A 138,729-nucleotide genomic window follows, 5' to 3' on the forward strand; every position below is an offset into this window, starting at 1 on the left:
CAGTTTACTGGTGGAGGAAGACCTCAGGTGCCCTTCTGTGCATTTTTTTTCAGGCACAAATGACCTGAGTAGAACCACCGACGTTTCATAAGCAAGAAACATTTAAATACCATGAACTAGTGAAAGTGCTGGTAACAAAGTTACAAACTTTGATAAGATAAACTTGTCATTGAAGTAATGTAGTACAATTTAAGAGTTTAAAGCAGTAAATAATTTATATATATACACATTGCCATGGTAACCATACCATTATTTCAGTATATTAATTGTCTATTATAGATGATGTCAGATTATTTGTTTGGTACGGGGATGGATGAGACAATTAGAGCCCAGAACCTCTACAACAAGACATATTTCTATGTGTTTAATTACAAGTCAAGATATGACTACTTACCTACATGGAGAGGTATTACATTAATTTTTATTGTATCTCTTTGATCTTTAATAGTGCATTTAGTATGTAATTAGTGCTAATGAAATAAACATATGGTATAATTTTATTTTTACCCGTTACAGAGTGTGTTTAAAATAACATACACTGTTGAAAGCAAATTAACCCGATACAGGGTGATTCAGTAAGAGCATTATTTGACAGTGTAAACAATTAAAAACTGACAAGGTGCATTTAAAAAGACATAGTTGCTCAGTTTGAAGAATTTTTACCGCACCCAATACAGGGTGTGTCAGTAAGAAACAGCTACAGTATAAAGAATGTTTTACCACTCACACTGGATGCATTAAAAAGGACATGAAGTAATTAAGAATTTTTACCACTTCTAGGGTTGGTCATAAAAGAAAAATATATAGTATAATGTATATTTACCACTGAAAATGTTTGTCAATAAAGAAAATGGTATTAAGTAATTTTTACTACTGAAAATGTGTGTCAATAAATAAAAATATGATACTATAAAGAATGTTTACTACTTACAGGTGTTGCACATGGACAAGAGCTACAGTACCTGTTTGGTTTCCCATATTTTAATGAAACATACACAGATTTATTTGGTGTGTATCCAAGACAAGAGTACGACAAGAATTACAGTGATAGGAATGTCAGTGAATACATGATCAGTTTGTTTACCAACTTCTCAGATTCAGGGTATGTACAAATTAATTTTCTCAACTCTAGGTACCAGAAATATAGTATATTATCAGTTTATTTACCAACTTCTCAGACTTACAACCAACTTCTCAGAATGAAATAATATATAATCAGTATATTTATTAACTTCACTGACTGAGAGTAGGTATTTGAAAATAATGCATTATCAGTATATTTAGAACTTTTTGCACTCCAATTAGGTTGATAATACATAATCAAAATATTTCCTGGAGGTTACTAGACAAATTATACATTCTCAGGTTATTAACTAACTTTTCAGCCTTTGGGTACTAGAGGACACATTAATACAATATCGGTTTATTTATACATTTTTGTCAAAGTCTGGCTAAAATGTAAAATGATTTAGCTTAATCCCTGTGGCAGTCTGGCTAACATATTTATTGATAAATTACTATGCTGATAAGGCCATCCTTAAAAAAATGTTGGTTTGCAGTAATGCGACCGACTTACAAAATTTGCCCCTACTCAAAATAAAATGTAGGTCTTATTAAATTAGAATTCAGTTATCAATTTATTAATTGTTACCAGATTATCAAAGCATATATTGTCCAGCATTTTGAAATTCCATGTTTATTTGGGAGTACAGTTCAATAAAAAAAAAAAAAAATCGACCTACCTACCCACCTTGAAAATTCTGGGTCGGGTTACTGCAAACAAACATTTTTTTAAGGATGGCCTAAACATATTTTATAATTTGAATTACTATTGATAACAGTGTTTAATTGTGGTTTTTTTTAGGAATCCTACAGACACAAAATTTTCACTGAGCAATTTTAACAACATAGCATGGCTAGAATACAATTTACAGAATCATTCATACCTAGACATCGGGAATAAATCAAAAAATAGTGTGAACTATCGGCAGAGAAATTACGCATTTTGGCGGGAGTATTTTCTTGCTGTTTCAAACAGAGAGACATGTAAGATTTTCTTCATCATAACCTGTTTATATGTTTTAACTTTAAAAATCTTAATTTTCTTATCTCACCTTTCAATGCATATATTGAATGGATATGAACAGGTTTATCAGATATTTTATGTTTTATGACATTATTTGAATCTTTTCGCTGTGATCTGAACATAATTATGTCATGTAGAAAATTACGACTTGTACAGTACTCAATTGTAATATGCACAGGCAGTCGGTGCGTGGCTTGGATACTATACATGTACATGACCACTTGTATTATTTTTATAAATTAAATATCTTTTTATTCAAAATGTTTTTAAAACAACATATTTGTAGTAAAACAACAAAAGAAAGTTGTTTTTTTAATTTGACCCATATAATACTATTAATAATTTTCTTTATAATGTACTTTATGTATAATATCCATACACCGACTGCCTGTGGTTATATGTACAGGTTTGAACTACACAAACAATAAAGCATGCGCGGTTCAATTAGAAATAAAATGAGCCGGGTCATAATAAAACCAACATAATGGGTTTGCGACCAGCATGGATCTAGACCAGCCTGCGCATCCTCGTAGTCTGATCAGGATCCATGCTGTTCGCTTACGAACCATATAACAAGTAGAGAAATTGATAGCGAACAGCATGGAGCCTGATCAGACTGCGCGGATGCGCAGGCCGGTATGGATCCATGCTGGTCGCAAAGGCACTATGTTGGTTTTGTTGTGACGCGGCTCATATTTATATTTAATATACATTGTATATATTATATTTATTTCAGATTTTACTACACAAGCTCCAGAGAGTGAACATGCGACGATGTATGAGTATGCCACGTGGTCAGTGACAGCATTAGCAATAGTGTTAATTATAATAGTGACAGCTCTTGGGATTGTGATATGTAGGATGAGACCCAGGGATTACTAAACATTGTGATGTCTGGCTGTTTAACATACTGCTTAATACAACATTCACCCTACTGATTTTTCATCATGGACTTTTCATGCTTTGAAAACAGAAAGTTGAACTTTCATTAATTTTGTTAACACTATTAATGTTTTTATATAAAATTGCTAAAATTGTGCCATCAATAGTACAGAATTAGTGGCCACATACGGATTACCAAGGAAGTGAAAAATGGCCATGTTCCTCTGAACGGAAAACTGACCAGGACCCATGGACGAGCATTACGGGGCAGGCTCTACAGAAGTGAAAACAGACTATGCTCTATACTTGTAATATTGGCAAGTTGTTATTGCTGTAATCATTTAAAGTGTTGCTTTTCTCTCAGTTTGTTAAAAAATCAGGCATGATATTTCTGTTCTATGTATTTTTAGCTCGACTTTTCGCAGAATAATCGAGCTAATGCAGTCACCCATTTGTCGGCGTCAGCGTCCCTGTGGTTAAGTTTTTGCATGTAAGCTAGTATCTCCATAACTACTGAAGGGAATGGATTGAAACTTCACACACTTGTTTTCTGTGATTATCTAAGATGATTGGCACAAGTCCCATTACTCTGATTTGCTTTTTTACATAATTATGCCCCTTTTTCGACAGAAATTCTTGGTTACGTTTTTGCGTGTAAGCTGGTATCTCCATAACTACTTAAAGATCCTGTATGTTTTGTGATTGATTTTGTTACTGTGTATATCACACACTTGCAAAATATTATATATGTATATAATTATGCAAATAAAACAATTTTCAAACATCCAAGAATATGTAAAATGTGTACTGTAAATATTTGTGCACATTATATTTAATCAATAAGTTACATGCATTCATTACTTATTGGAAAATTTGACTTGGAATTTATAGAAAATAAATTTCTAATTACCTCCATTTATTTACGCAAAATGTTAAATTGGGTAATATCTTTATAGATAATGCTTATTTGAATTTACAAGATTGACAAATCTTAATTTGAGCATCATATTTATGAAATAAAACCATGAAAAAAATGTGTTACAGGATCTTTAAGGGAATGGATTGAAACTTCACACACTTGTTCTCTGTGATTATCTAAGATGATTGGGACAAGTCCCATAACTCTGATTTGCTTTTTTGCATAATTATGCCCCTTTTTCAACTTAGAAATTCTAGGTAAATTTTTGCTTGTAAGCTGGCATCTCCATAACTACTGAAGGGTTTGTACCTTTTCGGACATTTGTATTCATATAGGTAAGCATTATTATACTCAATGAAACACCCTTGTGACAACTTTTCGAATAGTTGAGTGTTACTGTCCTCCGACAGTTCTTGTTTATAATACCTGTACATTCCATAATGTAAATAATTATTATTCTCTTTATATATATGTTTAACTGACAGGGAATATATATACTGTAAATATTTTTTTTTTAAATCAAAGTTGATTGAAACTGTATGTATATAGTTAAATATTTCTATCTGTAAAATGTATGACACAAAGTGTAATATGATTCATTGTTTTACTTATAATTCTTGCATTCATTAATTATGGCATGTGAAGGACAGACTTTACATTATTCCTTGTATGGATGAAACAATGTCACATTTTCATACCCTGTTCATATACCTATGTTAACCTGTTCTCCTGGATCAGGAGCGCATTTTGCTTTTGGTCTGTCTGTAAAAAATGGGACGTAACACAAAAGTCCTTCCAGACTTCACACAAGCATGCATCTTGTTGAGCTCTACCTGCAAGATCCACTTAGAAGTCAAAGGTCAAGTTCACCACTATTGCCATAGGTCTAGGTCACCCCTATGGGCATGGTGTCCATTCGAATATGGCACTTTTTGTGATGCACATCTTGTAAAATTTTTATTCATTATATTACATAATCAAATATGACATTATTTAATTGATTGTACATAGTTTAATGAACCATTGACCTTGTTTGCTCAAGTTACTTTGATGTGTATTATCAAAGTCACATTTTTAAGAAATAATTATTATTGATTGTGTTTTATATCACTCCAACACTTAAAGATTATATGGCATTTTCCAGTTTTAGTAAGCATGAGTAAGCACCTATGTAGAACCTCCAAACCTGTTTAAGCTATCTGGATAACTTTCTCACATTAAAGAATTTAATTTTTTCAGGATTTGATCCAATGGTATAGTGCTATTTTTAACAAATTACATATTCTGGAAACATAACTTGCTTGTAAATCAATGGAACATATATGAGAAATATTAAGTTCTGATAGGGAAAATGTTTTAATAGGGGTCAGAACTGAACTTTCAAGCTGACCTTGACATTACGTTTCCTGGCTTGTCGGTTCATAGATAGATTTGATGAGAAAACTTTTTTGTAAGTGTAACAATTATTAAAATTGTCAGAGAAGTACATTAGCATTCTACTGTATTTATAGTAAAGAAATTCATGAACAGACATGTTTTCATGAGTGTTATTTGAACAGAAATAATAATACAGTGGTATGGTAATGTATCCGATATGATCATGACTTTATCAGGTTTGTGTATACAGTGTACATTTCTCTGCTATGCAGAGCATGTTGAAATAATTGTAAATGTCCAACAAAAGTTGTCTTCCCTTTGTATCTTGTATTTTTTTCCAAATCCTACAAAATTGTCTGAGCGAGTTATTTCTAGATTTGGTGATATTGGATGGTTGTTTTTGATGTCTATATTCTATGATTCTTAGGAATTGTGGTTTTGAATGAAAAATTGGTGCATGCTGTCCAAATTGGTTGATTGTTTTTATTTTGCTTTTTTTCCACCATCGTTTTATTTTAGCTCAAACCTGTATACATGTATATGTATTTTTTGTGTTGTTTTTTATCATATAAGTTAATTGTATAAAACTTAAATTTACATTAATTTTACTGTCATATATTATAAAGGTGTATTGCTCTATGTTTCATATTAACTATTTCATGCAAATGTGTGACATCATTAAATTTTGATACCTTGTTGGGAAATCAGCATGCATAAAATGGATTTACAAAATAGAATTAAACTCTATTTTCTAAATTTATTTACACAAGAGTTTATGAAATTTGTATATATTTTTTTAAATAAGGCTTTACTTATTTTTTACAGACCAAAGCTTTTAGCTATTTTAAGATATTTATATAATGTTAAATCATAAATATGTGACCTTGTTTTTACTTGTTTATAATTATAAGATATCTTTTTTCCTTTTATTAAATTCAGAGGGTTATAATAAACCTATGACTTATTTTTGGGTCTTAAATGTTTATGAAATATATGAAAATACAGTAATGTAAACCTGGGTCAGAGGTTATAAAGAAATTCTCTATGCTGAAACTCAAAATACACAGAATTTGATTTACCAGAAAGTAGCGCAGAATGTACACAATGAAAATCCAGAGATTTAAGACTGTATTAAAAAAGATAAATTTTGTAACCTTGAGGCAAGGTATGTTGTGCCAATAACAGAATTACTGTTGGGTTGGGGGCTATTTAGTTATAAGAACTATTGTTCTATAAAATTTAGTTAAGACCCATTCTTTAACAGTGAACAATATATGTTATGTATAAATAGAGGACTGAACACAATATAAAAACTTTTTTTCTTTTTCTTTTTTGAAAAATATGAAATAGTCCCAATGCTTATTTATACTCTTGGTTCACAACATTTTCTTTGGCAAAATTTTCTGTTGTGGCAATAGACTTTCTCAAGATTTTAGAATATTTTGGGTTTTCCCAGCTAATTTGGAAGGGAGGGACTTTTTATTTATTCCCAACTCAGCAATGCTTTTGGAAATCCTTGCAGTATGTAAAAATTGGGAGTTGTCTCCCTTCCACTATGATACTTACAATATGAATTTGGGAGTTGTCTCTCTTCCACTGTCTCTTGTAATTCAGAATAGAATGGCTGTGCACTATGTAAAATTATGTCATTGAACAATTAAATACGTGTTGTTATATATGGATAAGACTTTAATAAAGATTATTATATTCTAACCACTAATTCATTAAATGTGATGGATTAGTAGTGGGTCCCGGGTCCCTTGCTGAGAAATTTTAATGGTTAAGTTATCCATGAAAGCCAAGATATGACCAAAATGTATATAAGCATAAATAGAGGATGAAAATTACCATATACACTACCCTCCATAAGTAAGTATACAGTGTGATATTTCATAAAAAAGTCAAAAAACAGCTCTTAAACTTAAACAAATACTTTATTTGGCATTTAATTCATTTAATATCAAATTTGTTTGTTATTCATTGACAAATAAAAGTCTGCATAACAAGAACTTGGTCATTAAAGAACATTAAGAACTTTTTTAAAAGTCTGTATGCAAAATACCAATTCACGACATGAAGCAGCATTGCCAATAATTCATTTTCAATAACGTGTATAGCCTCCTTTGGAAGCAATAACAGCCATCATTCTCTCTGGCATGCTTCTTATAAGTCTTTGACACCTCTCTACAGGTATTCTGTCCCAAGCATCCCTTAAATTGGCTTCCAACTCGGTTAGATTTCTTGTCCTGTAGTCGTGAACACTGCATTTTAAATCATACCACAGATTTTCAAATGGATTAAAGTCAGGGCTTTGTGGTCATGCTCCTGCTTCCAGACATTGACTATTCTGGCCCTGTGACATGGAGCCCCATCATCTTGGAAGAAGTAGGAGTCGCCATATCCAAGGTAGTGGGCAGAGGGGATTGCAACATTGCTCAAAATGTCAATGTATCCATGTGCATTCAAGTTACCGTGAATAGTATGGAGAAAACCTGGGCCTCTGTATGACATTGCACCCCACACAGTCACTCCACCACCCCCAAACTTCACTGTTGGCACAACACAGTCATTGTGAAGCCTTTCAAAACCTCGCCCTGGACAAACACATTTCCATCATTTTGGAACAGAGTGAATCTGGACTCATCTGTCCAAAGAACAGCACTCCAGTCAACCCAAGTCCAATCAACATGCTCCTGAGCAAAGGCAATGCGCTTCTGGCAGTGAACTGGGGTCAACAGAGGCTTCCTGACTGCCTTCCGTCCATGTAAACCAGCATCCTGTAATCTACGCCTTTCTGTGGTGAGGCTCGATGAGACTCCTTAGTTCTCCCATGAATATCTGAGGAAAGGCACAGTCTCCCGACGATCTCTGAGACTGAGTCTAATGATGGCTCTATCATCTCTCATATATGAAAGTCTAGGGTGCCCTGAACGAGGTCTTTCGGCCAGTCGTCCTGTCTCTTCCTTGCGCTCCAATGTCTTGTAAACTGTCTTCCTGTAAGAAATATTAAGACAAATATCAGGTCCATTTCTATAAAATTTGGTCAAGACATACATTTTAATTGGTAAAGTCATATAAAGAGTTAAAATTTAAGAAAAGACGCTTACCTGAAAACTCCAAGGACTCTTGCGATGGCAGTGACGCTCTCTCCATGTTGGTGACGGACCAGACATTCTACCCGCTGTTCTTCTGTCAAACGAACCATTTTATTGTTGTGTTTTATTGATGATTTTTGTCCAAAAATGTTATACTATTGTCATTTCACGCATTGATCATGTTGATTGTATGATTTGGATTGAATTTTTTTGACAAATCTCACTTTAAAAAAACTTGGTGAATTGAAAAGAATTGCCTCAAATTTAAATCAACGCATAATTTGTCTGAAAACGGTGGAACGGTGTGTTTTTATTCTCTCCCTTTTAATAAAGATTACTTGCATTACAGAATGAAGACAAAACAATTGAAATAATGTTAGCTATTAGCCCAAAATTTGACAAAAAGCATATTATTCATAAGTGTATACTTAATTATGGAGGGTAGTGTATTTCACTCGTGGCTACTGCCACTCATGAAATATTTATTTTCATACCACTCGATGAAAATAAATCATGTATTTATATAAAAAACTTGAATTTTCTGTTTATTATATGCATTTTTCTCTTTCTGGACATAAAAATTTGAAAGACGTTGCCTTAAATTTTGAGCACTGGCAGAATTTAAAAGAAAGTAGTCCGGCAAGACACCAGTGAAAATACGGAAAATATGTTTCACTGCAGTGAAAAAATAAATTTTTACAGTGAAAATACGGAAAATGAAAATACGCATTTTATTTCATCAATATTTCTCAATATTTCATTTAAAAGTATATAATAAAAAGTAAAACTTACAAAAATGTTCATGATTTTAGATATTTTGTTTGAATATTCAAACATGTTTTTTTAAGGTTTCATTTTTTTTTCTATATTTGTTTTGTTTTATAATTTTATTTTTTTTTCGTCTGACAAGTAAATTTTCATAAGTTATAAAACTTGTCCTTAACTTTTTTCTTGCGGTTTGTTAGTTTTTTTCTTTAAGTCCATGTTGTTGAGGTTTTTGTAGTTACTGCATGTTGTTATATTGACATTTTGAAACATTTTCATCCCTTTAATGAATGCAACAGATGGTGTGTTACAAGCTGTGAAGTGACAGGTTTATTTTATACCCTATAATGTCTCTCTGTTACTTTTAATCATAATGTTTTATTCAAATCAATTTAATAGGCGTAAAATCCCTTCAAACTGCAAGAATAGGAATACTTTATTGTTAAACTTCTTGGATGGTGAGTTTTATATTTATTAAATATATTATTTACATTCTGATATAAAAGAATGCTATTAATGTATTGCATATGGTCGAAGATGAGGGATGTACAATGGGGGGGGGGGGTATGTACTGGCAAAGATGAATAATTTTTTTTTTTTGAAACTATTTTTTTTATGCTGGCATAACACCACAAATTTTTTTTTTGTACTTTAGTCTTTGCATTATTTTACTTGCCCATTCAGAATAGCTAAATTTGAAAATTTCTAAGTCAAAGTTAGACACTTGAATAAGATTAAGAAATAAAATGTTTTAAACACCTACAGGTGTGCCTATGTCACAAGTTAAATCTCTGTTGAAATGCTTTCTTCGTGATTAGCTAAAAGCCTTAACATATTTTTCAAACAATAACATATTTTACTTAAAACCTTAAGGTAGACTGTAAGACAATGAAACTAACATTGAACACAGTCTGTTATACATGTTATAATGCTGGTGTGCCATACAGTTTGTTACTTAACTTTATTCACATGTAAATTAATATGTAAGGCTGTAATTAAAAATTGTGATATCAATATCATCCATGATTCCCAACATACAGCCATTTCAATATTGATTCAAAATTTAAAAATTTATACAATTTAAAACCCATATTTCCGTGAAAACATCACTTAATTTTTGTTAGAAGGGAGAAGACCATTTTATTACCCATTTGAGACTACATGTAGCTTGAATCCTGAATTTAATTTTCAGAGGTCATGTACAAACATTAACAAGAAAATTAGAAAGTATATTTTTTGTACACATGTATTTGTAAAGTTTATAAAAACAAGCATGTACAATACTTTGATGACAAAACATCTGCCACATATTTAAATACAGTGTCATCTGTACCAGGTATATTTGTATTTAAAGCTTCATGTCTCCAGATGAGCCAAAATATTTCAAGAAAAAAAAAACTTTGAAATAAATGTAGTAAGATTTTAAGAAAAATGAAAATATTCACAGTTCAAGAATTAATTATCGTATAATATACAATTAATGACAAATTTTGCAGAATTTATCACCATATATCACATAACCATGCATGTTAACTTTTACAGATTTTAAATTATTTTAAACTGAGGAGTTAGGTTTAAGTTGATAATAATGCATAATAATTCATTGTGATGATTTTTTGAGAGTGGTTAGGAGAGTGTGACATTTATCTGTGTATTAAAATTGAAATTGATTATTTCATATTAAAATTGTACAGACATAATGAATCATTTTTTGTACAGTATTTACATGTAATTTGTATTATTTGAATAACAGTGGAACTATTTTTACGGATTTAAATGAAGACATTATAATAAATTAATGATAGACAAACTTGCTTTAAAGACCACACTAAAAGGGCTGCGTTTCATGTAAGGTCTATAGTGTATCCTAAGTCCAAGGATATAAATCCAACTTCAGGACTAACTTATGACCACTTTGATAAATGTTTTTACCTTAAGTCACCGACTGTAGACTGTAATTAAATTCATTTTCCTGAGAAAAGTTAAGAAATACAATGACAGACCTTTTTATTCACAATATGTTATTGCTCATATCTATTGCTATTCAGAAATTAAAAGAGTCATAATTTAGGAGTCTTAAGTTTAGACGTTTTCATTGAAACACAAAAGTGTCTCTGGATTATAATGCCTTATAGAGAACCAGTAATATAAAGGTTATCATTTTAGTTTACCATTTGAGTTATTTGAACTGATTTTATTATGTTAAATCAGCTCTTTATTAGAGACCATTCCTCAAAAAAATGTACTGAGGTTTTTCCCTTAATTCAAATACTGGTTTTTTGGTCTCACTCTCTACATGCTCTAGGTCAAAAGATAATTCATACTTTTGTTATACATGTATATATTTCTAACACTGAGTCTATATTTGGTTTAGGAAAGGAAAAACATCCATCTTATAGATGGTTAATCTTTCCAATTCCCAAATACATTGTACAAGCTACTACTGTTTTGATTTTGGGAAAAGGGGAAGTAACTGTCTTTGTGGGATAATCTTGCAAGATAGCTTATCTTTCTTTTTTCCCAACGGATATTAATATACAGGAATTTCAGTATTTGATTTGGGAAAAGGACATGCTATGATGAGTCACAGAGGCAAAACAATTCCAAAAACTAGTTTGACTGAATTCAATGAATGTGTCAGAAAAATGATTTCTCAATGAAAGCAATTGTGAATCAGTTCTGTATTTTTGTAATGTAGATTTTGTACATTTCTAATCCTGTATATTTTTTTGTATATAATGTTGTTGTTTTTTTTACTTACAGGGCAATATGTCATTTATCATATACATATCAAACATGAAATCATTTTTACTCTATCTACATACCTATATTGTATCATTTTTCTTAAAATTATGTATATATATAACATTCCAAAAACTGCAAACTATTATACGATTGCAGTAATGAATTGTATGATGAAATACAGAAATAACTAAGCATATACTTGTTTTACTTTATATCAGGAACAAATGAGGAGACATTACGTTCTGTAACGTTAGCTTATTTAGATAATCAGGCTGCAGAATATCTAGGGTACCAGTAAGTATATAAATCTTTTTCCAAGATTGAAAGTTACAAAAGACATAACGTATGTCTTGATGTAATAAAAAAGCAACCAAATCTGTACATTATCGAGACATGAGTGTGATGATATGAATGTTTGTGAACAAAACAACAGACAGCAGTTACCTAGTTTTGTTTGATATAAATCTTTTTATATGCATTCTAGAATCACCATTGTAGGACATAGTATCGAGCGCAAACACCATGGTCTCAAAAGTCAGAGATCAAGGTCAGACTTGGAGGTCAGGAGAGAAACCTTGTCGGAGTAAAACACTTTCGTGCATTGCATGATTTTGATATATCACTTGGCACAAATGTTAACTTTTTTGACGGGGTGACATCAGAGCTTTTCAACAAAGACTGTACCTGTTGGGTAGCATGTTACTTGTTTAAAATGTCAAATTTGTTATTACGACCTAGGTATCAGCGAATACATAGAATCTACATGTCATCTACATCTCTGGTAGCTAAAGATACTTCAGCGAACAGGTTTTATAGTTCTGCTTTACTGTCGCAACGTCAAAATAAAAGCGACATATAAAGTTATGGAAGCCAGAACTACATCTCTGGTATCAGTAACCCATTTATGGCAGAACAGTATTTACAACATTATAAATAAACGCCGTAAACAATACTAAGTCTTATACAACAAATGTTCTATGCCATGCAGTACTTATTTCTCATTTTCAAAATTACAAACATGTAAATCTATTTAATTTTCATGAAAAAAAAACCCCTGAATGAGTGCTTAATTCTGTTTTAAATATTTGTATTAGATCAATACGTTTCAATTTATATAACTATAAATCGGTGATCCACTTCTGAACGCACAATCATTTATATAGCGTTTGTAATTCGAGCCCTCTTCCTATTCATTTTTTAATGCGGGCTATGCGTTGATATAGCTGATAACTCGTATAGTAAAGGTTGAATTGTATGGGTAGAAATAAAGCCTATAGAATAGATATAGTTAGTCCAAAAATAGAAATATTGAAAGATTTTATTGTTAAAAAATCATGTACGCACCTGTAGACCTATTGTAAAATAATATGTGATTAACTTGTGTTTCAGGACTTTTGGATTTTAATTAAAAACGAGTGGTGGCAGTTTAGGAGTGGAAAACAATGACGAAAGGGGAAGCGAAAACATTCATGTTGTTTTGTTAAATAATAGATTTTATCTGCATAAGAAAAGAAATGGAGGGTAAAAGGATATTAAAAGTAGTGGGAATTCTTACGATTTTAGCTGGTGGAATGTTTTATCTCAGCTCAGGCAGAAGTTTCACCTTACCTCGAATAAACCTAACAAAAGATCCTCTTGTTCTTGAAGAAAAGACTTCGCAAACTAAAAATTCGACTCTAGTCTATATGCCATTTACTTTGAAAAAGCAGACGACAAACGGCACCTTTACGCCATCATCGCCGTGGCGATGGGCAGTTATTTCTATTGCAGTGACGCCAAAAATGTCAAAAGGTTATATATTTTGCCTTCCATTAACAGTAGCTGCCTGGAAACGCATTGGCTGGCATACGATGATAATTATTACTGGAGAAATTGAACAATGGAAAAATTCTTCTATTCTTAATATAGTGAAGCAGACGACTCTTGATATAGACAATACCGCGCGTTTTATTATGATGCCCGTTACACACAATCCAGTATCGTATGCCCAAGTGTCGAGATCGTTCGTGGTCGCATTCGCCGATTGGTTAAATCCTGACGACATTGTTATGACGTCAGATATAGACATCGTACCGTTAAAAGGCGAGTTTTACGATAAAGTTCGTGGAAACGAAATTTTCATTTTGAATGCGGATTGCTGTGGTTCTTTTCGTTGGAAAGACAAAACGGTAAGAATGCAGCCAATGACGTCAATCGGAATGAGCGCACAAAATTGGATACAAGTGATGAATCTAACACCTCTACCAGAAAATCAACCATATTTTGTCTATGTCAATTCCTGGCTACTTAAATACTATGGAAGAAACGTAACTACGAAAAACGTGGCGAAAGGCGTCAATGAAAATTGGTATCTTGACCAGCGTGTAGTCTCTATTCAACTCCACATGACAAACATAAAACAAAACAAATTACGTCGGCAAACGTTCAGAGATAGAGTTGACCGGGCGTTCAGTGGCTCGTGGACGAACTTCAAGTCGCACGTGGACGCGCATGTGTACCTCGACCCTCTCACGGGCAATCATTGGGATAAAACGTTGTCGCTTATTACAGATGTCTTTCCTGGGGATGTTGCTGACAAGTTAAAGCAATTTAAAGACGATTTTGTCAAAGCCTTTGACGCACATGGAATGACATAGCTTATTAGTTTATATTGTTCAAAGTTATTTGTTTAGGGTATCTATGCATGTTTACATATATAGCGTGATTCTGTTCACTTTAGGGTTTGAAATTTTACACATGTACAGGTTCTTCTTTATACATTTACGTTTGAGAGAATGTCAATTATTTAAGCAGCCTACTTTCAGAGATGCTAATTTTATTATATCGAAATTTCATATGAAATGAAGTTTTTCATTTCAACAAAAAATTACAATCATGTTTACTTTGTAAATATGACCTGAAATAAACAATAAGTTTACAGCATTTAAAAAAAAGTTACTAGCCATTATACGACTAACAGTAAATACCATACGTCACAAAATGCTTCTGTCACGCCTATCGATCCGACGTTTGACGGAAAGGGCCGAAAAGTATACTTCCCTTACCTGACAGTAAAACGAGCTAGGAAGACATGTAAATCTGTGCAGCCGTAGCTCTAGTACCGCCAAAATTTAAAATGGTCAGTCCCAAAATTGTAAGCTGGACAAAATCAGATTAGAAATATGTTAAAAAATGTAACTTTAGTCGTCGAGTTTTTGCATTACATGTAGAAAGTTCCATTTGAGTTGGGAATATGTTGTATCAATAAATTTTAGTTTCCTTACAGTACAATGTGAAACAGTTATCTTTTTGGTGTGTTCATTCAAATAGGAATATAAACAATGTACAACAAAAATATTTTCTTAAAATTTTATTTCCTGTCAGTTTATAGACGAACAAATAATTGAAAAATAAAATTTAATTATTGATACTATAACCTATTTTCCTATTAATCATTTTTCTTTCCAATGTTGTACTGTTTTCTGAGATTCAATAAAATAATTATTAACTAAATAACAGTTGAGATGAGCTTTATTTGTGTTTTATTCGGAGGTACATATAAATGTGAACTTCTTAATAACTTTAATTGTAAGTTTTTGTTACATATATCATAAATGTTTCTTGTGGTAATTGATAGTGTATACTCTTTTAATTGTATTTGTATTGTATTGATTTAACTATGATTAACTTCTGCCTCCAGTGGCAACTATTTTGTTCCAACAGAGACTGCCATCATACTAGCTGATAGGTTTGTTCAAATCCTTCATAAGATTAGGTCTATAAACACGCAGACGACCATCTTTAAAGGCTACCCAAAGGTCACCTGACCGATCGATATTCAAAACGTACGCGTCTTTAAGGTTCTTAAACACTGCAGTTTGTAAGTATTTTCCTTCTTCACTGAAAATGTGCACATTTGGTGTTACATTGCCGTCAAGGATAAAGACGTGACGTTGATTTGAACACGCGATTCCAGTCGGACGAAAAGGTCCACATTTTGACGAGGTCGTGACGTCACGATTTATAGCCCCTTTCCAAATACCATTACTATCTAAGATAGTGACATTTGAGATATCGTCTGAGAAGAAAATGTCCCCAATATAGTTCAAGGTCAAATGCCTTGCTCGGTAAACCATCTTTGGATCAGGATGAATAAGTTCCATCAAAATTGAACCGTGCCTGTCATATTTCATTATCTTTCCGGCGTCATGAAAAGCGACATATATATCAGAGTTACCGTCCTTGGTTACGCAAATGGCACTCGGTGTCTCAGTGACAGAGAAACATTTCAAAAATTTCCCATGCATTGTAACAGAATTAACCGATTTCTGAGTTAAGTAAAACAGAAGGCCATATTGATCATTTGAAATATCAATAATGTTGTCCCTAACGGTCATAATGGTGGTAAAATGAATATTACAGCGTCCTTTATTGTTTCGTCTGCTGTCTAGAGTATAAACGAGAATGTATTCACCAAATGAGGCGTACAGTTGTGAAGCAGACGACAAAGACACTTTTGCAAGCTCGTCATCAAATGCTTTTTTCGGAATGGCTAACCTGGTGTCAAACATTCTAGAATATATTACTGGTTCAATTATTTCGTGATCAAAGGACACGGTACAGTTTTTATCGTAAAGATTTTCTGTATGCAACTGCACAGCACCAAATACCGGAACTGTTTCAAGTTTTATCGTTACTAGTATTTCTTCACGCGGCCATTTTGGCTCGTGCAACGTCTCGACACTTGTGCGTAGTGAATTAAAAATCAGCAGAAGTTCCGCGTGACAAGCTGAATCCAGCTGACCTTGAATAAGATGAAGACCCGTCTCAACATCAAACAGTTGCTCCTTTAGAAATGACAATTTCTCGTCCATTGTGTCATAATATCTTTTTGACCTGGCAATGAGTCCGCCTTCAAACTCTTCCTCCGATGTGAAGAGTTTGTCCCTGTGTTTACTGGCATAACTCTCGTAGCGTCTCCTCGCATTCTCCACACGGTCGTGTAACCTAGTTTTGCTCTCACATATTTCTATTATTATTGCCTTGATTCTGGGAATAACTAAGCTTTTTCGAGTGTCCAACATTTTCTGAATGATTTTCCGTTTGTATTTTGCCGCGCGAATCAACGCATTTCGCCCTTTAATTTCGGTGCTGTGACGCGCATGCGCAGTGGTTTTGCATTTTTCACAGACAGGCTTCTCACAGAAACAGCAGTACAGGTTCACATTGCATGTAGAATGGGTTGGACACTGGAAAGGTCGGTCATATACATCTTGAATGCCAATGTCTGTCTCGGCTCCATATGAATACTGTGATTTCTTAGATTTTGACGAGTTCAAGTTCCGTCTAACTCGCGCCATTTAATCAGATGTACAGCACGTGCTGAAGCTAGCGTTTCATTTCTATTTATATCAACAAAATACTGGATGACATATTCACTAATCCATTTGTAATTGAATCAAATATTTTTTATTTAAATGTCTTTCCTTACTTGGAATTTTAGTTTCTTTTAGTTATTTTGACGTAATTGTGCCCATTGAAAACCCGCTTGACAATTGTTAGATCCTTTTCACTTTGATTTTATCTTTCAAGACCGTTTTGTTTCTTTCCAACACAAAATATCTCAGTGAATTTGCCCTTTAGTTAAACCTTTTAAACTTACTATGATTTTGTTTCAAATATCATACTCAACTAGCGGCAAGTACTCGTGTCTAAATTTGCTTTTCATGTACAAAAATAAAACCGCAGACCGATTGACATTGCTTTGATACGAATCAGTTAAATCCGCTGTTAAAATTCGACGTCAATCTTAGAAATTTGATATTTTTACATGCAATCAAGGTCAATCTATTTAGAATAGTTAATTGAAGGAATATAGAACGAGAAATTTCATACACTTTCTTTTTCATTCATAAAAATTCAGGGGAAATGGTCTGGTTCAATTTATATGAACAATCATTGTAACAGATTAGAAATAAATGCTGCATAGCGTAAACAGTTACCCCCCTTCCAAAGAGTTGGTTTGTCCTCAAAGATCTGTATTTGCGTCCGTCTACGCATCCGTTCGTCTTGAGCTATACACAGCTAGAAATCGGTTTTGAGGTTTTTATTCAGATTTATGAAACTTTAGTACATGTTTCACACGATAAAGAAACACAGAATGTTCTTTTATTTTGGATCTACTTGATATTTCTTGAGCTGAACAAGGCAAATTTAAGCTACCGTAAGAGAATACATGTAGTTAAAATGTATATAATCTAACATCTGCATAAGGATTAATTTCCCCTTACATAGAATAAACAGGTGATGGATCCAGCTTGACAAAAGCTTTATTTGAAGCTAATAAATGTAAGTAATTTTCACGAACGTGCTTCGATAGGAATTTCATTCAATAAAAAATAAGAACAAGAAATATCGAACGACATATATACCCCCTTTCTCGCCCTTGACTCATACTATTGGTAATTTTGTTATAGACATGTCATAAATGGGTACATGGAAGTGTTCAGTTATGGAAAAATAAAAATAATGGCCAATATATGACCTGAAACTGAATGAAAGCTATCAGAAGCTGCTATCATAAGCTAAGTTGGAGGGTAGCTGAAATAAAATATATATTATCATATAAATGTAATTGTGAGCATCTTCTGTGGACATTTTAACATTAAAGGTTATTGTGACCTTGACCATTGACCTAGTGACCTCAGGGTGTCATCAACTATAAATGATCAAATAAAATGTGAAACACAAAAATTTGATAAAAGTAGTTTTGAAGATAATGAGACGAAATCATTCTGAGATTTAAGGTCCCTCTGACCGTGACCTTTGACCTAAAGACCCCAAAATTGATAGGGGTCATCTACTAGTTATGACCTATCAATATGTGAAATATAAAGACTTTTCAAACTTTTTCAAACTTCAGACTTTGTGACAAACAGTTTTCAAGATAATTAGCGGAAACCATTCTGAAATTTAAGGCCCCTTTGACCTTAACCTTTATACTAGTGACCCCAAAATCAATAGGGTCATCTACTACATATGACTAATCAACATGTGAAATATGAAGACTTTGTGATAAAGGATTTTCAAGATAATAAACAGAAATTATTTTGATATTTAAGGTCCCTGTGACCTTGACCTTTGACCTAGTAATCCTTCAATCAATAGAGGTCAGTAACTAGTTATGAGCAATCAATATGTGAAATATGAAGACTTTGTGATAAATAGTTTTTAAGATAATCAGCGGGGACCATGTGGTCTACCGACGGACAGACAGACAGACCGAGCGACCGAAATTAGCAAAATATACCCCCTCTTCCCCTCTTCTTCGAAATGTGGGGGGGGGGGCATAAAAGGTTATTTCCTGTATCCTCCCGGTATATCCAGAAACCCAGGACTGTGAATATAACGCAGGAATTGTGCATTATGACGCAGATTTGTGAACATCTATACCCGAAACTAACACCATGGTAAGTAAATTAACCAATATATTATTAGTATATCAAATTAAAAGAAATTAACTAGGGCCTGTATACGGCTGCTTAGAACTAAATTAGTAATAATCTATGGAAAGTGACTTTTCAATTATAATATCATTCATGATATTTACGACGTTGCTCTAAGAACTATGACACAAGGAAAACCCATGACCCTGGGACAGGGCCAGTCAACCCCGGGTAATTATTTGTACATTCTTGGTAGAGATCCGTAAGATGATGTTTCATGCCAGACATTTAACCTCTAGCACCTGCGTTTGTATTTTTACAATCATTATGATTATCAGGAAAACCTATAACCCCTACCACTGGGCAACTCGATGATGATCAGAAGGCCATGATTTCAGCAACCTTGTAAGGGTTGTCTATAGATGATGTATGGCAAATATCTAAACTTTAGCCTTAAGTGTTCAAATGTAGAGGTTTTGGAAGATTTTATCATATACTAGGAAAACCCTTGATGCATAGTTTGGCGTCAGGGCCATGCTCTGAACAATCTGAGAAACATAAGTTATTATTAGTCGCCGGTAGAAACCGGCGACTATATTTGTAATAGTTTAATATTATACCTATGGTAGGAGAAGCCCTTAAAATCTGAAAATAAAAGCATATCAATCATTGAACAATTTAAAACAACAATTATTTTTCAGTAATCACAAAAAATCAAACATATGATAACTTTGCTCAGTGGAATGAAATATGCACATGCATTGACGTCTTAAAAAGCAACATTACAATTTTCATAAAATGAATCAATTACGTATCCCCAAGGATCAGTCCTTGAATATTAGAGATATTTTTACTTTTTTCTATGTGTCAAGCATTGCTATTTTATAATAAATAAATCATAAATGATATTTGAAATGACACTTTAGAATTATTTGGTTGTTTATTTTTTATGAGACCTTTTATATTACATTATTTTATCTAATTATAAACAAATGCTCCCTGGTCTTTCGTAAGAATCACGTGACTACATGTTTATATATGTTGTATATCGTTATAAAATCTATTAATAGTTACAGATTGCTGATAAGACAGGTAAAGTGTTAATGGTGGTAACTGATAAGATGTAAATCATTGTAATTTTGTACAGATAATTACATAAGTTATTTTTCATTAATCAGGTTCATACTTTATATCATAAGAGAAACCTGTTAACATTAAAAATACATTTTCAAAACCTTTTCCTTTCTTCTTGGTAAAGGGTTTAACTTGGCCCTTTCTGTCAAACATTCGACAAGAAAGTTCAATTGTTTAGTTTAGGTTGAACATCCCAAAATAATGTTATGCTTAAGAGGCATATTATTGAAATATATAATGGTAATCGTTGATTTCGGTATATTCAGTCGGTTTCCGTCACGCAGGTTTCCAAAACGGTATGACGTCAGGGGTCCGGAATCGTATTAGATACATAGAAACATCTTTGTGTTGATAGTTTATCGCACTGAAAGGCAATTAAACGTTAATTTTATATATCGTATGTAACGATTGGAATACGTGTATTGATTTCAACTAAATTATATATTTTTTCTATAGCACATAATAATGATGTACAACACTTTTACAGTAAAACTGTATTGTTTCATGTAATACAAAAATGTAATTAAACATATATATTTTCATAGTCACTTTGCAAATATTCGATGATCGGTAATTATTTGTTGGTAATTATCTGAATCTGAACTAGTAACCTATACGGATTTCAATGTATGGTACAACAGTATATGAATAAAGTATAATTACAAGAAGAATTACCAGCATAGCACTTGCCTTACAAGCCTCAGTGGCAAACATTATTCAACTCATTGTTCCTTTTATTTTTATACTTGAACCATTAAACTTATATTTTCTTATATTTATGATAATACAATCATTTTTCTATCCGGCGACTTGATGCTTTAGCATCAAAATCTCTACTTGTATTATTGGTACGCGTTTAACTTTTGAGGCATGGAGGAGCACGTGACCTGTTTTCGGTACATGGGGGAGCATGTGATCTGTAAACCGTACATGATTGGTTAATTGACCTTTTCGGAAACCTGGATAAATACCGTTTGCCGGTACGTTACGGATAATCCTCTAGGGAATAAGACACCTACATAATAATTATGAACAAAAAACTATTACGTGATATTTTTAATTTTCTATAATTATGTTACCGTTTAAGGTGGAAAAACTTGAATGATGTGTTTGAAAATTATCAATGTTTCTTTAATATGTATCTCAAAATGTTACAAACAATAAACTGAAAATCTACAAAATTAAAATATTCGTAGTGGCATCTGCCATCATAAATACTTGTGTGTTTACTTTATTATTTTTTTTGCTCGGAATTATTCATAAAATGGTAGGCCTATTTAATTATTTTCTTAAAAAAGAAATAATTGTTTTATGTTCGACCTTCTCCGGTCATCAACGGTCACCAGTTTCCAAAGACCTTCTTCTATATTAATCGATTACTGTCAACTATATTCCTGATACAAACGTTTATCGTTTATTTTTATCAAGATAAACTCGCCCGGATTAAATTGTACTTTAAATGTTCTACTTTCACCAGAGTGGAAACGTAGCAAGTAGTGCATGAAATACACCGGTCAAAACACTGTATTAACATCGAATAAGTCAACAACCTGTACTTTTTAACAGACGGTTGATTAAATTTAAGTTAACTAGTTGTCGTGTGTGTGGAATAATGCATTCTAACTGGAGAGACTGCAAGGTAAACTTATTAATCTAATTATCCTTAGGCCTACATCTATAATACATGTATATGTATATATATATATATAGTATTAGTTAATGCATCTCCATTTTTACATACAAATCAATGAGGGCAAAATAATGAACAGGGTGGCATGTATTTCATATTACTCTGCAAGTGTACATTTATTTAATTATATACTACTTTACATGCCACACAATAATTTGCTCGTACCTTTATTAGAGCATGTATGATCGTTCAACTCTTTTATTGTCACTGTAATGCACACATCAACAAATGTTTATAAATTAAAGTACATATAGTTCATAAAGTTAACAATATTTAAAACGAATATAGAGGCTTTCAAGTTTAGTTACAATTATTTTGACAAACAAATGTAACATATATACCTTTATATGTAAAATGTCTGCTCATTTTGCTTTGGATATCATTGGAGCTGTAAGCCTAAAAACTGTGTGTGTTCAGACCGGGTGTCTGCCTCTCATACCAGACATCGTTGATTCGAGTCTACCTGCATAGTCACGACCATGTTTCCTCTTGTCATGGTTTAAAACTGTTCACTATGTATGGAAGATGTGTAAGCGGTCGGATAGCTCAGTCAGTAGAGCCGCGGAACGTATTCCGGGAGGGGATCCCTGGTTCGAGTCCCGGTCAGGCTGTGCCATTTGGCGCCCAACGTCAGCATAGACCAGTATTGGAAAGGAAACGCACTCGAAGTGATATTTGTTGCAAGAATAGGTCTCCTAATAATTTAAATCGATGTTTACCCTAAATTAACGGCTAAAGATATGATTATATAGAACAAGTTATATCTACCCCACTTATGTGACTTTGTTTGTCATAATGGTACTTCAGGTATTTTTAACACGAAATAATGTACATGTATGCATAAATCATACCTTGATAGGTTGGGTTTCACTGATTCTTTATGGCGACTTTGAAGCTGGTGGATGAAAGTTTATCTTCCTGCTAGTATACATCTTATCCGTCTGCATTTCGTTACATAAAACCATCTACTAGTTATGCCTAAAACCACAAAGATTTAAAACATTTTATAATGTTTAGGGACAGTAGTACGTGGTTTGCTTTAATATTTCCTGCAGCCTGGCTAACAGGCTATTTCGTTGAATGCTCAGTGTAAAATTCAAAGAACACTAAATTGGTAGTAATGCAAAAAAGATGATGGATGTAATGTTATTTACGTTTTTTCTTCGCAACGCACCTCCATCGTGTGTCCATTGTATTTGCAGTAGCATCCGGTATCAAGAAATCCGTGTTCATCCTGTAGCAAAACTGCAGTTCTGTTGTAAGTCTGGTACAACCTCTGGTAGCAAACTGGTGTATACCGTTATCATATTACATGTATATTGTTTAGTCAGACTGCTTGATTACTGTCTGATCTTTTTAGAAACGGCTTTATGTACCAGTAATTTCACATCTTTGTTTTTCAGCATTGGCATTAACGAAAGTTATAGAACTTGTCGGCCGGGAACCACCTTCACGACCATTAATCACCTGTATAAGACTTTATAGATATAAGTAGTCTGCCCCTACCAATAGCTTATAATATAACTTTGAATTATTCAGTCATAAGAAGCCAAATATTTAAATTTCTTTTATTACAGGCCTGGAAGGATGAAGGGTCGCCGTGGAACACTACCAGTAATGAGGCGTGCAAGCTGTTTGATGCCAGTCTTACACAGGTATTGGCTAAAGCTGTTTATTAGTGTTTGCTCGGGTCATCTTTAGACACCTGAAGGTCATATGTAATGTTTCAGATATCCTTATCACGATAGCACCATGATACTTTCTTTAATGAAAATAACTATTAATAGTAGCCGTCTATATAAACAGATATACAATATAAACGTCACGATTGTTCAATTAAAATCGATGTTACAGATATATTTTGTATGAATGAAGTATAAAATACTTTACTTGGTTTCTGTAGTATGTGGGTTGGTATGATGAAAAATCAGTGGATGGAATAGAAAAGTCCTTGGAAAACACTCTTAAAGCTGATCCGAACTTTGGTGAGTATGTAATATATTGTTTTCTACTGGTAATTTTAGCGGTTTATTACGAGCAATGGGTACAACTTAAAACTTAGTTTTATCCTTCGACTGAATTTGCAAATTTTCTACCGTATTAAGTTATATTAATATACAGTAATTTTGCTAGATCGAAAATATTAGTGTTGTTGACCAGCGCTTTACTATGTAAGAACAACATGAGCATTTTGACACCCGCAATTTAAATATGTGTAATTTATTTTGGAGAAACAATCGTGATAAACATGGATGTTAATAATTACTTGTATCAGGTTTTTTGATATAAGTACATGTTTTGTTAATTTTGGTTCAGAAGATCAATATTTGTTATCAGATTTATAATATTGATATCAATATCAATACAGCAATATGGATAAGTTAAATGCACACCTATTAAGTCAATACTTTCATTTAGATCACAGCATCCATTCTTGTTTTCCATTGTTTATGATTGTATTATTTAAAAAGAATGTTAATTATATGCATAGTGATGGGTCACGTGATCAAGAATGGGCTGGAACTTCTTGGTACCGGTACGAATGTACGGATCAATACTAATCTCGCAAGCGATATAGATACCATGATAAAACTGTCCGGGAACCAGACCGGCTTATCGGATGGGGAGAAGAAACATGTCAGCGCTGTGAAACTCTGGTCTGAGGGGTAATTTAAAAATGAACAAATTGCTTATCTATCATAAAGGTTCTTCTCAAATATGCCTATTTTTGCGTTTGATGGAAGAAAAACTTGACAAAAGCATCTTCTTGTTTATTATTAGCACATGCCACATACTATCGGCGAGCGACTAAGGACCGCCCAGGAAAACACATCTAACCTATACAGGTCCTCTGCAACCCAAATAAAACATAATTATCATTAAAACACATTTCATGATAAAATTACACAATTCTAACCAAAAAAAAAGAAGGAAAAAAAATATCAACAAACATTTCAACCGATACTTACAACAAATTAAAATATTTTTCGTCACAATTGTTATATTTTGACATGACGTGTATTTTACATGAAATCTGTTTTGAATGACATTTTTGTGTTACGTGGGGTTTCGGGGTATTTAGGTTGTATAAGGATCCCTTGGACGGTGCTTGACCAAACGCAGATAGCTATACAGAACTTAATAATATATACTTAATCACACTAGGAAAAGTCAGTAATAGTAAGTTATTGGGTTTTATGTCACACCGACACAGTATAGATCATAAAGCGACGTTCCAGCTTTACTGGTAGAGTAAGACTTCAGGTGCCCTTCCTTGCATTATTTCATGCACGAACGGGCGCCTGCTTAAAACCACCGATGTCCCATAAGCTAGCTGGATAGCTTCCTCACGTGAAAGAATCCAAAGTCCCTGTCGGGATACGAACCCACATAGGTGACGGGCAAGACTTAGTGGTTTGAAGCCAACGACCTTAACAACTCGGCCACTGACGCCCCGTCAGTATAGGAAAAGTAATTTGTTTTTGTAAAATGTGTTTGAATCATGTAAAAGCTGTGTCTCCGTTCTTCGTGTTCGATTTGATCGCCCGAAAATCACATGTTACTATAAAAAGAGTGAGAATGCTCTGAAGGGGTATACATTATCATTGAAAATCTAAGTCTTAATGTAAAGTTTTAGTGTTCGGTTGTTAAGTTCGTCAGACAGTTCAATAAACATGCTGTAATGGTTTTTCTTTTGGCCTGTTTCATTTGATTAATCGCTGTTTTTCGTGTGTGTTTTTTAGGGAAATGTCAGAAGCATGTAATGTATGGGAAGACATTTTGTTGGACAACCCACGTGACATGCTCGCGCTAAAATTTGCTCACGATACATACTTTTATCTGGGTTACTCTGCACCAATGAGAGATTCCCTCGCACGGGTGTTCAAGCATTGGAAGGAAACCACGCCTCTTTATGGGTTCGTATAATCAAAAGATTTTACCACACCTTTTTATGTTTTTATTTTTATATTCGGTTTTAAGACACACCTCTTTATGGGTTGTTTATTCGAAATTAACCACACCTCTTTATGGGTTCGTATAATTACAAAATTTAACTATACCTCTTAATGGGTTTGCAAATTTAGGTTTTAACAACACATCTTTATAGGTTCGTATATTTAATTGTTACCACACCTCTTTATGGTTTCAAATATAAGATTTTATGGCTTCGAATATTAGACTTTTTATACTGCTGTATAAGCCCGCATATAATATTTTCACCACACCTCTATGGTATCTAGGTTACACCCGTATATGCTAGAATTGTTATTTCGAAACTATTTACTAGAGTATTGCTATCTATCAGAAACAAATTCTGAATGTGTTTTAAAGCTGCACGCCTCAAGATGAGCAAAATTATTTCAAGAAAATCAATATTAAGAAAAATGTACTAAAATTTTAAGAAAGGTAAAATATTCAAGATCCAGTTAAATTTTACATGTTATGTGCGGTTTAAGACTGATTTTGCACTATTTTATCACCATACATGTATTCAAATTGCGTTACTAACGCAGTAAGGGCTGTTTTGGCATATGTATACCACTTTTTAGTAATTTTCTTGGATTGTAAGTGCATATTGCAATATGTAAATTTCTGTATTTGTTTACCTGATTTGTTCACCTCACAAATGTTTTTCTCATTTAAATACATTTCCAAAATTTTCATGATATTGATATGAATGCTGCTTTAAACTTGATTTTTGAATCTGAATAGCTTTTTTACTTTTGCAGATATTTATATGGGATGTACTCGTTCGGTCTTGAGGAAACGAATCTTTATTCTGAGGCAGAGAAGATAGCGAGCAAGGTAAAAAATAATGTGTGTTTGTAATAATGGGATATATTGAAGCCTTTAATTATCTGCCGGATTTGTTTAATGGATTTGTCATGCATTTTTAACAGTCAATTCAAAGTTTTTAGAGTTTCAATATCGAAATAAAACGATTTTTATAGTCTTCAGACCTTTATGAGCAAATCATGTTTTGAAACATTGGAAGTTTTACTTCCTATATATCTAACATTGTATTTTCAAATACGATTTCTGTTGTAATCCAGGGTCTTGAAATCAACCGTTGTGACGCATGGTCGACACACAGCATGGCGCACGTGCTAGAAATGATGGGACGACAAGACGAGGGTATAAAGTTTATGTCGGGAACAGAAAATGATTGGACTGTAAGTTAAAGCTAGTTCTATTTATATAGAACTAAATGCATACGATTAATTTCTCTTCGTACATTTTTTGATAATTTTATGTGAACGCTGAACTTCTGAGTTGTTGAAAATTCATATATGTATTTGTCTAGCTTCTGTGTTTGGAATAGTCCATTACCAATTTTAGGAATATCAAGTCACTCAATCATCAGCATAGATTTCGGTCGCCTGCCCTGGTTCTATTGTTTCTCTTCCTGTCCCAGCAGGATGACGGTTAAACTCAAACTGTCAGTAGTAATGCTTGTAATGTCTATGTAAGCTATTTGTTTGAAACTTGTTTGATATGTATGACAGACCATGTATATTTTTAGAGGGTGTGAATTTCAAAGAACGGTTGGTGATAATAGCCCCACAAACAAAGTTTAGGGGGTACATTCGAGTCAGCTTGTCGGTCGGCCCGTCCGTCGGTTGGTTCAGTTCATGGTTTGCGGACGAAAACTAGAATTTAGAATGAATTATTGTCATTAAACTTGGTATAAAGCAACCTTATGTGGAAACCCCAGATGGGGTTGCTTTTGGACTCCCTGGGGTACAGGGCCAGGTCACTTCTTCTGAAAATAGAAAAATGGTTTCCGAACAATAACTAAAGTTAGGAATGAGATTTTGTATTCAAATTTGGTATATAACAAGCTTATAATATGAAGACCCAGGTTAGGCTTGCTTTTGGTCTCCGAATGATAACAGTTACGAATGGGATATTGAAATCAAACATGTATATCGCAAGTTTAACTTTTGGACCCCCTGTGGTCTGCATTTGCCCTTCGACGTAAGCTATTCATTTACACTTTCCTTGCAGTGAGCCATTACTGATGAAAACTAAATTAGAATTGCATAGATTAATATTTGTTTAAATTACGTAAAGGACCGTCCCAAAACTATTGAATGACTAAAACGAAAGGAAGATAATGCAAAACGGAAAGTGACTAGTTACGATTTATGTTACTTTATACAATCATTTCATTTTTACAGCAATGTGGGATGCTGTCATGTCATAACTACTGGCACTGGGCCTTACATCTGATAGAAAAGAAAGACTACTCCGGTGCTCTTGGTATCTATGATAAACATGTAAGTCTTACAGAGTTGTTGCCCTTGTGACACATACAGGTTATTTGAAATTTTAGTCATTTATTTTTTGATTTTCTTTGGTCATAGGACAACAAAGCAGAAGGTCGAAGACATGAAAAATAAAATTAAGCGACAATATGTCAAGTATTGTGGTGTTTATTTTTGGTCTACTAGCGCGAGAAAAATACATAGCTAGATATAATGTATATTGGCGATAAGGTAAAAAATTGCATGGCAAATAATAAGCCGGCATGGGAAACATATAAAATATTTAAGAACGTTTTCGTTTTATTCTACACCATCATCAATCAATTATACATATTAAATGTGCATGCAACAAGCATTTGGTTACAGTTCGGTCATAGACTGGTGTAAATCGAATATTTCAAACTTGTGTCCCAGTTATAACCAAAATTGATTACATTTGCATAAATTTCACCACATACAGTAATTAAACAAAAACATATTTGAGCTAGTAAGACGGAATAATGATATGTTCATTGTCAACATGAACGATCTATCAAGTTTAAATTTTTGTTTCAGTGTTTTGACTCGGTTAAAGCGTCTGGTGCCCCATTAGACTTCGTAGACGCATGTTCTTTGTTGATGCGTCTAGAAATGGACGGTAAAGTTTTCTATATGTCAGACATTTTATGTTATGTTTATGTTAGCTAATTAAGATCTTTAAAGTTTTATGCAATTATAAAGGTTTAATATCTCCAACAGAACTCATGTTTCTAGCAAATGAAGTTTACTCCTAACGCGGCTTTTTTGCTATTCCGTAACATTCCGAGGTGTTCCGTGTGATTGTATGGGTGAATGATCCATGCATTTTATTTCAATGCACGCATAAAACTACTTTAAGAATATTCAGTTCACAGAATAACGTCACACACTTTAATCTTAAAACAATTTATTTACGAGAAATAAATGTTTTTTTCTGACAACAGCAAAGTTATTTACTTATTTTTGGAACACAGAAAAAAAGATAGTACATTGTCTCAAATTCTTTTTCTCATATTCTCTTCTTGGTCGGGTTATTGGGATTTTTTATTGGCATCCGGATCGCTTCTATGTATTATTTCACTTGTTATGTCATGAATGTATAATGACTTTATATTCATATGCTTGAACCCATTGAAACCTAGGCATGAATATTTATAGCTAGCCTGCGGAAGCGTGTTGTTTCTGGAGCTATGACGCCCGTTCGTGACTGACAAATGCACGGAGGGGCACCGGAAGTTTTCTGATTGTTTTATGACATGTATAACTAGTTGTATTCCAACTCTATGAACTCGCACTGCGAGCTTGTTCGGTTGCAACCGGTGAGGATACAACTGTTATATTGCTATATTCCATGCGGTCTATTTTTTTGTATTTATAATTTCACTTATATTTTGAAACAATGCTTTATTCTATTTTATTTTTAGCTCACCTGTCACAAAGTGACAGGGTGAGCTTTTGTGATCGCTTTTCGTCCGGCGTCCGTCCGTCCGTCCGTCCGTCGTCCGTCCGTAAACTTTTACTTCAAATGACATCTCCTCATAAACCACTAAGCCAATTCCATCCAAACTTCAAAGGAATGTTCCTTTGGTTGTAACCTTTAAAAAAATTTCAAAGAATTTAATTCCATGCAGAACTCTGGTTGCCATGGCAACCGAAAGAAAAAACTTTAAATATCTTCCCTTAAAAAATCCTAAGAGCTAAAGCTTAGATATTTGGCATGAAACATCGTTTAATGAGTGTCTACTAATTTTTTTTCAAATAAAAGCCCTGGGGTTAAAATTGGCCCCGCCCCAGGGGTCTTTGATTTTCCCTATATGCATATAGTAAAAACTTAAATTTTATCTTCTTTTAAAGAACCGAAAGAGCTAGAGCTAAGATATTTAGCATGAAACATCTTCTAGTGAGTGTCTACCAAGTTTGTTCAAATAAAAGCCCTGGGGTCAAAATTAGCCCTGCCCAGGGGGTCATTGATTTTCCCTATATGCATATAGTAAAAACTTTAAAAATCTTCTATTAAAGAACTCAAAGAGCTATGGCTTAGATATTGAGCATCAAACATTTTAATAGGTGTCTACCAAGTTTGTTCAAATAAAAGCCCTGGGGTCAAAATTGGCCCCGCCCCAGGGGGTCATTGATTTTCCCTATATGCATATAGTAAAAACTTAAAAAATCTTCTTTTAAAGAACCAAAAGAGTTAGAGCTAAGATATTTAGCATGAAACATGTTCTAATAAGTGTCTACCAAGTTTGTTCAAATAAAAGCCCTGGGGTCAAAATTGGCCCCGCCCCAGGGGGTCATTGATTTTCCCTATATGCATATAGTAAAAACTTAAAAAATCTTCTTTTAAAGAACCAAAAGAGTTAGAGCTAAGATATTTAGCATGAAACATGTTCTAATAAGTGTCTACCAAGTTTGTTCAAATAAAAGCCCTGGGGTCAAAATTGGCCCCGCCCCGGGGGGTCATTGATTTTCCCTATATGCATATAGTAAAAACTTAAAAAATCTTCTTTTAAAGAACTCAAAGAGCTATGGCTAAGATATTTAGCATCAAACATGTTCTAATAGGTGTCTACCAAGTTTGTTCAAACTGGGGTCAAAATTGGCACCGTCCCGGGGGTCATTGATTTTCCTTATATGTGTATAGTAAAAACTTAAAAAATCTTCTTTGAAAAAACCCAAATAGCTAGAGTTAAGATATTAAGCATGAAACATCTTTTAGTGAGTGTCTACAAAGTTTGTTCAAATAAAAGCCCTGGGGTTAAAATTGGCCCCGCCCCGGGGGTCATTGATTTTCTTTATATGTGTATAGCAAAAACTTAAAATCTTCTTTGATAAAACCCAAATAGCCCGGGGGTCATTGATTTTCTTTATATGTGTATAGCAAAAACTTAAAATCTTCTTTGATAAAACCCAAATAGCTAGAGTTTAGATATTAAGCATGAAACATCTTCTAGTAAGTGTCTACAAATTTTGTTCAAATAAAAGCCCTGGGGTCAAAACTGGCCCGGCCCCAGGGGTGTCATTGTTTTTAACTATATGTGTAAAAAATCTTCTTTAAAAAGCCCAATAAGCTAGAGCTTAGATGTTTAGCATGAAACATCTTCTAGTTAATGTCTACCAAGTTTGTGCAAATAAAAGCCCTTGGGTTAAATTGGCCCTGCAACGTTTGGGGGTGGGGGTGGGAGTTGGGGGGGGGGGCCTATATACAGGTGAGCGACCTCAGGGCCATCATGGCCCTCTTGTTTTTATTTTCAGGAGCAAATGTGGAAGGAAGGTGGCAGGAAATTTACGAGGTGATTCGACCTCACGTGGACGATCACGTGCTCACATTCAATGACAATCACATCCTCTTGGCGTGTCTTGGAGCCGAGAACAAGACGGCAGTGGATAACTTGATGACGTCAATCAAGAATTGGATATTGTGGGTTCAGTTGTGCTTAAGTAGAAATAAAGTGTGAATAAGTTATAAACAAATCAAAAATAATTATTATACCAATTCAATAAGCATTTCTTTAGGATATTATATAAATGGCAAAAAATGATCATGATATAACCAATGTAGATACGTCTATATAATGAACGTAATAATGTTTTACACACTTTTGAATATAAAAATAGTAAACCGATTCACACATTTTCTGAAATTCATGTGATAAAAAACCGGTACTTTAGTTGTCATTCGATACAAATCTTGGTCTACAGAGGTCGTCATTAAATTTTGCCAATCTGACTGACGCGAAGCGTTATTTAGGTCAGAGTGACCATAGGCTCGTTTTAAAGCAGCACGCCTCCAAAAGATAACATAAAAACTACCGTCTTACATATTAATATACTTATATTTCAAAATTCAAAAACATTATATACAATGTTGTTGAAAAAATCAAAATGACACTTCAAAATGTTCATATTTTAACATTTCTGCTCTGAAAACAGACCGTTCGCTTTTTACTCAAACAGGATATACCTTCCTTTATCTTACTACAGAATTCTTCCAACCGGGGTTTTGATTCTTGTATCACGTGATGGTACAGGGCAATATCGCAACCTTTGATCCGGAACGAACGGCATCCGGGATCGTATCAAACATAGAGGGGAACGAATGAACTGATTTGGTTTTGATATTTGTAATAATTAGTGGCGCTGCAATTATAATTGATTAACTATATCATAATTACACTTGATAACCAATATATCGATTAAATCTTCAGCGTGAAATATAATTAGGGCCCATTGATATATGACCCCGGGCGTACCGGGAGATTTTTCCGAACCACTGTAGTGACACGTGACCATGTTGAATTAATTATCTTCTCCTATTTATATTGGCTAAGTGCGTTAGTAACGCAGTAGATTATACAAGGAAGAAACACGATATATTTACGCTTTTGTCAACATTTTTTCTTGAATTAAGACGCATGTATAAGTGAATCTACACATTAACCCTATCTCGATTAGTATTTACCGTTTACTTGAAATTTTATTTCATTTTTTTATTCATGTTACCCTCTGGATGTCAGTGACTTTAGATCAACCCTTTTTGTCTGAATGACATTAAAAGGTTCGCAGTGTTCCGGTATATTTATTATACATGTATAAATAACATAAAATCGACATGGAACTAGATTCTAAGCAGATACATGTATGCGCAGTAGAGATATTTTGATTTTATGTTTTCTAGAATGATTGCAATATTTCTGTAACAGGAACTGGACAGGTGACCAGGTTAGCATCACCCGTGAGGTTGGTCTAGTTATATGTGAGGCTTTTGTAGCATATAAAGAGGGAGATCCTGGAAAGGCTGTTGACCTACTCTACCCACACAGATACAAAATTATCAAAATTGGCGGAAGTCACGCGCAGGTGATTAAGTTTTAGATACCAATTAAATGATAAAGATTTAAAACAAGCCTCCATGGTCGATGATTTATTTCAGAGACTCCAGATCGATGTGGGCCCGAATCCCGTGAGAGACTGTTGGTGTGTTCATGTTTGGAAACTGTCCTTACAGTTTACGGTAGGTCGGTGGTTGTACTCTGGTGAGTTCGTGTGTGCCTGAAATAATGTATAGGAGGACTCGAGCAGGTATCTTAAGAACTTCCCCAACCAGTTCAAAAACACACAAGTCGCTATTAGACCTTTACAGTTTTGTAATCACGTGCATTTTAACATCAACAACAACAAAATGAATACCATATCGATAAAGTTCATTTACAGAATATGTCATAGATGTTTTATATTTTATTACAAAATATAATTAATACAGAAAAATAGCAATGCCTGTATTTGATCGTATGTCATAGTATTTTGCCTTATTTTTCGTCTTTACTTCTAATGTCTTTATTTGTAAAATATTTTTATATAATCAACGTGAATAATTTAAAATCAAATCAACTTTCAGAGAGATATGTACAACCTGTTCCTAATACACGCAGCTCTCAGATCCAATGAGGCCAAACATCATAAACTAGCAAGGTATGGACAATATTCAGTTACTCATATTTAATGATAAAACAAGAGAAAAACCCATATTATAGCAGCTCATGTGCCTTGGTAACTGTCGTCCGTCCTGCAGTTACAAATTAAGATATTTAATTTGATCCGTATCTGTTCTTACAAGTAAATATAGGACCATGGTCGGTTACCCACATTATATATTCCGTACATATCTAGAAATTGTAGTCCGACGGTATATATTCCTATATACTAGTACTACATAATCTAAATACTGTATACGTGTATTGAATATATACCATGAGTAACCGACGATGAAACGGGGCTTTAACCCTGTTAGCGTGAGGAGGAGTTTAGCGCTTACGTCTTAAAGAGTACATAATGTACTCCGTGCAATTCCCACAGAGTATTTGCCAAAGGTATGAATTTTGAGTCGAAATTAGGTAACTGTACAGCGGTCAGTGAGCGCCTTAACGTACAGTAACCTGTGACAATAATAAAAAGGAGGGTAGCCATCACTAATTTCTTGGAGCTCACGCACCCTAATACTCTTTCACGTCGTCCCTGCCTACCATGTAGGGCTACTCCCCCAGGCTTCAATCAGAACATTGACACCTGGCTTATAAACTGGAGAGAGTAGCTCAACTCCCCAGGGCAATGTGTTAGAGGTTTGACCTCAAGGATCTGCCCTGTAAGTACAGAAACAGCGCTAGGCTCTTAACCTGTCCAGCCTAGCTTCAAATCTTCTGCGATGTCCCGTGCCTCGATCTCCACGATGTACAATCAAGTTTTAATTAATGCATATATTTCAGGTCCCTGCTGGCGGAACGGAAATCCATCAAATCATGTTCACCAATGACTGACCGCTTGATGGCCAGAGCCATGTCCCTGCACGTTGACTGAGGATGCATTTTTCTATCTATAAATAAACATTATATTGTATATGCTGAATATTCATAAGTGAATATTGTTGAATATTCATAAGTAATTATATATGTTTTATAATATACTTGTTAATTAATGTTTCCATTAGACGGTTTATTCTGAATATTTATTATAATTTACATGTTCGTAAAGTGAATAAATAAAGAATGGACAGTTTCAATCATATATGTATATGATTATTTACGTTTAAAGTAAATAATTAGTTTGTAGTTGTACTCAAGCATAATGTATTTCTTTAAGTGAATAATCAATTGAAGACTTCATTCATGTATAATATTTATATTAAAGAGATAAATTAAATGGCAATTTGGCTCACATAATTATATACTTTTGTTGATATTAAAGGGAATAGTTAGTTGTCAAGTTCATTCATGTAAAATATTCATTTTAAAGGGAATTATAATTAATTGGTGATTTGACTGACTCATGTCTAACAATGTCTAACCCGTGATTCACTTCCGGCGAGTTATTATTAATGAATTAGTTAGCCTGGTATTTCTTGTGATACTGGCACAATTTTACGTGACACAGAAGTTCAACACCATTTTCTGTAAAATATCAACATCACTTGTAATCATTAATTGAGCCGCGTCATGACAAAACCAACATAGTGCGTTTGCGACCAGCATGGATCCAGACCAGCCTGCGCATCCGCGCAGTCTGATCAGGATCCATGCGGTTCGCTTACAAACCCTAATACAAGTAGAGAAACTGACAGCGAACAGCATGTATCATGACCAGACTGCGCGGATGCGCAGGCTGGTCTGGATCCATGCTGGTCGCAAACCCACTATGTTGGTTTTGTCATGACACGGCTCAATTGTGTTTTTCCTCAGCTATAAGTATAAATAAATGTACTACTATTTGTAAAAAATAGATGTAAAAACTGTACTTAGACAATGTACCTCACTTTTTCGACATTTTTATAAAATAAAAAATAGACAATCAAATAGTATAACAGACTTTGTCATTTTGTACAAACTGAAGCGTAAAGTTAAGAAAGTTAAGATACCGTAACGTCAACTCAGCTATATTTAATGGCTTATAAAGTAGCAATTTTGTAAATAGGTCGAAAACAACAAATTATTGTAAGTTGTTTATCCTTGAATAGTTTCCGATTATTTTGAAATTCGCATTGTTTATTTAGTCTTTCTTTTGTGATTGCAGTTGTTTTTTGTTTGTTTTTTTTGCACACGGATTAATCTAATAATGATTTTACAGATAAACTTACTGTATTTAAGTTCCGTATCCGCTTGAATATGTAATACGTTAGAAAAAATACTGTTAAACAAGCGAGTTCCCCGTGGGACTGTCTATTTATCTCATGGGATTTGAATACTTTTTGTTTCTGTTTATTTTTAGTGTGTTTACTTGTACATAAAATGCGCACTTACATGTTTTTTTTTATATTAAAATTCTCCTCAAACCTTTGTCTTACTCCAGCATAGGGTTTTGCTCTGCAGAGATTGTATTTTACTATGATAAAGGTTATGTTACAAATCGTTACTATAAGGCATTAATTTATATTAAATTCTTGCTAACAATTAGAAATTTACACTCTATACTTCAGGACATGACCCAGTGTTTTCATTGGTTGTAATCCTCAAAACGCAAAAGATGTTAGATAACTGATAAAAATCAATTCTAGTATGATGTAAGTGGTTGTTGTTATTGAAAGGCGCAATTTTGACAAGTGCCCTCGACAATCCCTATTGCGGCGCTTTTCTCCAAGTAGACCTTTTATTCGTTAAACGGTTTCCGGTATCAATGCATCACGGTACAGACGAGCAGAAAAATTGACAAATATAAATTATGGAAACATAAATTACTGTAAAGGGATTCCAGAGACAATTTGAGATTTATTTTTCACTTTTTAGCTCACCTGTCACAAAGTGACAGGGTGAGCTTTTGTGATCGCTTTTCGTCCGGCGTCCGTCCGTCGTCCGTCCGTCCGTAAATTTTTACTTTAAATGACATCTCCTCATAAACCACTAAGCCAATTTTATCCAAACTTCACAGGAATGTTCCTTTGGTGGTCACCTTTAAAAATTGTTCAAAGAATTTAATTCCATGCAGAACTCTGGTTGCCATGGCAACCGAAAGAAAAAACTTTAAATATCTTCTTTTAAAAAACCGTAAGAGCTAAAGCTTAGATATTTGGCATGAAACATCTTCTAGTGAGTGTCTACCAAGTTTGTTCAAATAAAAGCCCTGGGGTCAAAATTGGCCCCACCCCAGGAGGTCATTGATTTTCCCTATATACATATAGTAAAAACTTAAAAAATCTTCTTTTAAAGAACCAAAAGAGCTACAGCTAAGATATTTAGCATGAAACATGTTCTAATGAATGTCTACCAAGTTTGTTCAAATAAAAGCCCCTGGGTCAAAATTGGCCCCGCCCCGGGGGGGTCATTGATTTTCCCTATATACATATAGTAAAAACGTAAAAAATCTTCTTTTAAAAAACCATAAGAGCTAGAGCTTAGATATTTGGCATGAAACATCTTCTAGTGAGTGTCTACCAAGTTTGTTCAAATAAAAGTCCTTGGGTCAAAATTGGCCCCGCCCCGGGGGGTCATTGATTTTCCCTATATACATATAGTAAAAACGTAAAAAATCTTCTTTTAAAAAACCATAAGAGCTAGAGCTTAGATATTTGGCATGAAACATCTTCTAGTGAGTGTCTACCAAGTTTGTTCAAATAAAAGCCCTGGGGTCAAAATTGGCCCCGCCCCGGGGGGTCATTGATTTTCCCTATATACATATAGTAAAAACTTAAAAAATCTTCTTTTAAAGAACCAAAAGAGCTACAGCTAAGATATTTAGCATGAAACATGTACTAATAAGTGTCTACCAAGTTTAATCAAATAAAAGCCCTGGGGTCAAAATTGGCCCCGCCCCGGGGGGTCATTGATTTTCCCTATATGCATATAGTAAAAACTTAAAAAATCTTCTTTTAAAGAACTCAAAGAGCTATGGCTAAGATATTTAGCATCAAACATGTTCTAATAAGTGTCTACCAAGTTTGTTCAAATAAAAGCCCTGGGGTCAAAATTGGCCCCGCCCCAGGGGGGTCATTGATTTTCCCTATATGCATATAGTAAAAACTTAAAAAATCTTCTTTTAAAGAACCAAAAGACCTAGAGCTAAGATTTTTAGCATGAAACATGTTCTAATAGGTGTCTACCAAGTTTGTTCAAATAAAAGCCCTGGGGTCAAAATTGGCCCCGCCCCGGGGGGTCATTGATTTTCCCTATATGCATATAGTAAAAACTTAAGAAATCTTCTTTTAAAGAACCGAAAAGGGCTAGAGCTAAGATATTTAGCATGGAACATGTTCTAATGGGTGTCTTCCAAGTTTGTTCAAATAAAAGCCCTGGGGTCAAAATTGGCCCCGCCCCGGGGGGATCATTGATTTTCCCTATATGCATATAGTAAAAACTTAAAAAAATCTTCTTTTAAAGAACTCAAAGAGCTATGGCTAAGATATTGAGCATCAAACATGTTCTAATAGGTGTCTACCAAGTTTGTTCAAATAAAAGCCCTGGGGTCAAAATTGGCCCCACCCCAGGGGGTCATTGATTTTTCCTATATGCATATAGTAAAAACTTAAAAAATCTTCTTTTAAAGAACCAAAAGAGTTAAACCTAAGATATTTAGCATGAAACATGTACTAATAAGTGTCTACCACGTTTGTTCAAATAAAAGCCCTGGGGTCAAAATTGACCCCACCCCAGGGGGTCATTGATTTTTCCTATATGCATATAGTAAAAACTTAAAAAATCTTCTTTTAAAGAACCAAAAGAGTTAGAGCTAAGATATTTAGCATGAAACATGTTCTAATAAGTGTCTACCAAGTTTGTTCAAATAAAAGCCCTGGGGTCAAAATTGGCCCCGCCCCGGGGGGTCATTGATTTTCCCTATATGCATATAGTAAAAGCTTAAAAAATCTTCTTTTTAAGAACTCAAAGAGCTATGGCTAAGATATTTAGCATCAAACATGTTCTTATAAGTGTCTACCAAGTTTGTTCAAATAAAAGCCCTTGGGTCAAAATTGGCCCCGCCCCAGGGGGTCATTGATTTTCCCTATATGCATATAGTAAAAACTTAAAAAATCTTCTTTTAAAGAACCAAATGAGCTAGAGCTAAGATTTTTAGCATGAAACATGTTCTAATAGGTGTCTACCAAGTTTGTTCAAATAAAAGCCCTGGGGTCAAAATTGGCCCCACCCCAGTGGGTCATTGATTTTCCCTATATGCATATAGTAAAAACTTAAGAAATCTTCTTTTAAAGAACCAAAAGAGTTAAAGCTAAGATATTTAGCATGAAACATGTACTAATAAGTGTCTACCAAGTTTGTTCAAATAAAAGCCCTGGGGTCAAAATTGGCCCCGCCAAGGGGGGGTCATTGATTTTCCCTATATGCATATAGTAAAAGCTTAAAAAATCTTCTTTTTAAGAACTCAAAGAGCTATGGCTAAGATATTTAGCATCAAACATGTTCTTATAAGTGTCTACCAAGTTTGTTCAAATAAAAGCCCTTGGGTCAAAATTGGCCCCGCCCCAGGGGGTCATTGATTTTCCCTATATGCATATAGTAAAAACTTAAAAAATCTTCTTTTAAAGAACCAAAAGAGCTAGAGCTAAGATTTTTAGCATGAAACATGTTCTAATAAGTGTCTACCAAGTTTGTTCAAATAAAAGCCCTGGGGTCAAAATTGGCCCCGCCCCGGGGGGTCATTGATTTTCCCTATATGCATATAGTAAAAACTTAAGAAATCTTCTTTTAAAGAACCAAAAGAGCTAGAGCTAAGATATTTAGCATGAAACATGTTCTAATGGGTGTCTACCAAGTTTGTTCAAATAAAAGCCCTGGGGTCAAAATTGGCCCCGCCCCGGGGGGTCATTGATTTTCCCTATATGCATATAGTAAAAACTTAAAAAATCTTCTTTTAAAGAACTCAAAGAGCTATGGCTAAGATATTGAGCATCAAACATGTTCTAATAGGTGTCTACCAAGTTTGTTCAAATAAAAGCCCTGGGGTCAAAATTGGCCCCACCCCAGGGGGTCATTGATTTTCCCTATATGCATATAGTAAAAACTTAAAAAATCTTCTTTTAAAGAACCAAAAGAGTTAGAGCTAAGATATTTAGCATCAAACATGTTCTAATAGGTGTCTACCAAGTTTGTTCAAATAAAAGCCCTGGGGTCAAAATTGGCCCCACCCCAGGGGGTCATTGATTTTCCCTATATGCATATAGTAAAAACTTAAAAAATCTTCTTTTAAAGAACCAAAAGAGTTAGAGCTAAGATATTTAGCATGAAACATGTTCTAATAAGTGTCTACCAAGTTTGTTCAAATAAAAGCCCTTGGGTCAAAATTGGCCCCGCCCCGGGGGGTCATTGATTTTTCCTATATGCATATAGTAAAAACTTAAAAAATCTTCTTTTAAAGTACCAAAAGAGTTAAAGCTAAGATATTTAGCATGAAACATGTACTAATAAGTGTCTACCAAGTTTGTTCAAATAAAATCCCTGGGGTCAAAATTGGCCCCGCCCCGGGGGGATCATTGATTTTCCCTATATGCATATAGTAAAAACTTAAAAAATCTTCTTTTAAAGAACTCAAAGAGCTATGGCTAAGATATTTAGCATCAAACATGTTCTAATAGGTGTCTACCAAGTTTGTTCAAATAAAAGCCCTGGGGTCAAAATTGGCACCGCCCCGGGGGTCATTGATTTTCCTTATATGTGTATAGCAAAAACTTAAAAAATCTTCTTTGAAAAAAACCAAATAGCTAGAGTTAAGATATTAAGCATGAAACATCTTTTAGTGAGTGTCTACAAAGTTTGTTCAAATAAAAGACCTGGGGTCAAAATTGGCCCCGCCCCGGGGGTCATTGATTTTCTTTATATGTGTATAGCAAAAACTTAAAAATCTTCTTTGAAAAAACCCAAATAGCTAGAGTTTAGATATTAAGCATGAAACATCTTCTAGTAAGTGTCTACAAAGTTTGTTCAAATAAAAGCCCTGGGGTCAAAACTGGTCCGGCCCCAGGGGTGTCATTGTTTTTAACTATATGTGTATAGTAAAAACTTAAAAAAAATCTTCTTTCAAAAAGCCCAATGAGCTAGAGCTTAGATGTTTAGCATGAAAACATCTTCTTATGGGTGTCTACCGAGTTTGTGCAAATAAAAGCCCTTGGGTTAAATTGGCCCTGCAACGTTGGGGGGGGGGGGGGGGTTGGGGGCCTATATACAGGTGAGCGACCTCTGGGCCATCATGGCCCTCTTGTTTTGTAATCGTTGTTATGGTTTTTGGTTATTTTTGTTGGTTAAAGGATGTCCAATAAAATGTTGTTTCATGCTAAATATTTACTTTCTCGCCATTTGTGTTCCAGTCTAAAATATTGTTGAAGGTTTTACTGAAATCCATGAGCCTTAGTGTAGATTTAGTCCATAAGATGATGTTTCATGCCAAACATCTAAGATGTCAAAGGAAAAGATTTTAGTTTGACTATATACCATGTATACATATTTTGAAAACCTATATGACACCCGAGACAGCACCAATTTGACAGGACGTTAATTAGAATGCATTGTATATTTGGTAGAGATCAACTAGATCATCTTTTATATCAAATATATAAGCTCCTGCACATTGCGTTTCCGAGAAGATTATTTTACAAATGTTTTTTACAGGAAATATACATTTAAGGAAAACCCATTACCCCCTTCACAAGGACAAAACCAATGCTTACCATTTGGCTATTATTTTATTTATTATTTTTATAACAATTTTAGCTTTTTGTGTTTGTTTTACCCTCGATTTAAACTTGTGTAAAGTAAGTGGCCTGCATTAAATAAAACAAAACACTTTGCCGTGATGTTTCATTTTGTTTTGTGAAAGGCTTTCCGAGAACCGCTTATGTAACATCCGTATGAAGTCGATTTTATCTTTATATAGAGAGTCTTACAGTATGGAAGTGATCAGAGTTTCTAAAATCGCTTGTCGACTGGAATGTTATAGAGATGGGTGTGAATGATTCAAACGTGTATTTTAAATATACATATTTATTCATGGCTGGATTTATATGTTTAAGTAAGTACCTTTTTCTTTCTTTCTGTCCTGTCTTTCTTTTTGTCTGTCTGTCTTTCTTATTTTTTTATTTCTTTCTTTCATTTTTTTTTCATTTTTTTCAATTCTTTATACGGGGTTTTGCCTTTTGTCTATTTCAAATTATCAAAACATATATAGAAAGATTTGTAAATTAGGATTCTTTTTCCTAATTTCAACTGTATTTATTTTCAATTTAAGTTTGAGTGAAGATTTAAAACAGGTCCAATTCATTCTTCTGTATGACAACCAAAAAAAAAAGCTACACATTTACACAAATAAAATTCAGTAATGTATTTCGACATTATTTTTCTTTTTTTTTCCTTTCTTTTATTTAATACTATGAGTTTATAAATGAAAGAGTAAGGCAAACACAAAAATATGAACAACAACAATAACATTAACATTAAACTTAAAAAAAAAAAAAAAAAAAAAAAAAAAAAAAAAATACGCACACACACACACACTGCGCTAGAGGGCAACTTAAGACGCTAAGCCCGTGTGCGCGTCTTCCATATGTATAAAGTTTAGGTGAACAATATCAAACTTAAAGATTCTATTTAATAAACTTTATTTTATTCTATTTCAAAAGAAAAATATTACCAACTGTATAAAATGAAGAACTTTTGCAACATTCTGATTCGTTCAAGATTGACCACCAGTATAGATTTGCCTCAATTTGAATTCGGATCAACCCATTGTTAGCTTAAGGGCTTTCAAACTTATGCTAATTTTGTTGGGGTTTTTTGTTCAGTATTTAATCGCACCAAAACTGTAAAAATTAAAGGTCATATAGCCGCGGCTTTACTGGCGGAAGAAGACCTCAGGTTTCGTTCCGTGCATTATTTCTGGCACGAACGGACACGTGAGTAAACCACCGACGTTTCGTAAGCGAGCCAACACATAAAATAGTACAAATTCCTGGCGAGATTCGAAGACACAAGTTTGAGATCAACGACTTTAACTGCACTGTCACGGACGCCCCTAACATAATATCAAACAACTAAAAATGTCCAAATCTTCGATAGTTTGTTGACCATCGAGTAGTAAGCCTCAACGAATGTTATAATTTTTAAAATTTTGAACCTTTTCATTTTGAGAAAGTTGTAGTCTGCTAAAAATTTTTTGTTTATATGTATCTAACAAGAAGCTGTATAGGTATCTAACAAGAAGCTGTGACGCAACATTTCGGTCTTTTCCGCCAATCTTTGGGCACAACGTATATATTGTAAACATATGCCATAAATCTATAGATAATTGTACATCAGTTGTCATTTCTAAATTGATTATGATTGTCAAACACATTTTTTCAAAATAAATTTGCCGAAATAGTCTTAATTTTATACAAAGATAACACGATTACATCTCAAGTCACGTGGAAGATACATCTTTAATGTGTCCGAGTTTATCATGAAAATTCGTTAATGTTCTTGTCTGGCTTTGTTCCTAGCTGTACTCAAAAGGCAATTGTGATCTGTCTTGGCATGTCAGTAGCTTAAAAAAATTGTGTCATAGTTTGGAGATCTTTCTGGAGTTAAATTATATACCATATACATACACAGTGCGTTAACTGGAGTGCTGGACTATTCATTACCCGCACTCCAATTACGGACTGTCGGGGATAAAAAAAATAGAGCATGATACACTGTTACTGGTGTTTGCTTATTGTGATGACAGGCACAGAGATAACAATAGACAAGTCATATTCGGATGCTCGTACATAATTTATTGGCTACCTTTCCTGTGGTTTCATATTGTGACGAAAGGAAACTTTTTTATTTTTACCTATGATACAAAAGAGGAAGAACATCAAAACAGCGAATAGCCTCCTTTTTTAATGCTCTTTCTGTTAGATAAATCCCCGATGTTTTTATATATCTAATGTAGAATTTATACATTGTTGTTGTTGTTATTATTTTTGTGTTGTTTTACTCCTCCAGAAATTATCAGATTATTTTATCCATTTACATTCAATTTTAGCTCGATTTATCGAGTTATGTGGACGTTGTCGTATCCGGTACAGGCACCATGGCCCATATCTTTGCCGTCAGGACACTTTTATTTTCATTTGTCAATGGATTCCCTTCATACTTGGACACAATAACACTTTGGGACCTTAAAGTATACCAGACTGAATTTGACCTTCTCACATAAATAACCTTGACCATCTAGGTCAAATGTTGAATGTCGCTTGATTTTTGCTATAATTGAATAAAACTTTGCTATTTATGAATAGATTGTCTTCATACTTGGATACAGCAATCCTTTGGACAAGACCTACAAGAGGATTAAGTTGATTGTAACATTTACTCATCAATGACCTTGACTATGAAGGTCAAGTTGTTTTACTTTTGCTATAATGGGTTAAACTTTGTTTTTGTATAATTTTATTGTCTTCATACTTGAGCGCAACTACCTTCAGGACAATATTCTAGAAAAGATCAAAACTAATTTGAACTCGATTCATAAATGACCTTGCCCTTGCAGGTCAAATTATTGTAACTTCAGTTGTTTGTTACAATAGGCTATAACTTTGTAAATAATACATGGATTGTCTTTATACTAAATACTAAGTCAAAAAATTCCTTGGGACAAGACATCAGAAAGGATTTATTAAACATGAGCTTGATTTGACCTTGACATTTAAGTTCAAATAAGTGAACTTTGCTACAGGCTATATCTTTGCTATTTATTTATGGATTTTATTTAAACTTTGATAAAAAAACAATTATACCAAACCTGACATGTTTAGTACTTCAAAAAAATATGATCTCGACCTCACCTTGACCGTCAAGGTCAATTATTGAATTTAGCTTATATTGTCACAACTTCGTTATTTAATACGTATTTGATTTATAATTGGACAAAAGTATCCTTACCGCAAAACCGACATGTTGAATGATTAAAAATGATATTAATGTTTATTTGGCCTGAACCGTCAAGGTAAAACTAATGAAATTTGCTTAAATTATCCTAACTTTGTTATTAATTTACCGGTTTGATTTAAACTTAATCAAAAGAACACATTATAATGACAATTTCGAAATGTTGAATTATTGCGATATGACATTGACCTTAAATTGGTCTTGAATTATTGAAATTTGCTTAAATTGCCATAACTTTCTTAATTAAAGACACATTTTCTTATACTCGGACAAAAGTATACGTAGGATAAAATCGACATATTGTGTAACATTGAGCCTTGAATGACCTTTACCGATACGGTACCATCAAGGTCAAATCATTTAATTTTGCTTGTAATTCTTAACTTGGTTATAACTAATGGATTTGAGTCATTCTTTTAAATGCATATGGTAAAATTGACATAATGTTATAATTGAATAATGATTCAAATTTGACCTCAAACTATGAATGACCTTGACCGTTCAGATTAAACATAAAATTTAAACTATATTTTTTAACAAGAAAATTATGTTTTTTATTAGTAGTCTCTACTGCATTATTGTCCCTGTAATGTGTTTGAAATAACAAAACAAAACAAAACAAACAAAAAAACAAAAACAAAAAAACAAAACAACAACAAACACGCCCCCCCCCAAAAAAAAACAAAAAAAAAAACACAAAAAAAAACAAATAACAAAAAACAAAACAAACAAACAAAAAATACCGAGCATAGTCCCCGCTAGGCGGTGGCTTATCTAAACTTGATATAAAAAATATCTAATATTAGGCATAAAATCTTCATATCATCCCTCTCTGTTATGTACCATAATTTATACAAAAGGGAACATTCTCTATTAATGGACTTTACATTATGATAATTCCAGGTTTTCCGGGGTCAAGAACGCTTGATATTAAAGCAGCAATCAATGAAACAACAATGACAACCTCTACAACAGTAAATGTAACAGAGAGCGAGCAACCAAAGACAACCGCTACTACAACAATAAATGTAACAGAGAGTAAGCGACCAATGACCACCGCTACAGTAAATGTAACAGAGAGCGAGCGACCAATGACAACCGCTACTACGACAGTAAATGTAACAGAGAGTGAGCGACCAATGACAACCGCTACTACAACAGTAAATGTAACAGAGAGTGAGCGACCAATGACAACCGCTACTACAACAGTAAATGTAACAGAGAGTGAGCGACCAATGACAACCGCTACTACAACAATAAATGTAACAGAGAGTGAGCGACCAATGACAACCGCTACTACAACAGTAAATGTAACAGAGAGTGAGCGACCAATGACAACCGCTACTACAGCAGTAAATGAAACAGAGAGTGAGCGACCAATGACCACCACTACTACGAGTACTACCTCTATTACAACAGAAAATGTAACAGAGAGCGATTTAGCTAATACAACCTCTTCTACAACAATAAATGAAACTGAGCGCGAGCTACCAAAGATTGAAACCGCTACTACGACAAAGGATGTAAAAGACAGCGAGATACCAATGACAACCGCTACTACGAAACATAATGAAGCAGAGAGCGAGCGACCAATGACAACCGCTACTACGACAGTAAATGTAAAAGAGAGTGAGCATCCAAAGACAACCGCTACTACAACAATAAATGTCACAGAGAGTAAGCGACCAATGACCACCGCTACTACAACAGTAAATGTAACAGAGAGCGAGCGACCAATGACAACCGCTACTACGACAGTAAATGTATCAGAGAGTGAGCGACCAATGACCACCGCTACTACAACAGTAAATGTAACAGAGAGCGAGCGACCAATGACAACCGCTACTACGACAGTAAATGTAACAGAGAGTGAGCGACCAATGACCACCGCTACTACAACAATAAATGTAACAGAGAGCGAGCGACCAATGACAACCGCTACTACAACAATAAATGTAACAGAGAGTGAGCGACCAATGACAACCGCTACTACAACAGTAAATGTAACCGAGAGTGAGCGACCAATGACAACCACTACTACGAGTACTACCTCTAGTACAACAGAAAATGTAACAGAGAGCGATTTAGCTAATACAACCTCTTCTACAACAATAAATAAAACTAAGCGCGAGCTACCAAAGATTGAAACCGCTACTACGACAAAGGATGTAAAAGACAGCGAGGTACCAATGACAACCACTACTACGAAACATAGTGAAGCAGAGAGCGAGCGACCAATGACAACCGCTACCACGACAGTAAATGTAAAAGAGAGTGAGCGACCAATGACAACCGCTACTACAACAGTAAATGTAACAGAGAGTGAGCGACCGATGACAACCGCTGCTACAACAATAAATGTAACAGAGAGTGAGCGACCAATGACAACCGCTACTAGAATAGTAAATATAACAGCGAGTGAGCGACCAATGACAACCGCTACTACGACAGTAAATGTAACAGAGAGTGAGCGAACAATGACAACCGCTACTACAACAATAAATGTAACAGAGAGTGAGCGACCAATGGCAACCGGTACTACAACAGTAAATGTAACAGAGAGTGAGCGACCAATGACCACCGCTACTACAACATTAAATGCTACAGAGAATCAGCGACCAATGACAACCGCTACTACAGCAGTAAATGTAACAGAGAGCGAGCGACCAATGACAACCTCTTACAACAGTAAATGTAACAGAGAGTGAGCGACCAATGACCACCGCTACTACGACAGTAAATGTAACAGAGAGCGAGCGACCAATGACAACCGCTACTACGACAGTAAATGTAACAGAGAGCGAGCGACCAATGACAACCGCTACTACAACAGTAAATGTAACAGAGAGCGAGCGACCAATGACAACCGCTACTACGACAGTAAATGTAACAAAGAGCGAGCGACCAATGACAACCGCTACTACCACAGTAAATGTAACAGAGAATGAGCGACCAATGACAACCGCTACTACAACAGTAAATGTAACAGAGAGTCTGCGACCAATGACCACCGCTACTACAACAATAAATGTAGCAGAGAGTGAGCGACAAATGACAACCGCTACTACAACAATAAATGTAACAGAGAGTGAGCGACCAAAGACAACCGCTACTATGAACAATAATGAAGCAGAGAGCGAGCGACCAATGACAACCGCTACTACAACAATAAATGTAACAGAGAGTAAGCGACCAATGACAACCGCTACTACAACAGTAAATGTAACAGAGAGTGAGCGACCAATGACAACCGCTTCTACGACAGTAAATGTAACAGAGAGTGAGCGACCAATGACAACCGCTACTACGACAGTAAATGTAACAGAGAGCGAGCGACCAATGACAACCGCTGCTACAACAGTAAATGAAACAGAGAGTGAGCGACCAATGACCACCGCTACTACGACAGAAAATGTAACAGAGAGCGAGCGACAAATGACAACTGCTACTACGACAGTAAATGTAACAGAGAGCGAGCGACCAATGACAACCGCTGCTACGACAGTAAATGTAACACAAAGCGAGCGACCAATGATAACCGATATGACGACTACTACTTCTGCTACGACAGAAAATGTAACAGAGAGAGCGTTACCAAATGCAACCTCTTCCACAAATATTTTCACAGAAAGTGAGCGACCAAAGCCATCCTCTAATTCAAGTTTTACAGAACCACCAGGCGTTATCGCAGTTGTCATTTCCATAGTTTATAATTGGTTTTTTTCTTCAGATGAAAATGAAAGAAGTTCAAAAACGACAGAAAATGTAACAGAGAGCGAGTTACCAAATACATCCTCTAAAACAGTAAATATATCGCAGAGCGAGCGACCAAAGACTGTAACCGCTACTACGGCAAAGAATGTAACAGAGAGCGAGCGACCAATTACAACCGCTACTACGGCAAAGAATGTAACAGAGAGCAAGCGACCAATTACAACCGCTTCTTTGACAGGAAATGTAACAGAGAGCGAGCGACCAATGACAAGCACTTCTTTGACTACTACGACAGAAAATGTTACAGAGAGCGAGTTACAAAATACAACCTCTTCTACAAATATTTTCACAGAAAGTGAGCGACCAAATACATCCTCTAATTCAAGTTCTAACCTCTCAAAACTAACAACAAAAGCAAGGGCTGTAACTTCCACTAAATCAATATTTACGAGAGTTGAGCCACCTGGTACGAAGGTAGTGGGGGAAATCGGAGTGGATCTGCAGGCACTCAAGTTACTTTTAACTTTTTTATTAACATACTGTGTGTCATTCTCGCAATGGCATATTGTTAGTGAATATACAAATTGTAGTATAACTTCAGCAATCATCAGCGAATGCTTCAATTTTATGCTTTTAATCATTTCATTTGATAGAATACCGACACTGAATTTCTATTGTATAATAAAGGAATAAACTACTTACTAAATTCTAAAATTTTCTAGTCGAGTAATTCGGCTGCAAAGCAGCCAGGTCTTATATGATTTGAATAAGACGCATTATTTATTGCGGAATGACATGATTAATTTTGCGAGTCGTCGATAAAAACACGAGTACATAAAACTATTAAAATTTCACCTTTACACCTTATGACCAATTTTTAATTTCTGGCTTTGTTGCAAAACATTTCAACATTTTCTTCAAAAGGAAATACAATGATTTTACTATCCCCGTGTACAAATAACGGACTGTGTCTGTAGTTTACCGAGATTTGATATCGTTAAACCAGGCATAAATTAAATCAATCGAAAGTTTCGCATTCGGACAAAACGCATCAGTGTAAGAGCTGTTGCATTGCACTGTCATCAAACATCTGAATCTGTTCAATATATCCATTTCTTGACTTTTAGAAACTAGGAAGTAGGTTCATTTTTGAAGAAATTTATCTTTTAAAGTTTTAGAGATTATTTGGATAGTGCTGCGAGGTTTCAGAAACTTAAATAAACACATAGGTTAAATATAAAGTAAAGCGAGGTTACACATCTATACTGTTTTGTTTTGGTTAGATTTGGTAATTATAATGGGTCTGATGCTTTTAATGTCTTTATACTACGTTTACTTTGGTGTTTTATCGATTGTCATTTGCTTATAAAAAGTTTATATATCGTTTAATCGAGATAACGGAGATATAATTATTAAATGCTCAAGGCATTATGATAAATCATTATGAGCAACACTGTATATAAGACACATGGGTCATTACGACATTGACTGAAACGCACCTATAGAACGAGCTAATGGAATTTTCGTGTTGTAACGCTTATATACCTTTAAATTTCAATCTAAACAGATATTTCGTCTATGTAGCTGTTCTAAAGGCAACCATTTCACGATGCGTATTTTTAACTTAGCTTGTTCTATATATTTATTTTTGACATACGTATGGCGTACGTCACGATTGGTTTGAGTGCCTTTAGGGACTTATTAAAACTTTTCGCAACAAACATAAATCACAGGAACTTGAAAATGTAATATAGGTACGATTGCATACTACTTTTTGTGAAGACTTTTTATGTTTGCTGCATTAAAGTTGTTATGTAAAATGAACAAACATGTCATGAGATATTTTATATCTTTAAACATTTTCATGGAATGTATTTAATGTATCATCATATTAAAGTTGCATGCCTTCAGATTAGAAAAATGATTTCAAGGAAATCAAAATATGAAAAGAAAATTCACGGTCAATTCACTGCTTTGAAGCATAATCACAAAATAAAATTTCAGGAAATTAAAAACCTTTTTAATACACTAAAGATAGACTTTTATTGTAAATCATAGTCGCAGATTTGAGATATGATTATTTATTCATATTAACATCATTATTGGCTATATATTGATTAAAAAACCCCGAAAGACACAGTTTGTAAATATTTATTACAATAAGATATGAAAAAAAGGTATTTTCCATCCTATGCGACGCGCCGATGTTAGCTATATTTATAATTCCCATGCTAAGTCGCGGTGGTGCTTGGGATAATCACTTGATACTGTAAAATTAATGGTACGAAAATGCCTGGCCCTCCTCGGACAGTTTATCCTGCCTAAAAGATATAAAAAAATACTTGCAATTCAAAGTTTGTTTGCTACATAAATATTATCGATTTACTCTTTTTCTCTGCCTGTAATAATATTGATGTGTTTTCATTGGCTTAAATCATCACGTTATCAATACACATGTAGGTGTGAACTAATTTCGTGCTCATTAAAATTATTCCGTTAATAGACATATAGCAATCTTATTTACAAATGAATTGATAGAAGCATTTAAGATAATAACAATCATTGGAAAAAAATAAATGCACATAAATTGTAAATTTGTGTATGACAACTCACCCCCTAAACAAAACATAATAGACTCAACCAAAACAAGCGTCTGCTTCTTTACCTAACTATGTAGAAGCGTCTGCTTCTTTACCTAACTATGTAGTTGCATGACCATGATTAGCAAAAGCAAACCAAATTTAAGAGCTAAAGCTATTGTAAAAATAATACTATGACCACAGCAGATTTCGTACAGAAAAGTTTTACTGATCTTTTTGCCAATCAGTACATCTGCTAAATGCTGGTATTCGTAGTACCCCTTACATCCGGATTTTTATGGAAAATGCCGAAAAGTAAGGATAGACCTCTTGGAGAATTCTTCTAAATGTGTTTAGTACATGTGTGAAACTTCACAAACATTTTACGGACATGTCGGATGATATGACGGGGGTTAATAAACGCCGAAAGAGCTTGTAAAATTAACAGAAGATAGAAAAGTTCGGGGAAATTTGGGGAGGCATGCGTTAAACGTTCTCATTAATGAAAAGAAAACACAGCATCAATACAGTATATTGTTTATGTACATAATCATATAAAAGAAACCAAAAGATCTACCGGATATACATGTAGCAATTTCAGCATTTTTCCTGGAAAATAGAAATTATAGAATTTGTTAAGTTAAACTGACATTTGAATCGACAAGTGGTTCGATTTTTAAAAATAAAGAGAATATATAAATACAATTAATTAATTAATTGGATTGATTGGTTGATTGGTTTATTGGTTGGTTGATTTATTGATTGATTGATTGATTGATCTGTTCATGTTCAATTTCTTTCAAATAAAACATTTCGAACAACATGCAGAATTTAGAAAATAAAGTATCAAGTATTTTTAATTGGTGTCAGGACTTGTTTTAATTTGTTATAAAGATAAATACCTGATTTAATAACACGTGCATATATTGTCCACACAGTGCCAGCTCTGGTATCGGTTTGGACATCTTTTACCCAGGTTTAAACAATCGTCACGTGTCTGACATCCTACGGAGTACAATAATGGAAATCAAAAAATGTACATTGTATCAGCAAATATTGAGCGTTTGCAGAGGCAATAATAGAAAGTTTCAATAATATGGATACAACATTTTAGCCATCAAAGAACTGCAATATTAGTCTTAAGTTTCTCTCCACCTCCCTCCCATTCCCCAGGTTCCCTAGTAACAGATGGTCAGTATAGTAACCAATGGGCCGTACTTCTAAAACTATAGTCCGTAGAAACCTAGGTTTGGAACCAATGTACAACTATGTAAAACGTGTCAAGATCAGCAGTTCATTCGTTAGCCAGATAATCGTGACCATTATTTAGTTTTATAAAAGGTTGCCCCGTAAATTCACTTCATGCTTGCAGTATTGTTATATTTTTCTGGTCCTTTGGGATCATTGATTCCAGCAGTATAAAGTGTTGAGAATAGAGTACCGCTCAAGCGAGTGCTAGGAGGCGTGAATGGTGTAGCAATATTCCATTAATCATGTACAGACTCAATCAAACCGGGTCTGCATTTTTCATGTAATTTTGTTGTGATTAATGCTTCGGAGGGATCGCTTTGTTTCCGGATTATTATATACACTGCTGCTATCAAATTTTGAAGAAATATCTTCTTTTTTTCTCCAGCCGTATTATAAATTCGTTATTAAGATTGTTTATAGGTTATATTGCCATATATAAATGGTGGTTTGTATGTACGAGTAACCGTTTATAAATATAGAGCCATATAACGTACCAAAAATCTTTATAATAACTAATAATATAAACAAACAACAAAAGATTCACTTTTACATATAATTAGCTTCTTTTGCTGACTTAATAAGACTGTCCTTCTAAACATAATGGAAATATTTTAATTGTAACGTACTGTCTGGTATTGGTGAGCACGTGCACTCCTGGCGTTCACAGATAAGATTACTTCCGTTAGCACACAATGTTATCTGGCAGTCCATTGGTCCAACGCAGCGTTCTGCGTATATAACTGAAAACAACACGACAGTAGCTAGAATTATTGTCTAGATAAAACAGTTGTTTAAAAGTAATTGCAAATTAAATTACATGTACAATTATGTAAAATTTATCAAGCTTTACACGAGTTTATAGTGCACAAATCATTTTAAAACCCCTGTCAGAGGCAACATTCCCGCTTACGGATGGGGCATAACATGTGTTATTTTGGCGCCACAAAATAAAACTATATGGTGCCAGGTAACAACAATGATATGGATCCGCGGGAACAGGGAGAAGAAATCATTCAACGGATTTATATTACAAAATCGGGCTGGAGTTTCAACTAAACAACTGACTTGCGCATTATTAGTCATATTAAAAATCCCTTATCGGACACTTCATGGAAGTAATGCAATTGTTTTATTTGATAATAAAATGTCGAGCATTTCATGACAGTAAACAACAAAAGTCAATACTTACGGACAGCGGCAAAAGCCAGCACTGCTGCGATGACGATTTTCATTCTTAAATGTTCTTGTACGAAATGAGACACTCCGTTACATTGCCAGCTATTTATTCATTGAAACTTTGTGAAGTAATGTTATTTCATACAAAGCTATAATGCAAAGTTATACAACACATATCAGGAATATAATCTTGCTTATACAATCATATACAATACTTTGCAACTATACCATGAAATTATGTTCGTTTGTGATAAGTCACACCTATACGAATAAGATCTCGGGTTATCATTAGTGGGCTGCATCAATAAGTTGGCACAACTATTCTTTTATTTGGGGACCATGCATGATACGAAAGGGTCATAATGCATATTTCATTATCATACGTACAGACGTACAGACACATCTTCGGATGTATCTAAAGTTATGTTTATGTTCTACTTCAGTCGTCGTTATGGAGCGTAAACGATATAAGGCGGTAACCATTGTTAAGGAGCGTAGACTTTTAACAGTTCGTGAACAGGCTCTGCAACAGCTATAAGTTTCTGATTTTAGGCGTTATTAAAGGTTTCCGTATATATTTATCTATACAAACTGATATGGCTGACATTAGTAACAAGAATGTGGGAATCATTTGTACGTTTCCTGATATGACACCAGTACTGGTTAAGGCCGCTATTCCATTTATACGTGATCAGTGGTCCGCGTCAGTGATCCGTGTCCGGGCATGTCCGTGGGTACATAGGTACGTTATTTTCTATATACTTTTAATTGAAGTATAGCGAACAGAGGATAATTATTTGTAGAAAATGATATAATTTCATTCTAATACCAAAAACAGTTGTAACATCAAAGAATTAGGTAACAAACATTGAATATCAGTTAGGCTTTCAAATAACATCTCTTTAGCAATCGATGACCAGATGTTGTTTTTTTTTAATCTGTCATTGCTGCATCATAAACTTATATGTTCTCCTACACTATTTTGGTGACTTCTTTAGTATTTTCTTTCGAAATCGATAAAGTATTTAATTTCGTTTGAGGCATTTTGTAGGGATGAGACATGTCAGTGACTATCCGCGTCCGTAAAAAATCGCTCATCCTGCGAAACGTCGCGGATGCCGTCGCGGAAGCGGATGGTAAACGGACAAAAGGAATAGATTCAACGTATTCTTTGATTAGCGAATCGGTAACGGATGCGGATGACGGACGCGGACCACTGATCACGTATAAATGTAATAGCGGCCTAAGGCCTCAACAGACGGTAGGATTTAGTTGTACACCACTAATTAGAGATAACAGGGTCTTTCCAATTGAAAGACCCTGGAGATAAGATGTACACTTTTCAAAGCAATACAACACTTGCATTCAGACCGTAATTCTGCATTGTATGAATCATCTGAGGTTTCCCTAAAAACAGTTCCCTCCCAATTGATCCCTTACATACTTTACTCACTAAATTTTTTTTTCTCCATGAGTAATGATTGAAACACCTCCATTTAAACAAAATCAAAACACTCTATAATTGTCAAAGGGCGAGATTAATGTGCAGCCGGACCGAGACTACATGTAGAACGTGGGACTCTCGAAATACGGTACTGTGGCTCTAGTGACTGAGCTATCCGGACGCCTTCAAACTACCTCTTCCGATTAGAGATCAGTTAAATACTGTTACATTATCATTTTCGGAATAATTATGCATTCGAACATATCATAACTTTAGGTCTCCTGAAAAGTTTTTCAACATCATTTTTACCCCATCTTACTACTGTTTACTTTGTAGCCCCAGTCGTTCTGGAATTTCATTCATTCCACAAATTATCAGGGGGTAATTGGGAAATATGTCATCTGTCATTGTGGGAAGTCTGTACAGATAGAACATGTCCTATCCTGTAAATCTAGTATTAAGTTGTATGAATTCTCCACACATTAAGATTTGCCTGTTCATCTTAGTTTTAATTGGTGTTGTACTGCAAAATCCTACCGTCTGTTGAGGCCTTTACACACAGTTTCAAGCGGGGTTCGCTTTTATTACAAATACAGTACTACTGTAACAAGTTACATCTAAGACTGAGGTAGTCTGTTAATTTTGTTGGATTGACGGCGTATCAACACAATTCAGGAACAGGACAGATAATTTTGGCTAACCTGGGTGTTACAAACTTAAGAAACACCAGGGGTCAAAACCACCTCACTTGCTGGAGTTAAAACATGCATAGACTACAGTAATTGGAACCCTTTTTAGTCGCCTCTTACGATCACGCAGGGATAAACAATTGCTGCAATTTTGATGCCCCAATCTTTTTTGGCAAATTCCTCAGTAACTAGGGATGCGCTAGTCTATAGAAGGACAAAAACACTGACTACATTCATAATATACTTATTTTACTCTCTGAATCTTCAACAAATGAAATAAACAATAAATATTTCATAATTAATCTATGTAATATACATAACATGAAAATTATATAAAATCTACATATTTTTGAGAAAAAAAAACAGCATGCAACAGAAATTCTGATAATAGAAAAAGTATATATTTAAATGAATACAAAAGTACAGACATGATTAACAAATATAAATAACACAATGAAGAAAAGTAACACAATATATAAAGTTACATACTGGACCTCTCAAGTGTTTTCAATTTAATACAAATAAACTTACTCCGAAATTAATATTTTAGGTATTCCACAGCAAATCCAGGGGGGAGGGGGGTTACAAATTAAACACACTAATGTACGGTTACAGCTATGAAAAAAAGCGCAACAGGTTGGCCCAGTACTAGTGCACCGTAAAATTATAACGGTAAAAGTACCAGGGTATTAGCTTGGAAAAACCAAGTTCTAGCGTTAACAGTTGTATCCAAGTTCGCATGGACCTTCTTAGTGTTTACAATTTAATGCATATTGGTCGAATAGCTAACTAATTGCAAGCACCTAGTCTAGTTTAAACTGTACACAGCACTTTGTAGGAATTTTCCTCTGGCAGAAGTTGAATTTCTTTTAGCTAAATCAATGTAAATTCATCCTATATTCAACATACATTTGTAATTTGTTTGTGTATCATTTGGCAAAGGTAAATAACTATATATAGCACTCTCACAAAATGTGTCATGATGCTATGTTATAATATTTATGCAATATTTATATATATAATTGCATTATCTTTATCAAGCAATTTGTCAAGTTTAAAGTCGCAACGTCACTGTTGAAGTTCCAGCTTTATTTGTGGAGGAAGTGGGCAGAGTTTGGACTTTCAAACATAAGCCCCGTGCATTGTTTCATGCACCTTAGGTTAGACCTAATGAATTTTTTGCAAGCTTGCTGGGAAGCTTCTATAAGTAGAAGAATCTGAAATCCCTGGTAATTTTCAAAACAATTGCGGCAAGAAGCAAGTTATTTTAAGATCATAGTAGACAATGTTGCATGCATTAATGTATTACAACAAAATTCATACACAAGATAAATTTAGCAAAATTTAAAAAAGCTAACAATTACATAAGTATGAACACAAATATTTAAACTTTAACTTGATACTGGTTTAAATAGGGCAGATGATTTTGTTTTCCAATGATTAAATTTATTAATAATCGAAAAAAGTAAAACTATCACATGCCAAATGCAACCTTGGACACACCAAATTCTGAACATCAAATTAATAAAGATATTATTACAAATGTTGTCAGTTGGTTTCCACTTAATTTATAAAACCTTATCACTAAACATTTTCAGAATTGACAAAAAAAAGTTGTTTTAGTATCATGTATAATACATGTATATAATCATTTTCAACTCGGACAATGTCATGTATTAAATTTCACTCTAAAAATCCAGCTTTACAATTCAAAATCAAAAATATTATTCCCCAAAAATCATGAATTATTTCCCCTTCAATACAAAATCCTCTTATTTTCAATTTTCAAAATCCAGATTTATTTTGTTAAATTTCCCCATATATTCTGCTAAATAACTATTGATTATTGTAAATCGTGAACTGATACACTTTGTCTATACAAAAAACAGGATAGTTCATTCATTTTGTTCAATATAAATTTTTTTTGGAATTATTTATGCAGGAATAAAATATATTATTAACAATGTTTATCAATTTATTTTTATATTTTGAAATGTGTCATTAAGTAATAATAATTATGTACTTACTAGAAAAGTCATTGACCTATATAATACATGTATATGTATTTATGCCAGGGAAATTAAAAACACAAATGAACTAGAAATGTGCCAAAGGGACATGGATGCTCTGGACAACATTTCCCTGTTTTTTTTTTGATAGTTTACAGACCGAAAACTTAACAGAGGGACATGGGCAAATCTATTACAACATTCTCTTATGGGGGGGACATAAAAATCAGCAAATACACAATATTTCTAATAATGCGCTGTTAAAAAGCTGAAAATAAATATGTGCGAAAGAAAGAATTTTATATGTTGTAAGAACATTCACATTTTTTTTTTATGTTTAAAATGGTCGACCATTTTTGAAGTAACAATTTCACAATAATACAAAACACATCAAGATTTTCACAGTAAAAAGGTAATATTTAGATTTGAAACAGAAAATCTAAGACTACATGTATAAAAATCAATCAAAAGTCAAATCACGATAAACTCAATCATGCTTGTATGAGGGAACACATTTAAAATATACCTCAGGCAAGTGTGCAATTCATCACAGGTTGAATCTGGGATATACGATAACTTATCGTATGTCCCAGGTTGAATGCTATACACAATCAGAATAATAATTTCACTCTTGGCCATGTAGATTCAAATTCTGGGCTAGCCATTGTTTTCTTAAGCAGATTTTTTCAATACTGGTTGGGTCCAGAAATGATGTTTATATATATATAGCTTCCTACACAATATAGTATGAATTATGGTTGTTGCTTTAACCAACCTCTGGAAATACAACATTCAACTGGTCTATACAGATTTAAATAACATTATAGCAGTCAGTTTTCGGGTCCTAAATAATAAAATGTATAATTCGTATTTCCAATGCTTAAAGTTTGTAAAATTTTGTTTGAATTTTGAAAAATAATAATTCTAAAATTCCTGTATGAAAGCAATATGTAGGTACATTCCCTTTTGAGCAAATAGTGTGGTCTACATCTTTTAAAAGACAAGACTGGACAATATAACCTTTAATGACAAGTGGCTTTTGCCTTTATAAGAAAGGTATGTTTTGCCTTTATTGACCAGTGTCTTTTCCCTTTGTTTATTGATAACTGGCTTTCACCTTGTATAAGAACTATTTTTTGCCTTTAACGGAAAGAAGTGTTTTGTCTTTATTAACATTTAGCTGGATAGCTTCCAACGTCATGAAAAAATTCAAAGTTGCTGGTGAGATTTGAACCAAAAGTGGTAAGGGGCAAGTGTTTATTTCTTCAAATGTAAAAATATCTGATCAAATTTGTAGTTCTCTGACTGTCTCTCATATGATTGTAGGATTTCCTTAGATTGTCAGATCACAGACGTAAAAAATACTGCACAATCGTAATTGTGCGTAAAAAGTCACTCAGTACGTACATCACAACTCAATTAAATGCCAATTAGCATCTAGTATTTCTATAGAATTATCACATTGTAGTACTTAGTACTGTTTTGTAACTGCCATCTTTAATTTCTATGGAGTGAAAACTGTTCCACTGCTCGATAACCAAACTATATAAAATGATTTTTGCTGGAATCGCTATGTAATTTTAAATCTTTCTCGACGCTTTATTATCCATTCTGCATTAGGATTCACTTTATACAGTGTTAACATATTTGTGTTGTGTGGTAAACAGCGTTCACCAATGTTGCCGCCCACTTCAAACAGGAACGTGTCATCCCCAGCGGACTGGTAATTTCTCGGATCATTGTAGATAGGTCCATGTTGTGTTTTCCCGACATCAGAGTTTTCATTTCTGAAAGAAACATTAACTTTAAATTGGCCATGGAGGTACAGAGTCAAGACTTTAATATAAAAATACAGTAAAAATATTTTCTGTTTCATAATCCTTATTTCATTAAAAATGACAAAAAGTATCTTAGTTTATACTCTTAATCAAATTTGTATATTGGACATGGCATGCTTTAAAATTGAAAAAATGCATCAAGAGTTTGAGGGAATAAATCAGTATCAATATTTTCAAACTGTGTACAGTCTGACCAGATGGAGCAAGCTGACATGGCTCTATAACTAGTGATAAAACAATGTCAATATTACTACCTTTAACACAGGTAAGATTAACCACATTATTTTCCATTTCTATGCCATAAAATTACTAACCCAGCATTTGCTGAACCCTGAATGACCTTGAACTTGGCTACAACATCTCCTGCTGTCATATTGTTGTCCAGCTGTAGAGCAGTACTGCTCTTGGTCAGGTTAGGAGCTTGAATCCGTATCACACCATCCTGAAAGTCTGCCTATAAATAGAAATTATGCCTATAAATAAAAATCTTTAAATAGTAATTATGCCTATAAATAGACTTCCTCATCTGTCTATGCATAGATATCATACCTGTAAACAAATCCTGCTATAATGATATAAAACGTCTGGGTATAAAATTAATACAAAGCTTGCCTATATACAGTCAAACCTGTAATGTCACCTCTCTCCAGTGGTCATCTGACCTGAACTGCCATTTTGTAACATGCTCAAAGAAAATTGCTCTACTTTATACATTTGTACAGTGGTCACTTGCTGCCCGCGGTCAAAAGCCACTAAAACTGTTTTCCGAATCTGAAGCTTGGCTGTTTTAAGCAGTTAGCGAAGTTTGAAACAGCCAGACTATCTGCTGCTTTTTTTCAAAGATGACAGGAATCAGAGATTAACAAAAACTACATGTCGCGTGCCTGATATAAACACCGGTCACAAAGAAATTTGCATAATGGCACATCCCAGTCATCGTTATAACAAATGAACAATTCTGATTGGATTATCTGCATGCACTTGTATATAAATAGAAAATTTACCTATTAGGGAAAATACATTCAACATGATAAATCAATATCACCATTCAACACAATAGATTTCTTTAGTTATTTTTGATGTCACATTGTCTTAATCTTTGAAATAATGGCATCATTTGATGGCAATTCTAGCAAGTTAATTTGATGCCAATTCTATCAAGTTGAACATTTCACATCATCTGGCAGTAGAACAGCATGCTTGACTATTCTCAGTACTTGATAGTAAAACAAAAACCTGGATGATGTAGAATTTTCTAAGTTCAAAAAGGGCCATAATTATGCCTTGGATAGTGCCGTCCTGTTATGCTCTAAAGTAAATATGTGGAGTGCCCTCTGTTATACCCTCAAATAAACGTGTGAAGTTTAAACACATATTCCCTTCAGTTGTGTTGGAGAAAACAACCTGCATGCAAAACTTTACCAAAGTGTGACAGCAACACCAATACCTTTGTGAGTACAGTAGCTCTCCCTTTATTCTTTGAATAGTCAAGCTTAAAACACAAAGATCTGTTCATTGAAACTTATACTTGGTAAATGAGCCTAATACGTCATGAATATATCTAATCTTGATATTAAGAATTACTTGTGAGCTGTTTAAAAATTATTTGTTTTAATAGTATAATTGTATACCTCATGTTTTAATGCTGGTTTTTTGTATACTTCACTCTTGTCTTTCTTTGATAACAAACCCTTCATTTTCTGTAAATATAAAATCAATTTTAATATGCTGCTGATCTCCAGTGAGTAAACGATTTTAAAAAATCCCAAACTATACAAAAAAACATAAATAAAATATGATACATGTATTGACAATACATCGATGGTCACACAGTCATGTGGTAAACACAACCAAAGTTATCACATTGATCACCCTTATGAGAGGGTATTATTTTTTTATGGGTTTTATGTCACACAAATACTGTAAAAGTCATAAGGCAAATTTCAAGCTTTACCTCTATGTGCAAATATTTCAGGCACAAATAGGCACCCCGAGTTAAGAACCAACCAATGATGTTACGTAAGCTTGCTGGCTAGCTTCCCCACATGAAATAATCTAGACGTCCCTAGCATTTGAAACCACAGTGGTTTTGGGGTTAAAATGGACTGAAGGCTTAAACCTCTTGGCTTCAGGTGTCACTCAAATTTTAAGAAGTTTGAAAAATATTTTGACTTACTTTATCACAGTGAATAATAACATTATGACATTTTTTCTGCTTGCGGCAGATCACAAAATGTCACATTGTATTGGCACAATATTTATGCAATGCATTTGTATTGTATCATATCATACTAACATAAGTCATTTAGCTATTTTTAGACAAATGAAAGAAATGCTTACGCTTTTATTATCCTTGTTTTTACGAAGAGTTTCAAGTTCATACGTTCTTCTTACCAAGGACATGAGGTAGGTGGGAACCTACAAATACAAACATAAAATTACATATTGCACATGTGTAATAGAACAGTGACAATTTAAAATAGTTAACTACATAAGAAAAGAACTAGGTGATGTTCCCCAAATAGTTTTCGAACACAGAGAAGTCGTTTCTTGTTGATATCTCTCATAGTTGCAAAGTTTAAAGAGCACATTTTGACATAATTACCAATGAAATTCACATGTAAAATGCAAATTTTTTCCAGTGTACAGTTAAAATTATTCCCTCCTTCAGTCTTATCACTTAAGTTTTTACAGTAACTATAATCACTCTAAAAGTTTGTATTATATAATAACTTACTGTCCACAATATACCCCTATAGCGTATCAACATCTTCATAATATTAGAGGTATTAGCTGCCATTTTGATTTCAATATCCCAAACTGCCTTGTTCTTGGCAGGATTAGAGCCCCGTACTTTAGGTGCCATGAATAAATTAGGTGCCATTATCATGGCTACATTGTTTAAACTCATTTTATTGGTGTCCTTTTGTTCTATCACTCTTTCCAGGAACTCCAGTAATACCTGAAACATGTAAGTGCCAATAAAGTACCAATGTATCAGCCTTAATAGTCTTCCGGCACTAGCCTAGCAATTTAGATTGGAATAGAAAGTACTTAAAAATTGTTTAAAAGCATACATTATGAATACAACAGTATTTTGTACATGTGCAACATGATAAAAGTTCTATGTCAGTTTTACAATATTTAAAACATTAAAATTTTTATGTCTAACTGTACAATATGTAAAACGTGAAAAATTTATGTCTCCTGAAAAATATGTGAAACATTATTCATTTCTGTCTGATGAAAATATGTGGTAGGTGAAAAATGTATGTCTATGAACAGTATGTGAAACATTATTTATTTCTGTCTACTGTGCAATATTATACAATTATTGACTAGTGTGCCATTGAATATGATGTGATATTCACCGGCAGATGTCATATTGACCGGCAGATGTCATATTGACCGAGGCAATAGCAGAGGTTTATTTTTTTTTATTTTTTTTTTTTTCCAAAATATTTTCATACTCACATTAAGTGTGTCTCTATGTACAGTAGGTAATAGTAGAATAAGGAGATTCAAAGCATGTAACTGTTGTTTCTTGTCCGGCAAGTCTGAAAGTACAAAACACAATAAAAACAAGTGGCACACTTTACACATATGGGAAAGGACTACAGGAAGGAATAACTCAGGATATTTAGTGCGATTCTTAGCTTGATTTGAGTTGAAAGTGATTATAGAGGATATTGAAAAATTGTAAGTTTAATACTGAATTTATTGAACGAGTTACATGAATTTAACATTTTATTCAGCACATACCAAAAATTAAGACAGAATGAAATTAAAAATAACCATTTTTCATTGACGTGCCTATTGTATAACGCTTAAATTTAGCTAATCTTAACGCTATGTTTGTATAACAAAAATGACGTCACAATATATATGCACGACCATGCAATACTATTTTTACAGTGCCACAAAATTTGCACAGGTATGTGTTAAGAATGCTTTTCATTTTCAGGTTACTTTGCATTACAAGAACGATTATCTTGAAAAACAGAGTTTAACAAATGAACTTAAATTTGCACACAAGTGTTTGGTACAGACCTACATTTATTTTGGACATAATGAGTTATTAATTGTTCATGCAAAGTGAATTATAGAATTTAAAGGTATAATGGCATAGTGTAAACTTTGACTTTCATCTGTTCACTCATGATATACCCCTGGATGGACATGTCATTTTATTGCTCAGCTACTCCGGTTATTTCTGGCTCATGGAGGCCTTTATTTTATTTTCTTCAAAATAAACTTAAATGACCTCCAATGAAGTCCAAAAGCCTAAATTAGAATAAAATTTTCTGACCTAGATCAGCTGGGGCAGTTAAAAAGTTATACAATGCATAATATAATTAAGAAATACACCCAGAAATGAATAGAAAAATCTATTTTTGTGGTATTTTAGCCTTAGATTAGAGAGAAAACCAATTCAATTTTGGATCATTTTTTCTTAGTAAGATTATTCTGGAAAACAAAGCGAGCAAGTAAACACATGTTATTGAACCAGACAGATATCAAATGGAGCATCAATTTCATTTTTTTCCCCCCAAGTCCTCATGCAGTGGTGTCCCTTTGATTATACTTACTTTCAACTTGAGCAAATGCTTCAATATATTCGTCGGTAAGTAATGGAACAGGCAGATCTCTCAGGAACTGTTTTAATAGTGCTGCCACGTCATTTGGTGTTAGATCATCACCCCATATAAATGTGCCCTGATAAAACCTTTCCTCAAACTCCTGCCTCAGTTGCTGCAATACATATTACATACATGTATATCCTATAGTAATATATTTATATATAAAATGGCATTATATTAATATTGCATGAAGTCACAAAAGGTTTTTCATTCACTAATATTAATATTGTTTGTGAAGAAAGGAACATAATTTTGCCATCTGTGATGAAATCACACAGGCCTAAGCCACTTGACGATAATCATTCTGTGTTGATTGGATTGAAATCCCTTTAGAAATGCATGACTTCCAGCAGAAATTATCGAGACCCTAATCCACCCACCTGCCAACATTTCATCATACTGGAAAACCTGGTGCATTCAGTTTTTGCATCTCAAAACCAGAAGATCAGAGTAATTATCGCAATGAATTTATTGACTATAAAGAAACAAAACTTTTCAGCTTTGCTTTTCAAGTTTATTATCAATTTTAACTTGTTTTCTGGTCATATCTTGGCAGTTGATCCTCTAACCGGCTTGCCTGGACAACTCACAAGTAATTACCAATTTCTCTATAAGTGACAGACAACTTATCCTACATGATATAATTATGAATCAGTGGTTAAAGGACAAATGACAATTAGACCCTGCAATGTCACAGATCAATCGTCATGGAGATATTACGCCTCTAGTTAAGAGGATGGAATAAGTAACACCTGGATTACTAATCTCATGCTCTCCTTACAGCTATGCAGACGGAGCTGAAACTTCATACACACAAGACATTAATGTGTGCTGAAAATGTCTATTTCTACGAATAGTACCTAGATTCAATTACACGATAATATGCATGTCTATAAATACAATCTCTTACCTTAATACGACTAGTAGAGCCAGGTACTCGTAGTATGCCTTCTGTATCCAAACAAAATTTGACTAAATATGACACGATCTGAAAGGGAAAGAACACATGAGTAATTAGCATGTAATACAATTAATAAGTTGTTATTTTTATCAGTAATTCAAACATGAAATACTGCCTGTACGTAATAATGTCAATTTTCATTGGACAAAGTACAAAACGTATGAATTACAAATCTGTCATTTGTATTTTTTTTACTGAGTTTTTACATCGCAGCAACACAGTATAGGTCATATGGCAACTTTCCAGCTTTACTGGTGGAGGAAGACATCAGGGGCATTACTTTAGGCACAAACAGGCACCTGAGTTGAACCACTGACCTTCTGTAAGCTTAGGATTTAAGTATACCTATCAATACTTACTTCTTGAAACACAAGTGGTATTCTGGCATTAGGTTTTAATTTCTGGTCCTGCTCTAACAAGGTTACTAGAGGGACCCCAAATATACCATGCTCTGTGAAATATACAATAATATGATTAATTATTATAAAAACAAAAATATTTTACTGTTATTTTGGACTGGTTTTTTTTATGCCCATTTTACAATAGTTTTGGTCAAGTCTTTGCAGCCTGTGCACTTAACCTGTTGGATTATAATCAAGTAATGACAAATTTCTAATACTTTTCACACATACATTTCTGAATCATTAGTGAGAGACAGATGCCAATAAAACTCAATGACCCAGATCAGTAAGTGTCCCATAGAAATAGGGAAATAGGGCCTTGCCCGATGATCGAAATTGGGGATCCCAGGACTTTGCGTATTGAACTTAGATAAGCAAGCATTAACAAATATTAGAACCTTGTTCTATGAAATATTCACAATAAATGATTATCTCATTCAAATGCAAAGAAACTTTGTATCTTACTGAATTTGTGTAATTCATATTTTAATTTTGGAAAACTGTAAAAAGACGTTGCATTGTCATAATTCTGTATTAATTGAAAATATACTAATTTGCACAGTTTGTGGTAGTACATGGAATAGAATAAATAATCACTTATTCCTGCCCACTGCTGAAATTCACAAATACATTTATCAAGATTTTACTTAAGAAAACCTCATTTATAACCTTTTAGAGACTTCCAATTAAAACTTAGTTAATATTCCTAATTACATACCTTTGTGCCTTTTCTTTGTGCGTCTACGACTATAGTTTATATTATGTGTATCATACATGGAGGTAAGTTCAAGTAAAGCATTATTTCTAACGTAGGTGACGTCCATCTCGCTGATGTCATCTATACACGTTAAACCTAACTTGTCTGGTACTAGAGTAAAATTCTGAAAAACAGAAAAGTGTCAAGTAGGAAGTAAAATTTGGATATACTTTTTGGATAAAAATAACAGTTTCACTCAGAGTTAATATATCTTATTTTATTTTTTTTTAATTTCAACAGCTTGCAATGGTTTGAAATTAATCACAACACTGACCAAGCATGTGCAATATAGCTCATTTAAGAATAAAATTCTAATAAAAAAGTGTTGGGAGTTTCCGGAGACGAAGAGGGTTTTTATGTGTAGATGAGAGGTGTGGCTCTAAAGAGACTAAAATTTAATCAATTTGAATATAGTAGTTTTGGAGGTATTGAAACTGCTGTTGTAATAATATTATTTGCTCTATACAGGCCCTGTCTAATGATTGCACTGTATGATTATGTGTCAAGAACTAGAAGTGTTACTGTTACTCACAGGTAGATCAAAGGCGTTCACTTGGCTCATCACTGTATTGTTACCATGTGGAGATAGATCTCCACCGTTCTCCTCCAACTTGAAGTCAAACGTTATATCAGTGTCTGATATGGGAGATAACTGGCTCCAGCGTTTCTGTACCGTTCCTTTCTGCTGTAAACTCAGCATCTCCACACCTGTCAAATATAAACAAGGAAGATAATCATCTTCATCATATACAAATGGGATGAAAAGGAAAATAATTATTTTTTAGGATATTAAAAGAGTAGATAATATGTTCATGACATGAAATTTTAATTCACATGGGGAGGGAGAGGATCGGGATTAGCTATGACTAAAGCATAGATGTTACATACCGGTAAGCTACAGGGTTGTCCCTAAAATTCTAAAGCAGTCCGTTTTGAATTTAAGGCAGACATTTTAAGCTTTACAAACAACAAGCGAGTCTCTGAGGTTCACTGAACATTTAGATTTTCAGTGGCCCCAGTAACAGTGACCTAATTTTAGCTTAAAATTCATCTTTGGCTAATACTCTGTGGAAAATTGCAAGGGGAAAAATTATCACCGCTTTGTGCTTCAAAATTAACTCTTTAATTGCAAGACTGGTGACATAACTGGGGTCCGTTCTCAACAGGGAAAGTTGCTTTTTATGCCTCAATGGACCGTCTGACCCTCATTAAACATAGAACACAATGTATTATATACAAAAGTGGGTTTTCTTTTTTTGAGGTGTCCCAAAATTCACTTTGACTAACAGCCACCTCTTAATTAAAACCCTGGGATACATCTTTTCTAAATTCTCAGATTGCACAATTTTTACCTTGCTGTACATTATCATGCACTTCCTCTGACATTCCAGACATAGAGTAACCTCCCTTGTTCTTCATGAATGACCCTTTACCTCCCTTGTTTCTGCTCCACTCTGGGTGGACAGTTTCACTTCGCGGAGATATTGGACTCTTTGGGGTCTGAAAAAGACATCATACATGTATTAATACCCGGGTATTACAAGTTATAGTTAAGGATATATAATCTCATAATGAAGGAATGCCAGGATTTTAATTTTCATTCTCATGACTAGTAAATAATTTACTGCTAGATTTGTAGAGCTTTGAGATTGGAACAGTGCATTATTATTTTGATGAGTAGAATTTACAATTATCAATAACCTAATTCTAATAATAGAAATTAGGCTAAAATTATACAAGCTATGAAAACAGTTTAAAGGGTTTTTGACAGATGAAGTTTACAAACTAAAAAATTTATAACACAATGGAATTCAATATAAATGACTTTACTTTCTTAAAGTGACTATGCTCATTAATATAATAATGGTATAAAGTATGTTAACACTATCCTATACATGTATGAAGCATCATATTTCTATTATATACCACTGGATGTTTTAATTTAAGCTACCAGATAACATATCACTAGTGAATATAAAGTTGAATTAAAGCAAGCTGCTCATAGAGTTGACCTAAAAATTAAAACATGACAAAAAAGTTTGAAAGGTAACATTTGTGAAACACAGATGCTGACATGTAAACTAATCATAAATAAACGTGAAATTTCAAATTTTTTGAAAAATTTGACCTTGAAGATGAGGATGATTTAAAATGTAAGGGGAAAGTTATTCTAAGGTCATTTTTTCAGGACATCAAAATAAAGCTATTGCCAATAAGTTATGCACATTTTGTTTTAAATTGTAGCATGCACAAAGATTTTTCACAAAAATTACTTGTTTGTAGAAAGACCTTATATACAGATTATACAGAATTTAATGAGTTCAATTGTGTAGAAAGCTTACAGATTATAGACACACTCTCAAATCTGTTCCTGGAGTCAACCAGTACTGAGCAATAAGTGCAAAACTGCTTACACAAGTAAACAATTACTTGCCTCTGACCAGGTTTGAACCCACTCGGAGAGCAATCCTTAGATTATGTAAGTTACTAGACATATTAATTTTATACACAGATCAACAGACAGAACACAAAAATATGCCCTATCAATGCAAAGACATAAAGATCATTGAGCAGCTTATAAACTTCAAGGCATCTCTATGATTAATTTGATAATGATTATCAACAACTCAATAAATAAGATGATAGTATTTGAAAATGTCACCAATGATCTAGATTCCATTCAAATTGCAAAACACTCAAAGTGGTGCCAGTGACAAGCAGTTTGAGGTCAGCTACCTTATAATAATCACTTGGAAATTAAGGAGGCACCCCTGACATATAGGTAAAAGTGTAATACTAAATTGATCAAATATTTTTTTTATTAAAAATCTTAAAGTTTGTTAGAATTTTGTACTGTCACTAAAACACTGTAAAAGTATAATTATTTTATTTTTTTAACAATTGTTCCATTTTAAAAGTGTACACTTTAATATCCATTTAAAGTGAATACAAAATGTTAAACTATAAAGGTGCTTTAAGTGATAATTGAAGTTATCTCACTTAAAAAAAGTCAAGATAAAATGCTGCTGTACATGGCTAGATAGAGATTAAAACAGTTATAGCTTCACCATTAAGATTGTATTTGCACTAGGAGACAAATAAATGTCTATTCAATCAAGTGTTATAATCTATGACATGTCTACCTGTAATGTTTGCTTTATTACTCATTTTTATTTTCACTACATTTTCCCTCTGATATATAAATGGATCAGACATAGATTTTGTGTGTTCAAGGTTTTCTTGGATTTTAAGGCATACAATTGCAGGTCATGGTGCTTTACTGGTTGAGGTTCAAGACCTCATGTGCCCACTCTGTACATCAAATACCAAATAGAACTAATATACACATATAAATTTGTGTATAATGACATGGCAAAACAAGAGCTGTCGGTAGGACAGCAACGCTCGACTATTCTTAGTAAAAAAAATGCTTGATAGAGTTACCTCCTCCTGTTTACAGGTTGGGTCATGATGGTGAACAAGTGTGCAAAGTTTCAAAGCCATATGTCAATGGACTTTGAAAATATTTGAACTATTACAAAAACTTTAACGTAAATTCTAAGTTGAAAAAGGGGCATAATTCTGTCAAAATGCTTGATAGAGTTACCTCCTCCTGTTTACAGGTTGGGGTCATGATGGTGAACAAGTGTGCAAAGTTTCAAAGCCATAATTACGTCAATGGACTTTGAAAATATTTGAACTATTACAAAAACTTTAACGTAAATTCTAAGTCGAAAAAGGGGCATAATTCTGTCAAAATGCTTGATAGAGTTACCTCCTCCTGTTTCCATGTTGGGGTCATGATGGTGAACAAGTGTGTAAAGTTTCAAAGCCATATGTCAATGGACTTTGAAAATATTTGAACTATTACAAAAACTATGTCAATGGACTTTGAAAATATTTGAACTATTACAAAAACTTTAACGTAAATTCTAAGTCGAAAAAGGGGCATAATTCTGTCAAAATGCTTGATAGAGTTACCTCCTCCTGTTTACAGGTTGGGGTCATGATGGTGAACAAGTGTGCAAAGTTTCAAAGCCATATGTCAATGGACTTTGAAAATATTTGAACTATTACAAAAACTTTAACGTAAATTCTAAGTCGAAAAAGGGGCATAATTCTGTCAAAATGCTTGATAGAGTTACCTCCTCCTGTCTACAGGTTGGGGTCATGATGGTGAACAAGTGTGCACAGTTTCAAAGCCATATTTCTATGGACTTTGAAAATATTTGAACTATTACAAAAACTTAAACATAAGTGGTTACGCCGACGCCGACGCTCGGGTGACTGCAATAGCTCTACTTATTCTTATCAAATAGTCGAGCTAAAAATTGCTTTGAATTTAGAACAGTCGTTCAGTAATAATTTAAAAAAATTTTTTTATACAATTAAATAACAGATAAAGTGTTGAAAAGTTTAGCACATGTTTACAAAATACAAATATAAATGTAGATACAATACAAAGAAACTTTGGTGCTGTGACATCTATTTATAGTACAAGCAGTAGCCCCAAACACCAACTATTTCTTGTGCTATATAAAAAAATGAATATGAGGATACGAAAATAAAAAAGGTATTCTTTAAAATCTGATTTCGAGGACCTCCTTAAGAGCATCATAAAAAGCACCTGTGTTTTTGTTTTTGTTGTTTTTTGTTGTTGTTTTTTTTTGCTGCAGAAAGGATAATTCATAAAAATGAAATAGATAGAGCAGTACAAAAAGGGCTATAACTCTTATAAAATGCAAAATTTAACAAGCAATTATCATAGTATTGCAAGCAATCCATAAGTCCCCTACCGGTAAGAGCCCAAGCAACATTTAAAGGACCATTGGCCATTCACTAAGGTTCCTAATTTGTTGAAAAAGTTCTTTAAAAGTGATCACAGGAAACAGTTTTTATGTACAGACAGACAGACTGAAGGACACTCTAAAGTTATTTTTTAAACATCCCTGTTATCAAAATATAACATTTTTAAAATCCTATCATGATTGAAGAAGTTGGAGTAAAAATTACCAATTTCTCAAAAAAAAAGTCTAAGTTCAAAAGGGGCATAATTCTGGAAATAGTCTTGCTAGAGTATTGAACACTCACAAATGTTGAGTGATAATAAGAAACATTTATATGAAGTTTGAAGTAGATACATTCAGAAAAAGAAGTTATTAAAAAAAACAATGTTTTTTTCATGAAAATTTTAAGTTCAAGGGAGGTAATTCTGATAAATTTTGTGCTAGAGTTGTAAACCTTGTCACATATGATGTGGTTGATGACAAGCAACTTATATTTAAAGTTTGAAGAAAATACCTTAAGAAATAAAGAACTTATAGAGAAAAAACTTAAAAACTAGAATCAGAAATCTTGAAATTCAGTCTATTTGTTGCCATAGCAACCAGAATTTTCAACATAGGAAGATAAGAAAAGAGTGTGCATAATTTCCATACTGCCATCTACCCATATGTCAAGTTTACATATTTTCAGTACTTTTTGTGTTATCACTGGATCCAGGTTATGTGTAAAATTTGCCATATTTTCAGTCTATTTGTTGCCATAGCAACCAGAATTTTCAACATAGGAAGAAAAGAAAAAGACGTGCATAATCTCCATACTGCCATCTATCCATATATCAAGTTTCATAAAAATATTTTCAGTACTTTTTGCGTTATCGCGGGATCCAGGTTATGTGTAAAATTTGCCATATTTTCAGTCTATTTGTTGCCATAGCAACCAGAATTTTCAACATAGGAAGAAAAGAAAAAGACGTGCATAATCTCCATACTGCCATCTATCCATATATCAAGTTTGAAATATTTTCAGTACTTTTTGTGTTATCGCGGGATCCAGTTTTGTGGACGGACGGACTGACGGACGGACAGACGGACGGACAGACGGACGGAGGGTAAACCTAAAGTCCCCTCCGGTAAACCGGTAGGGGACTAAAAAGTACATAAATGTAACTGTTGCAAAATTTGTATATTAAACATAATACTGTGTAATAATCTACTGTATATAAAACAGAATTTTAAGCCTCTTTATTTATTTTAACTTGGCACAATAAACATTTTTCAAGTTTTAGTAAAATTTAACCCATAAAATTATAAGAATTTAAGAACCAATCATATAATAATTCACTGTATATGTAATGATTTACAGAATGCATAACAATTTTCAGTATATTTATTTTATATTAATTTATTGTATATCAATATAATAAGTAACCCTAATATAATTATGTATATAAATTATTTTACCATAAATATAATAATTACCCATATAATTATATAACAATTTACCACATGTATACAGAAATTGCTCATCTGTTTGCTGTTATAGTGTCTTAGACAACAAATAAAGCAGGCAATACATACCACTGTACCTAAGCTATCAAATTTGATGATATTATAATTATATTTCTAATTAAGTGTTAGGAGTACAATTTTTAAAAAAAAATCTGCTTCGGATTATCCAGGCCATTTCCTCAGACAACTTGAATGATATATTATCTTGTTAGGCTAATAAAATATTAATGTCATTATTAAAACTAAAGCTAAAAGCAGACATAATCTATGGTCATATTTAAGAAATGTTATGTTGTTATAGCATTACAATTTAAGGTTCAATTTTTCATGTTAGAATACTCCACCTATCTCTATGCCTTGAACAATTTTCTAAGGGGAATAAAGCAAGTTAAAATAATCCATGCTTTAATTAAATCAACTCCTTTTAATTGTTCAAATACATCAGGATTATTACAAAAAGAGGGCCATGATGGCCCTGAGGTCGCTCACCTGTATGTAATAAGTCCCCCCCACCCCGGGCCAATTTTTACCCAAGGGCTTTTATTTGTTTATTTGAACAGACTTGGTAGACACCCATAAGAAGATGTTTCATGCTAAACATCTAAATTCTAGCTCATTGGCTTTTTTAAAAGAAGATTTTTAAAGTTTTTACTATACACATATAGTTAAAAACAATGACACCCCTGGGGCAGGGCCAGTTTTGACCCCCGGGCGTTTATTTTAACAAACTTTGTAGATATTTATTTAACAAGAGCTGTCCGTAAGACAGCGCGCTCGACTTTTTTATTGCTTGCCAATAAAAAAAGTTTTTGCAGTAAAAGGCAATACAAGAATCTCTGTATTTTTAAAGTGAACAATGGCCATGAGCATTAAGATATTTAGTGAAGAATTATTTTATTATGACATAATTTATGGTAAAGTGAACAAGTGGATAGGAATGAATTTTTTTAGATTTTTTAAGTTTTTTAGTGCTTGCCTATAATACAAAACATTGACAGTTAAGGGCCATAATTCAAATAAAATCTTTGACAGAATTACCTTCTCCTGGACATGTTTGGGAATCATGATTGTAAACAAGTATTCCAACTTTCAAATTAATATCTCAAACAGTTCAGTCAAAAAGTGGACTGGTACTAAAAACTTAACCAAGATTCTAAGTCGATAAAAGGCCTTAATTTTTAAAACAAATCCTTGACAGAGTTACCTTCTCTTGCGTACAGATGGGGGTAATGATGTGAAATAGCATTAAAAGTTTCAAAGCAATATCTCAAAGGGTTAAGGCAATAAGTGGATTTTACCCATATTCAATGTATTTTCTAAGTCAAAAAGGGGCATAATTCTGTCAAAAACCTTGACAGAGTTATGTCCTCTTGTCTGTTGATGAAGGTCGTGATGGTAAACAAGTATGGTCAGTTTCAAACCAATACCTCCAATGGTTTTGAAATAAAGTGAGGTGGTACAAAAAACTTAACCAAGCTCAATACACTTTCTAAGTCAAAAAAGGGCCATAATTCTGTCAAAAACCTTGACAGAGTTATGTACTCTTGTCTGTAGATGGAGGTTATGATGGTGAACAAGTATGGTAAGTTTCAAAGCCATACTTGTAATACTTCTGAAATAAAGTGGGGTGGTACGAAAAACTTAACCAAGGTGTGACGCCAACGCCGACGCCGGGGCGAGTAGGATAGCTCCCCTTTTCATAGAAAAGTCGAGCTAAAAATGTTTCATGCTTAATATCTAAACTCTAGCTATTTGGGTTTTTCCAAAGAAGATTTTTAAGTTTTTGCTATACACATATAAGGAAAATCAATGACCCCCCCCCCCCCGGGCGGGGCCAGTTTTGACCCCAGGGCTTTTATTTGAACATACTTTGTAGACACCTATTAGAACATGTTTCATGCTAAATATCTTAGCTCTAGCTCTTTGAGTTCTTTAAAAGAAGATTTTTTAAGTTTTTACTATATGCATATAGGGAAAATCAATGACCCCCTGGGGCGGGGCCAATTTTGACCCCAGGGCTTTTATTTGAACAAACTTGGTAGACACTCATTAGAAGATGTTTCATGCCAAATATCTACGCTCTAGCTCTTTAAATTGGGTTCATTAAAAGAAGATTTTTTAAGTTTTTACTATATGCATATAGGGAAAACCTATGACCCCCTGGGGCGGGGTCAATTTTGACCCCGGGGCTTTTATTTGAACAAACTTGGTAGACATTCACTAGAAGATGTTTCATGCCAAATATCTAAGCTCTAGCTCTTATGGTTCTTTTAAAGAAGATTTTTTAAGTTTTTACTATATGCATATAGGGAAAATCAATGACCCCCGGGGCGGGGCCAATTTTGACCCCAGGGCATTAATTTGAACAAACTTGGTAGACACTCACTAGAAGATGTTTCATGCTTAATATCTTAGCTCTAGCTCTTTGGGTTCTTTAAAAGCAGATTTTTTAAGTTTTTACTATATGCATATAGGGAAAATCAATGCCCCCCTGGGACGGGGCCAATTTTGACTCCAGGGCTTTTATTTGAACAAACTTGGTAGACACTCACTAGAAGATGTTTCATGCCAAATATCTAAAGCTCTAGCTCTTATGGTTTTTTAAAAGAAGATATTTAAAGATTTTTCTTTTGGTTGCCATGGCAACCAGAGTTCTGCATGGAATTAAATTCTTTGAACAATTTTTAAAGGTGACCACCAAAGGAACATTCCCGTGAAGTTTGGATGAAATTGGCTCAGTGGTTTATGAGGAGATGTCATTTAAAGCAAAAGTTTACGGACGGACGGACGGACGCCGGACGCCGGACAAAAAGCGATCACAAAAGCTCACCCTGTCACTTTGTGACAGGTGAGCTAAAAAGAGTAAAAACAAAGGGAAGTAATTTTGGCTATTTGGATAATTATACCCAGCAATGTGCACTATCTGAATATTGATGACTATTTATGCTTAGAATTATTTTACCACTGTAAATCAATTTATTTCAAAGTACAAAAGTAGGTACTACAGTTAACTACATGACTTGTTGCAAATGAATTTCTTTTAACCAATTACGGTCATTAATAATTTTGGTTTTTTTATTTCTTTTATTTAACTTACAGTTAAAATTATGCTTTTTTTCCCCTCAAAAAGCATCATAGATTTATATCACAACTTTAAATCAAATAAATTAGGCAAATTTTCGTTATATATTAAGGTGGAAACAAACATTTAATTGACCATTGGCCTAGAACACATTTAGAAGAGGGAGACATGTTAAAATGCTTTATTATAATGATAAATGAGTTAGTGATACACCATTGTCTAGTATATACAAGTAGGTACAATTTCTCTCAAACCTCTATTATAATGTGGTTGATATATTTATTGGTTGTGGGGCTCCTTGGTGAAATCTGAAACAAAATTCATAACTATACGTTTTAACACTGAACAACAGTAACAATACCTAGAGTAAGTGTCCCTATTTATAAATAGCTAAATTTTTTTTTTATAAAAGTGGACATAAAATACTAAAGACATTTTAATGTATAAAAAGCTTGAAATTGATGATCAGTCAAAGATTCTCTCATCTGATTGGTTGATTTTAATCAATTATTTGAATATGACCAATCAAATTAGTTTTTAATCAAATATTTTAAAATTGGCAAATCAAATTATAATGTTTCATATCACAAATTTTGGACCAATCAGATTCTTTATATTCCTTGACTGCATAACTTATCAATTAGCAAATTATAACCTTATACCTAAATAAAAAACTTGTATTTGGAACAATAACTTTAATTGATTGCTTTTAATAAATAATAGAAACACCTTAGGTTTATGATAAGAAATCAGTAAAGCTCTTGTTTTCATTTTTCTTCATTTCCAAGTATCTTCTTTTACAGAACACATTAAATATCGATCTTGACAGTTTTTCTTTACTAAATATTTGGGCCTTTAAATATTTATTTAATTTGTAATTCAAAATACTGATTTTATTGTGTAGACCTAAATTAATATGTTAGTTTATACTACATCAACAGTTGTTTCAAATGAAAAAAAAATGTAAACATTAAAATTCTGTCCATTTTCTTTAAATAAATGTTACATGTTTATAATAATTAAAGCACTAATTTAAGCAATTTAGAAATTTAGATTAGAAAACAAGCTAACAAAAACCCATTGCATCTTCGATAACATTATAAGTCAATATGATATGCTGAAAAAGTAAATATAAGTGATGAACATAATTTATAGAATTTCAATACTATCAAAATGCAACCTTTGCCATTTTTATTTTAATATTAAAAACAGATAGCTGTATATATGTATATAAAAAGATTGTAAAAATAACAGTAAGGTCGGAAAATAAGATTAAGGTCAAGAGGCTTCAGTCAAGGACAGACTCATAGGATAAGATAAAACCAAGTGAAAAAACCAAAATGCCATCTCAAATAATAAACTAAAACATACACAACTTTGAAACAAAGAATACAGAAATTTGCAAGTGCAAATTATGTGATGTTCAAGGACATCTTTGAAATAAACTAGTTATCCAATCTGAAAAAATAAAATACCTTCACACAAGTTTGAAATCAACTATACTCCTACCCCTGGACAAAATTGAAATGAACTATTCCTGCCATAAAGAATTGCCACTGAGTAAGTCTATGTAAACTATACTCACATCTGAAGAAAATGCGATTAAATCAGGGCATGTTTGAAATCCTCTTTACTCCCATAGATGAATTGCAATATATTAATTAATTTCATATAATTTGAATTATTTGTAAAGAAATTTGTTTCCTAACCTTTAACACAAACAGGTGATTTGTGTTTAAGACTGAATAAACATATAAATTTGAGATGCAAAGTGTATTCCTAAGGGAAGACTGTGATCTAAATGTCTTGAACACAACTCAAATAATGCCACAGCATGCACAATGGTGGTTACATGAATGTCTATATAATTGTGTGATACAGAAACTCCAACTAATCTACAGGCAAACAATGTTAAAACCTCTACAAAGTGAAAACCACAAGTCTATTGAGTGAACGACTAACCTCCGATACAGAGTTCTGACGTTTTCTATACGAGAGCAGAGTGGCTGTCCTTTCACACTCCCCTGAACTCTCTAAGGGACTCGCTGTTTCAGTGATTGGTGAATACGAACTTCCTGGGCTGCCATTGGGGGACATGTGACCTAGTTTATGTCTAAACGGAATTTTACGCGGGAAACATGAGGCAGAGTCTACAGTGTCTAAAGAATCATGAGAACTTGAATGTTCAGGGTTTAGTAAAGACTCAGAGGAAGCCAATCCTGAATCCACAGAGTCAAGTGTGTCGCAAGATGAACTTCTTGACCTCTGAAGGCTGTTCAATGAACTTAAAGAATCTTTACTGTCTGACCTTTGCAAATGGCCAAACTTTAACTGACAACCCTGTTTATCACCTTCAGAATAATGCTGGTTTTCTTTGAAAAATTCAGATTGTTTAACTTCTACTTTATCTTCCTCTTCTAAATTGCATTCAGTTTCTGAGTGATGACTTCTATTTTTAAACCCAGAGTAAGTAGTTTTCTGCTGGCTTTGGCCTTCATATTGTTCAAGATCAGTATTTTTCCATTGGCCTTGACCTTGATTATAATCTGAATTGGTATTTTTCCACTGAGATTGTGATGGGTCTATATATTTCAAACCAAGCTGTTTTTTGTTCCTCTGCAAAGAATATAGAAGGTAATAAAAGTGTTTGTTGCACACATTTGTTGACATTGTTTCCAGCAGTTGTGATCTTGTCTATGGGCTAATTGAGACACATATTTAAATCACTCTTTATCTTTCAGTACATGTGAGTCAGTAAGGGTTGAAATTTTGAGGGGCTTTTATTTTTAACAGCAAGCACTCAACGAGTTTACAATCAAAATCTTACAGCATGATTGCTGACCATTTTAATGAGCACAATAATTATTGCTTTTACGGTATGCACATTTAAAATTTTAGTAGTGATTGTTTGTTTGTCTATTTTTCTATGCCGATTAAAATTAAACAAATTTTTGATTATATCTTTGTGGTCAGTTCACCAAAATGACTTTCTGAATAACTAACATGTAAGTATCATTTTAGTGTGAATAACTCTTAACCCAGCAATTTAAATAAAGTTATTACATGAAAATAATAGATATCTTATGTATTTCTTTTGCATTTATTGGCATTAGATATAAAAATAATTTGTCACCTTAGTGCAGTAATAGGTTAACTCAGAATAACTTCTACTGAAATTTAATACGAGTTATTACTCATTACTGCACTAAGGTGACAATTATATATAACACAATCAGTTTTCTACTATTTTTCATACTTGTACTGTAAATTTCAATGATTTTATCTGAATATTAGAACTCTGAGAACAACAAAAACAATGGTACAGAGTGTAAAGACTTGTTTTTCAATCAAAAAGATAATGTAAAATGTAGGAAAAAATGCAAAAATATTGAACAAGTAGGAAAAGATTAAACATTGATTATCTCCATTGAGGTAAAAAACCTTTCCTGGAATCTTTGCTTGTTAATAATATATGTTAATTTTACATTAAAAGATATCACTTAATTAGCACCTGAAAGATTTGAGGGGAATAAGAAACATTTTTATGGCAGATTTAAGAAGCACTTTGTTAAAAAGTTAAAACAATATAGTCATACTGTGTGACATCATCACAAACAGATGAGATGTGAAAAATTAAAGTAATCCATAAATGGAGAAGAAGAGACATCTTAATGCAGATAAAACATCATAATTTTGTTAGGTTTTCATGCTTATTTCAACAAAAGTTTTGTCATAACTACACAGTCAGTCCTGTTACCTCAGAATGGGCTTTCCTGAATATAACTTACCAGTATTTAACCATGCCCCCTTAAACCTCTATTTATAATAGTGACCAACTTACTTAACAACATATTTTTTGACTTGGCAATGAAACATAATGACCATTAGCTCAATGAGATTAATTATAAAAGTTATTTGCTGAGAATTGCATGTGCAACGGAGTTGAAACATTAATTGTTCGTGTGTGATAATTATTTATAAAGCTCATGCAAGTTTAAATCAATGCCTTCATCTTAAAAGGAGGATGTTGTAACTCAAGTGTCATTCAGCATTTTTCATTTCTTTCCATTTGTTTTAATACCTCACAGACACTTAGATGACATAATAATATAAGTAACTTTCACTGAAGGAAGAAGACAAGAAGTCCTTACAAGTTTCAGGCACAATCACCCGTCATCTGTGTAAGAAGATGAAGAACCACAATTCAATATATCAAGCTAGCTAGATGATTATTGTGGGCATTTACTTTATAGCCTTGGCCTTAAACTTATCCGATGACTATGCCCGGGTTGGTATTAAATTTACACAATTTATGTAAAGGTCATAACTGGCAACTTTCCTGTCTGCTCTCAAATGTTACCAGTGGAGGATCTCAGGCACTAGCAAGCCCGAGACTTTCCATAAGTAAGATGATTTACAGCGGAAATATTTGCACCTCCAGTCACAGGTGTGTAGCTAATCATACAATTTCAGCAAACCTTAAACCACTGAGGCCACACCGAGGACCAACAAACTTCAGCATTTTTCACTTGTTTACATCTCTATAAACTCTTTCTGACCTTTTAAATAAATAAATGCGCAGTTTTGTATCATGTAGAAAAAGATATAATTAAACTATAACTCCAATCCATAGCACAATCAGATTAAACATATTAAAATCAGGGAATATATTCATATCAGAAAACATGCATAATTTGGTTAATCATCAAATATATATAATATAATATTGTAAGTAAATAAAGAACTAAGGAAATTAGTAAAAGAATATAACAAGTTAGTCTGTGCATGCGTGAGATCCAACCTGACGTGTCCACAGACTGCTGTCACCATTATAGGAGCCAAATTTGATACCCCGGGGAAGGGTTGCAGGCCTCCTAGCCAACTGAAATGGTGGTTGTCATGATAATGTTATTCTCATGCAGTATTTTTTATATGAAATATTATAATTGCTACAACTGAGATAATAAATACATTCATTTACATTATATATAATTATATACATGTATTACAGAAAAGTCACGGGAAAAATCCATCACTGACCAGGCGCAGACAAAATGAGAAAAACATCAAGGCCCTGGTGGTGTGGTGATATATAACATATTAGACTGGCACTCCAGACACCCTTAATTGGTTTGAAACCTGGTACAGCACTTAAATGGATGATTTTTGCATGTCTAGAGCAGAGAAGTCATTATATATACCTATATCAAGTAGTCAAGTATACAGAGTTTATTTTAGTTGTTCCTGGAACCAAACAGTACTACGATATATATAATAAGCAAATTGGTGTAAATTTAATTTCTTGCTCAAGACAATAATGGCTTGTCAATGACATGGTTTGAACTTCTGATCCAGCAATCATTAAGGTTACTAGTCTGACATGTTTACACATGACCATGTCTATATCAAATATACTGGTGTATTGAAAATTAATTAACAATTATGCTCATGCAATATTATAAATGTGATATCATAATATATGAATAGTGATAATTAACCAATCAGAAATCAGGATTAAATTTTGTGTATAATATGAAATTTATCACATTCCTTATTCATTTATTAAAAAAATTCAATAAATGTGCATGTATTATTTTGTACCTGGATTGCAGAGAGAAATTTCCATTAAAAAAAAAAACAATTAATTTATTAGATGTATAAACATAATCTACACAATTATATATGTAATATTATATACATAATATGTTTCTACATAATATGCTACTCTTTGTCAAGGATATACTCCCTTACGGAATTCACTTATAAGTCACTTATAGGCTATTTTATATGTAGATTATACTTCACTTAGTCAATTCACCTATAAGTCAAGTATATGTATTTTAAATGCAAATTAGATGTAAGTGCAGTATATGTCTGGCATTTTGACATATAAGTGAAGTATAAGTTATATATAAGTCACAAATATGTGACATGTAAGTCAAAGATATGCTCAACTTATAAGTAACATATAAGTGACTTATATGTTACATATAAGTGACTTATATGTTACATATAAGTGACTTAATATAAGTCACTTATAAGTAACATATAAGTCACATGTAAGTCGCATATATGTTGCTTGATGTCAAAAAAGCTTGAAATAAAATAAAAGTTTAGTAATTTAATTTCAAAAATGTTTATTAATTTATATTCATAGTCATATAAATGAGCAAAATACAAAATTCAACATACATATCCTTCAGTTCAATCATCTTACATTCACTATAACAAAAACAATATTCATTTCTAGCAGCAAGTTTTTGTTTTTTACTGGTTTTCTTGGAATCAAACACTTTATTTATACAATTATTTTGCTGGAAGTCTGTCGGTGAGGAACTGTTCAAATCATAAATTTGATCAAATGTTTCTGATTATTCAAACTACTATTTCTTTTATTGATGTCTGTTTCAGTGCTCTGCTTCTATTTCCTCGGAGAACTTCATGTGGCTGTGTTCACCTTTAAAGATAAAATTCATAATTAATTAAAAAAGATGTGGAATAAATTCCGACCATTGTAAATGCAGTTATATTTCATATTTGTATATCATCAAAGTATATTAGCTATTTATGCTTATGCATATACAAATATACTAAGTTACACAGTATCTCATTTTAGTGCACAAGTCAACAGTGTTGTTTAAGAATTGCTAAAAGTCTCTATAAGAATTGATTAACAGCACTATTTGCAACAACATTTATTATGCTCTTTTCTGTAAAAGATTTAGAGCAGTAAGTATAGAGATTAAAGAAACATACCTTTTCAGGCTCAATACTGCATATCATTATTCACCTGGCATCTCAAAGTAAGAACTGGTCCCACTAGCCTGCAATGTATGTAAAATGTAATATCAGAAATCTCCATTGAAAACAACAATAAAATGTTAAATGATTATGATGACCCTGTCTTATTCAGCTGCATAAAACTACTGATTGTACTATTTAGTTCTAATAATTCAATTAATTTGACTATTAAATCTAGATTTAAATCAATTACAAGTATTAGTAAATCTAAAATAAAAACAGCCTTGATCTCTCAAGTTACAAATTTTAGTTTGCTGCCATCTTACTTTGATTGTTTAATATATAACCTGTATCAATTCTGCATAAATGTAACTCAAAGGTATTTACCTGATTTTGTTGTATATCTTCTTGTCCAAGGTGATTCTTCTTGTCATTCTTATTTACCATAACTATACTTAAACATCTTAAACAAAACAATATCTCTAAATTTCCTAAAACATCAAGTAGATTCTCTGTGATTTCCACCAGCTTGCTAACCTAAATGTTTCAGACTTACAACTGTGTACCTGGGCAGGTCCAATGTTATGTGCAACAGGGTAAATCCAAAAATCAAAGCACTCATCAGTTCTATCTTACAATCATTGAATGTGAAAAAAAAATCAAATAACTAATAGATATGTAAAGTTTAAAAATCATTATACATTTTTGAAAAAGAAAATGCAATGTCATTTTTTACAAATTCAGGATAGGAAATGTTATCTTTCCCCAAAATAATCACATGGAACAGTCTGATTTGTAGGAATGACCAGTCAAAAAATTAGTCATGCACATATGGTGGCAAAGGCAGGTGGCCAGTTTTATCAGACCTCTGATCTATGTGGTGTATCAGTGGATGTAGAAAATATAAGCAATCTTCAGGCATATTGGTTCCTTGATTTTATATAGATTAAAAGGGCAATATAAACTGTTTATTTCAAGCACTGTTTTTTTTATTGTTTAAATATCTAAAATACACTAGGCCTAAATGTCTTAAAAATAACACTTGTATATTAAAAAAAATACACCTCTTTTTCTTGTTAGAATATCTTACTTCAGCGAAATTAGGTCTGTAAGAAGTACAGTAGGTAAAAACATATAGATTTCAATGTCTGTTTCAAGTTAGAAAAAAAAACAAGAGTAGAATTATGCCTTGGGTGACTTTTATGTGAAATATTTTCCTTGTGAGAAGAAGTGACATGGAATTTCATTTCTGTCCATGGTAGCCTAGAAATCACTGACTGAATGCCATTTCTGTCCCAATTCCGCACAGAATAAGTACCAAAATTTTTTACAGGTAATATACTTAATTGATTATCATTTTTTGTATTATCTTATTTAAAAACCCCCAGCTGTGTTCAAAAATTAATAAGCAATATTTAAAAAAAAATCTTAATTGTTTGTGATTAAGGTCTAAGATTTTAGTATTTTAAATTCTGAGTATTTTGATACCCATTGTGTTAAAGCAAAGAATTACAAATCAACTTCAATAAATTTTACCAATTTTCTCATGTTTTTGTACTTAGTAATTTTTTCAGCTTTGCTCAGTAATAAAAAGTCTCGCAAAAGTTCTAAGTTTTCACTTATATCTAACATAGAAACTGGTTACTTCAAACTTCGCCAGTATAAGGCACTTATAGGTGACTTGTATGTGACTTATATGTTGGGGAAAAAATGGCCAAAAGTGACTTATATGTAGCATATACCTATAACTGACTTAGACAGGTTTTTAGGTGATTTATAAGTGACTTATATGTAACTTATAGTTCTCTTATAGGTCATGTATAAGTTGCATATAAGAAACATATAAGTCACTTAAAGTCATTTTGGTAAGGGCTATTAGTACAGTAAAGAAAAGAAAGATAAATGTAGTTGAAAACAATTTATGAACAAATATTCATATATATTTTTAAATCTATAAAACCATATTTTAAAACTGAGCATATGCAGCAGAGATGACATAAATTCTGCAACATCATTACAAATCCCACTCGTAAACAATATGTTATTCATTCAATTTAGTCACATTTTTGCACCAGATATAAGCAATCATTATTTAGCAAATTAAGAAGAGGTATTTCACAAATATCACAAAGAAGTCAAATATATTATCTTGTAATACAAGACTCACAATGTAGTCAAATATCTTAAGAGTAATACTAGACTGACACTATAATTTACCCTTGTTGATCCCAAGATTATCATTGTATAAATTAACCATATCATTTACTTTAAGTTATTTTAAAACTTGACTAGTTCTATAATTAACCTCTCTTGACTCTTGATTTATCATATAACAAAAACCATTCTATAATTTACATATCTTGGTCCTCAAGTTATCACAAAGCAAGACTGGTTCTAAAGTTTAACCCGTCATGTTCCCTGAATTATCATAAATCAAGACTGGTTCTATAATTTACCTGTCTAGTACCCTCTTCTTCGCCTTCTAAAGGTTGGCTATGAATAACAGTTCTGCCCCCTGGTAGCTGTTCTGGGAATATGTTCCTGACATCTATTTTTGTTGTGTATTTTTGTTTCTTTCTCAGTGTAGCATTTAGAGTATCTACACGTCTTTTAACCACGGCAGCATGGTTGCTAGGCATGGATTCTGTGAACTTGTTGATCTCATCCTCAGAAAACTCCTTACCGGCTGTATTACACAATAAAGTAAAATAAAATATAACAAGTTTAAAAGAAAGCATTCAGTAAAACTTAACTAAAAGTACATTCTTTTTCAGCATATTCATTTTTTTTGCGTAAAACGAGTCCAGCTAGCATTGTACATGTTTATGTATTAGCTGTTTGTCATCCATCTCAAGTACTTATTTGCTTTTTTCATAAACTAATTTCTATACATATTGGTTCTCAAGACATAATATAAACAGTAATTCTGATAAAAAATAATAAAGCTCATTTTAAAAAAAATTGAGATCTGATAGACTGTTGATAGAAAGAATGATTTTATATTTACAATATCCCACCCAAATACACTGTTCATGAGAATAATAAAAGTATCATCTTGTAAAGACCTTTCTAAATAATATAATAAATCTATAATAAGTCATAAATCTAAAATAGGTCAAAAACATTCAGAATAAAGCTATTTCAATATTGCTTTAGAAATGAATTTGTCATGTCAGACAAACCAGGGTTAATTAATATCATAAAGTACCTTAAACTGGGTGGAACCTATTAATTAACTATTTGACTTGTCTGACCAACAATAATATTAACTTTACAATCGGACTTTCAACAATCAACATCTTTATTATATCAATCAAATAGTTATAAGAAACAACTTGCATCATTACTAACTAGAAATTAGTAAATGACATCTTTTGTTATCTTAAATTCCTTATAACGGGACCGTCTAAAAGCAGAGCAGTTCACCATTTAACAGTACTGTTCTTAGCCTTCGCTGGCAACTTATTCTACCCATTTGAGTGCAAACAAAGATCAGCCAGCATGTCCGCACCCTCTGATTACCGTTGCACCGTTCACTTTTTACAAAAAGTTTATAATTATTTCTTGAATTTTGTCTAAAAAATATAGTTTGCCCAAACTGAAAGATGGTTCTGTCTGTTCAGATAAAGGGCAAAGGTACACAGATATATTAAGAGGCAACTAAATTATTATGGTTCTATGAGAATGTACTATATTTATAAATACTTCTTACCTTGATACTTGGAAACAATGAATCCATACCCAGCTTCTTGTAACCATTCTGCTTCCTGCTCTCCTTCTGTAATCATAGTTACAATATAATTAATGTTTCCATAGAAACAGTTTAAACAACAAACTGAAACAATATTATTTTAATTTTTTTACATATAAGTTTCATTGTACCACCAAAGTAGCAATTATCTCAAAAGTTTGATTGTACAGCTTTAAAAGTATCTCCATAATAATAATGATAATAATAATAATAATAATAAATAATAATAATAATAATAATAATAATATTAATAATAATGTACTTATTGTTTCCATAGAAACAATGTAAAAACAATGTAAATGTATAACCACAGTAACAATGCAATAAATGTTTCCATAGGAATTGAAGACATAAAATTATCATTATTAAAACCATGAAATTTATACATGTTTCCATGTAAACAAGTTGAGGGATTACATCACCATAGTGGTTAAGGTTGTTGACTCCCAAGCACTTGCCCCTTAACCGCTATGGGTTCAAATCCTGCCAGGGACTTTGGATTATTTCATCTTCAAGAACACTGTTGGTTCTACAATCAGTAAAGCTGAAAAGTCGCCATATGACAGCTGTGTTAGTTCGACCAAAAATCCAACGTAAAAAAATCACCAAAGTTAGTAACAATGGAATTTTCAATTGCGTTCTGACTTAAGAAACCTCTAAAAACATGTAAAGTTGATTATAATGTCGCCCAACAGAAACGATATTATAAGTATTTTCATAGACAATGTATTCAAATTTGGAACTGCATGTTAAACACAGGTCTGACCACCCACAGTATAATATTATAAATGTATCATTGCTGCAATTTTGCAGGTCACTTTTGGTGCATTAAGTATTCCAATGGTGATATCGATACATCAAATGTACCTGTACCTGTAAATGATGCAGTCAATTGAATTCATTTAAATTTGACAGTTTAATGACATCTAGGGTAAAAATAGTTGTGCACCTAAATTTATTCTAAACATTTGAATAACAACAATTTTACAACATTCAGCCCTCAAAATACTGCATTTGGATATACATGTAATTTTCCTTTTTTGCCTCTTTTATGTTCAACTTTTATATCTTATAGAGCTTTATTCAGGCAATCTGGCTGTATAAAATATTATTCTACTCTCGAACACAAAGTAAACATGTAATCTAGGCAAGATAAACTAACGGGATTTAAAATGCAAATTACACGTAGCCTGTTTATTTGGTTATCAATCAAAAAGTTTTTCACTTTTCCCCTCTGTGCATACATAAAACGGTGAAATCAGTTTCTCAATGTACAATAGACTTGATATTCTAAATATATATGCTGGTGGTTAATGATTTTCAAATAATTAGCATACTTTAAGTGATACAAGTCATTTATTAAATCTCGATATAAGCTGATTGACATAATCTGTATGGGTAGTTGTTTTGGAAAGTCAATTTTAAAGTAAAATTGACCAAACTGCAGAAAAGTCATCATTCTAGATAGTGTATTCCTAAGTAAAGGCAAACAATTAATTAACCTGAACACCTTTATTTTAATGTATTGAATTTGAAAGATGACCTAAGTTGGCTCCTAAATCTAAAGGACCTTCACCTTTAAGGTTACTTTAAAAAAAAAATTGGAATATTTTATCACTTGGGAAGGTGCCATTTTGAGTTACGAACAAATCCTAGGCTTTTCTTTATCTAAACCTCATAATTATGCATGCACTAAGTATCTAAAAAAAAAAACGTAAATATCAATATTGCATAACAATATTGTACATGTATGTTGTGATCTGAGTATACCTTAAAAGCATATTAAATATGTAAAACATATCAGGGGTGGGGTGCAATAAATATACTTCAAGGTACACTAAATCTTAACATTCTAGATATTTGTTAATATTATATCACCTATAATATTTGTTTATATTATATCACCTATTATTTGATCTAAAATCTGTCTATATATATACACATGTAGTAAATAAGTTTAACATTCATTAATAAATTGATTTATAAAAAGAATAAGGCACCAAAAAATGGCATGAATTTATATTGCTAGAAGCTAGTTCACCAGTATGTTCTGCTTCATCATTTTTTCCTAACATTTACAATTTAACCAAATACATGTAGTTTAAATTACACATTTTAGTAGGGTATATCAAATTTCTAACAAAAAAGTATGTTACCGGCTTTTACAATGCTCCAGGAACCCAAAGTGAGCAATCTTTGCCATTAGTATATGAGAGCAAGGCCAGCCTATTCTAACCAGGCTCTTATACTATTGGCTGACTAAATTTAAACTTTCATCCTGATATACCTTAATTCATAATGGACATTTCCAGAAATAGAACCTGGACAAGTCCATGTAAGAAATTTAGCTGGTTAAAGGCTATTATAAATCTATGTCTGCTGTCAAATTACTTATGACTGAAATTCTGTACTCACTTTATTCAATCTAATACTTAGCTAATAAATATTTTTGAAACTTTAAAATTTAAACAAAAATAATTAAAACTTATGTTCTGGGAAAAATATTTGAACTCTAATGTTTAATAATGAAAACATTATATCAGATAATTAAACTGACTATATATAGCTACCAATTATTAAATGTTTGGATTAATTGAACTACAAACATTTAACATTCATAATATTATAAATTAATGTTACCTATACCTTAATTGCTAAATGAATATCAAATTGCACAATAATTATTGATTGAACTCATTATCGGATACACCAGAATAAAAGGTTATGTCTGACAACCTACTTAATGCATTATTTAGTTGATTTTTCAAGTCACACACAGTACAGGTGACATATGGGGACTACCTTGAGCTTTACTGTTGGAGAAAGACCTCAGTTGCAATATTTAAGTCACAAGCACAACCTGAGCAGATACCACTAACATTCAGTAAGCTCACTGGATAGCTTCCTTGCATGAAAGAATTAATTTTCCCTGGTGGGATTCAAACCCACAGTAGTGTCAAGCAAGGGATTAAAAATAAGTAACCTTTGGCCTACTTGGTCAAGAAGGACCATTCATAACCTACATTCCATGTTTAAATATTAATTCTTAATTAAGATCAGTCCTCTAGATATCAAATGGTCACATGTACTTGATTTATGACTGTACAATCACGGTTTTTTTCCAGGATTTTGGGAACATGACCCATACCCATGGAAATTGGAATTTCAGCGATGTTTTGTTAAAATTTGGGAAAAATTGCATGACTTAAATTTTGCAGTGATTAAATGAATGCAAAGAATAACTGTCTAGGAAGGCATCTTCAAACTATTAAACACCATAACAGTGAAGAAGTCCTTATTTTCTAAGATTTTAGAATTTGTTATTAAATATTTTTATTTTGTAACTTTCAATTGGGAATTTTTTCCTGTGGATTGGGAAAATAATATACTATTTTCGATTGGGAATATGACTGAATATCGGCTATAAAATAAGGCAAAAAAAATCCCTGACAATGTAAAGCCACAATTTCAAAATGAGGGCTAAATGCATAAGAAATTGTCTATATATGCACAGTATCAATCACATTTTCTCTGGCCTTTCTGTCAAATTTTGTATAAGTACCTCAAACGCAATAGTAAGATAATTCACAGAAATGATACGGTATTTTGGTCTTATACCTACACAAAGAAACAAATAGTAATTTGATGGCAGGAGTTGTTAGCTAAAGTTTATTTCAATAAATCGAGTAAAAGTCCATCTAAGTTAAGTAAATTTATAGATATAAAATGTAAACAGTATATTATTTATATACTTATTATAATGGTTGAAAAAAAACGTAAGTACAAAATATCTACCTGTTGACATTAGTTCAAATTTGTTTATAATTGTATATCCATGGGCATTTTTAAATTCATTATGATTGTCAGACCTTAATAATTTTCAATAATAATATTACCAAAAGAGGCGTTATTTTCCTTTGGATGTCATATATGTATAATGTATATATACATTATGCTTTGTTTACATATAAAATCACTTTGCAGAACTTGTAACTTGTTAACTCAATTCGTTAAGAGTCTGATCAATTGCCATAATATGTCAAAGATTTCATTTGCATGTTTTTGTTAAAACTCAGTGCATGTAGGATAAATTAGAGAGTGTCAGTAAATTTTGAATCTTTAAATTTTACAAAAAAAAAAAAACGATGACAATTTCATTTTATTTTGTTGTTAGAATGATAAACGTTGTTAAGTATCTAAGTCTAGCAGTTACTTATTTTAAATTATATATATATTTTTCTCTCTCTTGACAATGTCAAATAAATTAATGAAAACAAAGAGACAGCTCATACTTATCTAGAGCACTGTTAATTGTAAGACAATTCAAAATTTTACCGTCGGGAGTTTTAGCCCCGTCCTCATCATCTTCGTCATGCCTCTTACTGCTCCTGATGTCCTCAAACTCCTGAAAGTAGTCCCGTAAATCTCCGGGAGATTGTGCACGAGCCATCTTCTTACATAGCTACATTACAATCTGTAAATAAGCATAATTATATTTAATTATGCTGCAAGATATATCAAAATAGTTGCATTAGACTCAGTGATTTTTTTACCTCTGCATCCCAAGTCCAGACCTCAATGAATTTGCTGTGGATGCAAAGTTTCAAATAATGTGCATCTTTTGGAATGGATGCATACTTTTTCTAAGTATAGAGTCCTGTCTGACAGGAATTTGGTAATAAATACCAAATTGTGTTCAAGTTATGTCAGTCATATTCTAGGTCTGCAAATCTTCTACAGATAAGAAATAATAATGTGCTATACTATAGATATGCATAAAAATATTAAGGAAAATGAAGTTTTGATTAATATCAAACTAAATTAATGGAAATAAACTTATTAAAATCATTTGACAGTTTTGAATAATTTCAGTATCAGAAGCAGTGTAATTAATGTAGAAATCAAATTCATTTTTCTCCTTTCTATTGTTAATATACCTTTCATATCACTAAAGCAATATTAAGCCTTGTAACTTAGATTTGTCGGCTAAATTTTGGGACTTATGAGTTTGTAAAAAAATCACTGTAGACTGACATCTTCTTCGTTTATTTCTCTTTTTTAGCTGGGTTTTAAGTCACACAGACCATGTGACAGTCATATTTCTAACTTAATACTACAAACCACTGTCACCTTTGCTATAAAATGGCGGTTTAAAAACCCTCAAGTTTGCTGGGTTGTCTGAGAATTTAAGGATAAATTGAAATTTAAATTAAATGTATCAGCATACAATTCTAGACATGAAAACAGCTAATACAGTGACTCAATGAAAATGATATGTTTGTTTAAATTTTAAACATATCTAATCATCTTATGATGATAAAACAAATCTATATTATTATAAAAATAAAGTATAATGTATCATAACTATATGAAAATACCATTTTGATAAAGTAAATTTACTATATAAACTTGGAAACTTAATACCCAAGATTATTTAATGGATCTGTTGATCCATCATTCTAATGCATGAAATTCAAAAATGAACAATCAGAATACATACATAATAAAGAAGAAAACATGGCATAATTTAAAACAATAGCTTCTATGACCATGGGCTGTTGTTACAGATTTTTAAAGTTTTGCCCTGCATGCAGCTTCTGAATCTACTCATGTAACCAGTGCAGACCAAGACCAGCTGGCAAATCCTTGCCAACACTCATATCTCTATTTGGTCAGTACATATTTTGAAATTTTCCCTAAAACTGTTGAATCTTTTTTGTTCAAAGTGAAAGTCTCATGGATAAGTCAATATTAAGTAGAGTAGAGGTTAATTTACAGTGCAAGGCAAGAGGTAAAGCAAGCAAAGTTTGACACTTGAACCACTTAGCTGTTCAGTACTCACAGAACAAGAGAGATTTTAAAACTCTCTGACAATGTAAAAAAAATGTTTTTTTTTAGTTGAAAAATATTACATTAACTTTCATTTTGGAGACAAATTGCATCACTTTTTTTTTCTCCAAATTTTAAGTTGGTAATTGTTGTAGTCCCACAGAGTATGTTTGAAAAAGCCATAAATTTGTGACATTGATACACTACATGTAATAAATACTACACTGTAGTGTTATTTTCAGTTTCACTCAATCTTTTCTATACTAATTGTGAACTTGCTGTCAAAACCTACTTCATGTGTTATAAACATTCATAATAATCTATTTTCATGACACTTAAAATTAAATAGTAAAGATGTCATCTAGTCTGTTGCATTAACACAAGTGAATAGATGGTGTTTTTTTCTCACTTTTATGTTATAAAACTGATACAAAATAAGGCCGATATATGAGCATTTCCAAGACTGATCAAAAGAAATTTTCTTATATTTTAAGCGCACAGGCTGTTGAAAAATAGATATCATTTGCAGTATAACTGTACAGTAAATTCTCTCTATTAAGACCACTAACGGGTCTGACTCAAAGTGGTCTTAATAGTGAACTGGTCTTAATAGTGAATAAGTCACTTTAACAGCTGACGAAGTCCAACTTAACTTAATGTATTATAACCTTGTATAGTTTTATGCACATGGTAAATGTACTTAATTAAATGAGTAAAAAGAAACACATTTTTAAACAAAAAACCTTTTTTAATGCATGATAATAATTATTATACTGTACATCATTAATATGATGAAAACATTAATTTACGACTTCCACTTAAGAAGAAAAATATGAGGTATTAATATATGCTAGATGCTATTTTTATATTACATTCTTTGATCGAAAGGTTTATAAATGATAAGAAGAAACTATTTTGCTGTTTTATTGACTTTAAAAAAGCATATGATCTAATTGACAGGAACTGCCTATGGTATAAACTGATAAAATGTGGTATTGATGGCAAATTGTTTTCTGTAATATATTCAATGTATGAAGATGTTAAATTGTGTGTAAAACATGTAAATACGTTGTCTGAATTTTTCAGTAGTGAAATGGGTCTCTTTCAAGGTGAGATAACTTCACCAATAATGTTCAGTCTCTTTTTGAATGATTTAGAAAATTTATTACAAGAAAATTTAGATGATTGTATAACATTAGATCAAATATCGATTTATTTGCTATTATTTGCAGATGACGCCGTTATCTGTTCTGAATCTGCTCAAGGTTTACAAAATTCCTTAAATAGTTTAGAAAAATATTGTAACAAATGGCATCTTACTGTTAACGTAGATAAGACTAAGATTGTTGTTTTTAGAAAGGGCGGAGTTTTAAATAAAAGTTATATAAGTGGATATATGGGGGGTTAAATATAGAAATTGTAAAAACGTTTAATTACCTAGGTATTGTTTTGTCTAGCGGAAGTTCGTTCATACCAGCGACCAACACACTAAAAGGCAAAGCACTACGGGCTATGAGCTCATTATTTAATGTAACACGAGATAAGCAAGTTCCCATTGATATTATGTTCAACTTGTTTGATGCATATGTTCTACCAATTCTAAATTATAGTTGCGAGGTATGGGGTAGCCTACCATCGGAAAATTTGGAAATTGTACATAGGAAGTTCTGTAAATGGTTGCTTAATGTGAAAATGTCAACAAATACTCTTTCACTGTTTGCAGAAGTTGGCCGATTTCCATTATATATTTCACGTCATGTAAGAATTGTTAAATATTTTATAAAATTATACCAAAATAAAACAAGCAATTGTATATTAAATTATATTGTTAATTGTCAGAGATTGGAGATAGAGTCAAAGTCTAATACTGTAAATTGGTTGTCTAAAGTAAAAACACACTTTTGCAAAGTGCTGGATTTAATGATGTGTGGATGTATCCAGAATCAGTTAAGCTAAATATATTAATACCAGTCCTACATGGTCGTTTAAAAGATATTTATATCACAAACTGGCATTCTAGTGTACATATTTGTTCTTCTTTGTATTTGTATAAACATATCAAAACCGATTTTAGCAGGTCTAAATACCTGGATATTGTTGACTCTATGAAATTAAGAAATATATTAGCTAAACTTAGATTATCATCTCACAATTTATTAATAGAAACAGGTAGACACAATAATATTGATAGAAATGACCGGAAATGTACTATTTGCAACAATAATGACATCGAAGATGAATATCACTTTGTATTGATTTGTACTTTGTATGATTCTCTTAGAAAACAGTATATATCCAACTATTTTACAAGAAACCCTAGTATGTTTAAATTTTTAGAATTGCTGAATTCAGAAAGGAAGTCAGTGTTAACAAAATTAGCTATATATTGTAATAAAGCTTTTAAATTGAGATTTGATTCATTGAATGCCGGATAATGCTATATAAGACCACCTTGTTGTATTGTTTAAAGTTATATAAGGATCGTAAATATTACATGTGTTGTATTACACTCTCACTAGTTTATTTCATTTAATGATATGCGTTTACCATTTTTCATATTCATGCATGTATATATTTGTTGTATATGAAGATGAGCTGTATATGCTTAATTCAAAATAAAATATATGTTCTGTTCTGTTCAAAAATATAGTATGACTCTCATTATGATTTATACATTAATTACTAGCGAAATAAAGCACACATGAACTGATAATTTGGTGTAATTAGCAATTTTTACCATACTTGCTATAAATTGTGATGAACAACAAACAATTTTACATGCTATTTACTTGTTTATCACATCCTAATTACGCTGACAAATTAATCGTTCTCGCACCATAGCTGCTTAGATTAATTAGCCAGAAGTGGTTTAAACTGATCATGTTGACGCTTGAATGCTAAAGATACATCGTAAAGCAAGCGTCTAATCAATTGATGTATATTAATGACCTCATTTGACCCGGTGTATTTGTTTACGCCAGAGGGAAGATTAGGACAATTAATTGGGGGGCAATTAACACCAAGTGATGTCTGGCCATTATGTTGCATGGTCGTTATACAGGTTAATGTTTTGATAAGAAATACACACAAATGTCTGACAGAAGTGGTCGTTATGCCGGATTAGAGACGTGGTCGGTATTCTGGTCATTTTTCTCAATGAATAAAGAAGGCAAATATTTTGTACTTTTAAAAAGTGCCCGTAATAGCGGCATGGTCCTATTTGTGACGTGGTCGTTAGGTGGCATTTTACTGTAGTTGAATAATGTACCAAAATTTTAGAGCTGTCATTGATTCAGTGCAAAGCATATCAACGATATATCGATATCAAGTAACTAAAATCAACGATACACCGATATATCCATAATATCCTATACTCACTTGTCTGTCATTCACTTTCATACCTGTTTCAATGATTTCAGTCAAAAACATGTTCTGTACAGTGTCTTGTCCACTGCATGTTTTTTTCCTGACAATATTTTTTATCACCATTGCTATGAAATAATTCCACTATATAACAAAAGCATAACATTAGATATAAATAATTGTTTCTGCATATATTTTGGGTGAATTGTATAATTTCTAGACATTTAATTTATAAGTCAAAAGTATCGATTTTTTTAAATGTGTATCGATTATTGATCAACGATACATCGATATTGTCGATATCGATGACAGCTCTACAAAATTTATTTCATTAACCAGTGCATTGTATACATGTTGCCATTATAATCTGACATAACTAAATGAACAATTTGAACCTTTTAAAATAACCATCATAATTACATTGTAACTGCAAAATTGCCAAATCTAATTAGAAATGTAATTATTTCATTTAAATTTAGATCAGTCATAATGTTACTGATAAAGCACTGTAAGGCTGTAAACATAAATATAATGCATTATAAAAAAATATACAAGGGGTATACAATTTGTAAAGGTGCGCATGACTGTTGTTGTTGCATTAATAACTCATTTGTTACCTTTAGAGCATATATTTTCGCTAATTTCGTAATTATCCACCTTCATTTATGCTAAGAATCACTGTCATCATTTGAATAATTGAAAATATGACAACATTTTTAACTTCCTGTTTATGTTTAGAAGCCAAAGAGCAATGATGCCTGTATTTGGCCTATTTAAGACTTGCAAGAGTCTCATAGGATATTTATATTGATCGAATAAACACTAAACTTCCAATTAGCAACTAATTACATGTAGATAGATAATGATCAATATATGTATGGAGACTATATGATAGCTATTTGGATATATTGCGTTTCAGCTAATATATTAACTAAGCATTGTGTATTTTTGTAACTGGCCAAACAATACCCATGATTGAATTCAATATTATTAAACAATTTACATGAAAGAGAAGTTTATAAATAAATCCATATAGATATCTTCTTAAATGTATCTTAACTAAGATTAAATCTTTATCACTGTTTATGTTTATAGAAAAAAATCTTTATACATACCCTTTCAATCAGTGCACATTTGAAAAGAAGATTAAATTTATTCTATGGGAAATAAAGGGGGGGGGGGGGAGAAGAAAAAACTGAACATTGTCAATGTTTGTTGAACTTCAATAAAACCATATTAAACAGTTGAACAGCTACTTTAATCTGGTGGAAATATTTAATATTTATATGATATTGCCATTTTTTTAATGCAATAATAAATTAACAAACCTTTTCAAAATGTTTAAATCCATTACAGTACTCCACACTGCATTTATCTATTCATAAACGTTTTATCTAAATATAAAAGCTAAATATTCACTGATATTTACCCCACCCGAAAATAACTCGGTTGACACAGGCAGTAACTTAATCTCGGTTAGATTACACGGTTTTACAATCTTCAAATAATTAGTTGGACATAAACAAACAAAAGAATTTACCGCATGTGACAAACACGGTATTGTTTACATTTGACAGCACGCGGGAAATTAACCGTTGAAAGCCCTTGCTTCAGCAGCAGATTTCATTTTCGTAAACATTGTGTTGGCCACACTTTTAAATCAAATCTACATTTCAGCAGTTTTACGCCCAAAACAGGGAAATTTTAAATCATGTAAATTAAGTAAAGTAGTTGACAAGATAAGTAACGCTTCACAACTCGCATTACATGTAGTTTTTACACTGTTTACCTACAAAATACACCTTTACCTGTCATTCGTGACTCTCAGGTAAGTAATTCCTATGCGCATGCGTGACAGAACTGTTCTGTTCCGGTTATAGCCAGAGGCATAGTCTTCGGATAAAACAGAATTGTCTATTATTGAAACTGATAGAATGCTACCTACACCAAGCATTCTTTAATAAGAGTTCAAGAACTCGAAATGTGTACATAAAATTGTGTGAACACTAATTTACTGATAAGAACAGAATTATATCTAATTATCTTACAGGAAAAATGCCGCATTGTACAAATTTAGGTACTAGTTGCATTGATTAATTTGACCTAAAATGTGTTAAAGCTTGTTATTTATGCAATAAAATATCCATATATTAAAAAAAACCTTCTTTTCTGTTATATTGTTTTAGTCTATAACAATATAACATTTTTTTTTAATATATGGTTATTTTATTGCATAAATAACAAGGTTTAACACATTTTAGCACTAGCACCATTGGCATTATATATTATCATATTACGAGCATGTTCCCCGTTTACATTCATTCATATCCATGAAGCATGGAGCAAGCTGGGAAGACGTCTTCTTGTGTCCACATCAGCTTCTGCATGCAGACTAATCTATTCAAGATTGCACAGCTTGTCATTTTATTGATAGAGCTACACTAGATCTATATGAATATATGTGGAGGAAACAGTCTGACTCTGTAGTGCATAGGTTATTACTTAATGGCGCCAAAATTAATTACCGGGAAATAACTTATGTCCAACCAAACTCCTGTGCAGTGGTCATCCTTACTTCGCAACACGATGATGTCCAACTTCTGGACAACGCGCGCAGGGCCATTCTTGACCATTTTAATTCCGGAGATCAGCATACTAATTATAAATGGAAAAACTGTGTTATATAATTAAATGTTACAGAACATATTCATATTGAGAGGAACTCGATCCCAGCCTGTTCGTTAAAATGATTAAAGATATACTATGCTCAAATTAGATGTAAAAATATTGACGAATATATATATATATATTAAATATTTTAACGAACGTACTAGCTAGTCAACTTTGCTTGACCTGTAATAGGGAATGCAGCTTCCCGTGCATAGTTCATTAATTCTTTTACTTAATTAAATTAGACATATAATTCAGTACGAATATTATATAGATTTCAGTAAATTTCCGAGATTGAAATATTAGTCTAGAGTTCTAGGGAAATACGAGTTATGGGGGTGGGGGGGGGGTAGGGGGTACATGACTCGGCTTAGGAAGTTTCAGATTTCTAATAGGTATAAGATATGGATGGTTAAACTTGCAGCTTGCGAATGAATGTTAGAAATGCTTGAAGCTTGCCTGCGGCTTTCTAAGAAAAAACCAACCAAGATTATTAAGCGCCTGTGTGACACTACTTTGGAAATAATAAGTATCACAAATATGTGAAGTCGTAGCTTTTTGTATCTGATTAGATTCGCTGCAAAAGACGTCATTAATTGAGCCGCGTCACGACAAAACCAACATAGTGGGTTTGCGACCAGCATGGATCCAGACCAGCCTGCACATCCGCACAGTCTGATCAGGATCAATGCTATTCGCTATCAGTTTCTCTACTTGTAATAGAGTTGGTAAGCAAACAGCATGGATCCTGATCAGACTGCGCGGATGCGCAGGCTGATCTGGATCCATGCTGGTCGCAAACGCGCAATGTTGGTTTTGTCGTGACTCGGCTCAATTATTGTTGAACAGTAGTAACTGCAGTTACGGTCTTTCAAAAGATACATATAGGCTAATATTTTGACTTGCCTGTTTTGGGTATTGATATATCTCAAGGTGCTTTACATTTTACATTCGAACTCGCGACCTCCCGCTTGAAAACGAAAGTAACAACGCCCAAAAAAAATCGGTGGTGTTGGAATTTTACCCTATGGATCATTGTATGTGTTGGGGTTTTTGACATGACGGGACTGGAAATATTTTTTCGACATTTGTGTAGTCTGGACCGCACAAAAATAAAGTTTCAATTTAATTTTGAGTATATTTCTTTGTTATCTTTTGCAAAGTTTTCCATTTTAAAATGCTCCATTTGACATTTATAAAATTTTCAAATTTTAATGTTTTTTATGCTTTCGAAAGTTGAGTTCCTTTATCCTCGCCCTAGTTCCCAATTTTTAGTCCTTTGATACGGAAATTCCTTAAACTCTTTAAACCTGCTTTTAACCATCCGGCGGGGTAACGGTGAAAGGTCAGCAGCATCTTATCTTGTCTCATACTAGTATTTTATTAGTAAAAGACAGAAAGGGGAAAAATATACATGATGTACATTATTTGTTTTACACAAATTAATATCCTAACATACCATTGCTGATCCATTTTCCTACACATTTAGATGCATGTATAATTTCGTGAAATTCTCAAAGTGGTGTTGGAATCAAACCTTCGGATCACGGCGGTACGCACTTTCAAATACACCAGAACACAGTTCATCTGGGCAGGCTGTCAAGAAGTTTACCAAGTATAAGGGCATTCATTTTCGCAAGGAATTGATAACTTCTGTACATGCTAGAGCACGGTACATTGTGAGTGATCGTGGAAACTATTTCATGATCAATCACAAAGAAAGTGACCTGCCCCGTCCGGGAATCGAACCCGGGTCGCCCGATTCACAGTCCAACGCTCTTCCAATTGAGCTAACCGGACGGTCGTTCTTACAGTGAAGTAGATGTGTTATCAGCAGCAAGTCAATGCAAATTATTCCAGTTTCAGTTTTTATTAAACCAAGGCATGTAATTAATATGCAACTGGTGATATGTTTAGAAACAAACGGACAAAAATTAACTAATATCACATAAAAGAATACAATTATGACTACCTCAATAAACGAAAATAGATCATCTTGTTCAGTTTCAACTACTGAATTTTAGTGGAATGTTTTATCACAACTATTCATTAATCTGTCAAGTTTTGAAATATTGGAATGACTATAAAAACTGGAAGTATAATCTCATTTAAGTGCGAGCATTCAAAAGGTAGTGACATTCATCGCCAATAGCTTGCTGCGGACATAAGGAACAGAATCTATTATTATGATCAATGGTCAAATATCTGCCCTTTTCAATGGGTAAGGGCCTAGTACTAAATTTACATAAATATTTGCCTATGTCAGATGTTACTACATATAGATATTTTTCTAAAGAAAGAGTATTTATATATATGTACGATACAATAAGTACTTAGAAGATGTATCAGTAGTACAATGCCAATCTTGTAAAAATTGATCATGTAGTCTAAGCTTCACAATACTTTTAATGTTATAATATTATCTACTTTCTGTAGATGAAAATATTCTGACATACCAAGATTATTGAGAGTTTCTTTTACAAATGTTGTCCATTCAGAATCACTGTTTTATACAGAAGTTTACATAGCATTAATAATTTGACGACAGAAACACAAACCACTTGCTTACCTTTGCAAGACCAATGGTAATATGCCCAATTCACCATTAACCATACAATAAGCCGTATTCAAAACAAACATACAAAAACACAATTGAAATTTCTTTAAAATTTTAAAACCGTAAATAAAATTTTAAGACCGTAAACCATGCTGGAAGGGGGCTCATTGTGCTCATTAAAGTAGGTTTGAGACAATGGTGTGCTTCATTAATTTAAAAAAAAAATGCAATGAATATATTTTTTTCCGTTTGTTTGGTTTTTTTTTTGGGTTTTTTATCTCGTGGAGATATGTATATAGGGGTATTGCTGGATAGAAGGGGAAGAAACAGTTCATTGTAAGTTAATTGTAAGGCAGTGCCATTATCTACCATACTCATGATAAAATGGACTTGAAAAAGGGAATCTTTTTTAGAAATAGGGGGAAAATATATACTCTTTGAGGAGAGGAAGCGGGAGAATTTCGGCCCTAAATTGATACTTAATTTAAGCATTGTAAATGATGTAAATGATATAAGCCTATCTCTTCCAGGTGTAGACTTAAAACATTTTTTGTTTACTGGTGCTTTTTACTTTTCTTTCCGATCACTGGGACCGATACCCGTTTCTAAAGAATAGTTAAATGAGGGCGGGTACTATTTCGCTGCCGAGTTACTTTAATTGTAAATGAAGGAGTTCAAAGGACCTTAATATGTAAATACAATTTGGGGTCAATTTATATACAAGTTGAGAACAAGGTTGCTATACGCAATATATTGCGATACATTGTAGTTTGAACACCCCTATGTTTCACTACAATAGACGATATTAGACTCAAACAAATGATATGTATACACGTTACTGATCAAACCGACAGTTTTGCCGATTTTTGAGCGTTTTTTAAACAGGAATTTTAAAATGTCTATGGTCATGCAGTCATCTGATGTCATTCAAAAACACAGTGACTATATTTTTGATTGACCTATAATTAGTAGTTACAGTAAAAATGTGTTACAGTCATGTTCACTGCCCATGTTGGCTTGAATTATAGTCAGAATTTTATTCATGATGAACAAGTTTTGTAAGTTCTAAACGTTCAAAATAGGTACGAACAGCACGTTTCAAGTATGTTTTTCTCCTCTTTTTTCCATTTTAACACGCTTATAGGAGAGTAGATAGGACAGATAGGAGAGTAGAGTTCATTATATTACGATAATGCATGTCAGAGAAAAGGAATGCTTTCACGTTATTTGAACTCAAATATTACGTCAGTAAACCAAATCAACTTTTTTTTCTTCAATTCTCTATTTATTAGCATGTTAGAATGGAAATAGATATTCATTTATCATGTGTATATACGATAAACCGGGAATCATTATATTACAATATAATGATTCCCGGTTTATCGTATATATGTCTTTTTAATGTTTTAATTAATAACTCACACCTAACGGGCTTCGTGATTATTTTTCTGCGCAACAGAGCTCGGACCGAATATTATTCTACAACAACGTACTCAAAATTAAAATCTGTTTCCTTATTAAGACCAAACACGGACCGTTTTCTCACTGTTGCACATAATCATGTTAAATCTAGCAGCTGTAAACATGCTGAATATAACTTAAGTAAGGATACAACAAGTAAAATGGTTTCCTGCGGTGAACATTTTAATGATATAAAGATATTTCATTTAACCATTTTCAACATTATTTGGGGCGGGGGGACAAATAAACGTTTGTATAAGGAATATAGTTGATAATTGAATAAACGATCGTTATATAAGAAGGTCTTTGGAAACTGGTGACCGTTGAAGACCGGAGAAGGTCGAATTTCTTTTTAAGAAAATAATTAAATAGGCCTACCATTTTATGAATTATTCAGAGCAAAAAATATACACAAGTAAACAAGTAAGTAAACACACAAGTTTAAGCAGAAAATATCTCTATTTATTATGGCAGATGCCACTACGAATATTTTAATTTTGTAGATTTTCAGTATAAACAATTTATTTATTTATTTGTTTGTAAAATTTGAGATAGATATTAAAGAAACATTGATAATTTTCAAACACATCATTCAAGTTTTTCCACCTTAAACGGTAAAATAATTATAGAGAACTAGAAATATCACGCAATAGTTTTTTGTTCTTAATTAGGTGTAATTCGGACTAATTCCCTACAGGTAAATCCGTAATGTACCGGCAAACGTTATTTAGCTAGGTTTTCGAAAAGGTCAATTAACCAATCATGTACGGTTTACAGATCACATGCGCCTCCATGTACCGAAAACAGGTCACGTGCTCCTCCATGCCTCAAAAGTTAAACGCGTACCAATACCCTCCAGACCGCAGGGAATAAGTTAATAGGGCAATAGAGAAGTGGACGAACGTTATTCAAAGGCAAAGATCAGCTGGTCTTTCTTTTCTGCATAGGAGACATGTTCATTATTGAATCAATAACTGATCCACGTGTGTCTATACAAGTTTTCAACAATATTATTAATGACGTACTTTCAAAACATGCACCTAAATTGGTTTAATGAAGAAATAAAACATGCATTCAATTTTTGGAAGAGACTACAAATGTAGTTACAGAAGGCTAATAAACAGTTTGAAAAGTTTAAAATGATACGAAATAAGGTTTCGTAAATGATTAAAAAAGCAAAAAGAATATTTACAATCAGGCTATAAAGGAAAATAAAAGTGCACGTTTTATTTGGAAAAATATAAAGAAAATATTACAAACAATAGCACCATAGACGAGCGCATTGTTTTACCAGCTAAGTTGGTAAATAATCATAATGAAGAGATCAAAATATGCTAAATAAACATTTAACTAATATAGTCAATATAATCAATAAAACATTATAATTAAGTAGAATCAAATTCCAGACATCTCAAAGAGTTAATTAACGATAAAATGGATGCTAATGATGTTTTTGTCATTGAACCTATTATACCATTTGAAGTTCAAAAACATACACAAATGTATTTTTAAATAAAATGTGCCTAAATGAACTTGTTTGGACGGCATTGGTCCAAATATTTTGTGATGACCACATCACTTTGCATTAACAGTTCTATTAATACTGGCTTATTGTCCTTGACTCTCTCAAAGAAGCTTATGTTCTACTGATATTCAAAGGTGGTCTACTGATATTCAAAGGTGGCCTACTGATATTCAAAGGTGGCGATAAAGAAAATCCAAGCAACTACATGCCCATATCTATTCTGTCTACAATTTCCAAGATATTGGAAGACTCATTGCAAATCAAGTACAATCCTTCTTTAAGAAATCAAACATCATTCATGTAACTCAGTACCATTCATGTCACACAGCACTAATTCGGTCTTGAAAGCATGATATAGATGCTGGTAAATATTTTCTTTAGTCAAAAATTTTGAACAATAGAGATACTGGAAGTTGTCCGAATCTGTATAAATTAGTTTTAAGTGAAAAAAACCCCAGCTTTGATTGCTTGTTCCGACAATGTTTTTGACACATATACCATGATAGTCTAGACGAAAACACTATTCTTAAATATTTACAGTAAGACGTTACTTGTATATTATCTACGCCATAGAACCATTTTTCATAAGCACGCAGGTAACCACCATTCCTGAAGACAACGACCTTTGTTTTTTCGAGATTAATTTTTAGATTCCAATTATCACAGTAAGACTATCACCGATTAATCATTCTCTGAAGTTCGGCAATTAGAACTAAATCGTCAGTGAATATTCGTTTTAATTCTAATGAGACACCATGGCAACCATCACTAACATAATTATTTAGGTCATTTAATAATAGAGAAAATAATAACGGTGATAACGTACACCTCTGCCTTACACCAACGGGCATTCAAAACCTTCTGTTAGTCCAGATGGGGATTTAACTCTTTAATGTCATGATGTAATGATTTGATCATTTTTAAAAACTTTGAACTAACATTATTACAGCATAGTTTATTATATAGAGCCTGTCTATTTATTCGGTCAAACGCTTTTTCGAAATCAACAAATTAAGCATAAAAATGACCTTGAGGTTTTTGTAGATATCTGGTTATTAGAGAACACAGGCAAATATATATTATTTGTATATTTTTATAATAACTTGTCATCGAATTACCAAATTGAAGCACCTTATTCAAAACTTAACTAAAAAATAGCATTATTGAGGCGTATATCTTATTATTTGACAGATGAAATGAAACAGTTATATATATAATGTCAAATTTTGACTGTGTGGGGCAAAGAAAATGTAAGGTGTAAAATACAAAGAGCTGCACGGATTATTTTAAACAAAATGTTATTATATTTATTATACATGTATATTTGTTAAAATATTTGTAAATGAAAATTGTATAAATGAAAATTAAAATCTAAAAGGAGCGTTTGTCAAAAAAGTATTAGGACAAAATCTTAACGAAATACTAGGTAGTTGTTATATTTTTTCATGATTATCATTATTATTATTATTATTATTATTATTTATTATTATTATTATTATTATTATTATTATAATTATTATTATTACAAATATCGTTGGTTTCATATAAACTGTGTGACGGACGAAATCGAATGAGGACTGAGGGAAACATGCTGAGATTTTATAGCCGGAAATTCAGGGCCTGATTCACGGGTTGATTGTAATGACTATTTGAGCGCACTAGAGGCGTGCTTCACGGTGATTGTAATGACGGCCTGAACGCACTAGATATGTGCTTCACGGGGTGATTGTAATGACTATCTGAACGCACTAGAGGCGTGCTTCACGGGGTGATTGTAATGACGATCTGAACGCACTAGAGGCGTGCTTCACGGGGTGATAGTAATGACTATCTGAACGCACTAGAGGCGTGCTTCACGGGGTGATTGTAATGACTATCTGAACGCACTAGAGGCGTGCTTCACGGGGTGATTGTAATGACTATCTGAGCGCACTAGAGGCGTGCTTCACGGGGTGATTGTAATGACGATCTGAACGCACTAGAGGCGTGCCTCACGGGGTGAATGTAATGACGATCTGAACGCACTAGAGGCGTTGTTCACGAGTTGAATGTAATGACGATCTGAACGCACTATATGCGTGCCTCCAGGGGTGATTGTAATAACGATCTGAACGCACAAGAGGCGTGCTTCACGGGGGAAATGTAATAACGATCTGAGCGCACTAGAGGCGTGCTTCAGGGGGTAAATGTAATGACGATCTAAGCGCACTAGAGGCGTGCTTCACGAAGGTGGAGCGGTGGCCTAGTGGTTAAGGTGTCTGCCCCTCAACCCAGAGATCATGGGTTCGAGCCCTACCCGGGTCACGACCATGTTTCAGTACTGGTTGGTTCCAGGAAGCGGACTCGAAAGTGATTAATATAAGTTGCAAGAACTTGTTTCGCAATCGAGCTTAAATAAATATGTTTAAACCAAGCTTCACGGAGTGATTGTAATGACGATTTGAACGCACTAGAGGCGTGCTTCACGGGGGATTGAAATGACGATTTGAGCGCACCGTGAGGCGTGCTTCACGGTGATTGTAATGACGATTTGAACGCACTGAATGCCTGATTCACGGTGATTGTAATGACGATCTGAGCGCACTAGGAGCCTGATTCACAGTGATTGTAATAACGATTTGAACGCACTAGAGGCGGGTTGAACGGTGAATATAATGACTATCTGAGCGCACAGAGGGGTGATTCACGGTGAGTAAAATGACGATCTGAAGCACTAGAGACGTGCTTCACGGGGTGAATGTAATGGAGATCTGAACGCACTAAAGGCGTGCTTCACGGGGTGAATGTAATGACAATCTAAGCGCAATAGAGGCGTGCTTCACGGTGATTGTAATGACAATCTGAATAACTTAGAGGCGTGCTTAATTGGGTGAATTTAATAACGATCTGAACGCAATAGAGGCGTATTTCACGGTGATTGTAATGACGATCTGAATAAATTAGAGGCGTGGTTCAAGGGGTGAATGTAATTACGATCTGAACGCACTAGAGGCGTGCTTCACGGGGTGAATTTAATGACTATCTGAGCGCAATAGAGGAGTGCTTCACGGAGTGAATGTAATGACAATCTTAACGCACAAGAGGCGTGCTTCAAGGGGTGAATGTAATGACAATCTGAGCGCAATAGAGGCGTGGTTCACGGTGATGATAATGACAATCTGAAAAAAAACTAGTGGCGTGCTTCACGGGGTGAATGTATTGACTATCTGAGTGCAATAGAGGCCTGCTTCACGGGGTGAATGTAATGACAATCTGAATGCACAATATGCGTGCTTCAAGGGGTGAATGTAATGACAATCTGAGCGCAATAGATGCGTGCTTCACGGTGATGGTAATGACAATCTGAGTAAACTCGACGCGTGCTTCACGGGGGAATGTAATGACTATCTGAGCGCAATAGAGGCGTGCTTCATGGGGTGAATGTAATGACTATCTGAACGCACTACAGGCGTGCTTCAAGGGGTGAATGTAATGACAATCTGAGCGCAATAGAGGCGTGCTTCATGGTGATGGTAATGACAATCTGAATAAACTAGAGGCGTGCTTCACGGGGTGAATGTAATGATTTTTTTTTTTTTTTTTTTTTTTTTTTTTTTTTTTTATTGATCAAATATAAACATTGTATTTACAGCATGGGTATATAAACATATAACTATAAATGAATTCAAAGTAAAAAACAGAACATATCATAAAAGAAAATTAATTCATTAATTCATTTTACATACTACACTCATTCATCTGCACTCTCTCACTGCAGTCTGCGCTTTTGATATTGTTATTGATCATATCTATTCATCTTTTCAGTCATTTACTTATCTCTAAAGCCATTTTAAGCGGGGTAAAAATATAATAGTTTGATGTGTAGTTTTTGTATTGGTCAATACAGCCTAAAAGTTTAAGTCTGCATATATGTAGAGAATAATAATAATAATAGTAATAATAATTATAATAAAAGTAATAATAATTATAAGAAGAAGAAAACAACAATATTGTGTTAATCTGCATAAAGGAAAATTAGATAAGAATTCCACGCAGAATTAAAGGTTTCAACATTGTTATTTATCATTGCAGTCTCTTTTTCAATGTCGTAACAATATGTTATATATTTTTTAGCTCCAAAAAACTGTGGGAATACTCTTTTTGCATTCTACATTGATAAATATACATCTTAAAGTAAATTAAAATTAGATTTTTAGTTTTTTGATAAAGGACTTTCATCTGTTAAGCCAAAAATCATTTCGTCTGCAGTTAATGACGGAAAAAATATTCTTTTTTGTTTTTTGAAATAGATATCAATGATGTCCTTTACAAAACTACATTGCCAAAACAAATGTTCGATAGTTTCGTTTTCATTTTTACAAAAGGTACAAAGAGGATTATCATTATATTTAATTTTATGTAAATAATAGTTAGTGCCAATTATTCTATGAATAATCCTAATCTGAAACCACTGTATCCTAGAATCTTTTGTTATTTTTAAATGGCATTTCGTAAATTTCTTTCCATTTACTTTCCTCAAAATGAAGATCAAGCTTTTTCATCCAGGTTGCTTTACTTGTTGGTTGTGTGTTATTAGTATTCAATAAATTGTAAGTCTGTTTTGATCCTTTATTGTTAATAATTATGTTTTTTAGATAAGGAGGCAATTTTGGTCCACAAGTTTTTTTTACGTCATTCATACTAAAATTAAATTTTGTCATCATTTCATTTATCATATTTTTAATTCCATGAAAGATTAAAAAGTTTGCATTAAGCCTGAATATATTATTAAAATCTTCTAATGAGAAGAAAAGCACCGTAAGAATCAAACATATCTCCGATATAATATACACCGGCTTTAAACCATGAATTAAGAAAATATACTTTTATTGCCAATTAGTAATTTATCGTTATAAAACAATGGTAGTTCTGCGAAAGATTCGTTATTTATAGGATACTTATCTATATATGTAGAAAAGCATTAAAAGTGTCCTTCCAAAAAACGTTTGAAATGCTTTTTTGCAATTTTTATCTATGTAATGTTTTCCACAGTGAAATAATTTTTGCATATCAAATTCATTTATAATAATTTTTTCCAACAGGCATCGCTAAATCATTCTTTTGAACGCAGCTTATCTTTAAAGCCATTATAAAAGCATCTAAGTTTAACATTTTTTAAACCTCCCTCTGAATAGTCCTTAACCATAACAGTATTTTTTATTTTAACATTTCCTTGCCATATAAAATCATAAAACATATTGTTAAGTTTATTTATCATGTTCTGAGGTGGTGATGGTAGGGCTATAAAAGATGGTTTAAAATTGAAATTAAAAGCGTTTTGATAACTGCGATTTTTCCTATTGGAGTGAGAATTCTCCTTTTCAATGATTTATTAAATTTTGAATCTTAATTAATTTATCTTCATAGTTTATATGTATCATTTGTTTCAAATTTACATCAAAAATTATGCCCAGCATTTTGAAATTATGTTGGTTCCATGATAATTTCCATCGTGTTTTTATACTATTTGATGAGTATTTATTTTTGCCTATCCAAATTACTTTTGTTTTATCAAAGTTTACATTTAGTCCAGATATATGAGCAAATTTCGAATAACACATCAAGTGCCTGATTTAAGGAATTGCTTGACCCGTCCAATATTTAAAGTTGTATCATCCGCAAAATTGAGATAATTTATGTTCTAAATTATTTATCTTTATACCTTTTATTTCTTTACAGTTTCTTATCTTAAGAGAGAGAATTTCAGCACATAAAATAAAGATGTAACAAGAAAGCGGGTCTCCTTGTCTGCAGCCTCTACCTATTGTTTACAAAAATTTGACAGAAATCCACATTGACTTACAGCAGACTGTGCGTCTTTATAAAAAATATTAAACCATCGTTTTAATAGAAATTCCAAAATTAAAATAAGACAATGTTTTTTTGAACAAAATGACCAGGACAAAGAATCAAAAAGCTTTTTTCTAAAATCAATTAAAAGAAGAAGAACCAGGGATATCTTTCTCTTCAGTATAATGCATAATGTCGTATATAAGTCTTGAATTTTCTCTCCAATATATCTACCCTTAATAAATCCGGTTTGATCTTTGCTAATTAATTTGTTTAAAGTTTTTTTAATTCTATTTGCAATGACTCCAGAAGCAATTTTATAAAACTGTATTTAAAAGAGTTATGGGTCTCCAATTTTTTTTTAAAAAATTCTTTTGGTTTATTGTCTTTAGGAATACATGTAATTATTCCCTGTGTTTGAGTTATGGGAAAGTTTGCCCTGATTCATATGCGTTATTAATAGCTCTAACGACAAAAACTCCTATCTTTTCCAAAAAACTTTGTAAAAATCTGCGCTGAAACCAGAAGATCCTGGACTTTTATTTATTTTTTCATGTTATGTAAAACTAAAGTTGCTTCATGATAGTTTATTTGACCTTCTAAAGCATTTGACTCTGTTGGACTTAAAACAGGTGCTTCTATGTTTGAAATAAAATTTTCAAAGGAATCGTCATTTTCATTGTGTATTTTTGCCATAAATAGGTTTTGATAATATTTTTCTAATTCATTGAGAATTGCTGTTTGTTCTTTAACAATTGTTCCGTCATCCTTTTGAATTTTATAAATAGTTTTAGAAGTGTAATTTTTTTTTCTCTAAGCTGCAAAAGTACTGTGAAGGTTTTTCACCTTCAAGAATCCACTTAACTCTAGAACGAATAAGATAGCCCTGTAATTGCGAATCATTTAAGTTATGAAAGCTCTGTTTGAAGGTCCCGAAGGTGCGTCATTTTATCTTCAGTTAAATCGGCTTCTAAATCATTTATATTTCTTTAAATGATATTTTCTTTGTTTAAAATTAGTTTTTCTTCTTTACATAACTACTATATGATATAGATTTCCCTCGCAGTTCCATTAAAAGAGTTTCTAAAAACAATTGATCATTTATTGTAAATTGAATTTCATTATCTGGAAATTTCAGTAATGTTGTTAAAATTATAAACTGGTAATGCATATTGTATTTTTATTTCGTCAATTTTTCGTTTATAGTATTTAAATAGTTAATGTTCCTTTAATAATGAATTGTTGTGTTTCCACAAGCCCTTTGCCATGTTTAAAATCGTCTAACTTTAAGTTTAATTATTACAATGGAATGGTCTGATTGGTAGCTTGTAGTTATGGAAAACATTTTCTTACAAAAGTGGGACAAAGTTGAAGTTATTAAGAAGAAATCTAGTCTTGCTTGCTGAAGAGGCGTGCGTTTACGCCATGTATATCGTCTTAAAGTTGGATTAAACTCTCTAAACGGGTCAACCATATCTCTTTGACCAATATTAATCAAAACCGTATCTCTAGCTTTACTGTTATTAATATTTTTATAGTTAAAGTAGTCTTTTAATGGGTCTAAAACTAAATTGTAATCACCACATAATAAATATGAATCATTCTCTATCCTGTCAATTAAACTGAATATTTCATTAAAAAATTCGGGTTTATCAGTATTTGGGCCATATAAATTTACTAGAGTAATCTTCTGCCCTTCAATGGTTAAGTCTAATACTATAAAATTTAAATGAATGTAATGATTATCAGAACGCAATAGAGGCGTGCTTCACGGGATGAATGTAATGACTATCTGAGCACAATAGAGGTGAGCTTCTAGGTGTTGGTAATGACAATCTGAATAAACTAGAGGCGTGCTTCACGGGGTGAAAGTAATGTCTATCTGAGTGCAATAGAGGCGTGATTCATGGGGTGAATGCAATGACAATCTGAACGCAATAGAGGTCTGCTTCACGGTGATGGTAATGACAATCTGAATAAACTAGAGGCGTGCTTCACGGGGTGAAAGTAATGTCTATCTGAACGCACTAGAGGCGTGCTTCACGGGATGAATGTAATGACTATCTGAGCACAATAGAGGTGAGCTTCTAGGTGTTGGTAATGACAATCTGAATAAACTAGAGGCGGTGCTTTCAACGGGGTGAAAGTAAGTCTTATCTGAGTGCAATAGAGGCGTGATTCATGGGGTGAATGCAATGACAATCTGAACGCAATAGAGGTCGGTGCTTCACGGTGGATGGTTTAATGACAATCTGAATAAAAACTTAGAGGCGTGCTTTCACGGGGGTTTGAAAGTAAATGTCTATCTGAACCGCCACTAGAGGCGTGCTTCACGCGGATGAATGTAATGGGACTATCTGAGCACAATAGAGGTGAGCTTCTAGGTGTTTGGTAATGACAATCTGAATAAACTAGAGGGCGTGCTTCACGGGGTGAAAGTAATTGTCTATCTGAGTGCAATAGAGGCGTGATTCATGGTCAGTGAATGCAATGACAAATTCTGAACGCAATTAGAGGATCGCTTCACGGTGATGGGTAATGACAATCTCTGAATAAAACTAGAGGCGTGCTTTCACGGGGTGAATGTAATGACTATCTGAGCGGCAATAGAGGCGTGCTTCACTGGGTGAATGTAATGACAATCTGAACGCACTAGAGGCGTGCTTCAAGGGGTGAATGTAATGTCAATCTGAGCACAATAGAAGCGTGATTCACGGAGTGATTGTAATGACGATCAGAACGCACTAGAGGCGTGCTTCACGGTGATTGTAATGACTATCTGAGCGCACTAGAGGCGTGTTTCACGGGATGAATGTAATGACTATCTGAACGCAGTCGAGGCGTCCCTCACGGGGCGAATGTAATGACGATCTGAACGCACTAGAGGCATGCTTAACGGGGTAACTGTAATGACTATCTGATCGCACTAAAGGCGTGATTCACGGCGTGATTATAATGACAATCAGAACGCACTAGAGGCGTGATTTACAGGGTGAATGTAATGACTATCTGAACACACGAGGGTTTTGATTCACGATAGAATGTAATAACGATCTGAATACACAAGAGGCGTGCTTCAAGAGGTGAATATAATGAAAATTTGAGCGCACTAGAGGCGTGTTTCACGGTGAGTGTAATGACGATCTGAATAAACTACAGGCGTGCTTTACGGGGTGAATGTAGCAACGATCTGAACGCACTAGAGGCGTGCTTCACAGTGAATGTAATGACTATCTGAGCGCTTGAGAGGCCTGCTTCACGGGGTGAATGTAATGACTATTTGAGCGCACAAGCGTCGTGCCTCACGGTGTGAATTTTATGACGACCTGAACGCACTAGAGGCGTGCTTCACGGAGTGACTGTATCGACAATCAGAACGCACTAGAGGCGTAATTCTCGGGGTGAATGTAATGACTATCTGAACGCACTAGAGACGTGATTCACGGTAGAATGAAATGACGATCTGAATGCACTAGAGGCGTGCTTCAAGAGGTGAATGTAATGACAATATGAGCGCACTAGAGGCGTGTTTCATGGTGATTGAAATGACGATCTGAACAAACAACAGGCGTGCTTTACGGGGTGAATGTAATAACACTCTGAACGCACTAGAGGCGTGCTTCACAGTGAATTAATGACTATATATCTGAGCGCACTAGAGGCGTGTCTCAAGGGGTGATTGTAATGAATATCTGAACGCACTAGAGGCGTACTTCACTGACTGAATGTTATGACGATCTGAGCGCATTTTAGAGGTGTGCTTCCCGGTGTGAATGAAATAACGACCTAAACGCACTAGTTGCGTGCTTCACAGTGAATGAAATGACTATCTTAGCGCACTAAAGGCGTGCTTCACGGGGTGAATGTAATGACTATTTGAACGCACTAGAGGTGTGATTCAAGGAGTGAAATTAATGACAATCTTGGCGCACTAGAGGCGTGCTTCACGGTGTGATTGTAATGACGATCTGAATGAACAAGAGGCGTGCCTCACGGGTTGAATGTAATGACAAACTGAATGCACTAGAGGCGTGATTCACGGGATGAATGTAATGAAGATCTGAACGCACTATAGAGGCGTGCCTCAAGGGGTGATTGTTATGACGATCTAAACGCACTAGAGGCGTTCCTCACGGTGATTTTTATGACGATCTGAACTCACTAGAGGCGTTTTTTCACGTTGATTGTAATGACTATCTGAACGCACTAGAGGCGTGCCTACAGTGATTTTAGACGATTTAACCATTAGAGGCGGTTTCACGGGGTATTTTTAAAGATATCTGAGCGCACTAGAGGAACGCATCACGGCGATTGTTATGACGATCTGATCGCAATAGAGGCGTGTTTCATGGTGAATGTAATTACTATCAGAACGCACTAGAGGCGTGCTTCAAGGGGTGAATGTAATTACGATCTGAACGCACTAGAGGCGTGTTTCTCGGGATGAATATAATGACGATTTGAACGCACTAAAGGCGTGTTTACGGGTGAATTTATATGTGAGCGACAGAGGGTTCCTCACGGGGGATTGTTAATTATGACGTTTAACGCCTTGGCGGGTTTTTCCGGGGTGATTTTAATGACGATTTAACCACTTAAGTCGGCTTCAGGGGATTTTAATGACTTTGAACGCACAAGAGGCGTGTTTTTCCCCTGATTGTAAAGATATCGAAGCTTAAAGGGCATGCTTCATGGGGTGATAGTAAATTAGTAATGACTGAGACGTGCTTCACGCTAATTGTAATGACGATCTGAACGCACTAGAGGCGTGCCTAATGGAGTGATTGTAATGACTATCTGAACGCACTAGAGGCGTGCTTCACGGTTATTGTAATGTCTATCTGGGTGCACTAGAGGAGTGCTTCACGGGGTGAATGTAATGACGATCTGAACGCACTAAAAGCGTGCTTCACGGGGTGAATGTAATGACAATGTGAGCGCACTAGTGGCGTGCCTCATGGTGTGAATGTTATGACGATCTGAACACACTAGAGGCGTGTTTAACGGGGTGATTGTCATGACGATTTGAATGCACTTGAGTCGTGCTTCATGGTGATTTAATGACTATCTGACCTCAGTAGAGGGGTGCTTCACGCTGATTGTTATGACTATCCGAACGCATAAGGGGCGTGCTTCACGTGGTGATAGTAATGACCATCTGAACGCACTAGAGACGTGCTTCACGTTAATTGTAATGACGATCTGAACGCACTAGAGGCGTGCCTCATGGAGTGATTGTAATGACTATCTGAACGCACTAGAGGCGTGCTTCACGGTTATTGTAATGTCTATCTGGGCGCACTAGAGGCGTGCTTCACAGGGTGAATGTAATGAATATCTGAATGCACTAGAGACGTGCCTCACGGTGATTGTAATGACGATCTGAACGCACTAGAGGCGTGATTTATTGAGTGAATGGAAAGCCGGTCTGAAAGCACTAAAGGCGTGATTCACGGTTATTGTAATGTCTATCTGGGCGCACTAGAAGCGTGCTTTACAGTGAATGTAATGATTATCTGAATGCACTAGAGACGTGCCTCACGCTGATTGTAAAGATGATCTGAGCGCACTAGAAGCGTGATTCATTGAGTGAATGTAATGACAATCTGAACGCATTAGAGATGTGCTTCACGAGGTGAATGTAAGTACGATCTGAACGCACTAGAGGCATTTTTCAAAATGAATGTAATGATTATCTGAGTGTACTAGAGGTGTTATTCACGGAATGATTGTAATGACTATCTGAGCGCACTAGAACTGTGCTGTAAGGGGTGATTGTAATGACGGCCTGAATGCACTAGGGGCGTGCTTCATGGTGAATGTAATTACTATCTGAACGCACTAGGGGCGTGCTTCAAGGGGTGAATGTAATGACTATCTGAGCACTCTAGAGGCGTGCTTCACGGGGTGATTGTAATGACGATCTGAATGAACTAGAGGCGTCCCTCACGGGATGAATGTAATGACGATCTGAATGAACTAGAGGCATGCCCGACTGGGTGAATGTAATGATGATCTGAACGCACTAGAGGCGTTCTTCACGGTGAATATAATGACTATCTGAGCGCACTAGAGGCGTTCTTCACGGGATGAAGGTAATATATAACGATCTGAATGCACTAGAGGCATGTTTCACGGGAATAATTTTATAACGATCTGAATGCACTAGAGGCGTGTTTCACGGGGTGAATATAATGACGATCTTAACGCACTAGAGGCGTGCTTCACGGGATGAATGTAATGACTATTTGAGCGCTCTAGAGGCGTGCCTCACGGTGTGAATGTTATGACGATCTGAACGCACTAGAGGCTTGCGTCACGGGCTGACTGTAATAACGATCTGAACGTACTAGAGGTGTGCTTCACGGGGGTGACTGTAATGACTCTCTGAGCGCACTAGAGGCGTGATTTACGTTATGATTGTAATGACGATCTGAACGCACTTGAGGCGTGCTTCACGGGGTGACTGTTATGACTATCTGAGCGCACTAAAGGCGTGATTTACGGAGTGAATGTACTGACGATCTGAACACACTAGAGGCGTGCTTCAAGGGATGAATGTAATGCCTTTCTGAGCGCAATAGAGGTGTGCTTCACGGTGATTGTTATGACGATCCGAATAAACTAGAGGCGTGCTTTACGGGGTGAATGTAACGCACTAGAGGCGTGCTTCACAGTGAATGTAATGACTATGTCAGCGCACTAGTGGCGTGCTTCAAGGGGTGATTGTAATGACTATCTGAACGCACTAGACGCGTGCCTCTCGGTGATTCTCATGAACATCTGAACGCACTAGAGGCGTGATTCACGGGATGAATGTAATGACGATCTGAACGCACTAGAGGTGTGCTTCTTCACGGGGTGAATGTAATGACTTTCTGAACGCACTAGAGGCGTTCTTCTTGGTGAATGTAATTACTATCTGAACGCACCAGAGGCGTGCTTTAAGGGGTGAATGTAATGACTATCTGAGCGAACTAGAGGCGTGCTTCACGGGATGAATGTAATGACTATCTAAACGCACCAGAGGCGTGCTTCACGGTTATTGTAATGTCAATCTGGGCGCACTAGATGCGTGCTTCTCGGGGTGAATGTAATGATTATCTGAACGCACTAGAGGCGTTCCACGGTGATTGTAATGACTATCTGGGCGCACTAGAAGCGTGCCTCACGGGGTGAATTTAATGACGATCTGAACGCACTAGAGGCGTGCTTCACGGTGATTGTAATTACTATCTGAACGCACTAGAGGCGTGTTTCACGGGGTGAATGTAATGACGATCTGAGCGCACTAGAGGCGTGCTTCACGCAGATTGCAATGACTATACGAACGCACTATAGGCGTGCTTCACACTGATTGTAATGACGATCTGAACGCAGTAGAGGCGTGCTTCACGATTATTTTAATGACGATCTGAATGAACGAGAGGCGTGATGACCACGTGACCAGCATGTTTTAAACTGTCTGCGGACCGAAGTGAGTCAAATTTCCCTTCTGCCCTTTGAACATCTATATATTTACACACCTCCTCTATTGTTTGTGACAGGTCTATATTTTTCGGATAGACCTGTTTAAGCAAAAGAAAGTCCGTTATAAGGTCTATCTTTTGCACGTGCACAGGTCTGTTCTTGTCAGACAGACCCGGTCATAAAATACACGTGCATAAATAGACCTGCCAATCCGCAGACAAAGAAAACATGAAATGCAATCAAAAATTAAAAATTGAAATAAAATGTAAATGATTGCCATAATGTTCCTGTGTTACAAAATCGGGATACATTATTTAAATAATATCGATAATGTTTAATGAATGCACTGGGACGAAGAGTTTTTACTGCAATAGTAATCTAAGTGGTTCTTCTGTCATTAAGTTCACAATATAACAAAATGAATACTTCAAGTTCATATCTAGGAAACTATAGAAGTAATCACATCATACTTATCACGATTTTAAAATGTTAATAAAGTTATTAGTGATTTAGTATAAAAATATGATGAACGATCATATTTTATTCTAGAACACTTTATAATGTGCTATATACAATATGGTTTCGGTTCATGTATCTCACACTTGCCAACAATATACATATGTAAGTCTTTCGCGGTCTGCTGGGTATTCGGACATTGCCCTTCGGACAGTTGTCCCCTCGGAAGTTTGTCCCCTTTTTGCAGTGGCAAATTTGCCCCCTTATATCATTGGAAGGGGCGGACATTTGTCCCCTCCCCTTCCTGTTTGAAAAATGTAAAATATTTTATTGTTGAATTGTTTGCTACCAAAATTCATCGCCTATTGTCGAAATTTCACTGTGCTTAAATACACAATTTTAAGCTCTTGCGCAAATTTGTGAAAGTCAAAGTAGCATCCATAACTAAATGAACTATAATGTTCCCATTGACATACAAAAAATATATACACGAAATGTCAAATGACAAGTGACAACAGCAAAAAAGGGGCAAAGACCCCGTGGGGGGGGGGGACGGTCCTAGAATTTGCATTGTCTGATACGAAGTACTATCAAAATAATTATTCATTCTTTAACATACCTTCCATAACAGACCTATTCACTTTATTATTGACAAATTGCACATTTAGCTTTTTTGGTTATTAATTTTAAAGGGAAAAGCAAACTTTTTAAGTTAAATGCAAAATGGATATTGTATTTAAGCAGAACGTTGTCAAAAGCTTACCTGTATATGCGTTGTGTTAAAAATAATATTTGTGCATTACAACAAATGCTTCGGATCAGGCATTTCTCAAGCCAATATAGTTGTTTGATATCGGCTTCGTACATCGCTCTTTCTGTTTAGGAAAGACCTGGCCACGAATTTCATGAAACACCCTGAGAGCGCGTATATATATTCTATATAACATTTCTTTTTATTTACCAACAAAGAATGAGAACGATTACATTAAAAAGAAAAGATAGATAATAATATAAACATCTGACACTGATGTACAATTATATACGACATAATATTTCAAACCTTTACAGCATCGGTGGCACAGAGGTGACTTGTGTGTGTTTTTATTTATCTCGTGCGCACGAGATACTATGTCGTGGCAACAAATTACTAAGTCGAGGTCACGAGATAATTAAGTGATGCGCACGAGATACTATGTCGTGGCTACAAGATACGAAGTTATGACCACGAGATAATTAATTGCGGACGAGATACTATATATCGTGGCTACGAGTTACTAAGTAGGGCCACAAGATAATTAAGTCGTGCGCACGAGATACTATGTCGTAGCCACGAGTTCCTAATTTGTTTTGTTGATTATTTACATCGTGCTTCTTTAACCGAGCCCAAAACATGATTATTCTTACATTTATATTTATATCACTAGATAGCAGGCAGCCTGTTTCTCCGTATACCATATAATTTGGGATGGATCGTTTCATATTTAAAGTATACTTTAGAAATTTTAATTGGACTCGTTCAATTACAATATCCCCATAGTTCCGCCCCATATAAAAGAATAGGTTTCATTTTTTATTTTATTCAAAAGATCTAATTGGATATCAATAAGTAAACTGAGTCGATTATTGTCGGACCAAGTTACCGTGTTGCGGTATAATTAAAAGGATCGGAGTGCAACTAGTAACATAACAGATTTAAACCGACGACTGCAGAGTGCATTTAACTGATGAGAACGATGTTACCGGGCAAGATGTACGAATCACTAACGGTATATTAACTAATCTAGATTGCGTTGTAGTTGTTTCCAGCGAAATTTACTCCCCTCAAATCGTCCCCGACGAACAAGACATGATCACAAACCATTATAGAATGAACAACAGAACGATTTAGTTATGAAATACAGTTTAATATGTTGCAAGCGACTTTGGTATAGCTGACTGTACATGAAATGAACCAACAAATATGTTTTCAAATAAACCCTCATTTACAACTCCTAGCATTTACTTACTACTCGTTTACATGTGTAGGTTAGACCGAATTGCCGAAAGGGCCGAACAATTGCCACAGAGTTGGTAGTTTGAAATGTAAAAGATCCTGGAAAATTGTTGTTAATGGTAGTTAATGGTCAGCTAGTGATGCGCCAGTCAAATCGAGCGTATATAAACTGGTTTTTTTTTTACAAGCCGATGGTTTTTACGTAAGTTCCGTCTTTTTTAACGCTGCTCATGATGTGATTTCTTTAGTTGTATTTTGTACCATCTTGTATGTCATACATGACAGAGTAATTACCTATAGTTTGGTTATCCATCAATTACCGGATGTCAACATTGACTGGTACCAGCGTTTAAAACTGTTGGTACGAATGTAGATACATTACGTTGGTAAACTTTCAACAATGATTTCAAATTTGACCCTCAAAATGATGCAACTGCTAATTGATATAATGATGTTTGATAAGATTAGCCTATCACGCTCACATCAAAACAAATCGTAAGCTTTGCATTCACCTTGTACAGGCTTCAGTACAGTGATTCAATTTTATATGGGCTAGTGATCCGTTATTCGATACTGATCGTCACGTTGTTCATATCACATGTTAAAGATATATTATAGCAACATTAATTGATAAATTGCCGAGTTTACTAAAAAAATTAACAGATTATATTCGATGTTTCTCGGATTTTATCTATGGATACAAGGTAATTGTTTTTTTTATTAAGATCTGCTCATTTGGCATAAATTGATTATTAACCAGGAGCGTATCAGTTAAAAGGGTGTGCGCTTATAGCATAACTACGGTGCCTTTTTCGTGCTACTTAAATCGACGTCTGACGTGTTTAAGGGTACGGATGATGTCAAGTAATAAAGCTATTTCATGTTTTTCTCTAATAAAGGAAGTTTATTTGCTGGGTTGCGTGTCATGGAAAGTCCTTAGCCTAAACTCAGTCTTAAGACCAAAACTGTTTCATAGAAATGTCCTAACTTATGACTCCCATGTCTGTAATCTATATACATGTATGTTAATACTTGTTTTATTTCTAAATAGCCATATAGAAAAGCATGAACAAATTGTGGGTTGAAACATGTGCCATTATTATTCTTAACTTCTCTAAGGAGAGTGAAATTAATTACAGTCCAAGTCTTTGATTAAAGATAAAATATTTATTGAAATGGTCTGAATTTAATTAGTGTTATGGTTAATCGTAAGTCCTATAGTTTAAGATACACGTAAGACTTTCTATGAAACACAGCCTCATTCGTTGTAAAGATTCTTGACAGGTTATATGGTCGTATATAAACTACTGTTTGCAATATAACCCTCACCTTGAGCGGCTCGGGCTTTATATTCAAATATACAAACAACCATTCATATAGGGTCATATAACCTTTGTTATTTTCTTAAAAACTAAAATACAATTATGCTTTTACAACTATTAAATCACAGAAACTAGAACTTTAATTTCATTAATGCTTGAAGTTCAGTTTTGGAAGTAAACACGCCTTCCCTAATCAAAATATTAAATATAAAATTAATATATGGATGGGGTAGTTTAGGCCCATTATTCCCCAGAAATGCTTTTAATTTTATTTCTCAAACCCATTTATTTTTGGTGTACCTTTATAATTTCCAAAATGTTAGTCAATTACCTGAACATTATTTCTCTTCTGTTGTATTTTGGCAAATATTACAGTTATAGTCGGTGAGTATTTTGAATGGAAATCAAAATCACAGGAGCTTGACATTCTAGAAATTATTGAAAAATAAGCAAATGATTAAGAAATAACGACAAATGCACCCCTCTATATACAATAAAATAAATTGGGTATATTTGCCATTATGCCTTGATTATTTGCTGATGTTTTTCATATAATCATAATGGCAAGCTCCTTTGGTCAAAATACATCTTTGTTTACATTTTGCTACCTTTTTGGCAAATTATTTCACATTAAGTGCTTATTTCTTCAGGTAATAAACATCTACCATGCTTTAAACCCATTTTTTAAACCTTATAAAATTCATGCTAGCAATTTCTAAAGAAATAAAAAAAAATGATTCATTTCTTCTGCATAATGTGGCTTTAAATATCACATTGTAGTACGTAGGCCTACAAGCGCATTATTGATTTATGATTTATCTATATTTCAAGTTTCTGTTCAGTTACCTATACTTAAATCTATATAATATGGAGAGAGTTTAACAACTGGTGCAATAAATGATAGTTTTCATCAAAGCATCTGGGCATAATTTACAGAACATTCATGCGCATAAATTAATTTTGTGATTGGGTCTACAAGCATATGTTTGGGTGCCATCAATTTGTATATAATAAAAGTACACTTGATTATTCATGTAAGATTATTATATATACAGTTTATGTATGTGCTTACCAGGAAGCCTCAAAAGCTTTTATACCTAACCACGTGCGTGTAAACGATTTATAGAATACATTAAATTTTGGCAACGGTCAATTGGCAAATTTAAATAGAAGTTTGCAACTGACGTGTTCCTTCGGGTTCTTTCATGCTGCGTTGAATGTTGATGCATGTATAATGTAGATGAGATAGATGAATGAATGAATGAATTAATTAATTAATTTATTAAAATGAATGAATGAATGAATGAATGAATAGTTTAGTAGGAGGTGGGTATGTTGTGGTTGGGATGGATGGATGGATAGATTGATGGATGTGGTTGGGGTGGAAATATATGATGGGATAGGTATGTCTATGTTCCCCAGGACATTTTTATATTTGTTTAGAGAGTGACAATATGCTCATTTTTCATTGTCAAGTTGAGCTGAATTGGCTATAAATAACAAAAGATTGACTGTTATAATGGTGATTGAGGAGAAGTTGACAGTTGAAAATGCTATGGATATAATGATTATCTACCTCAAATATTAAAAGACTGCCCATTGTTGTTACACGTTTATTTCAATGGATATTTAAAGAAACTTCCCTGGGCCATGTTAGTTATTTATCGTTCATGCGAATTATAATTATAAAATTGAAAGGAATTTTGGCAAAAAAAATGATAACTATTTTGACTATCACCTGTTCACACACCATATATTCTTTGATGGACATAATGACACCTTTATGCCTGTCCATCATACTGAATAAATTACATATAAACTCACCACCCAATTTAAGCAATTTCATTAATATATATTTTATATAATGTATCTACAGAAATCATTAATCATAATTAATATGACATAGCTACATGTTGACATATTAAAACTAGCTACATGTTGACATATTTTTCTTTTATTTCATTTTCAGTTACCTTTTTATTTTCTTCTTTAATTTTTTAACACGAATTTTATTTATATTATGATTGTGGTGTTCGATTGTGTTGGAGGGTATAAGCTTATTGGTACAGTCTCGAACTCGGTCCTGGCACCAGCCAGTAGTAAGCAGTGAGCTCAAAGAAGCAACTGTGTTTGACGGGGTTTAAACCCACGCGACCTCGCTACTGCTTAGATTTACTATTCATAATTTATTTATTTATACTGTATATGGAAATGACGAAGAAAATAGCAAATATTTGTCATTTGTCATTCATATTTTGCATCTAATTTGTTAATTATTATGAAAAAAATAAAAAAGCTTTTACCTGTTATCGCAATGGACCATGAAATATATATTTATGCCTTAAGGTTAAGATACACAAAAATGACCAGGTTTATTTTTTATAGACGTTTATTAATTGAATATTGGAAAGAGGTATAAATATAAGTATATAAGCAAAGCTCGTACGCTTTAATGATGGTCGTTCTGTAAAGGTCGTTCAGCACGACATTCTTTTTTTGTTTGTGGCATGTCTATTTCTGTTTTGCTTGTCGCGTGATTTCAGTATACATGTACCTATATATTTCACTTGGATATGCTGATTTTTAGATTTATTTTTGGATACACATGTCTTATTAACTTTATTTGCATTTTACTTAGTTCCTACTTTCGGGGACATTCTCTTTCTTTAGGTTATTAAATGTTAGGAAAGTGTCAGCACCATATGAACACATCTGTCGACATTTCTTCTAAATTCTTCATTTAAAAAGTTTCATGTTTAGATATTGAGTTGTTTATATGCCAAGATTATTCATGATCAGTCAAGCTCCTTTTTGTCTAACCGTTTATGTTATCATTTTGACCATTTAAGTTACGATCACGCGACAAACTTGAATACCATCTTGATAAACCTGGTGGGACAAGATACGTCTGATAACAAATTAGTGATATAACCATGTTATCTATTTATAATAACACATACTCTGCACCACTTTTACACACCGTTTGAAAATGTTGCTATCATTAAATATATGTCATTCCTCATTGAGATATAAGTTAAAGATACCTATCTCATATTATATAAATAGCTCATGTCTTTACCATATTCTAAGATTAGTTTTGGGTTTTTAGAATCTGGTTACTTGTTATGGCGCTGTTATGTATAATCAATGTTGATAGAAGTCGCACTTGCTGCTTGAGGTCGCACCATTGCCACTAGATGTCGCCCCATTGCCACTAGATGTCGCCCCATTGCCACTATATGTCGCACCATTGCCACTAGATGTCTCACAGCCAGCCCGCATAGCTCAATCGGTTAGAGCGCGAGACTTGTAATCTCGACATTGTGGGTTCGATTCCCGGGCTGGCCAACTAAAATTACTAATCAGTCTTTCGGATGAGACTTTAAATCGAGGTCCCGTGTATGGGTGCTTAAACACTTGGCACGCTAAAGAACCAGGAGAAGCTTCTGGAATTGGGGCATCTTTCTGTATCTGTAATTGCACTATCCTCCAAAAATCTAAAATGACTAATACTCTTCTGGAGGACTCGCCCATATGGGCAACCGGTGGCGAGTATAAATAAACGCAAATACACACACAAGATGTCTCACTTGCTGCTTGCGGTCACAACATTACCAGAAGATATCGCACCATTGTCACTAGATATAAAACCGTTGCCACTAGATTTCGCCAATTATTCTACCGTTAAATGTCGCAACACTAGTACGCTAAATGTCGCAAGATGTAAATTCGTGTTAATAATTGAATAAACACTTATATATAATTATTTAGTAACTTAAGGACTAAAAGGATTGTCCCTATACTAGCCTGTCTACCCAAGACAAAATTATTATGCTTTTTAATTTTTTGTTTGTTTGAAACAAACATGTTAAGTAATCCAGCGACTCGATCATGTACTGCATTATGTGCTTATGTAATAATTATCTTTTAAGTATACTAATGTGAAAGAAGTCGCAGTCACATTAAGAATCTTACTTGAAAAACATATCAGAACATTCAACATGCTGAATTAGCCAAGCATCAAAATACTCTAAAACGAGGTTTTCCCACTTTCTCACTAAAAACCCAAACTCCTCACAGTATTTACCTCCCTTGGCAGACTGATAAGGGGAGATCACTGCGTAGGCGATTGAATTTGGCGAATTGGCGTATCAATACTCAACGAGTTCAAAACGCTTCGCTTGTTGGTGTCGGCCTGGTGAATTTTCGTATTCTTTGTTCTATAGTAAATCAGTCACATTTGAGGCTTAATTCTGGATTCCACTGTTCTTGATGAATTATATACTGTCTTCAACTTTAAACATCAACACTATCTAAGTCAAATGAGGCCCAAAATATAATAGGTTAGCCATCTACTTTTTTCAGAAATCTTCATTCTGTTGTAAGACAGTTTAAATTCACCTCACGACTGCTGGTGGGTGGTACATCTTTAATCCTTCCGCCAACAAATAAGTTCCTGGAGAATACACAAAAAACAACTTTTAAAGTCATCATAAAACACACAAAAACTACACAAATGCAATAAATACACTTTAATTATGACCAATCTAACTAGAGATGACTCAAATTGGGCCACTTCAAAATTTTAAAGAACTACTTTTTAGACTACAACGGGTTGGGTCTAATTCCGTACCAGGTTGAGACCTGTTGCAGCCAATACTGTCAGTGTTTTTACGTTGTCTTGGATGTATAACCACAGGAACTTGAAATTCTATCAATATTAACGATAATATGCAAAATATACCCCCATATTATATAAATAAGTTTATTTATAGTATATAGGGCGTATGATTAATATTGGTTATTTGATAGAATGTATCTTAACAAAATAACTACTACGCTTTAGAATATGACCTCATTTACTGCACGTGCTATGCTACTAAACTAACTTAATGTTAAAATTTTATATTATGACACTAGCTGTATATCTATTACCGGTAGTTAATTGCTACATTTAACGCTAGTGTTTCATTTTGCACAGTGACTGAGGGAATATCGTGCGACAATGGACGATAACATTGCAACATTTTTCAGCAAAATATTTTGCAACACTCAGCGGCAGCTGCGACATTTAGCGGCACTGGTGCATTTAGTGAAACAAGCGACATAAAGCGCTGTTGCGACAAATAAAGGTGCCACAATGGTAACTTACAGTTTTTTCGTGTCAGCGGACAAACTGATTTTGACAATGCTGCGTTTTGTCGTGTTTAACATTTCGACCTTTTTTTTTTTAAATCGTAGATATTCGACAATGTCGATGTTTTTGTCGTTGATATTTCGTACTTTTTTGAAAATTCTGGTTTTCAAAAAAGGACTGGAAAACGAGAAGCAAATTTTGTGTTTTCATACAATACAAGGAAGTTTGAAACATTCTCTATTTAAGGTCTTAACGCTTCAAATGTATAAAATACAATAATTGTAGTGTTGGATAGCAGACATAAAACTATCATAATATCTTCACTCGAAGATTGAAATTTGTCCCAGAAATTCATTTTATTTCATTCTTGAAATGTGAAACACCTATTTAATACTGTTTTAATGGTGGATTGAGATCATGTTAGATGTTAAACAACTAAAGAAAGTAGAGCTGAATATGCAGGAATGTGTCGTAAAGGTAGCAAAATGTAAACAAAGTACATGTAGTATTTTGACTTCTATACAAAATAATTATATCAAGTAGCATAATGATAAATAGATAGTTCACATAATTATGGTAAATGAGTTTTTCAAAACTTTGACAAGATATAAAAAATATTATGTTTTTAAGCAGTAAAAATGATAGATCTTTGGGCCTTTTAAGTTAAATTTTACATGAGTAACCTCACCTGCTGGCATCAACATAATATTCTGACATGCGACTTGTGCAGACAATGATCAGGCGGCTCGGCGGACACATCCGCGCTCTATTATTATGATCTGCGCTGGTCGCTGTTCAGATAATGCTTATTTTGAAATATTTCTCTATAAATTATGAATGGTTTTGCCGATATTGAAAATTGGACAAGTCCATTTAAGATATTTAGCAGGGAAAATGCGAGCTAAGGTACAACAAATTAAATGCTCGTTGCTGCAGCTTTGCGTTTGTTTTTGGTTTTCGATGAACACACTATAACATTTTAACGTTTAGTTTACGGGGAGAAAACCGCCAGTGCCCTGTCGAGTTGTTGTCGAGACACTAACCCAGTAGACCACTCACGGCGTAAGTTAGCTTGGAATGCTTTGGATTTTAGCCCGCGGAGGAAGTAGTCTTAAGTACTGCGTTAACACTCCGGCCACGTACCCCCTATATGGACTAAATCTGTTAAAAAGGTTAAATTGAACAAACAACAAACAAACAAACAGATACTGTAAACTTGTATCTGACCACAATGTTGTTCTTACCTAATGTTTGATGGACAGCGACGTATTTTGTAGATTTTCATAAAAGATTTTTTTTCCATATTTACAGAATAAGGAGATGGTAAAATGGAAAATGACGACACCGACCCAGCAAAACTCAAACCAAACAGATCCAATGATTGCTATTTGCCCGGACACGGGGATAGACTGCTGCCTGCCGACTCTTTACAACAATCGCGTAAACCAGGCGAACTCGGTGACATTGTTATCAAATTCAGCAAGGTCAATACGAACAATGGTGATAGAGATACGAATCTTATCATCACGAGGTCTGACGTGAATGATACTGATGAAGACGAAGAGGAGGAGCATGGTAAATCACGTGATAGTGACTATTTCACAAGTCTCAGCTCGCCATCACCCGAGTCACGTGATGCGACAACCAGATTGAGCAACGGGTCTGTTCGTGCGAACGGTCACGTGGTGCACTCGAAATTGGGTGAAAAACGTTTCAATGGATATGAAAGTTCATCAGAATCGTATAATGAACGAATTTTACGTAGTTGCGCATGGCCACTTTCCGAAGGAAGCAGTAGGCTGGATATTTCAACTAATAATCATGAAAACTCAATGGAAAATACACGTGATTCTCGTGCAGAAAGTTGCAATAGTGATTCTTCGGATGATAACGATGCCGATAGTGAGGAAAAGAAAGAATTTAGTTTTAGAACGTTGACACGTGATCAAATAGCAATACTTATCGCAACGAGTTTTACAAACTTACTCAGTTTTCTTAGTCTCTCAATATTAGCACCTTTCTTCCCGATCGAGGTAAGTTCTCAATGATAATTTTATATGATAAATACTAGAACCCGTACTGTTTAGTCTTAGAAATCATCTGTGTATGTTTCAGGAATTGATTTAAAACATCGGAATTTTAATGAATAAATATTCACACATTTGTTATAGATCTGCATTACCCGCTTAGCTTAATCAAAGGATTACTGGTTCCTATCTTGAGTAAGGCGAAATAGAAATTCTTCCTGGCAACAGTTACCTATCGGGTCTTTTGATAAAAATTGTTCTGTCAATCGCTTAGTTGACCTCGGACACTGAGTCTAACGAGCATGTGTTTTTTTTTTATATCACTTTGAATTTAGAAATCATGTGGGATAAGGGGAATGTCTCTTTGTAAATTAAGCATAACACTAAACACACAATCAAACAAACCTAAGTTACAAAGTATCAGTGTAGGATCAGTCCATTCTCCCCGTTAGTAATGGGGTAGTAATATGACTTGTGTGAAGCATGCACATTGTCGCTTGGAAATCTTAAAAAAGAGTAAAATGTTTTTTACCTTTTGAAAACTTATATTTACACACCTAAAGATGAAAAACAGCAACAAAAATATAACAATATAAAAAGAAAATTAAAAATGGTATGTGTTAGAGCCAGTACACATATACGTACACATTCATAGATTTTGCTTTAGTCAGAAAAGAAAAAGGTTTAAGCCAAATGTGAAAACAAAATTATTTTAAACGTCTTATTCTGGATTTGAAAGCTGCCAAATTATCCGAAAAATTAAGAAAATCGACTTTGAGAAACATTACTAAGATTTTGAAAATGTTAACAATATTCAAGAATCAAGTAAAAGTTTACGTGTTTTGTGCGATTAATGAGTTTGTATTGCTACAGCGTGACTAACGAAGTAAGCTGTGTTTGTGTATCTTTATACCATTTTTTTCCGGTAATTTACATGCTTTGAAAGTGCCGTTTGCAACAATGTGAAGTTCAATGTTTTACCTTTTAATATTTTTTCATGTAAATTAGCATGAATCTGAAAGCATGCTGCTTTAAGTCAGAAAATAGATCTGAAAAGTTTCCTATCCTGGTCATATCACGTTTATATAATCAAATATTTACTGTTTAATAAATTCCAAACTATGTTACTTTTATACTATATCTTACTATATAATCATTTAAGCTTAATCTCCAGAATTTTAAAACTGAACAAATTATGACAACATATTAATTAAAAGCAATATAAAATCAAGATTCAAACATATTACGGTATTAGCACAAATAATGAAATAATTTAGAACGAGAACGAGGAATGAGAACTCTTATACGAACATATTATTTGCACAAATAATGAAATAATTTAGAACGAGGAATGAGAACTATGTTCTAAGTTTCAATAAAATTCTTTTACAAAATAATGTAAAGTATAATGTAAACTTTAAGTAATTATTTATCATAATTATATATACAATGTAAATCTGTCTAAAGTTGGAAAACGTTTGGGCTAGTAAGAAAGCTAAGATGGAAAGATTTACGTCTAGCGTTTTTGAAGTTAGAACATTCAAATACGTAGTGGAATTCATCACCAACGTCGTCTTCTTAATGTTGTATTTGTATTACAGGCGGATAAGAAAGGCGTCAGTAGCACAATCTCAGGATGGATATTTGGAATCTTTGCCCTCGTACAGTTTGTTTCATCTCCTTTATTCGGCCGAGTTGTAAGAATTTTAAATCATGATAGATACTATTTACTATATTTAGTAATCTTATATAATATTCTATTACTGAATCGCATTTTCATCCTTAATGCATGCGATGTTTATATATACATATGTATATATAAATATATATATATCTTTCTTCTTATGTAACATTGGAATAAATTTCATTCTGTTTATCTTGAATGTGCATTATAAAACACCTAGAAAAAACTGTGCTTATCGAATTTCGGTATTTTTGTACGTTAAAGATTGTGTCATCTCTAATTATTAATTATTCATGCTCAAAGGTTAATTTTTGTATGAAATTTGATATTATATAAGCAAAATTGAGTGGATGCGCAGGCTGGTCTGGATCCATGCTGGTCGCAAACGCATTATGTTGGTTTTGTCGTGACGCGCTCAAATAACATTTTGAATAGCAAACTTAGCAAGATACAATTTTATAAAGATTTATTGAAACGTTTAACACCATCTTAAATTGACTTGTCTATCTTTCTTTGCAAAACCAGTCAACATTTTGATGAAAATTCCAAAGTAAATACTGACTGAATAGTTATACAAGATAAGTTTGCATGGTGATCTTCGTCTGCATTGGCTGCATGATTAGATTTAGTTGCTGCCAACATGCTTAAAGTTAATATAAATGATTTTTTGACCTTAATGTTTTTATGTAACTGATTAAGTGTCATATCAGCATTTATATTGATTTTATTTTAAGAAATTTGGTGATATAGTAATTATTATAGACCAGAAACTTAGAAAAACTAATACTTTTCCTTAAAACCTTTAGAATTTATTTCTCAATTTGCAATCAATAACCTTCCCCCCCCCCCGAGCCGTTCAGTAAGTATACAAGTCTAGAAGATCGATGGTCCTACCCGGCCAGATGCTTCTGCTAACAAGATAGATGCACGGATTGAAGATCGCATATTTGTCCATCATTTAGGCTGACATTTTGTTATGTAAAATTTATCTAAAACATTTGGAAAGAAATAAGAGAAACATCCTTTAAGTATATATTTCGGGGTTTTGTGTTTTTAAAGAAGTTCGGATAAAAAGCTAATTTTATATTTTATTTCAGTTACCAATTGTTGGTTGTAGATTTATGTATTTATCTGGACTGTTTGTTTGCGGAGGATGTACTCTACTTTTCGGGTAGGTCGGCTGTCCTTGTTGTAGAAGACATTACGATTTTCCCCATTTTTACCCTTATTGCTTTAAAATTAAGTGTTTTTAATATTTTATCATCATATTATATGTTTAAGTTTTGTCATATTGCTATAGAAAGGTGACAGCAGCACAATCTCTGGATTTATATTTGGAATCTTTGCCCTCGTGCAGTTTTGTTTCACCTCCTTTGTTCGGACGACTTGTTAGACACGAACACTTAAAATACAGTAAACCTTAACGTGCGTCTGTTTACACTACTTGAGATAATATGGGGAAGTCCAACTCTCTTACGTTGTTAATTCGTGTGGTCCTACACTTTGGCTTTTTATGAACAATTACATGATTCATGTAAATGAATTTATTCTTGAACCTTTGTCTTATACATGTATATGTATGTGGAAATGTATATGTTTAGATAGAAACAAATCAATGAAATATGATTTTGTTTGATCGAACTCGGACAGCTCCGAGAGATCGGTAGTTCAAGCAAATCGTGTGTGAAATAACGGTATTATCATGTATGGCAAGATCATACTTTAAGTATTTTTGTAGTAAAATAGTTGATAATTAGTAAACTGAAAGCCGTTTTAGTTTATACAGAATTTATTTTAGCTCGACTGTGCTTATAGAAACACTCTTGAATCCAATCCTGGAACCAACCAAAGACTTAGAATTGAGTGTCAAATTGCTTTGCTTATAAAAAACGGCTTGCCCTGAGTTAGTTTGAACCCACCCGACCGGCAATCCTAAGATTACTTGTCTGACATATTAACCACTCGATCAAGTCGCCAATGAAACTTTTTTTGCCTGTTGCTTTTTCATATGATTTATTTTTATTCTCATTTTCCCCAGTATTCTAGACAAGGTAGATGCCACTGAAAGTGAAGTTCTATTTGTCACTTTGTGTTTTGTTACAAGAGTCCTGTTGGCTCTCGGCTGCACTGGTTTAAGTAACGCGGGCTTTGTGATGCTGGTACGATACTTTCCGGACAGCGTGGCCACAGTGTTTGTAAGTATATTTCTTACTATAGGCTTTTGCCTGACTTTACGCTTCTGTACTTAATTCTAATGCGTTCTCGCACGGAACCGGAAACGAAAAGCGCGTGGCGCAAAACATCAACAGATATACTGATCCTCGACACACCAACCAGGCATGTAGAAGAACGTATTTGTTAGCTACATGTCATACTCTTGTCTAAAAACAATGTCAGCCCATTAGAGTCGTTTTATATTTTGTCTATCTACGAAATAACGCATTATTGAGATAAATGTGCGTTTCGATAAGGATCCTTTATGTTACTCATGTAGTTATAGAATTACATGTATATGTTATTGATGAAATAACTAATTGTCAATTTCCAAAGTGTGGTTAAAAGTAATTATTTATTTAACCTGTATATCAAGAATCTTAAATTTTGCAGTTAGTCCTTATAAATATTTTATTTCTTTAAAGCAAGACATGCTTATAATATAACCGTTTCCACGTTAATTATGGTCTTTTCTTGCATCTCAGACAGGATTATCTACCGTTTACACCGGTGCTAGAAAACTCTGTCTTACACCCCATGTAAGGGTCTCGTGTTTGTCTACCTTTCTTTCTGGACAAAGGCATTCATCATATTAGGAAAAAAAAATAAAAATAAGTTCCGACCGAGTGTATACCGTGATCTGTCTACAAGGGTGTGAGGGCTGATCTTGATCTGGTTGCATAATGTAGAATCAGTTGCTGTCGGCAGGCTTAAGGTTAGAAATCTCAGTACACACCATGCATATACATATACTTTATTTTTAAACATTTATGATTTGATTTGGTATACTATATTTCTGATACCATTATAGGGTATAGGTGAAGTGTTTACCGGCATTGGAATGGTTACAGGCCCAGCCGTCGGGGGATTCCTCTACGCCGTAAGTTATTTAATAATATTCTATGGTTCTATGCTGGAAATTATTGTTTTCATACGTTAACGAATTATACGGGGAAGTCAAAGACCGGGCCCGCGAAGCGGGTCCGGGCTTTGGCTTGCCCGGCTATAGACTACACGTGTATATTTAAAAGAAAATCAAATAAAAAACAATTAAAGAATATATAGAATTCTATACCTATCAAAGAAATTTTCAGTGTCAGTTCTAGTCAGGCGCCGCCATTTACAATGTAACTCAATGATAATAGGCGGGGTATTCCGATAACGGAACAAATCTCAACTTTTCGGATTAATAATAATCGTCGAGTGTTCCGAGTGAAAACGGAAGCGGTGCATGTAATACCGAATGACACCTTTAAAACGGAAAGAATGAAAGGATTTTTTTAACGACTTCCCCGTTTATAGGCTTTGCCTAATTTCATATTACTCGTCAAGAACAACAAACAACAACAACATTAGCATCATCATCATCATCATCATCATCATCAGCAGCAGCAGCAGCAGCAGCAGCAACAACAACAACAACAAAACAACAACATCAATAATAACTCTTGTTTTGGAGATGCGTTATATTCTATCCTTTTTGGCTAGAAAAGTGACTTAGCAAATGAGTTTAAACGTATACAATGGTTTCTGTAACAGCCATATTATATGTTATTTTGATTTTGGAGTGATATATGTGGATATATTACCTGCTAAGATTTTATATCACCCGAGCCGTTAGGCGAGGGTGATATTTTATCTTGGCCGGTAATATATCCACATATATCACTCCAAAACCAAAATAATAATTTTATTACCCTTCCCCTGCCGAGTTTAGACGATTTAAAAAAAAAAATCATTGCTGTATCAAATGAAACGTCGAAATAAGATTCCCTTTAGGGTACCTCTTCATCACAACATGACGTCACATAAATACATGACGTATTTTTCCCGTACCTAACGAATGTAAACAAGAGAAAAGGAGTAGTCTATTGAAAGCACTTTTTTGTAATTAATATCAAGCTTTCACAAGGTCATACTTGTTTTCAATACTGATGGGAATTTGTATCATTACTCTACTTTGGTAAATATTTATCATTTGACAGTTAAAAAGTGCTTGTAAATCGGAATTTACACCGCGTAAAATCGAACCGTAAGCGCATCACCTCAGCGCATGTCGTTTACAACGTTGGGTACCGGGGGTAACGGAGAAATTTAGTGTATATATTACCCGTCTGGCTCGGTTATATCAATTTCTCTCGGGTGATCAATATCCAATCAAAAAGGCGGAAAAAATCTGGAAGGGTAATAACATGTTTTATATAGCACGTATTCTATGTGTATATTATCAGTTGCTAAATGATGCAAGAGTTTCAATGGTTTCACGATATTTGAAATGAATTGCATGATTGAAGTAGGAACTGAGAAATAGTTTTGTAAATCACAATTTCAAACTATCTGTAAATTATTAGTTATGTATTTTTCTGACATGTTAAATGGCTAAGTATAAACGGCCTGTTGTAAGCTTATATAACCTTGGTCGCTAGGCATGGGTTATATTACAAACAACCGTCTATAGACAGTTATATAGAATGCCAATTTGTTATTCAAGAAAAGTATTTTATTTGAGGGGAAAAAAAACAACGAAAATTACTTTATAGATTGACAACAGGCAAGGAAGTTGATAAATTTTATATACCTCACAATTTTTCAATTGGGAAGAGACGTTACAAACGTGCAGTGTTATGAATATATATAAACATTAGTATTGAATGGAATTTCTTTAGACCGGGCGGGCAATGGTAGCTTATGAAAGTGCAAGAACTTATTTCCAGAAGGGTCCTTACCACAGCAGACACCAGAGACAGTTTCGAGATACAAGGGAATCCGGGAACCAGCCTCTAGCTCTTATTGAATAGATCCTTTGGTTCTTTTACATGACCAGTGAATAGCAGTCATACATGCGAAGATTATCTAGGTGTCATACCAGTATACCTCTAGGTATGTGGGACACTGAAAGTGTCTCTGAAAAATCCCAAAGATGTTACCCTTGATCGAACCCGAAACCTCCGGGGACAGTCGGTGGTCTAACCAAATGAGCTGTTTTGCGCCATCTTTAGTATTCAATATATACATGATTATGTTTCCAGTAAAATGTATAATTATATGTATTAAAAGGGTTACGTACTATGTATTTATTGTTTTTATTTTAAGGACTACGTATGTATTATTTTGTCTTACAGGCTGGTGGCTTTATTCTGCCGTTTGCAGTGGTTGGAGGCAGTTCTTTTCTAGCTTTACCTTTAATCTGGTATTTTATTCCATTACAAAATGGTATGTACATAATACACCGTCTAAGAAATGAAAAATAACAATATGCAATTCCTTTATTAACTTTTTAGAGAATATATATTTGCTATATATTGTAAACTTCAACAAGTCAAACTTTGATGTATAAGAGACAAAACAAAGCAGATTTATTTGGTTACATTTAATACGTTGGACTTATTTTGTTGCAAATAACGGAAGTTGTTATTTGAGGCAATACATTGGAGTTATAATTGGAGTTATAAACGTGAAATATTTAAGCGGCAAAATCCGCGCAGTCTGATCAGGATCCATGCTGTTCGCTTACCAATTCTATTACAAGTAGAGAAACTGATAGCGAACAGCATGGATCCTGATCAGACTGCGCGGATGCGCAGGCTGGTCTGGATCCATGCTGGTCGCAAACCCATTATGTTGGTTTTGTCATGACGCGGCTCATATTATTGCTTTACAAAGTAACATAAACTTGACAACATAGAAAAGATGAAAAAATATGCATATATAATCTATCTAAATGTCATATCACCGCATGGACATAATGAAAAAATTTTCCGCTGTTTCACCTCGTTTCAAATTACAGTTGTAAATATCACAATGTCAAAAGTTAAACAAATATTTATTTTGATTGTACTATCTCATCAATGAATGATATTTTGCTATATATAAGTTAAACCTGATATGATAAACAACGGAAAGTTTTATATAGGCCTATATTATTTTGACATTTTCAACATAGTGTAGAAATATCACGTATTTATGTAACAAAATATTACATTATTGAAGACGTGTTTTTCTAAATTATTCACTTGTGCGTTTCACTATAATTGCAAGATGAAATAGGTACTGTTATTTGGTATCGGCCGAGTGGTTAAAGTTGTTGCCACTCATTGCAGAAACTGTTGAAGGTTCGAATCCCGCCAATGTCCTGCGAGGAAGCTATCCACCTAGCTTTCGGAACGTGGCTGCTTCTACGCAGGTGTCCTATTCTGAAAAAAATGCTTCCTCAAGAAGATGATCATGTACACTTTGTTGGGGTGGGGTGAAATTATGGGATACGGGATCGTATTAGATATATAGGGAAAACTAATAAACTATATTTGTGTTGATATTTGTGTTGAAATCACAATACTTATATACAGTATACGTAAATTAAAAAAAAAATCAAAGTTTTTTGGTTATACACAATTTGGCTTAAGTTTATGTTCATGTATTTGATTATCATCATTATTAGAAAGGATCATAAGATAATCTTTACATAACTGACGTGCCATCCCGGATCCCGACTTTTCTAAAGGCGACCCCGGGATTCCCCCCAATCCCACCTCAATATAGTCGATATGATTATTGTGATCTATATAATGTAAAGTACTCTTTTGATGTATTTGCAAGTCCTGTATCAAGGTCGGCGGCCCTTTATTATTTTCGTCTACATATTTATGTTACTTAGTGCTAAGGGTCTGTGGGATTTTTGTTCAAGTTGGTCGAACTGGTCGTACAGCTTAACCGTCCTTTGTATATGTATCGGTTTCCTGCCCCACGCAGATCCTAGTCACGTGGTAAAGGCACCGTGTTATTATATTTCAAAATTTGTACATGTATTCAGATATAAATGAAGAGATCGATGACGATTTGCCGTTGTGGAAGATGTTAATACATCCGCGAACTATTGTCAACAGTATTGTTGTCATCGTTGCTGCTTCAGTATGGTCCGTGCTTGACCCAACTCTAGAACCTCATCTTCGAGTGGTCAGTAGGCAAAGATTTTAGCACATTTTGTTTCTAATAAACCATACTGACATAAAAACTTACAAAAAACTTGTATATTTTATCAAATTAATTTGTAGAATAAGTGTAATTCAAAAACATTTAGTTTTAGATTTTTAGAAGAATTTTACACAGCACGACACTTTACTGAAAAGAAATACACTTTCAAATATCACATGAAGTGGGTTTTATAAAATTATGTTTTCAGTCCAATTTTAAACATGTTTAGATTTTAACAACTCAGTCTATTTCGAACAGTAGGTTTGTTAAAATCAAATACAGAAATTAATGTCTGTATTTCAACGCTATGCATATTTATACTTTTTTGCTACTTTATCATTATTTTCTATATAACAGTTTGAAATTTAATTTCAGTACGGTCTTGGTCCGGAGTTGGTTGGTGTGCTGTTTTTGATAATGGCGGCATTTTATTCCGTGACGTCACCAATATGGGGCCGCGTTGCCGACAAACTAGTAAGTTTACATGCAAACGTGTACCTCTAAAATACCATTTTTTCAATAGCATGAACATGAAATTGAAATGTTAGCAATTTGACATTACAGTTTGAATTTTCGTTACAATATTTAAGGTAAGATACCTCTAATGCATTACCTCCGCATTGAAGAGTATCACTATTCAAATATGCTAAATCATCTATATTGAAATTGAGGGGCGTGCGTTTAAACCCCAGAAGCGTCAACTTTTTTTTTTCTTTTAACATAAATATGTTCTAACCCGTAAACCATACGGTAAAGTTTGTTGAAATTTTGCAGTGCATGCAGGTATCCTTTAAGGCATATAACCTAGGTTGTAAATTTACAGTTCCTTATAGTGCCCATGAGGGGGATCATACTTTAATTATGTAATTATATTTATCCGCAGCCAGACAACAGATTTGTACTGATACCCGGTCTGATGGTTTGTGCTGCAGGCCTTCTTCTGATTGGTCCATCCCCTGTTCTAGGATTTGCAATCAGTTTCAAGTAAGTGTGCACTTGAATTTATATCGCATAGTTTCCATAACACGTAATTTTATATACTTCAGTTTTCGTCATTTGTTTTAAGCCTTTCTTTTTTAAAAAGTAATACACTGAACTTAAGTATTTCTATATTATAAAAAAGTTATTTAGGTTCAATGCTATTTATTTTCCACATGGCTATGTCACCATAATATTAGTATTTACACAGTACATTAAATGTGTATAAATGTGATATAATTTTAACCTAGGCTAATAGAAATATGTTTAATTGTTTTCGGCAAGTTTGAATTGTATAGCGATTTAGATTTGAATTTAACATTCCATGAATGATAAATCTTTTTGCTATGATAGTGAATTTTTTTATGATATCAAAAACAAATTCATACTAGAGGGCAAATTAATCACCTTAATGTTTGTCTTTTTTATTCTATGTTTATTTTCTACAGTTCTATGTTTATTTTATATTGAAATCAATAGGAAAGATGTTATGATGTTGTGTTATATTTTTCAGCCAGTTATGGTTGACCATATTAGCTTTGATCATCCTGGGTGTTGGCTCCAGCATGGCTGTTATACCTACATATGATGTTTATATAGAAATATTAGGGTAAGGTATAGAAATTTAAATACATTGAAAACCTAGTCCTTTGTTTTGTTTGGTTTTACGGCGCATTAACAAAATTTAGGTCATATGTAGCCGAAACGGGAAAGGTGATTTTGGCTAACCTCGGGTGTTACAAACCTAAGGCAACATCAGGGGTCAAAACCACCTCACCTGCTGGAGCTAAGTGATGTATAGACTTCAGTCATTTGACCCCGTTAAATCGCCTCTTACCATCACGCAGGGATAAATAGTGGTCCAATTCTGATACCGCAACCCTTAAAGGCAACCCCTCAAGGGGCAAAATCAACTTCTAAATATGTGCTTACATGGCAATATTTTGTACTTTTAGCATAGCTGGAAGAGTGACTGATTGATACATTGATTATGTTTAACTATTCTGGTCTATTTGTAAGATATATGAGCCGTGTCATGACAAAACCAACGTAATGCGTTTGCGACCAGCATGGATCCAGACCAGCCTGCGCATCCGCGCAGTCTGGTCAGGA

The 138,729-nt window shown here is 33.7% G+C and overlaps 9 protein-coding genes, 1 long non-coding RNA gene and 1 other non-coding gene across 20 annotated transcripts; 6 read left to right on the top strand and 5 right to left on the bottom strand.

The window, feature by feature from the left end:
• Window positions 1-279: 279 nt before the first annotated feature.
• Window positions 280-3,583, top strand: LOC132749048 (neuroligin-3-like; the record flags this gene model as incomplete). The annotated part of the gene is made up of 4 exons (XM_060738724.1): window positions 280-406; window positions 934-1,102; window positions 1,865-2,046; window positions 2,823-3,583. Coding segments are annotated over 4 exons (624 nt in total), but the record flags the coding sequence as incomplete, so codon positions are not given.
• A 5,229-nt stretch (window positions 3,584-8,812) lies between these two features.
• On the top strand, window positions 8,813-15,016 carry LOC132749050 (uncharacterized). The gene is made up of 2 exons (XM_060738726.1): window positions 8,813-9,582; window positions 13,259-15,016. Exon 2 carries the CDS (start codon window positions 13,384-13,386, stop codon window positions 14,503-14,505), a length of 1,122 nt encoding a protein of 373 aa, XP_060594709.1. The 5' UTR covers window positions 8,813-9,582; window positions 13,259-13,383; the 3' UTR covers window positions 14,506-15,016.
• A 197-nt stretch (window positions 15,017-15,213) lies between these two features.
• On the bottom strand, window positions 15,214-17,869 carry LOC132749049 (uncharacterized). Its single transcript, XM_060738725.1, has one exon. It carries the CDS (start codon window positions 17,206-17,208, stop codon window positions 15,586-15,588), a length of 1,623 nt encoding a protein of 540 aa, XP_060594708.1. The 5' UTR covers window positions 17,209-17,869; the 3' UTR covers window positions 15,214-15,585.
• Window positions 17,870-21,905: 4,036 nt separating this feature from the next.
• On the top strand, window positions 21,906-34,965 carry LOC132749051 (tetratricopeptide repeat protein 38-like). The gene is made up of 13 exons (XM_060738728.1): window positions 21,906-22,066; window positions 23,695-23,772; window positions 24,021-24,102; window positions 24,609-24,783; window positions 25,861-26,034; window positions 26,848-26,923; window positions 27,172-27,291; window positions 28,300-28,398; window positions 28,942-29,023; window positions 31,660-31,825; window positions 33,108-33,264; window positions 33,803-33,876; window positions 34,668-34,965. The coding sequence occupies exons 1-13, from the start codon at window positions 22,040-22,042 to the stop codon at window positions 34,756-34,758; spliced, it is 1,401 nt and encodes a 466-aa protein (XP_060594711.1). The 5' UTR covers window positions 21,906-22,039; the 3' UTR covers window positions 34,759-34,965.
• A 10,930-nt stretch (window positions 34,966-45,895) lies between these two features.
• Window positions 45,896-47,512, top strand: LOC132749054 (mucin-2-like). The gene has a single exon (XM_060738739.1). The coding sequence runs from the start codon at window positions 45,896-45,898 to the stop codon at window positions 47,510-47,512; it is 1,617 nt and encodes a 538-aa protein (XP_060594722.1).
• Window positions 47,513-47,519: 7 nt separating this feature from the next.
• LOC132749055 (uncharacterized) lies at window positions 47,520-49,211 on the top strand. Its single transcript, XM_060738740.1, has one exon. The coding sequence runs from the start codon at window positions 47,520-47,522 to the stop codon at window positions 49,209-49,211; it is 1,692 nt and encodes a 563-aa protein (XP_060594723.1).
• Window positions 49,212-51,998: 2,787 nt separating this feature from the next.
• LOC132749046 (serine protease inhibitor Cvsi-2-like) lies at window positions 51,999-53,676 on the bottom strand. Its single transcript, XM_060738722.1, has 3 exons — window positions 53,538-53,676; window positions 52,975-53,088; window positions 51,999-52,102 (listed from the first exon to the last, which is right to left on the bottom strand). The coding sequence occupies exons 1-3, from the start codon at window positions 53,578-53,580 to the stop codon at window positions 52,005-52,007; spliced, it is 255 nt and encodes an 84-aa protein (XP_060594705.1). The 5' UTR covers window positions 53,581-53,676; the 3' UTR covers window positions 51,999-52,004.
• A 2,213-nt stretch (window positions 53,677-55,889) lies between these two features.
• LOC132749053 (rho GTPase-activating protein 18-like) lies at window positions 55,890-97,207 on the bottom strand. 9 transcript variants are annotated; one of them, XM_060738730.1, is made up of 19 exons: window positions 97,131-97,207; window positions 90,466-90,604; window positions 86,092-86,157; window positions 84,836-85,065; window positions 80,440-80,520; window positions 77,601-78,254; window positions 75,893-75,946; window positions 67,616-67,763; window positions 66,796-66,971; window positions 66,225-66,387; window positions 65,465-65,556; window positions 65,055-65,132; window positions 64,094-64,256; window positions 62,979-63,061; window positions 62,242-62,466; window positions 61,845-61,922; window positions 61,136-61,204; window positions 59,819-59,958; window positions 55,890-59,453 (listed from the first exon to the last, which is right to left on the bottom strand). In XM_060738730.1, exons 2-19 carry the CDS (start codon window positions 90,578-90,580, stop codon window positions 59,237-59,239), a joined length of 2,832 nt encoding a protein of 943 aa, XP_060594713.1. In that variant the 5' UTR covers window positions 90,581-90,604; window positions 97,131-97,207; the 3' UTR covers window positions 55,890-59,236. The 9 variants fall into 9 exon arrangements, with proteins under 9 accessions (XP_060594713.1, XP_060594714.1, XP_060594712.1 ...); XM_060738731.1 differs by lacking the exon at window positions 97,131-97,207 and adding an exon at window positions 96,863-97,012; XM_060738729.1 differs by lacking the exon at window positions 97,131-97,207 and adding an exon at window positions 96,651-96,811.
• LOC132749052 (uncharacterized) lies at window positions 81,896-83,678 on the bottom strand. Of its 2 annotated transcripts, XR_009628358.1 has the most exons (3): window positions 82,767-83,678; window positions 82,395-82,462; window positions 81,896-82,095 (listed from the first exon to the last, which is right to left on the bottom strand). It is a non-coding gene; the product is annotated as an uncharacterized LOC132749052 (long non-coding RNA). The 2 variants fall into 2 exon arrangements; XR_009628357.1 differs by having other exon boundaries at window positions 82,395-83,678.
• A 2,513-nt stretch (window positions 97,208-99,720) lies between the features above and the next one.
• On the bottom strand, window positions 99,721-99,792 carry Trnah-gug (transfer RNA histidin (anticodon GUG)). The gene has a single exon. It is a non-coding gene; the product is annotated as a tRNA-His (tRNA).
• A 20,024-nt stretch (window positions 99,793-119,816) lies between these two features.
• LOC132749047 (MFS-type transporter SLC18B1-like) lies at window positions 119,817-138,221 on the top strand (the record flags this gene model as incomplete). Its single annotated transcript, XM_060738723.1, is given in 11 exon segments — window positions 119,817-119,987; window positions 127,054-127,775; window positions 129,371-129,466; window positions 130,551-130,624; window positions 131,492-131,648; window positions 132,479-132,547; window positions 134,790-134,880; window positions 136,478-136,620; window positions 137,014-137,112; window positions 137,522-137,622; window positions 138,131-138,221. Coding segments are annotated over 10 exon segments (1,626 nt in total), but the record flags the coding sequence as incomplete, so codon positions are not given.
• Between the last annotated feature and the right edge of the window lie 508 nt (window positions 138,222-138,729).

This window comes from Ruditapes philippinarum, unplaced genomic scaffold (genome assembly GCF_026571515.1).
Source record: "Ruditapes philippinarum isolate M1 unplaced genomic scaffold, ASM2657151v2 ctg3721_1_1_1_1, whole genome shotgun sequence".
In the NCBI taxonomy this organism is placed as follows: Eukaryota; Metazoa; Mollusca; class Bivalvia; order Venerida; family Veneridae; genus Ruditapes; species Ruditapes philippinarum.

Excerpts from the sequence above, each read along its gene's own strand:
- LOC132749050 (XM_060738726.1), top strand. The coding sequence starts at position 13,384 with ATGGAGGGTAAAAGGATATTAAAAGTAGTGGGAATTCTTACGATTTTA.
- LOC132749049 (XM_060738725.1), bottom strand. The coding sequence starts at position 17,208 with ATGGCGCGAGTTAGACGGAACTTGAACTCGTCAAAATCTAAGAAATCA.
- LOC132749051 (XM_060738728.1), top strand. The coding sequence starts at position 22,040 with ATGCATTCTAACTGGAGAGACTGCAAG. Across the intron at positions 26,035-26,847 it reads GAAACCACGCCTCTTTATGG|ATATTTATATGGGATGTACT; the intron begins GTTCGTATAATC and ends TTACTTTTGCAG. Across the intron at positions 26,924-27,171 it reads CAGAGAAGATAGCGAGCAAG|GGTCTTGAAATCAACCGTTG; the intron begins GTAAAAAATAAT and ends GTTGTAATCCAG.
- LOC132749054 (XM_060738739.1), top strand. The coding sequence starts at position 45,896 with ATGACAACCGCTACTACGACAGTAAATGTAACAGAGAGTGAGCGACCA.
- LOC132749055 (XM_060738740.1), top strand. The coding sequence starts at position 47,520 with ATGACCACCGCTACTACGACAGTAAATGTAACAGAGAGCGAGCGACCA.
- LOC132749046 (XM_060738722.1), bottom strand. The coding sequence starts at position 53,580 with ATGAAAATCGTCATCGCAGCAGTGCTGGCTTTTGCCGCTGTCC. Across the intron at positions 53,089-53,537 it reads GCTGGCTTTTGCCGCTGTCC|TTATATACGCAGAACGCTGC; the intron begins GTAAGTATTGAC and ends TGTTGTTTTCAG. Across the intron at positions 52,103-52,974 it reads GTGCTCACCAATACCAGACA|GATGTCAGACACGTGACGAT; the intron begins GTACGTTACAAT and ends TGTACTCCGTAG.
- LOC132749053 (XM_060738730.1), bottom strand. The coding sequence starts at position 90,580 with ATGGCTCGTGCACAATCTCCCGGAGATTTACGGGACTACTTTCAGGAG. Across the intron at positions 80,521-84,835 it reads AAGAAGAGGGTACTAGACAG|TTGGCTAGGAGGCCTGCAAC; the intron begins GTAAATTATAGA and ends CCACCATTTCAG. Across the intron at positions 61,205-61,844 it reads AAAACAAGGATAATAAAAGC|AAAATGAAGGGTTTGTTATC; the intron begins GTAAGCATTTCT and ends TTATATTTACAG.